This window comes from Brassica rapa, chromosome A01 (genome assembly GCF_000309985.2).
Source record: "Brassica rapa cultivar Chiifu-401-42 chromosome A01, CAAS_Brap_v3.01, whole genome shotgun sequence".
In the NCBI taxonomy this organism is placed as follows: Eukaryota; Viridiplantae; Streptophyta; class Magnoliopsida; order Brassicales; family Brassicaceae; genus Brassica; species Brassica rapa.
In genome coordinates this window covers 15,348,484-15,485,051 of record NC_024795.2, presented here as the reverse complement: position 1 = coordinate 15,485,051, position 136,568 = coordinate 15,348,484, and the positions used below count along the sequence as shown (strand labels likewise).

Here is a 136,568-nt window from a genome sequence, read left to right as displayed (position 1 = left end):
GAGGGCTATTAAGAGCCGAATGGTTTCAAGTCTTGCCACTGGTGCAAACACTTCATCGAAATCTATTCCTTCTCTTTGTACATAGCCTTTTGCCACAAGTCTCGCCTTATACTTGCTCACTGTACCGTCCGCCTTTCTTTTGATCTTGAAGATCCACTTCAACCCTATGGGTTTCACTCCAGCCGGTCTATCCACAAGTTCCCATGTCTTGTTTCTTGTGATAGACTCCAACTCGGCCACCATCGCTTCAACCCATTCTCGTACGTGTTCAGCTTCAAAATAGTTCTCTGGCTCGCCATCCACTGTGAGCAACAGCATTGCACTTTCTTGATCTGCAAGTAACACATAATCATCGAGATATCTTGGTTTTGTTATGGTTCGGCCTTGTCTGGTTACCAGCGGTTGACCTCCACCGTTTTGGTTTGCATTGTGATCCGCGTCTTCTTCTTCTTCCTCATCTTGGTTTATAGCTTCCTGTTCATGATCCTCACCTTGATCATTACCTTCTTCTATATCACCCTCATGTGGAAGTTTAAGCATGCTCGGTTCACAATCAGCTTGGTTTGTTGTAGACGCCCAGTCCCAAGCTTTCTCTTCATCAAAAATCACATCTCTACTCACCATCACCTTCCTTGTGTCTGGATCATAGAGTCTGTAGGCTTTGGAACCCGGCTCAGTTCCAAGATTGACCATACTCTTTGATCTCTCATCCAACTTCTTCAGATAAGGACCAGTGATTTTCGCATGAGCTACACAACCGAATATCCTCAGGTGCTTGATATTTGGTTTCCTCGATGTAAGGCACTCGTATGGCGTCTGATTCTTCAAGGCCTTTGTAGGAACTCTGTTGATGAGGTAAGTTGAATGTCGTACAGCTTCACCCCACAAGTAGTTCGGCATCTTCATTGCCTTCAGCATACTTCTTGTCATTCCCATCAAGGTTCGGTTTCTTCTCTCCACAACACCGTTTTGTTGAGGTGTGTAAGGCGCGGTTAGGTGCCTTTTAACTCCATTCTCTTCACAGAATAGATTGAACTCAGCTGAGGTAAACTCTCCTCCTCTATCGGTGCGAAAGGTTTTGATGGTTGACCCGGTCTGCTTCTCTACACTCTCTTTAAACCTTTTGAATCGATCGAATACCTCACTCTTCTCCTTCAATAGCATAACCCACATATACCTAGCACAAAGATTAATAAAGTTGCATTTCTGTAAAAAATATTATTAAAATAAATTCGGTTAAAATAAATAAGATTAAAACTAATTTCAAAATTTCAAAATATTTACATTTTGAAACGCCAAAAACATTTTAAGACTTCGTATATATATATATATATATATATATTATGAAGAGAAGAGAATATCATACAAGAATAAAGTGTAATTGTTAAGTAACAGTTTTAAGAACCTTTTAGTTGTGATGAATTTCATATAATTAGAATGTCTCAGAAAATTATGTTAAAAAGGACAAAGCTACCCTTCTATTTTCTTATTTGGAAAGAACAATGTCAAATATGATGAAAATACTCTAACAGAAACAGAGAAACCCAATCTAATAAGCTCCGGTACCTCTCTTAATTTCTAGTTTGATTTCTTAATATATGAAGTGTTCTTTGTAAAAATGTTATATTCGTTGAGTTAATAATTTTTATCGAGCAAGTTGCTACTATAAGTCAATGTCATCCCGTAATAAAAGATCGATGGTTAAGAGTGTTTTTGTTTGACTTTCGCTTCCGTCATACATGGTTGGAATTTTCGTTACCTATAAAGAGTGGACTTTTTCTTTTCTCTACCTATCAAAGTGAAATAAAATAATAATTCCAAGAACCAATATACATTTCAACATTTTTCTATTAATGACATGTGCAAATTTGGATGGTAACACAATAATGATATTAACACAGATCATTGAATTACACACAAATCGCTGACGTATTTTAGACTTAATTGAAATAAAATAAAATAAAATTAAAATAAAGCACAAATAATTATATGTTGAAATTTCATAACCTTAACCGTAACAAAACACAAACATACACCAGTTGATTCTCAAACCAAAATCGACCCAACCTAACATTGGTCAGGCCAAACCAAAACACAAACACACACCTCTCATTACAAATTAATTTACAGAAAGTATTATACAATTTAACACATTAAGTCCTTTTTCTTACAGCATATTCAAATTTATGTTCAAAACATATTTTGCCAGATTGGAATACGGTTGAAAACTAAATAATGGTATTAATGCATACTATTAATCTAAGATAAAGGTAAAATGGTCCATATAAATATATTCTTTTCATGAGAACTTCTTTATGCAACTCTTTTTTTCTTTAAGTTCATTTTATGCAACTTTTATTAATAAAGTGATTTAGAGTTTGAATGAGATGCATGATAAATAAAGTATAAATGCAGACAGAAATGATACGCAGATTGCTCTATAAAATTTCTCAATCAACATAAATAATGCAGAACATATTATAATATTAAAAAATAATGAGACTTGCATGCAGAATAACTTTTGCGATAAAATAAGGGCTGATCGAACACAAGTAACCAATGCATGCTTGTCTTTTTTTTTTTTTTTAACAATTACTTTTTTTCTTTGCATATAAATACTTCACACTCCTCTATTTTTTTCTCTTTAGCATATCAAAAGTCCTCTAAAGTTTAAGTTTTTTTTGTTTTTATATAAATTGTAAGATGAATTTTCTTATACAAATATATAAAATGACACATATATATAATAAATTTTATTAAACTAACACTTATATATATATATATATATTTAATTTACATATTAAAAATATATATTTTTCTGTATAACGTTTTTATGCACATTACTTTCTGTATAATATTAAAATATATAATTACAGTAATAATTAAATATAATAGTTAGATAAACAGAAAAACATATAGGTTATAGTTGATTTTTATTGTTGTTGATAATTAACATACATAAACTAACTAATAGTTTTATACAAAAACTATAATGTCATTTGATTATATTTTTATAGAAATAAATTAAGTAAAATCACACATGCTATTGATTGCATGTATTTTTAAATTTAAATAGTTAGTTTTACAAAAATTTAATATTTTATACAATGAAATATGGAATATAAATCATACTTATTCCTATATATATATATATATTATAATACATTCATGTATTTTTTAATGTTTAACTGATTTTTCATATTTTTCAGGTAATCTCGTATATATACATCCAATAAAATCATTTAAAATAATTAAGGTACATAATAAATATTTTTAAACAATTTATTTTATGTACTATAACACATGCATGTATTAATTAAAATAATAAAAACTATTGATAATAATTTGTACTATTGTTTTTTTTGTTTTAGATATTTAATTTAAAATTATTTTTTAACATTTTGTCAAATATGTGAACTCGACAAATTATTTTAATCGGTTTGATCTGCATTTGTTATGCATGATCTTCATGATTTGTATTTATTCTGCTTGATCTGTATTTTGTGTTTGATATGCATTTATTTGATCCACGTTCCATTCGAAGCCTTAATCGTTTAGCTGATTGCATATACTACTTGTTTTCCAGAGATCTAGGGGATGATTGGTTGGGGCTGTAGATGCTCTGGACAGCCAAAATTTAGTCTACAGCTATATATCTCAACCAATCGAGCTTTGCTTTCCTTAAAAAACTCACAGCAAAAAAATCTCTGCAAAATCAAAATATGGCTGTAGAGAGCTTTATTTCCAGAGCAAAAAATTAGTGCTTTAGAAATCTACAGCAAAGAAAGTTACAGCAAATAAATCTACAGATTAAATTCTACAGCAAAAAATATAAAGCTACAGCACTTACCAATCATCCCCTTGCAAAATTATTATTTCCGTAACTAATACAGAACCGTAAGGATTGTTTTTGTTACAGAAACGAAAGGATTGTTTAGAAATTACACAGATAGAGAAAGATATAATAAAGTCAACTTATCAATAGGCACAACTGCGAGCATATGCGGAATATAACTTGTGAACAGTTACCGACAAAAAAAACTGCCAACAGTTCATTTGGAACGATTATTTATATCATTAAGAAAGGTTATACATTTAAAACATATTGAACGTATTTACATAATACTTATTATCTATGAATATAAAACTAATAAAATCTTGTTCATAAAAAAAATAAAATCAATAAAATTGAACATTAATATGTATCTAACTCACATAAATACATATATGCTTTTGTTCACTGAAAAGATTATGAACTAATTTTTCTTTGAAATAATACCATAACAACATGCGACTACAACAACTTTAACGATTAAGAAACCTTTTCTGAAATTAATCGGACATATAAAAGTAATTGTCCACCGATGGAAAACATCTAAACTGTTCCTCCACAATAACATGTTGATGTTCATCGACGCCGAGTCTGAAAAACAGGCTTAAAAACATAATCGAAGAAGCATAAGAATGGGATGCCTCCCACTAGGAAGACTCCACCCGCTATGATCTACCACATATGCCACTAATACTGATCTTCGAATACCAGTAACACGAGGGCCATTAGAACTAGATAGATTAATGAGGGGACCGAGTCATATCTAACCGTCATACCAGAATGATAAATTTATTCTCCGAGTAAACCTGACAGAAGATGCCAGTATGGCTAGTGGCCTTAGCTTCATAAGTCGTCTCCAAATTCATGATCAGATCCCTTGAAAATCAGTTGTCCAAAACTATTTTTCCCAATCAAATGTTCCTTGGCCCAAGCTACCCTAAGTTATCTAGCAAAAACAAGTTAAAGAAAAATAAATTTTAGGCCAACACTTTGGTTAGGATCAGCCAATCTGCAAAGTCCAAGACCTCCTGAAGATGTTGGAGTACAAACAGATCTCCGGAACACCTTTGCACTTCTAGCTGATGTTTCTGAATGACTCTATTGAAAAAGCATTACATATCTTCTCTTTTTTATCAATACATCCCTTTGAAATTGGAAAAATGGCTGCCAAAAAGTTGAGCATGCTGAAAAGAACTGACCTAAGCGGTTCGAACCGTCCCACAAAGGACAATTGGTGAAGTGTCCATGAAGAGATATGAGCTCTCACTTTGTTTAATAGAAGTTGAAGTCCTGTTTATGCAGCTTGTGAGGGAGAAGATGCAGATCGAGGTATTTAATTTAACTGGAAGTGAACCCTGATATTATCCAGACTTGTCTTCTAGAATCCGGGAAATGTCGTGGTTACTACCATTAAGAAAGAGATAGGTTTACTTTAAATTCAACCCCAATTCTAAAACCTTATAAAATTTCGAGAGAACGCCAAGGGTAGAATCTAAATAACTTTCCAAACCATCAAAGAGGATAAAATGTTGATGTGAGGAAGGATACATATCGGGTGGGCTTGAATTAGTCAGATGAGACACCTTGATCTAGAAACTTGGAGAGAATGTTCATAGTCATCACAAAAAGAGAGGTGGAGACAAGGTGCCCTTAACGAGCCCTTTCTTGCCTTTGAAAAACCAAAGAAGCTCACCATTTAAGCAAACTGAAGACTAAGGTGAGGTGATGTTGACACGAATCCAATGGATGAAAGACAAGGAAACTGGAAGGCATGAAAAATTTGAGAATGAATTCCCAATGAACATTTTCATAGCCTTTTGTTATGTTAATTTGCAGACACACCCAAGATACATGTACCTTCTTATAAAATCTACTACATGATCCGAAGCGAATAAAACGTTCTCACAAAGTAGTCTCCCTATAACAAATTCCACTTGATATTTTTGAACTACAAGATGAGTGATCAATTTTAGCTGAGTGCCGAGAAGTTTGGAGATGGTTTTGTAATATGTATTACAAAGTGAGATTGGACTAAAATCTGTTAACTTTGCTGCTCCTAAATTCAAGTTAACAAAAAATTTCATAACATCCATGGTTAAATCTGATCCCACCAAATCCGAAGAGGAAGTAAAGAATTATGCAGTAAAGCCTTAGGGCCTGGTGATTTTTTTTTTTGATAGAGCAAAAATATCTGTTCTGATTTCCTCGTCTGAAGGAATAGCTGAAAGATAGGCGTTGAGAGTTCTGCTGCATCGAAATGAGTGAGTGTCATGTGCCACTGAGAGAGGTGAGGTATCTGAATTTGCAGTCCCCAACAAATATGTGTAATAATGAATCTTCATATCCTTTAGAATTATCGGCCCCAAATCATCTGATCAGCATCATTGTGCAAACACGGATAATATTTCTTAGTAGATTCGGTTTGACATATTTGTGAAAATACATGTATTATAATCACTCTCACCTAACTACCTAACTCTGGAATTTTGTTTGAAGAATGATTTTTCTGCAGATGAGTAGAATATCCAAGTTGTTTTTGCTGCTGCCTCATCAATGAACACCTGCTGAGAAAGAGTATGAATAAGTTGGTTTTGAAGTTTTTTTTATGCTGTCTTTAAGTATCCATCTTGTTGATCCTGAATGTTAACTGATATTTAGTTAGTACCCACCTTGAACCCTTATCTTTGTTCCACCTTTAGGCATTTCATATGTGTAGATATATATGTGCAAAAGGGTCGGGGAGAAAAGGATCGACACAATCTCTCACTTGTTCTTACTGCAATAAACGGTTTAAAAAGGGAGCAAGTAGTCCACAACATAATGACTGCTCCAAATGGTCAACCTGAAATATGAGTGGAGAAACATAAAATGATGAAATTAGAATCACCAAGAGAACAACAATTATGAGCATTACTTATTTCATCATATTTTATTAAACAAAATAGAAAAAGAGGAAGGAGAACGAGTAGAATCTGTTGGCATCAATGGATCTATCCTCTCTTGCAATTTTGTGTTATATCTTGCATCCTTTACATCAAAATGCTAACCCGTAAACACCTCTAGATCTAAAATCAAATTGGCATGTTCTGTTCCGAGCGTTGTCTACCTTAAATGACGTCTGTAATGAGAAGCTCACACTATTATAATTGAATGTAGTGAGTTTTTCTCTGGAATGTGACTTTTGCAGGTTTGGGATAGTATGGAACATGTTTGAAAAGAAGTTAGTATGGTTTTGGTAAGAGTGTGTTGTTGTGGTTTTATTGTTTGTATAGGTCTGTGATTTGCAATTGAAGTATGGTTGTTGAGAATTTTAGAGTTCTAGCGTTTTCTAAATTTTCTTTCATTCTTTAGGTTCTGACTTTGTTTGAGGACAAGCAAGAATCTAAGTCTAGGAAAATTAATGTGTCTTGTTTTGACACATTCTAACAATGTTTTCTAAATTGTTTTTGAGTCTTTATCAAATTTTTTTAGTCTTTTTACATGTATGGAGTTGGCTTAGATGGAATGTGGATCACTTGGAGTGAAACATGAAAAAGAGTATTTTGAAGATTTTCCTTTGGAGTACCCAAATTTACGAAAGGAGCGGCCGCTCTTGGGATCCATGTTTTTAAAGAAGTTTCCAAATATTTATGGATGTTATCTATGGATCCCTATTTTTCCTTCTAGTAGCGTCACAGATGTGCAATATATCATTTCCTATTATTTTTATCAGACTCGATTAGTTTTACACATATTCGTAGAGAGAGACTAGCTATTTATAAGATTGAATGGAAAAAGATCTCTACACAATTGAGAAGAATGAACCCTATTTTGATTATTTTTCAATTGACCATCACGTTTACTTCATTACATATCTATGTATTCTTTTTGAACATGGTTGAGTAGTCGATTATTAGCTTTCGGGTGTTAGGGATTCATGAATCATTGAACTAAACATATAGAGATTTATCTTAGATTGTCTTCGCCTATTATCACTTGAAAACTTAATCTATAATTGTAGGTTAAATCTATTCATCAAAAGTTTAATAGGTTGCTAGAAAGAACATAGGTGAATTTTTCCTCAGCCAACAAAAGTTGATGTTGAGTAAAATCATAAACATATCAAACCAACTCTTAATGTTTGTCTCCAATCTCCGATTCAAACGACAATTTAGACATTAGGATTGTTTGACAAAGTCATTGTTGCCACATTAGTGGATCAGTTGTAATTAATGTTTAAGTTCGAGATTTGCTTGTTACTCTTTCCTTGAATAATTGTTTGGCTCATAATCTCTGAATTTTTGTGATATGCCCTTAACCTAGCGCCTTCGTTTAATTTCTTACACATCATTTTCATCCTGGTATTTATTTCTTTTGTTACATAAAACAACAAATCAAACTGCTTTTGTTTATTTTACTCTAAAAGAACTGTGGTGTGACCGTTGGTCTTTGTGGGTTTGATCCTAAAATACTACATTGATATACCATGTGATTGCGGTAGTGTCTACATTAATTAGGTTAATTGGTGTGTATACACATAATATCATACATATTGACTGACACTTTAAAGCTTGTGTAGGCGGTGGATCATGTAGCATTTATGCTTTTCCTCTATGTTTTAAACTCGCTTCATACCATGCTTGCCACTCACTCTCTGCATGTCTCACTGTTGTGAGAACCGAAATTCACACCGTCGATTTCCGTTTAAATTAGGAAAGTAGGAGAACCCTAGTTTCCCAGAGGTCTCGGATATCTGCTAATACCACACGCCAAGCAATCAGACCACGAGATAACAACGATAAAATATAAGAAATCGTAAAACGAGAGCAAAGAGAAGTCTTATTCCGAATTTGCGTATGAGCGTTTACAACAAGGTATAAGCCTGGGCTCGAGAGTTGTCGGCGAGATTCTTAGTTCTAACAACCCTAAGACGGCTAAACCTAATTGAGTCGGAGCTCGAAATAACAAAAACGGAAAGTTGCCTAATTGCTCTAAGTGCTAAGTTTTTCTCTGTAAAAAGTTCCCCCTTGGTGCCTCTCGCCTAGGACTCCTTATATACTCGCTCCTAGGTCGGTTTACGCTTTTCCCCTTCTGCCCTTAAGCCGTCATAGCTTAAAAATGGAGATATTCCATTTTCCCGATCTTCGTAATTATCTTCCAAAACTTCGTATTTACCCGCGGAAACTTGACATTTATCTTTCCTTTCGAACAAAGCATAAACCGTCCTACAGTTTACGGGCTTTTGGTTAAAAAATCATAAGTGAGCTTCGAGTCACGTCTTAGGTCTCTTTGGGCCGTCTTTTGACTCGAAACTTTAATTACAGCTTCTTTAGATTAAAACAAACTTTCCGCGGTTTTTATCGTAAAGTTCGATTGATGGCTTCAAATGATGAGAAACATGAAATGAGTTTGCTACGGTATTCGGGAGATAGCATTAAAGAGTAGACGAGAATGCATGGATTCTTGTCGTATCGACGTTTCGGGAAAACTTGATCGCTTCGTAACGATCAAAACGTGCACGTGCTCGGTCGCTACGTAGCGACCGAGCTTGGCTCGATCTCGGTCGCTACGTAGCGACTGAGCAGTGTGCATGCTTGGTCGCTGAGTAGCGATCTTGCTTGGCTTGTCCGTGGTCCGATCGCCATACTCAAGCTCGTCTGTGGCTGGTTTAGATACGTGTCTGTTGCCTTGGGACAGCCGGTATTCGATTATCGTGATTTGAACAAGATTTTATCGCGAGGCTCTTCGTAAAGATTTCTTTACGAAGATTACTTTTCGTAAAAATGTTCATGTTGATTTTCACGGAATTTCAGACATTGATTCCGTCGTGACCGATTTTGACCCTAACAGTTAGCCCCCCCCCCCCCCCCCCCCAGCTTGTTAGAACCATGAGCTTCTAGCGTGAGGTTCTAGCGAGTGGCTTGGCAAGTTAGGCAAGTTAGGCGAGTTAGGCAGAATTAATTGTTTAGAAGGTCCGTGGTAAGTGGTCTTCTCGCTCTTCTAAAAGTAGAACGCGATAAGATTGGGGCTGCACCATATGACGGCTGCCTACGTACCCTTGTTGAAGGGATCAAGCCTTTCGTAGTTCGTTTTAGAGTTAAGGTTCTTATGACTAGTTTTTCAGTCAGACCTTTATGGTCTAGTTTATATGTAGAGGTTATCAGGCGTATTGCTGCCGATGGCATTTTATATGGGTGTAGATGGAAGACTAGGAGTTGTCATCTCGTAATCTAACTTTGTGTGAACTGCTATATATGTGATCTGTTTCGAGAGTTTTCTGCAGTGTGTAAACTTGCGGGATTTCTGAAGACGCTCGAATATTGGCAAAGAGACAAATTTTGGGATCTCGTATCAGGGTGTTTGATACTATGCCTAGAGATGTTAGAGACCAGTGTGCTGAGTTTAGGGCAAGACCTAGGTTTACTCCTGGTTTTAGAGTGTGCGATGACTAATTCGACTTATGTATCCCGTTTCAGTTTCATCCTGATTCCATACCGATTTAAAATCCGCGATAGGTTCTTGGCTTATACGACTTTTATTGTTGGAACCGAGCATCTCTCCAAGGATAATTTTTAAGCCTCCTGAAAGTGCGGACTAAAACTTTTCGGTTTCTTTTATAGCGCTGTTATCCTTGTGTCGGATGTACGAGAGTCATCTCTACAAGATGGCTAAGTCTGCTTAGGACGTTAAGAGTGTTGTGATCAGCAACAAACTTAATGGTAAAAATTACTATTTCGAGTCTTCGCGAAGGATATGTTTGGAGAAGATGTTAGTGCGTATGACTGTCTGGTCTACCAAGAAGGTGCCTTTATCGAGGAAGGAAATTTCGTTGAAAAATGAATCTTCAGGCGTCTGCGACGTCTCGCTATGCTGAATATTTGTTATTCTTTCGTATGCCGCGTTTCGTGCTTGAAATGTTCGCTGGCTTGAAGATGTTTCGCGATGTTGCAAGGGTTTAGTCTTAGCCCTGCGTTTGAGAAACATTCTGGTTTGACTACGGATGTTCGCAGCCAAAATTGTTGTTCCTATTTGGATGCTAATAATTTAATTTGCGATCGAGGAATTAGGAATGAGGTGTCGCGTAAATTTGTCCATGGGAAGAAGCGTTTTCCTTCATAGTGCTTTGTGAAGTGTTGGCCTTTCGAGATCTATTTCGTGCATTTTTGAGGATGTTTCGTATAGCTCTAGAAGCTTTGTTACAAATATTTCCTTACATACCGCGTATTAGGGATAAAACGTTGCAGGCTTAAAGTGAATTGTGGAGCGTATCGAACTTGGTCAATTTTCGAAAAGTTCAGATTTTCCGTTAACTGTTTGGTTGTTAGGACTGAGTTTCGTTACGAAGAATTTATCATATGATTTCCGACTGTGGGCTATACGATAATTATTCTCTTAATAGTCACACGACGTTTTTAGACAAATCGTAGATTGTCGTTTAACCGTTAAGTGATGGAGCGATGGTTTCTCAAATAGTTTGGCTTGGCGTGAAGGATGTGTTTACTCAGATAGCCAATGATGTTGTAGGTCAAGGATTAGACCATGGTACTTTAACATTTAAGGTCATGTTAGCTTACGATGGTCCTTAAAGGGGATGGCAAATATTTGTTTGGACCTTTAGTAGAAGGCGTAATTGACCGAGGGCCAATGAGCGCTTGTCGAGATTGATAGGCCAAGTTTGCCGGGGTTATCCGTGCTAATATGGCCGATAGTCGTAGAAAAAGATTCTCCGCTCTAGGTTTCAGTTATACGATGAATATTACGTATAATGTGACCTATAGTCTTATGAAAATCAAGTCATTTTTTTGGAGGAAGACAAAGCCCAAGAGGTTTACTACATAACCAGTGTGGAGTCAGCGGCAGAATGAATGCCTTCTCGGATGTGACCGAGGGAAAAGAAAGGCAGAAGCCAGCGAGCCGCAGGGCTAAAAAATGAGATCTATTAGATCGTAATGCGAAGAGATAAAGTTTAGATTGATCATCAAAAATCAGATATTACAGGTTTGTGTTTGCTATACAAAACATACTTCTTCATAAAGCTTGTTATGTTAACCTTAGAAAGTTTCTTCGTAAGACTTGGTCTGATTGTACGAAGGATTTTTCACGTAAGTAATGGGGACCGGTTTTACGAAGGTTGTAAATCGGTGATATGTATACATATGTCAAAGTAGCGTTGTTTTTGCGGGTTTTATGAGAAACGTTTCTGCTGTGATTTCGATCTTAGGTGAAATTTGCTTGGAGTTACTCATGGAGTGTTACCAAAGTTTATTTCAGTACGATCTAGTCGCATAACGTTTTTCATAGGTTTTTTTAGAGGATTCTCATGACACATTCGTTTCTGGAACGAATTGGTCAACCAGAGGTGGATCTAGCTAACCATCGGGAGAAAAGTGTTCCTTTTAATGTGCACGATGCTACATATATTCTCGTGTTTTCTTCGTCGCAAATGTTTTCGATGTTTTTCCGTGACTCACTTGGTACGACGGAAACTGAAAGAATTGCTTTGGTGATAGAAGATTTCTCGTAGAAATTTTTAAACAAAACTGGCTTTCTAAAGCCGGAAAGGGCTTAAATACTTTGGCTAATAGTCGAGTTTCAGTTTGATACTGGTACATGTTTTATGTACGCATGATTGCAACAAAAAATGATGTATAGTCTTTGAGATTATGTTCATGATCGTCTGGATATGTTACTAGCGTTTAGACGAATTTTAGATTGACGTTTGCTTATTTGGGACGATTTGCTTAGACGAAATTGTTTTCTTGAAGTTTTTCAAGTTTGGGAGTATACGAGTATAGTATACGTACCTATTCCCCTCTTTTTTACGAAAGAAAACGGTTGAACCAATACTTTGAAGGGTTGTGTACGTTTCTTCTTCTGAGGTTTGGAATGATCGATAATCCGAGATGATTTAAAGACGACGCTTATACTGTAATTTGGTAGTTTCCACGTTGACGACTTGGAATATGTTGGTTCCGAGAAAATTACTAGAAACGAATCGGTTTTAAGACGACGTTCATGTCTCTAGTTTTTTCTCTCTTTAGGAGGCGAGCTTGGTATGCGTGGCGATCGTTTCTCGATTTGCGGAGAGTTTAGATCGGTTTCCAAGATTTGGCTGAACAGTTAAGGATCGATATATTGAGACAGGAAAAATCGCCAAAGACTTAGTTCGCTAGACTATCCATCTAGGTTTTACGTTTCCTAAAGTTTTATGGCAGTCTCAAATGCGTTTTTATTTCTTAGTAATTTCCTACGAATATTTCAAGTCTGATTTCAAAAATTTCAAGTCGGAAATACCTTAATTCTCTTGAAGATGCATTTTTGTCTCTTCTCAGTTTTTCTTGCTTATTTTCCCTTCCTCTTCTCGTGTATGTTCGCCATTTTCGATATTGGTGTTTATCTCCGAACTTAACTTTTATCTTGTCCTTAGATACAACGTCAACTTTTATAAAAAGGTTGAACGTAATCGTATAGTTGAGACGGTTAAGGTGCTAAGTTAACCGTTGCCGTTTTATACGATTAATTTTAATCCATGCGGGAAAACAAGTCTTTGCGGTTTTTTTATCGTAAAGTTTCAATGGTAATTCCAATCGAGACGACACAAGAGATTTTTCAATCGAGATTCGAAGGAGAACACAAAGATGGAGGTAAGGGCGAGCAAGCCAAGGAGTTTAGACGAGTCTAACTTGTTTTCGTCATAAAATCTCTGATTGAGACGAAACGAAAAGTGTTTCGATCAGGATTCAAAAGAAAACACAAATGAGGAGATTTTGTAGGCCTGACAGGTCGCTATGTAGCGAGCTGAAGGTCTGAAAGGTCGCTATGTAGCGAGTAGAAGTAAGCCAAGAATAGTCCTACTTGTTTTCGTCGTAAATTCTCAACGGAAACTCCGATTGAGACGAAACGAAAACCGTTTCAATGAGGATTCAAAAGAGAACGCAAAGGAGGACTTTTCTGAGGCCTGACAGGTCGCTATGTAGCGAGTGGAGGCCTGACAGGTCGCTATGTAGCGAGTAGAAAAAAATCAAGAAGAGTCCTACTTGTTTTCTTAAAATCTCAACGAAAACTCCGATTGAGACGAAACGAAAAGTGTTTCGATGACGACTCAAAAGAAAACACAAAGGAGGAGCTTTTTGAGGCCTGAAAGGTCGCTATGAAGCGAGCTGGAGGTCTGACAGGTCGTACATAGCGAGTAGAAGTAAGCCAAGAAGAGTTCTACTTGTTTTCGTTGTAAATTCTCAACGGATACTCCGATTGAGACGAAACAAAAAGTGTTTCGATGAGGATTCAAAAGAGAACGCAAAGGAGGACCTTTCTGAGGCCTGACCGGTCACTATGTAGCGAGTGGAAGCTTGACAGGTCGCTACGTAGCGAGTAGAAAAAAATCAAGAAGAGTCCTACTTGTTTTCGTCGTAAAATCTCAACGGAAACTCCGATTGAGACGAAACAAAAAGTGTTTCGATGAGGATTCAAAAGAGAACGCAAAGGAGGACCTTTCTGAGGCCTTACAGGTAGCTACGTAGCGAGTGGAGAGTTGGCTTGAGTTCGGTCGCTACGTAGCGACCGAGTCGTGTGTGTGCTTGGTCGCTACGTAGCGAGCGAGATGTGTGCGTGCTCGGTCACTACGTAGCGACCGAGCCGTGTGCGTGCTCAGTCACTACGTAGCAATCGAGCTTGGCTTGAGCTCGGTCGCTATGTAGCGACCGAGCTGTGTGTGTGCTCGGTCGCTACGTAGCGACCGAGCTATGTAATTGATTTGTTGTGCGTCTTTTATCCTCGATTAACCTAGGGGTTTTCTGCGTTTTTTGGGAGAACCACTTTTACCCTTCCGAAATGTTTTCGGAAAACGTGTTTTGGTAAAATCCTTACGCATTGAGATTTCTTTTGTTTGGTAATGAGCCAAACTTACGGGGTTTGATAAGATTTATCGTTTCCCTTTATGTTTAGAAATAGAAATCGCGAGCTTGTTTCATTGCACTTCCTGTGGCGAAAAGTCGCAGCAAGGTTTTCGATTTTCTCAAGAACTGTGGCGTTTGCGTAGGCATTGTCCATAGGCGCAGTGACGGCTGGGGTTGTCTTACCAGCGTTATTGCGAACTGTGATTTTGTTTTTTGTATTTCCAGACATTGTTTTGATCAAGCGTTTTGTGGCTGAAAGTTAGATTGATCTGTACCCCCTCTCTCTCTAGCGCCAAACTGTGGAAACCGAAATTCACACCGTCGATTTCCGTTTAAATTAGGAAAGTAAGAGAACCTTATTTTTCCAGAGGTCCCGGATATTTGCTAATACCACGTGCCAAGTAATCAGAACACGAGATAACAACGATAAAATATAAAAAATCGTAAAAAGAGAGCAAAGAGAAGTCTTATTCCGAATTTGCGTATGAGCGTTTACAACAAGGTATAATCCTAGGTTCAAGAGCTGTCGGCGAGATTCCTAGTTCTAACAGCCCTAAGACGGCTAAACCTTGAGTTGCAGCTCGAAATAACAAAAACGGAAAGTTGCCTAATTGCGCTAAGTGCTAAGTTTTTCTCGAAAAAAAGTTTCCCCTTGGTGTCTCTCGCCTAGGACTCCTTATATAAGCCGTCATAGCTTAAAAATGGAGATATTTCATTTTCCCGATCTTTGTAATTATCTTCCAAAACTTCGTATTTATCCGCGGAAACTTGACATTTATCTTTCCTTGCGAACCAAGCATAAACCATCATACAGTTTGCAGACTTTTGGTTAAGAAATCGTAAGTGGGCTTCGAGTCACGTCGTAGGTCTCTTTGGGCCGTCTTTTGACTCGAAACGTTTATTACGTCTTCTTTCGATAAAAACGAATTTTCCACGGTTTTTATCGTAAAGTTCGATTGATGACTTCAAATGATGAGAAACATGAAATGGGTTTGCTACGGTATTCGGGAGATAGCATTAAAGAATAAACGAGAATGCATGGATTCGTGTCGTATCGACATTTCGGGAAAGCTCGATCGCTTCGTAACGATCAAAACGTGCACGTGCTCGGTCGCTACGTAGCGACCGAGCAGTACGCATGCTCGGTCGTTACGTAGCGATCGTGCAGTGTGCATGCTTGGTCGTTCCGTAGCGATCTTGCTTGGCTTGTCCGTGGTCCGATCGCCCTACTCAAGCTCATCCGTGGCTGGTTTAGATATGTGTCCGTTGCCTTGGGACAGCCGGTATTCGATTCAATCGTGATTTGAACAAGATTTTATCGCGATGCTTTTCGTAAAGATTTCTTTACGAACTTCGTAAAGATTTCTTTACGAAGATTACTTTTCGTAAAAACGTTCATGCTGATTTTCACGGACTTTCAGACATTGATTCCGTCGTGACCGATTTTGACCCCAACAACTGTTTATAAAGATCCCTATTAATTCTCTAAAAAGCTTTTCATTTCCATAATTTTCAAATGTACCATATTATTCATGCGTATGCATATCTATTCATATTTGAAACATAAATTTCACTTTTCCACCAGAATTAATAATCCATACAAGCATAAACATTTGAAATTAGAAATATGAATGGAAAAGGTGGATTGTTGCCGATGTACATGTTTGTAGAATTGATGGATTCACAAAGATTGCATGATTTCCAATGCTCCATATCTAGGACAAACGGTTGTCACATTGCATATTATTATGTGTAAAATTTCTAGTTACCGCAAGATATTATATTATAATCTGTCATATTTAAAGAGAACTTATATTTCAGACAAATGGTTGGAACTTCGTTAGACAATGTTCTGTATATATAACTTCATCATTGTGCTTAATGATATTTTTCGTGACCCAGTATCTTGATTTTACAGTATACACAAAGTACATTCTATTCGAATAAACAAATTTCTAAAAAAATATGCGATAAAGTCGCTAACATACTTTTTACTTATGACTCAACTGGAATAGGCATCTTATAATATATTTATTCTGTTGTTATAACATTTACGTACTCTTGATCGATATTTTTACCAAAGAGACGTGTCCCATTCTCAAAATATCTCTATAAATCTTATCTTTAAGTGACTTCCATTGCATCAGCGTATATTAGTAGGATTCGTGCGTAAATAAGGAAATCACATTTTAACCAATCTAGGGTTAAACAAAATACATAACAACAACGATTCGATGATTGGGTTCTACTTAAATTTTTGTGTCATATTGTTATAGGTTAATTACATGAAGGTAGATTTCTACAAGACGTAACCCCCAAACTTTATGATTGGGGGTATATGGTTTTTGGTTTAAGGTATACGGATTTGCAAGGGAAGTGCAAGGAACTCTTTGTAATTCTGTCGCAAATTTGCGTGGTATTTGGTTCCTTTGCAAATTTGCGAGGAAATTACGATATATCCCTTGCAATTCTCTTACAAATCGATAACTTAATATTTTTAAAGATTTCGCTTTGATTGGTAACATGAGTTACTATTGATTAAGTTTGATTTGTGGTTATAACTCAAAAATGTCACCAATCATGATTTGTTTTTTATTTTTTGAGTTTATGTTTGAGTTATAGTGTGTTATATTTGAGGTACAATTTTGAGTTATCTCTTTTGTAAAATTGGTAACTCAAATACTTAATCAACATCAACCAAAATCGTATGTATTAGAGTTGAGGTAGTAGTTATTTTGCTTTCTGTCAATTACCTTACGGTTACTTTTACTTTTTTAACACTTTAATATTTGAATTGCATAGAAATTATTTATCACGTTTACTTTCCTTGAGTCACTAAACCATTTTCAAAAAATAAAATCATGTAAGTATTTATTAGTTAGTCAAAGATTTTTATAAATTTTCTTATTTGATTTGGATTATTATTCAAACAAAATTATTTCATTAATTTTAACTGTTAACTATGTTTAGTAACTAGAAATTTTATATATGAAATTACGTGAATATATAAATACCTTTGCTCAGTTGCCTTTGCTATAATGTGTATATATATACATGTTTAAGTATATTTATTTAATTTTTATTATATATTTTATACTTTCAGTCTAGTTTACTAAATTCATGATAAAGGTTATCATTGTTAGCATTTATAAAATTATATTTTAAATAAACTACTACAATTTATACATCAAAAATGTTACCAGTCAGTTATTTTTAAAAATTAGTAACTCATATTTTGACAGTGAATTCACTACATAAATTTACAGTTTCTACCACATAATTTTTACTGCGAGTTACATCGAATTGTAACTTTTATTATAAATCAACTCTAATACAACATGTCACCAATCGGAGCCATATCTCATATTATATTACGTTTTTGGTGGAGTATTTTCTGTATTTTGTTTTGGAAAATTTATTTAAAGTGATAATATGTTTAAAAACTGTATGGCAATTCAGTCGATGTATATTGATTGTATTAATTATAGAGTTTTGATTTATAGTATTTCGTAATATTAGTTCAAGTGTTGAAAATTTAGTCAATAACCATAGTTGATTAATTTTTTGAAAATATTGTATTTACATGCATGCCAAACAGTAAAATTTTCAATTCCATATTTTACTTAATAGATTTATTCCATTTTTGCAAACACCACAATAACAACAAAATCAAGATTCCAAATTACATAATAAAAAACACCCACAATTTTATTTGTTTTGAAACGGTGACAATGAACGTTAGTATTATTATAATCACAAGACTTTGATTAAGATGGAGTTTATGGAGTCGTGGGGACAACGCGATAAGCGGAGCAATCAAACCACGTTTGAAGACTTTCCAAACGCGTAAGATACGCGGGACAAAGTACATATCAAATTATTAGTTACAATAAAAAGATAACCACTTGGTCTTATATAGTTTTATCTACCGATCCATACTTTATTTATTTTATACACCGTACAGATCATCGTCATCCCCACTTTTCAAAGCCAAGTTGTACAATTGATATCTTCCTAACTTTTTTTTTCTGGAACACTATTATATCTTTCTAAATAAAACCTGACGCTGGTTCTTTCTTTAATTTTTTCGCTTTCATTTTGTATTTTCTCAAGCCAAACTCAGAATGAATAATGCAAAGTTTCGGCCGGTACCATCCGTTGACTGTATGCATGATCTTGGCATGTTGATCGACGGCTGGTTTGCTATTTTATAAAGTTTGGCAGATTTCCCTGATTCATCCTGTAAAGCACCAAACGATCTTTAATTTCTTCATTCACTAATACAGTCATTTTTCAATACAAATTGCAGCTTAAATACGTTTAGCCATTGAATCCTCTTAGGATTAAGTACATTAAAAGGACCTTAGAGGATGTGAATAGCTAAATGAATCTTTTAACTTCTGTTATACACTCTTATTTTCTAGAAATCCGGAATAATACAAATACTGACTAGAAAATTTGTAAATTTTTGTTTGTATTGTTGCTAACTTGCCATAAAAACTCAAGCTACGCACAATTTTTTTTTGTCATTTTTGATCTACACAGATTTGAGTAAACCAGTAAAACCGTATTCTCATTTTGATTTTGAGGTTGGACTAAGTAATTATGGACGTTCGTTAAATAACATTAAGCATTAAATATGTTAATTGATCAATAAGTAATGCATGGATACAAACGAAAACACAAAGGTATTAGTGGTGCAAAATACAAACTTTATATCAAACAAGAAACCAGCCACGCAAATTAATTTTGAATTGCATAGTATATGAAACTTCAAGTAATCATATTAACTAGACTTGTGCTCCTTATATATATATATATATATAACACTATGAAACACCAAAGCATAGCCCATATCAAAATGAACAATAATAAATGGTAATATGCCTCACCATATTTGTGTAATGTGTGTGTGCAGTGGAGAAGAAAATACAATTCCATGTGATTAAACATGAGCCGGATTTCCATTTTCAGGCGGCGTGGAGGGGGAGGATCCGTCTGAAGCCGCCTTTCTGCCTCTTTCAGATCGACTATTTTCTGCAAATTTAAGGCTACCTTCATGCAATCCTTGCCGTTTCTCTTCCTCAGTCCACTCTGCCGCATAATAGTGCTCTTCCTTTGATTTTTTCTCGTCACTTGTTGGTCCAAAAAACATACTTCCCCATTGCGGAAAATGTATAAACGCAACTAAAAGTGTAAAAATCATCCCCATGATTCCCATTAGCGACAAACCATCGGCAGCATGGAATTTGGATGAAGAGAAAAAGATCAATTGAGTTAGCCCCGACCCAAAATTTCCTCCTGCGCCGGTCAATCCAGATATTAGCCCTAGAGAGCGGCGGGAGACAAAAGGAACGATCCCGAAGATGGCCCCACAAGCTGCTTGCACGCCCACGGAGAAGAGCATCATGGATAAAATAGCTATAGGAAGTGAAGTAGCACGGCCGAGCCAAACACAGAAAATACCACCAGAAGTTTGTAAGATCCAAAGGGTCCATAACCGCCCTCTCATACCGAAAAACCTAGCAGAAATGTCAGATGCGTATCCACCAAGCGGACGAGCGAAGAAGTTAGCCATACCAAAGCTGGCTGCTATCATACCAGCAGTGTGTAGTTCAAGCTGAAACCTGATACGCAAAACACACGAAACACATCAGGTTATTTGTGATGAAAGAAACGTAAATCTCGAAGAAAGTTAATATTTTTGTTACTGGAACTGAATGCAAACCTGTCGAAGAAATACTCGGAGATAACATTGTTGATGGTCATTTCGATTCCCATGGAAAATCCATAGAGAAGGAACAAAACGTATGTTCTATAGTTCAAAACAGCATACCAAAACACCTAAAAGAACATAAAAAATGTGTAAAGGAAACCGGAATTCTTATATGCATTCGGTGTAGGCCTGTGTATATCGAGCATATAAAATTTGAACGGAAGAAGCAGCCAGAGCGGAATATGCCTTTTGTTCTCTATTCAAAACGTTTGGTTCGAAGTGGAACAAAAATACTCTCAGTACAAGAATACATTGACCAAACAAATAAGTAGTCTATCTCGTCAGTATCATCCCTCTCAAAAATTGTAACCTGTTTGCTTAATTTTGAATATATTGATATAATTTATTTACTTAATTAAATACCTTGGTGAATTTGTCTTTGGAAACCTCTCCTCTCTTCTGTAGAGTACTTAGGTTTCCATCAGGAAGATCTTGTCCAAGAGTGAGCACAAGAATACCCATGATGACCTGAAGAAATCCGGGAATGAAGAACGCAATCCTCCAGGCCGTGAAGGGAGTGGCTCCAGCGAGTTTGATGACGTGGAAAACCATCGGCATGAGTAGCTGAGTTACGCCTCCTCCCATGTCTCCCCAGCCACCAGCACATCCATTGACGAGTCCAATGATCTTACCGTTGAACATCACGCTGGTCCAGTACTGACAAGACACAAACGTGGCTAGACAAAAACCAATCATGAACCGGACGGATAAGTAGCCACCAGCATCAGATACAAAGGACATGCTAAACACTGTTGGGGCGGATAGCATTAGCAGAAACGCCGTTCCGTACCTGTTTCATTAGTTATATAATTAAGGTGGACATTTATTAATATTTATTATTATTATTTTAAAGAGGAATTAAGTTAACTGTGGAAACTGGAAAATGATGTGTATATGTGATCATAAAGTTTATGCAGAAAAATAGACTATAAGTGCTATATAGGGTTTGATTTGTAAAAGCTTAATTAATATAACTTTGAATGAGAGTCGATGGATGTTTCTACGGGGATATCGAACAAGTATATACGGATATAACATCTCCAGAAAGTATATAGTAACTGTTGTAAGTTTTCTCTCTCAAAAACTAAGAAAATCACGAGAACTATATCATCCCATCATGAGATGAATGGTATTTTTTTTTTGCTTAACAAGATGAATGGTTCATATTGATGAATCCTATATCTAATGCATGTGTTCCAACAACATGTACGTTGGATGAGTCTACACTCTTTGACCAAAATAAAAAAGAAGAGATAAGTCTACATTCATGATGGTTTCACCATTAAACCAATTCTAATATAACAGTATAAGAACATTATAATTACCTAGCCCCGAGCAAGTCACAAACAGCTCCCATAGCGAGCCTTGAGAAAATGGCACCGGAAACGGAAGCGACTCCTGCGTTTCCAATATCACTTTTGGTCAAATCGAGGTTATCTCTGATGATAGGAACCAGAGGTGCGGCGGCAAATGTGGATATAAAGCAAGTGAAGAAAGATATCCATCCTAAGTGGAAAGCTCTCATGTGTGGCTTCGCAAATGAAAATGGTTTGAACGCTGTTGCTCGGTGTTCTGAGTCAACCGGCAGGGCAAACTTAGCTGTTGGATCATCAAAACCGACGGTATGGGATGACGGGCCATCATCTTCTCCTTGGACAGAGAAGGAGAAAACTTGTTCCCTCGCCGTGACTCCATGCATGGAAGTCCCAATAGACCCTTCGTCTTCATTATGGTGAGCCATTATTGTTCCCAATAAACGGGAGAAGAAGACTCGTTCTTCTTGACCCAAAACGTGCGTCTTGTTCTTCTCAAGCCTTTTTGCTTTTAGCTCTTTCAGGTTTTCCGAATAATTTTTCGTAGCATATATATAACGTTGGAAATTTCGCATATTCCTTGGGAGGGGGACGGTGGAAATATATATATTTGATGGATGATTTGGCAATACAGGATTAATAATAGTTTTTAAGAAAATAATAACTTTGCTTGTATATGTCGAGTTTGATTAACAAGGGTAGGGGTGGGCAAAAAACCCAAACCGAACCGATCCAAACCAAACCAACCGAAGTTAAACCGATCCAAACCAAACCGTGCTCTTTACATAACCCAATTGGTTCATGTTTTGCTCAACCCAAATGGTTTGGTTTGGTTTGGGTTCAAACCGAACCAAATAAAACCAAACCAATAATCTAATATATATATATTTGTTAACATATTATAAATTTTAGTTAAAGTTTCGTTTTCCATTTTTTCTTAGTTTCCATATATTTTCAAAAAAAATCCAAATATGATTCAAATAATCCTAATACCTAAAGATTGTACTGAAAACAAAACCTAAAAACTATAAGCATCTAAATCGTAGCCATCTTGTTTCGTTCATCTTCTCCAATTTTCATTCTCTAAATTATGTAACAAAGATATTATAGTATCAATAAAAACAAAAAGGTAGATGCAAATAGTCTTTTAGTTAATAGGCTTTGGAATGCTTACAAGTCTTTGTTTGCTAATTAGATTACAAATAGTCTGGTCTTTGCTTATTATGTATTTCTTCCTTTGACGTGGTTAAGAGTTTTGTCATCGAACTTTAAATTGTTTTGTGTTTCATAGACTTTTAAAGAAAACCAAACTAAATCTAAACGAAACCAAACTAAACCGAACCAAACTAAATCCAAACCGAATCCAAACCAAAACTACTTTGGTTTTAATTGAGTTGAGTTTTATAAAATCCAAATTAACCAAATCAAACCGAACCCAAACCGAACCCAACCGAACCGATATGCCCACCCCTAGTTTTGCTCAACCCGAATGGACTTATAGATCCACCCCTACTGGGTCTATAAGTCCCTAGTTAAACGTTCGATCGATAAATTAACTAAAATATTGTTTTTCACTTTTTCTGCTTGCACTACAAGAAAACACGTCAGTTGCAAGGGAAAACTGCATCGCAATTCCGTTGCAAATCGCTTATTGCGAGGGTTTTGCGAGAAACAACGTTCCCTCGCAAATCGCTCGTCGCAAATGAAAATCACTCGCAAAACGCTCGCAAATTTGCGACGGAAATAAATTCCTTGCAAATTTGCGACGGAATGATATTCCTTGCAAAATTGCGACGGAATTGATTTCCTCGCAAATTTGCGACGGAAATAAGTTCCTTGCAAATTTGCGACGGAATGATATTCCTTGCAAAATTGCGACGGAATTGATTTCCTCGCAAACATTTGCGACGGTATAGTGTTTTCTCGCAAATTTGCAATTAACTGTTTCGTCGCAATTTTGCAAGGGTTTTATTTCGTTGCAAAATTGCGAGGCTTGTTCCGTCGCAAATTTGCAAGTCATTTGCGATTAATTATTCTTTTCCTGCAGAATTTGAAATTTTATAAATTATTATAAATTTATAAAATTCTGAAGAGATTTAAAATAGTTAGCGAAAATATTACTAAAATAGAAAGAAATTCAAGAGTCATTACACAAACACATACAAATTAAAAAGTTTCAAGTCATTAGAAAGTGATAGAAAACAAACTAAATAGCATCAGATTCATCAGATTCACCAGAAGACGTGTCTTCAGACTGGAGAATGTCGGCCACGGTAGAGTCTTTGCTAGCGAGATGACGAACGATCTTGTACAGCTTCGAAATTTCATTTCCCTGGCTCTCAATCTTTTGAGCTTGGTCATAGATGATCTTTTCCAAAGATTGGTCTCCAGTACTGCTAGCAGGAAACGAAGCAGGAACAGATCGTAAAGATGTATTTAGAGAACCCACTCCATACAGTCGTCCCTTTTTGCGGGGAGCGAACTGCATAAAAAATCAAAGAAGGATCAATATCAAAGAAGACTTTAAAAAATTTGAGATTGAAAGCAGTAATAAATTACCTGACAATAGATCTTGTTCTTTTCCGTTGGAGAGAGGCCACTAGAACCAGTGCTCTCTGGATCATCACTAGCAGCCTGAGATAACTCCTGAAATTTAGATGTCACATCATTGTAGAGCTGCTCAGATTTGCCATCAACAAAAGAACCATCCGGGTTTCGTTTAGTGATCTCGAGAACCCCAAGCAAGTCTGGAATAGAACATCCAGTTTGCTCAGCCTACAATTTAAAAGATCAAGTTAAACCTTAAAAATGAGATCACAACTTAGATAAAATAGGCAATTTCAGATCACAACTTAAATTAACTAAGATAAGAAAAACAAGAACTTACAATCACTCGTGCACGGGCCCTGAAGGAAGTCTGACCTGAACGATGCTTAGACGGTCCATGTCCATCAGGGTCAGAGTAACGAGCTGCCCGACTGTTACAACTCCGGACTTCAGATTCTGGATCTAACCAATAAGCAACAAGACCACCCCAAACATTTGGGTCAAACCACAAAGGCATAGCTGCATCGCCTTTTTTCCGCCAGTTACCCTTCCACCGACTAACTTGGCGAGTCAACTGGAGTTTCAATTTAGCCTCGAAAGAGTTGCGAACGAGGGATGTTATACCGGAATCCCAATGATACATTTGCTGACACAACAAAAAGGCAAATTAATAGACATTTATGAACATAAAATTAATTTTTTACAAATTTTAAAATTCAAGAAAATTAAATGAATTACCGCAAAGGATTCAAACCAACGTCTCACAACATCCCCGGGGGTTTGCTTCCAATTAGCATGTGGTTCTTGGCTAACAACTCGATCCCATCCTCAGTCAATGTCCGAGTGCATAAATCCCTAAAAAATGCTCCAACTCCTACAAATTCATCATCAAACGAAAATATTATTTCAATTAACAAAGACAATAAATTTATATATAATTTTAAAAGTCACTTTTATTACCGGCTATTGCTTCATGAACATGTTTCGGTAATAACTCCGTCATTGCGAACGGTAGGAGCCGCTGCATGAAAACATGACAGTCGTGACTCTTCATACCAGAAAATTTTTTTCCTTGCTCGATGCATCTTGAGAATTTTGACACATATCCATCTGGAAACTTTACATCAGAATTTACCCAGTCAAACAACTTTTGCTTCGCCACCCCAGACAATCTAAAATTCGGAACTGGTAATTTTCCTTCTCTTGTCACATGCAGCTCTGGTCTTGCACATAACTCTGGCAAATCCAACCTCGATTTCAAATTATCTTTACTCTTTCCCTTCACATCCAAAAGAGTGTTCATGATATTCTCAAAAACATTCTTCTCTATGTGCATCACATCAAGGTTGTGCCTTAAGAGATGATCCTTCCAATATGGAAGTTCCCAAAATATGCTCTTCTTATGCCAATTATGAGATGCCGTATACCCGTCTGGCATGTTAGGTGGAGTGTGCCAATTTCCTCCAACTTTACATGTCTCCTTAGCACCGTAATAATCAATCTGCTCTAACAAAGTTGCTCCTGGTTGCATTACTGGGGGAGGAACATGCACTACCTTGTTTTTCCTAAACAATTTCTTGTTCTTACGATATGTATGATGCGGCGGAAGAAATCTACGGTGACAATCAAACCAACATGACTTCCTCCCATTTTTCAGCTGAAAAGCATCTGTCCTATCCATACAATATGGACATGATAATCTTCCATGTGTGGTCCAACCCGATAACATTCCATATGCGGGGAAGTCACTAATGGTCCACATAAGCACTGCACGCATATTAAAGTTTTGTTGCTGCGAGTAATCCCATGTCTGCACGCCATGATGCCACAACATCTTCAGCTCATGGATCAAAGGTTGCAAAAAAACATCAAGTGCTCGCTTTGGATGTTTTGGACCAGGCACTAGAATACTCAAGAACAAAAATTCTCTTTGCATGCACATCTCCGGAGGGAGGTTGTATGGCGTCAAGATGACAGGCCATAAAGAGTATTGCCTTCCAGACATACCAAATGGACTAAATCCATCCGTGCATAAGCCAAGATAAACGTTCCTAAACTCATTCGCAAAGTCGGAATATACGGTTTGAAAGTGTTTCCATGCCTTTGCATCTGAGGGATGTGTAATCTCGCCATCTTTCACCGAATGTTGGGCATGCCATCTCATCGACGCGGCTGTCCTTTCTGAGTGGTACAAACGCTTCAATCTATCTGTGATCGGTAAGTACCACATACGTTTGTACGGCACAGGATTCCTTCCTGTGGTTTCTTGATATCTTGGTTTTTGACAAAATCGACATTCCGTCAGTTTTTCATCATCTTTCCAGTAAATCATGCAGTTGTCAATGCATACATCAATCATTTCAGATGGTAGACCAAGACCGGCAACTAGCTTCTGAATTTCATAGAAATTATCAGCAGCAAGATTACCTTCTGGTAAATACTCATTAATGAGTTGAGCCCACGAATCCATGCACTTCTCATTTAGATTATGATCACTTTTAATAGTCATCATCCTAGATGCTAGTGATAATCTAGAAAGCCCTTCTCTACATCCTTCGTAGATGGGTTCATTGGCAGCGTCTAACATATTATAAAATCGTTGTGCGTCTATGTTAGGTTCTTCCCTACTACTATCAGGAATAGCAGCTTCATGCAATGCATCTGTAACCATATCATGATACCTATTTCCCTGTTGCTCATACCCATCCCCCGCATTGTTTCCATACATATTTTGCTCATACCCATCCCCCGCATTATTTCCAAACATATTTTGCTCATACCCATCACCCGCATTATTTCCAAACATATTTGGCTCACGAGGATCATAATAATCTGCATTATAATTTGGCAGTTCAAATCCCTGACCCGTACTACTACTTGATGCACCTTCCCCATGCAAAAACCATATGTAGTAATTTGGTCTAAATCCTCTATTATATAAATGCCTCTTCACAGTATCTATTTCTAAATATGGCTCGTTCTTGCATTTTCTACAGGGACAAAAGATTTTACCATGCTCCCTTGCGAATGGTTGATTAGTTGCCTGTTGTAAAAATCCTCGTAGTCCAGCACGATACTCTTTCGTTACTTCACCAGTCTCCGGATCCTTATGATTGTACATCCATGCCCGTAACGCGTATATTTCATGTCCGGACGCCATTTTCTCTCAACTTTTTATTTTTTTCTTACTCACAACTCACGGCAAATATATTTATCTCAACTTTTTTTTTCTTTTTTCTTTCTTTTTTCTTTCGTTTTTTTTTCCAATGGTCGCTCACTTCTCACAGATGCTATATATAGACATCTGAAAAATATTTGCAAGACACTTGCAAGGGAATTGCGACGGCAATTGCAACGGAATTGCGATGCCTTTCCCCTTTGCAAGGGATTAGCGAGAGAGATTTGTCCCTTGCAAATATTAGTTACACTTAGAAAAAACGTGTATCACCAACCTATACGTTTTTTTGCGAGATTAGTTACACAAAACAAAAAACGTGGTCACCAACCTATCCGTTTTTTTTGCGACGGAATTGCAACGAACATATACGGTATTGCAATTCTCACGCAAATTCCTTGCAAATTTGTAACGGATTTGCGACGATATCTTCAATCGCAAATTTGCGACGGGTTTGCGTGAGTTTGCGGAAAAGTCTCGCAAATTGGTTGCAAATTTGCGACAAAATTATTTTGATGCAAATTTGCGAGCGTTTTGCGAGGAAAATTATTTTCGTCGCAATGCCCTTGCGGATCCGTTGCGCATTTGCGAGGAAATTTTTCCCTTGCAAATTTCCCTTGCAACAGGCGTGCTTTCTTGTAGTGTTGATTTATCGCTATAGCCAGAGCCAAATATGCACAACCATATCGGGTAGTGGTTTTTGGCGGATATAACTCGGCCGATCCACCATCGTAGTTTTTTTTTTCTTTTTTCAATCGTAGTATTGTTATGTATAGCGTAAAGAGGTAACAAAAAAACTTTCTTGGATGCTAATGCATATGGAATATCCAACGTCTGTGACAGAATTAAGTAGTGTAAAAGTCGTTGACAACATCACGTTGTATAATGTTTTGTATATGGTCATGGAGCATGCTGTCTGTGTTTTAATTAATAAAATTTGCAACTTGATAGACCTCACGAAGACAACCAAATGCTAATTGTTGATAAGTAACAAAGTTGTCATACCCATGTTAGATTTTGTACCAAAGAAGTTAATATATATAAGATAAACACTAATATTATGTTTATATGTTTCTAAAGAGTCACGTGCTAAAAATTATTACTATAGAAAAAAATTCGAATACATATCAATTCAAAGGTGAGTCTTAAAAAACAACAATGATAACAGAAAGTAATACTATCGCCATTCATAAGTACTATAAGTAACTTTATTTATTTCAAATATTATTGTTAAGTAGATATAATTAATAAGAATATAAATACATTTTTAGCATTTTCTTAATCCTTGAAAAAGGTCAAAACTACAGTCTTTATGAAATACAGGAATAATCTGGTTTTGATGTATTCTTGTTTGCAACTCCACTCATTTGACTATTTTGTTCCTTCCGTAGTTCCACTGACTCCCAGTACTTTAGCATCCTTATTGAAAATCCATGCTATCTAATTTGTACTGTACATTGTTTTGTAAAGCACAACTTATTTATTTATAATAAATACATTTTCCATGAGAAATTAAAATAAATAGTCTTCTTGAAAAGTTGTTATTTTGTGATCTGAATCCTGCAACTTATGAGCAGACCCGTCTTAAAGCTCAGATAATATTTTCCCAAAATTATAGTTATATGTTTTAAAATTTATAAATTAGAACCCTATACTAGAGATCTTTTACTAACTAAGCCCCTAATTTTAAGAAGAAAATTTCCAAAAATATAAAGGACCCTGTACAAATGCACCTTAGGCACTCTCCAAGAGCCGGCACTGCTTATGAGACAAATATAAGGATAAGTTTTAAACTGGAAACTTTATCCATTCCACAAGGATCTATGAAAATATGTAGATTAGTCACAATAAAGGTTTACTTACACTACACTGAAGATTTTTAATAAATTTGTTGCAACTGTAGAAAGCACATTTAAAAAATCAAATCATATTTTTTTTCTTTGAATATATTAATGAACTATTTGGTCAATTACTGGTCTAAAGAGACTTTACTTTGTAACTATGCTTTTTAAGAAACATATAAAAATAATATTAAATAAGAAAATTATATTAAAAATATTTCTTTGAAAATTTTAAGATATGTTTCATAGAAATGCTAACCGTAAAATATACTATATTTTATGCGATTATTTGCCGTTGATATTTTTTTTCTATTTCTTCAATCCTATAAAAGAAAGAAGGGAAATTTCACTCAGTAACTTAAAAGAAAAATTATAATTCACAAACTAACCAGAATAACACATTCTATCCTATTTTCTCTTCCTATCTCTCTCTAACTTCTTTCTACAAAACTAATTTTCTTTTTTGGTTTAATTATTTAACAAATAAGCCCAAAGAAGAATTAAGGCATCGATGTTTTTTTTTCTTTCTCAAATTACAACTTTTTTTTATCAGATTTAATTTTGCACAGTTTTTTTTCCAAAGTTAGGGACCATGCCACCACCCAGCACCCACAGATAAATTTGTTCTTGTTTGACTTATACTAACTTCACAATCCATTATTTATATATGTACCTACCCGTCACCTAGTGTTGACAAATTGCTGATACGATAACGTACGTTGGGCGTGCGGCACCGACACATTAAGTTGATCCTCATCTTGCTGCTTTCCCTTATTCAGCCCTCCTTTGTCCTTTTTTATTGACTTATTATCTCATACTTATTGTTTTCTATTGGAAGATACTCCATCTGTTTCATATTAAGTGTCGTTTTAGGTTTATGCACACGGATTAAGGAAACAATTAATTTTGTATATTTTCTATATAAAAACACAATTACCAATACACTTAACCATATTTCAACCAAAAGAAAAATAAATTTCTGAATAAAATTAATAAATTTTGCATTGAAAGTCGAAAACGACACTTATTTTGTAACGAAAAAAATTCTTTACAACGACACTTAATATGAAGCGGAGGGAGTAATATTTATTACTACATTTTCTAGCTTAATTTAGCGAAGCAAACTACACTTTACGTTGGATTGAATATTTTTTTTTGTCATCTATTAGATTATATAAAAACATAAAGTTTTACACAAACAAGCAAGGAACATCTTATTTCCGGAATCATAACACGACAAAAATCGTAATCCTTTCGGAGTCAGATAGGTAAAAAAAACTACAAAGATAAAATGGTTTAGAATGCTAAAACATAAACCAAATGACATGATATATGAACCAATGTATGTGTGGCGGGCGTGCTGCGAATGAAGAGTGGTGACACGGCTCAGGGTGAAGAAAACATGTATTACTTTATTAATGTCGATTTTGTCTAACTAGACGAAAACTAATTTTGGAATGAAATGAAAATGTGTAGATGTTAATTATGAATGTATACTATTCATGCACAAATTTCACCAGATTTAGAGACTCTACATAACAATACGTTTAAGGTAATGATACACATAATGGGACAAGATGACATATAGCCTAGTAGGACAACTCCATCATTGAAATAGCTCAACAACATTTGCTAATCACTTTAACCGAGCTTCTGCAGCTAAGCTATTCAATTTACAGTGGAAGATTTAAACTATTACTTAACTTTACAAGTCCATGTCTTATTACCTTTAAGAAATCAATTCAATAAGTGACAAACTTACTTCATCTGATAGCCCTCTAACTAAATAAATGAAGATCTTTGCAGTTTTTCATGCCTTGTGTAGAGAATATAAACCCCTAAAAATGAGCATTAACGGTTCAGTGGATCTCTATACAAACCCGAGTTTTGATGATATTGATTGCCGCCTCACAAGATATTATGATAGACTTCACAGCTACAACACTACTCGAGATGTGAATCCTTACTTGGATTTTAGCATCACTCGTACCAATAACTCCAATATTAAAATAACGAAGCCCGAGGTCAGTGAAATAGAATAGTTGCTGGCATAACAAGCTGTGATTCTTTCAATACACATGGAAGATAATTTCATAAATAAATCTATGCCTCAAGCTCTTTAGTGTCATCAGACTCCTACCCTCATGTCAAAGTTTTGGATGATTTAGATACACAGCTCTATTGTGTTGGCATATTTTTAACAACGCCTAGCAAAATGAGAAATTTTCCTTAGTGTTAGCACCAATGAAAATCACATTTCTCAAGTACCACATGGAAGCTGAGTGGTAGGCATATTCTGTAGCAACTGCACATGCCACAAACTCCCTCATCATCTCTCTCTTACTCAGCCTTATAAAGGTGGTAGTTTTGTGTTGATAGATGATGTTAACTTTCAACATATAACCCATTTTTGGTTCCACTTACACACCATTAACTCCATGTAGTATTTGATTCAAATGATGTCCTAATATGGCTAAATATTTGTTGTTTGTGTCTAAACTCACTTTAGATTATTATTGTTCACTTAAATATTACTCAGTTGGTGTTCGTGTAAAGAACAAAGAAGACTTCATATGTGAGGGTCTATATTTTCTTGAAGTGACAAAGTTTTAATTTCATTGCTCCTTAGGTAAAGCTCATCAAGCAATGAAGTGTAACATATGAGACTTGCTCATCCTCACTCTCAAGTGCTCAACTATTTGCATCATAAGAAGTTTATCATTATAAATAAAAGTACATAAAGGATGTGTGAGTCATGTCATATATATAAGAGTAGTTGTTTGCTTTTGGTTGTTTCTATTTTGTTGAGTCTAGACCCTAGAAAACATCTATTTTGATCTCTGAAGTCTTTTTCCAATTATGTCAAAAAGTTTATATTCTATGTAATATTCATTGATAATAACTCTTGCCAGTGCTGGTTCTATCCATTAAAAGTATCAGATTTCTCTTCACTTTCATCATGTTTTAGCGACTTATTGAAAACTAATTACCCTTAAAAACAAGAATCTTTCAATGTAATGGTGGAGGAGAGTTCACCATTATTGCCATTCTCTCGCACTTGGCACTTGACAGTTTATCTCTTGTATCCATTCTCTGCAGTATAATGGTTACCAAAAAGGTAACACAAACACATCATTGGACGAGTCTCTATGATGTTTCAAAGCAAACTTCATAAAAAGATATGGATTGAAACATTCTGTACAACATAATTTCTATCCAACTTCTTTTCATCGTATGTTTTTGATAACCATAAAAGTTCCAACGAGGTCTTGTTTGGCAAAACTTATGAATACTCTTCCTTTCAAACATTTTGATTCTCTTACTATCCAACGCTCTGTGCATATACATTCAACAAGTTATAAATGCATTGCATGTTTATTGGGTACTATGAAAAATTTAAAGGTGATAAATGCTTGTTTCCTCCCATGAAGGATCTAAATTATACGCTATATGCTGTTTGATGAACATAACTTCCCATTTGAGAATGTTCATAGTTCCTTTCATTTTGGTGCAATAAGTCCAACATTAACAACTTACATCAAAAACTACAAATTGTTTCTAGTGATTTCCACTCAGCAAATGGTCTCACGCTCCAAAGTGTGAATTTCAAAACTGAATCCCAAATTTCATTCTCCTTAATCATAGGACATCCTACTATGAGTTTAAAACTACCACTGCAACTCTAAAAGGCAAATGTTGGAAAAATGTCATGGGATAAAAAATGGACAATTTTCCAAAAACACGTACATGGTCCTTAGTTCCAAAAACTTTGGGACTGATATTCTTGGTAGCAAGTGAGTATTCTTCACTAAGTTACAAGAGGACGAAACTCTCGATAAACTAAAATTTGGTAGCTAAAGACTACAAACAAGAAAAGGAATATACTACTAGGAGACCTATAATTCAGTTGTTTGAATTGTTATAGTTGGGATTGTACTACATGTTGATATTATAATGAAGTGAGAGAAAAAGTAAATTGATCTGAGAAATGTTGTTCTCCATGAAGACAACAAAATCTGTACATAAAACAACATTCATGCTTTTTAGACAGCTCAAGACCAAATCATGTGTGTCATTTATACAAGTCACTCTATGTTTACAACAATCTTCTCAGACATAATTTAACAAGTCCAACAATTTTGTGCCGAAGTTTGGAGTTTTTTGCAATATAAAAGATCCTTCACTGATTAGCTACTCTTACAACAATGGCATGATTATGTTTCTATACTCTTCAAACATGTAGAAATCAACTCTATTACTCTTAATAAGGTTCTCATCATCCTCATAGGTAGGTTGGGATCCTCCATAGTTTAAAAACCGAACAACAAACAATAATTTTCGGAATATTGAAAGTGAATTTTGCTTCGGATAAAGAAAAAAAAGAATTGAGATTAGTGGTGGAAATAAATGTAATTCTTATTTTTCATAAACACACCACATAAATGTATTAGACACAAAGTGTGTCACATTGGTAGTTAGAAGAGATCCTAAGTAATATATAAGATAGATGGGCCACTCCACTTATCACTAATTGGTTTTAGGTTGGAAGCCTATCTAGCTTAAAATGATATCATAACTCGATCCACGAAGTCCAACCCGATCCATCAATCTGGCCCAAAGTTGGTCCATCGATATTTGCTCGAGCATTCCGAGATTGACACTCAATGAGCCATCATCTCGAGGGGGCGTATTAGACATAAAGTGTCCCACATCGGTAGTTCGAAGAAATCCTAAGTAATATATAAAATAGATAGGCCACTACACTTATCACTAATTAGTTTTAGGTTGGAAGCCCATCTAGTTTGACAAAATGATAGACTTTTCAAAAAATATTTTTTTGGAAAATACATTGAATCACCTAGCTTGCTTTTACGAGGAGTTAAAGATGAGAAAGGAGGCAGACAAACTAGCACAACCACGGATAGAGGCGTGAGTACCAATTATTTCATATAAAAATTCAATTTGGAAAAAAAAAATGGCGAACCCACGATTGATGACGTTCAGTCATGATATAGATGTGGAACGATCACTTCTCGATTTGTTAACCATGAAAAAGAAGAATTAAGAAGATAGTCAGAGGCTCTTATCAAATGAAATCAAAACGATGAGTATTATAATTTATAGTAACCGTACAGATCATGCGTCTCAGTCTCTAATAACAACAAATACAGGCTGTATTTGTATTTTATCTTAAGCAACTCTATATCCTATCAAGCTTTCAAAAGCCCAAAGACTGAAACTTATTTTTTATAGATACAATTTATTGTCCTGAAAACTTCTGTAAAAGGCAAAAGTCAAACCTCTCATTTAATTCGTTTGATTAAAATCCTCTTTTGAATGAAAATGGAGTTTCGACAGCTCGGTCCTGATCTTGCAAGAAGAAAATTTACTAATAAAGGCATTACTTATGTATGCTAAAAAGAGGTTTACTAACCACGTCCTCCTAGCCAAGAAACGACTAAAGAATTTTATAGAAATATCCAGCCATTTAATTACCCCCACTTAATTTAATACATGACACACCTTATATTGTATCTTAAATTTGTGTTGAATGATTATTTAAACTAGGTGGTAATCCGCACCATGCGCGGAGTGATGGACTAAAAGAGATTATAACTTTAAAACTATATAAACTAATTTATTGGTGTATTTTAATTATATTTTGTGGAAATAATCTAAAAGAGTAAGTAAAGACTTATATAAATTTATTATGAATTTAAGATAAATAAAAAAAACAAGACCATTATTATTTTCATAATATAAATTATGAATATAAAATAAAATGAAACATATGCAACAAAATAATAAAATATGAAAGAAACAAATTTATAAAGAAACAAATAAAAAATCGATAAAACCACAACGACTGTTAGAAGTGTCTTGAGAACTCTTGGTTGCAATTCTATAGAAAGCCATAACAAAGTATCAACTTACCAAACTAAACACATATATTTACCAAATTCAGTAAACGAAATGATATACCTCTTTCTGAAAACATAGATTTCAAGAACATCGTAAGGTTCAAAAGTAATTTTTGAAACCCATCAATGTTAATCACATTCTTCAATAGATCTTATCATGATAAAAAACAATGTAAGCAAAATATGAGACGACATTCATAGATTTTTTTTTCTATGTAGAAAATAGTAGGTTTTGATGTGGACGAATTTCAGTCTAATATTATATATAGGGATCACTAATAGGGTTTTGCTTATGAAAGATTAGAGAGAAAAGAGTTATCTCACCTAAATCAAATCGAATTAATCCCTAACTTTTAGCTGCCAAATTTAAAATTATGGAAAGTAATATAATAAAGAAATCAACATATAGGAAATAAAATTAACTTTGTAAATTAACTTGATCGAATATAACCAGATTGACGTGTTGTGATGGGTTGAGTCCTTAAATTCAGAATCTTGGTGCTTAATCTAAGGAACTGAATAGAATTTGTATAGGACTTTAAATTAATAAATAATTGTAGCTCGAATTGTTCTAATTTCCATACGAATACTGGTCATGTCAAAACTTTCCTATAATAATTTTTCGAATACTAATTTGTGAATATATAACGGAAAGTAATGCCATATACATTGTTATACATTCAATGATTTGAAATATTGGGCAAATATTATTAAACTGCATTGAAAAATTCCCATATATATAGTCACTAAATTTGTTTGGGCACCACCTAGTGGGATGAAGATACATAACGTTTTTCAATTTTAATTTTAATAGTTTATATCTTACAATTATATAAAATTAGAGTATTTTATATTATATATAATATTTAAACTATACGCATACATAGTACATACAAGATTATAAAAAGATTATATCATGCATTATATTATATATAATATTAACTATACGCTTACATAGTACTTATACCATTAAGAAAGAAGTTAGATTATGCATTATGTTTATGTAGTAAACTATAGTTTATTAGAAATATAGCAATTTTCTACAACGTTGATCAATATATGGTCCTATTTTTTCAAACTATGAAATGTGTTATTACTCCATATAAAAAATAATATTCCTCCATATAAAACTCATACACCAATATTATATTTGTAGAATGTAAATCATCCAATAAGAAATATAAGAAATAAAAATTTGTTTACAATGCAATATTGATTACAATACAGTTGACTACTATTGTTAGGTTGCTAAAAAAAACAATACAACCAAGAAAGAATGAGAAGATATAAGCATAAAAGCAATAAATACATTTTTTAAAACTCGCATGATATATTATGCATAAATATGAAATTTAAATGTCCAATGGTACTATATGTAATTAGTGTAGGCAAGCAAGGGTTATTCATTAAATGCTATGAGAAGAGCTCTCATGATGACACATAAATAATGGCAATCTTGATAACAACACATGAGGCAAAAGTTTATTATTTTGAATGCTCCTCAAATAATAGTAAGGAGATTGTAGGTATGCTGCAAAGAAAATGGGCAGACTTTATTGGGCTTAGTGGGTTTCTATCAAATCCATCAATAATAGGAGTTCACCTTCAACAGTTAAATGCGCATAATACTTTAAAGAAGAGAGCATTAGACGACATAAGAATAGTACGAAAACAAGTATTTACGATTTTATTTTTATTTTTTATTTTTTTGAAAAAGACTTTCAAATTAAAAATGCAAGAAATTACATGTATAAAATTTCACTCATAAGTGTGATAAAGTTTGCAACAAATAAGAGGCCTTACAAAATCCAAGATAAAAGATTAACATTTGAATCCTAGAAAGCAAGATGAAGAAAGACATTAAATAGTGATTTCGGTCTCCTGGGTCACAACGTCCTCGTTTACCTCTTCCACTAACATTTGCCGAGCCCATTTCTTGAATATTTTGTGCTAATTGTATTGTCCTTCCTCCTCTAGTTAGAGTGTAACTAGCCAGATAATGCTTCAGCTGTTTGAAAGTTTTTTTGCACTTTTTGGACAATTCATATTTCTTGTTTCCTCTCACGGTGTCGTAGAGAGGTAGACACATGTTGGTAGACCTTGAGATGAAGCGATTGAGAGCCGCAATATGCCGATTGGCCTTTGTACTTCCTGTTTAGTTTTTGGGGAGGCAATTTCAATTAGCGCGTTAATATGCTTTGGGTTGGCCTCAATTCCTCGGTATGTGACGAGGTAGCCAACGACTTCGCCCGATGATACAGCAAAGTGGCAATTGGCCGGGTTAAATTTCATATTTTGTAAATTCAATCTCTCGAAGCACTCTCGCAGATGTGCGATGTCTTCGTGTTCTTTGTGAGATTTCACGAGCATATCGTTGATATGACTCAAATTACCCTAAGGAGTGAATTACTCTCTCAAATAAGAGGTTCAGATGTAGTACGTAGGGATTGAATTCAGAGAGACTCTAGGATTACACAATAGATTTATAGTCTTCGAAATAAAGCTAGATTAATAGGTTTTAAAGCAGTAAATGAGTTGGTGAGCAAGGTAATTGGTCAATTGGTTTGATTTGAGGTTGTTTACAGTTGGGGACATAGTTAGATTCAGGTATATTCTTAGGTATGATAAGTAAATAACTTAATTTGGGATTTTAGGGGTTTATTGATGATATTAATTGTTCTTGAACTCAAACTCAGGTATAATCAATTAGATTATCTAATCTGGATCTCGGATTTCAACTCTCGTATGTTAATCACGAGAAAGTGTTGATCGATGATTTGTACAGAATATCGATCGATACACCTTTCAAAATATCCTAGTATAGCAACCAAATACATCTAGCCAGCAACTCAACATATCTTATCTGACTTTCTCCTCTACTAACCTCATTTCTTGCATAAATAAAAAGTGTAGGCTAAATCTTGGGAGTCTAGATCAAGGGACACATGGACTCGTACTCCAGCAGGTATCTGAGTAATCAAGTAGTCTTATTCTGGTTTCTTTTCTCCCTATATCTCTATTCTATGAATCTCATTTTATTATATATGTTTATTTTTTTTTTATTTTTTTTAACAAAGTATAGCGAATACCAGGGTTACAAGAGACACTCCTACCCCTCGTTTCCACAATGTGTGATCATTCCCTTCAGACTTAGAATAATGGGATCACATGAGACACTCCTACCCCTCTGCCTCTTCCAGGAAATCATTTCAATCTTTTATATCTGAAGATGCCGAAGAGAGGAGAGAAGGAAACCAAAAATTTACAGACATACCTTTTCAGACCTGAAAGAGGAATCCGATCCAATGTATACCAAACCCCAAGACAAACAATTGAGTCAGGTTAGGTTGGAGGTCAGCTTTGGTTCCTTCAAACAGTCTCAGCAAGTGTTTTCATAGTTGACAGGTTGATCCACTTTAGTATCTCTAGTACTTTCTGCAGTCAGAATGGCGCTATAGAGTGGTTAGATAACAAGTAAACTTTGAAGAAGTTAATTATACCCTTTCTGACTCGATAAAACATTTTTCTTTGAAAACATTTTTTTATAGAAATCATATAACAAACTAGTATTAGTAAATACCTCCCCCTAGACTTAAATTTCACTGTCCCTAGTGATATTCAGTCTAAGATTGGTTAGAGAATAAATCATAAGTACTAGGTTAGATGTTAGACAGGAGAAATGAATGTTCATACCCCTCTGTCTCGAATGTCGATCGACATACACACCACATTATCGATCGACAATAGCGCATCACCGTCGATCAACGTAAGCACCTCTTCGTTGATCAATGGCGCAGAGACATAAAATTTATGTGCTTGCTGCAACGTATTGGTGGGTCTAACTCATCACAATGTGAGTATCAGTCAGCCAGGTTAGCTATGTTAGACAATCCAAACACACAAGATAATAAATCCGAGAAGAATTCCTAAAAGTACGAGAGCAAAAGAAAACATAAGTAGATAAGGATAGAGATATGAGGACTAGTCCTCATCAGTAGTCTCGCCGGTGGTCTCCGCGGAGTTGCCCCTGCGCTGGCGTGATGGTCCTACTGCTGACGGTGAGCTGGCTCGCACACTCCTCCTGCTGACAGTGAGCTGGCTCGCACACTCCTCCTGCTGACGGTGAGCTGGCTCGCACACTCCTCGTGCTCGAACAGTGACATCTCAATACTCTAGCCCAGATGGCGGTGAAAGCATCAACTACAACACGCTGGAAATCTCCCTCAAGGCGTGTAGACATGTCTGGCATAAGCGGGAATGGCAAAAGCACGGCCTCAGGCTGATCCTGCTGAGGTCCTCCAGGGCGCTGGACAGTGTAGTGTCGCGGCATGGTCTATGGAGCACGGAGGAGGCGCGGGTCACGATGGAACTGGATGCTGAGGAGGCCTGCTGAGAAGTCCGTGAGTGCGCGGTGTGGCAGCTCCACCAAGTGCGGGCCGTCCTCATCCCTGAGCTCCAGTAGTGGTTGTCCTTGAGCCACTGTGCGCTCGTGAGGTGCGCTGCATCCATGTAGACGAGCTGGTCATCCATCGCAGCATCATCTAATGGGACCACCCTGCAGTGTCTGAAGATCAGTGTAAGTAGACTCCCGACCGTCTCCTTCTTCGCTCCCGATGACTGGAACGGCTTCATCATGAGCTTGACGAGATGCTCAGAATAAATGGCTCCAAGCTTGGGCCACACGTCGTCTGCAGGCTCCTCAATGCCCTCCACGGGAACCAAGCTCTGCACCGCGTAGTAGACCAAAGTGAGCTCCTATAAACGAACCTTACTAGGTTCCATCTTGCACAACAGAGTGTTGGCAAGGACCTTCACGAAGTAGCGCATAGTCGGGTGACAGATGTCTGTCTGAAGAGCCGAGCCTGAGTCGAAAATGCCCATAGCTATGTGCCCCCAGACTGCGATCTCCCTGTGAAGCCAGGCACTACAGTGTGCTCAAGCTCCGCGTTCTGGAACCCGTAGATAGTGCAGAGAGCCGAGAGAGGGACCCTGTAACGGATGCCACAGATGAAGAAGGTCAAGATACCCTCGTTCGCTCTGGTCGCCCTCTCGTGGCCGTAATAGACCTGCACCGTGGCCATGAAATGACTGACCAGCCTTGGGTAGAGGACCTGTGGGTTGGTGGCCATGTCTCCCATAACCAGCTCCACGAACATGTGCTCGAGGTCCGATATGGTGCCCAGCAGGCGGATCACGTCCGGGTCAACGAATCGCGTCGGCTCGATGGAAACCTTCAGCCATTAATTGTAGAATATGCTGTCATAGCCGTCCCACGTGTCTGTGATCGCACAGTTTCTGCATGCCAAGCTCTTGGCTGCAGTGCACGGGTTATCGAAGTGGTTGAAGAGCAGGATGGGTTTGTCTTCGCGCTCTCTTGGCCAAGGGTCTTGCTCGCGAACCGGTGGTGGAAGTGGATCTGTGCTACTGCCGCCGGCGTCGAACCTCCTCTTCGTTCTTCTTTCATACATCTGCAACCAAAGTCCACAAACGAAGATAGAAAATCAGGCTCGATGGTTTAGTGGCAATATCGATCGACGGTTCTGGGTCATTGTCGATCGATATATCAGCATCACAATCGAGATGAAAAAGTGTATCATCAATCGATTTCTCCATCGCGGGAACCTGTAAAAACCCATTCAATGCAATTCGATTTGCAAAGCCTAATAATCAGTTGAATCAATCCGTAATCCCTGTTCTAACATTCCATTGACACAAATCGATCTATACAAGCCCTAAAATCCTGGTTCTAGTTCATCTTTTATCTTAACCCTAATGGGAACGAAAATTAGAAAATTTCTTGTTCATACCATGTTGAATCGTGGGTTAAGTGATCTAAATGGATAGAGAGTTGAAAATCGAGTGGATTAGGTGCAGGATTCGTCTGATTTGGCCAAGAAACGAGAGATAAAAAGAGTGGAGGCTGTTTCGAAGGGTTTTCGGGTTTATTTGAGTGTCGACCTAATGTCGACTTAAATGAGCCCGCGATTTTTACTTTTTCCCGTTGATCGATGAGGAAATAACTTCGTCGATCGACGTCACTTATTTTTTTTCCGATAATTAGGTTGTAATTAATTTTTTTAAGCTAAATCCTAAATATCCTAAAACTAGAAATTGGTTGCCTCCCATTCAGCGCTTATTTTAAGTCTTTAGCTCGACTCGATGTTCGATCTGCCTAACTATTTGGACGAAGGCCTAAGTTTAAAGGCCTGCTAATTGGCGGTTTAGCCCAATAATGTTTTACTCGTTGACCATTCACTGTGAATTCGTCTCCTTTATTATATATAAGTGTAATGGCAAGTCTAAGATTTGACATTCCAGCAGTGAAAGGACTTGACAAACGAGATCAGAGTTTTCCGGGAAACAGCGTAAGCCGAGAGTTATATAACAGCACTCGATCATTTGGTTCGAAGTCCCTGGAGATTATCTTTTTATCATGATATGCTTTCGTTTTCTCCTTATATATCTTTGAACTCTCATAGGCTAAGTGTCTTATTTCATCCAGCTCGTTAAGCTGCATTAGTCTTCTTTCGGCAGCTGGTTTGATGTCAAAATTTAATATCTCTATAGCCCATGCTTCCTCATGTTCTAGCTCAACTGGTAAGTGACAGGATTTTCCATAGAGTAGGTGAAATGGGGTTGTTCCTAATGGAGTTTTAAATGCAGTCCGGTAGCCCATAGTGCATTGTCCAATTTCCTAGACTAATCTATCCTAGAGGTCCCTACAGTCTTTTCTAAGATTTCTTTGATCTGCCGATTTGAGACTTCCACTTGTCTGTGGATGGTAGGGTGTAGCAACTCTATGGTGGACTCCGTTCTTCTGGAGTAATCTGTCAAAAAATTTTGTTGATAAAGCGGGTTCCACCGTCTGTGACACCCCCGATCATAGATAACCGGAAATGACACGGTCGATATTCCCTGATGGTCGACCCGAGGTTCTCGAAATAAATAGGATCGCCTTAGACCAACAACCAAAGAACACAGACGCTTCTATCGGATATTACTCTAGGCTTTTCAACCTAGTAAAGCAATATTCGATAGTTAGTTCGTCCTGGACAAGGACTAATATCATATGAGAACTCGTGATTTATAACATATTTTCTACATTATTTATTTACTTTAAACATCTTACAAAGTGTTATAGTGTTATCCTACGGCCTATCGCCCAACAACGTTTTAAGTAAATATACATCAAAAGGTACGTTGCAACGACAAAAAAATACTACCGCTGGTTGGCCGCTCCTTCCGTGCAAAAAGTAAAGTGTCTCCCGCCTAAGGGTTACCTGCACACACGAATGAGTCATGAGAAACTAGTTTACTCTGAGAATCTAGAATCACAACACAATCAATAATAACAAACAATTATCAAATGCATATACATGACCATGCAAGTACTAGTACTATATTTAGTATAGCAATCATCATTGTGAATTCTTATTTTAAACATCACATCCACAACACCCGCCCGTTACCAAACTCATATAATACAATATATATATACTAGGCCCGAGGAACCACTAAGGCTAACCGAGACTAGTGAGTTAGCATCACCATCATTGTCGAAGGTTCGGTTTGAACAATCCGACACTGTATCAGCATGCAGTACACGGTCTCCAGGGAGCTACCTCATCATCGTGTCTTCATGATCTTGTTCCGTTCGCAGGTCAAATTCACGGTAATGCAGGGGCTTTGAGGATAGTGAATATAACAAGACTTCACATGATTTTACTTCCATAATTATTTCAAATTAATCCATAATTAATCTTTAATTAATCTCATATTAATCTTTAATTAATCTAATATTAGTACTTAATTAATCATGATTACTCCTTAATTAATTTCAGACTAATTCTCAATTAAACCAAGATTAATTCTTAATTAAACCAAGATTAATTCTTAATTAAACCAAGATTAATTCTTAATTAAACTAAGATTAATTCTTAATTAAACCAAGATTAATTCTTAATTAAACAATGATTATTTCATAGTTAAGATTGGTACTTGAGAACAAGTACTAATATTTGGATTAACCTAACTTTCACATTTTGGTTTCTCTTTATGTATAGTTCACAATAAGTAATCATAACACCATTCTTATAAACTTCAGAGATTTTCCTAACTTAATCAATCTCAACATCTATCTAGACTCACCTAAGAGATTAGTCTCGGAACTAGTTGGATACCTAAACCCTTACTCCACCTCTGACCTTAAACAGAAGTGAATGATCACAAGATCAGTTTGGTTCAAGCTATAATCGTTTATCTAGGTTCATATCAGCTCAGTCCATGCTTGGTTCTACTCATCTTAAATCAGATTAGCTCGGTTCAGACAAGGTTTATTCAGGCCAGGATCAGCTCAGTTCAAAATAGGTCTAGAGAGTTCCATCAGTTAGCTAGCGGTTTACAGAAATTAATCCAAACCGAAACTAACAAACTGCACCATATAATCACTTAGACAAGTGATCCGACCAACACCCTAGCTAAACATGAACTAGTTCTGATCAAGACTGGTCTGAGGAAAGGAGATGAAGCTTACCACAACAACTGACTGACAGAAGAACTCAGATGGTCCTCCCCCTTTAACTGAACTCCCCACTGAACTGATTTAATAACAGAAATCAAAATCGGTTCTTCACAAAAACAAAACAAGGCCTAGGGTTTACTCTGGATTCTCACCTTCTGATCTTCTATACAGTAAGGAACTAAGCTACATGATGAAAGGAAGTCTCCCAAGGTCTTGTATAATTTTTCTCTGTTTTTTCCTCTGATTTTTGTCTCACTTTTTCTCTGTTTTTCTCACTGTTTTTCTCTCTAAAATTTTCTAGGTTTTTCTGCAAGGTTCTGAACGTGGGAAGCAGCTGGAGAGGGGTAAAATATGAGGTGAGCTTGCTTCAGGTGAGGGTTTCACTCAGGAAAAAGCTAGGCTGAATGGGGACAGCTGGCCGCTGCTTCAGCACTCTCAGCACAAGCTGCTGTCCTTTCCTTAACCTGAAGAAACTCCAGCCCTTTCATGTGCTTCTCACATGACAATCTAAGAAACAAGGCAAGCAGGCAGCTTGTGATTGTCATGTGCCAGTTACTGAAGAATCTAGGCAAGCAGGCAGGTGCAAGTCTAAGACTGAATAAGTGCAAAACTAGACTGGTGAAGGACATAACTTAGTTCTAAAATTATTTCAGAAGTTGGTCGATAATTTTAAATAATTTTTCAACCAAATATTCCTTGTCTTTGGCTCTCGTCTTGTTCTCGGAAAATCTCTTCCAGCTTTATAAAAATTCGACCAAAATATTTAAGACTCGACCAAACTATCAAGTGAAGGTCTTTCGACCACAAGACAGTCCCTTCGAGAAATTAATCTACCGGGTCCATTTTTATTTTTATTAATCCTTCTCGAACCAACTAAAAAAAACTGGTCAAGCGGGATTTTTCTCGACCAAAAATTTATTGGCTCGTGAGGGTTATTACACCGTCACTTAAGGCTGCGCGAGGAATTCCAAATCTTGGGAAGACAATGTTCTTGGAAAGCTTGATGACTACAGACGTGTCGTTCGTTGGGGAAGCTATTGCTTCTACCCATTTTGATACATAATCAACAATGATTATTATATATTTATTCCCGTACGAGGAAGGGAAAGGACCCATGAACTCTATTCCCCAACAATCAAAGACTTCTACTTCTAGAATACACTTATGTTCCATTTCATGTCTTTTACTGATTTTTCTCTTCGTTGGCATCTGTCGCATTGTGCCATGAATGCATGAGCATTGCGAAACATGGTTGGCCACCAGAATCCTGCCTGAAGGATTTTTGATACCGTTTTAAAGGTTGCAAAATGTCCAGCATAGTCGGATCCATGGCATTGGAATAAATATCGGGGATTTCCGTTTCGGTGACGCAGCGTCTATATATCCCGTCAGAACAATGTTTGTAGATATATGGTTCGTCTCAGTGATATCTCCTAACTTGCCTCAAAAATTTCTTTCTTGTGTAACCTCTTAGCTCTTTGGGTTCTACGTCAACAGCTAGATAGTTCACTATGTCTGCGTACCAAGGTCTATCTCATAAACTTTTTTCGACTGCGTATACTTCCCGATTTAGATTTCCGTATACGGGAGAATCATGTTCAGGATGCAAGGTATTGCAGGCGACGCTGATTTTTATATTGAAAGTGATGGTCATGGGGGAAATTCCTCGATTTTGGTCATTGAGAGTGTCAATCGACGTAGCCTCGTTGGCTTCGATCGATGGTTCCTCGGATGTGAGACATATTTTTCCGACGAATGAATCCGTTTGGTAAATGTTCTTTGTCGGTAAGAAATCGTCATCTTCTATTCGTATCCGGAAAAGATGATATGCGACTCCGTTTTCTACTCCTCTTTTGTCTTTAATCTCGATGTCAAATTCCTGGAGTAACAGCACTCCTCTTTTGTCTTTAATCTCGATGTCAAATTCGCGTCTATCTTCTGCATTAAATATTTTATCGCAGCATGGTTGGTATGGACGATGACTCGCGAACCGACTAGGTGTTGGCGGAATTTTACAAATGCATATACTACATCAAGTAGTTCTTTTTCTGTTGTTGTGTAATTCCTTTGTGCTTCATCGAGAGTTCGTCTGGCATAGTAAACAGTATGAAGCTTTTTTTTCTTTCATTTTCCCTAAAACTGCTCCTACGGCGAAATCGCTCACATGGCACATTATTTTGAAAGGAAGGTTCCAGTCAGGTGCTTGTACGATGGGGGCAGTTATCAAAGCTTTCTTTATTTCTTGAAAAGCTTTTACGCGTTATGGTGTGAAGTCAAATTTAACTTCTTTACAAAGGAGGGCTGTGAGAGGTCAAGAGGTTTTGCTGAGATCTTGTTTGAACCTCCTGTAAAATCCGGCATGCCCGAGAAATTTTCTCACGTCCTTATGTTTGTGCAGGCAAACCGGTCATTACCTCAATTTTTGCTCGATCTACTTCTATACCTGCAGCAGACACTTTATGTCCTAGGACGATTCCATCGTTCACCATGAAGTGACACTTTTCCCAATTCAGAACAAGGTTCTTTTCTTCAAATCTTGCCAAAACTTTACATAGGTTATCGAGACAGTTTTTGAAACTGGATCCATATACTGAGAAATTGTCCATAAAGTCTTCCATGAAACCTTCTATCATATCTGTAAAGAATGACATCATGCATTGTTGGAAAGTGGCAGGGGCATTACAAAGACTGAATGGCATTCTGCTGTATGCGAATGTTCCGTAAGGGCATGTAAAGGTGGTATTTTCTTGATCGTCAGGATGTATATGGATTTGGAAAAATCCAGAGTATCCGTCAAGAAAACAGTAGTATTGGTGATTTGCCAATCTTTCCAACATTTGATCAATGAAAGGTAAAGGAAAGTGATCTTTTATGGTGGCAGGGTTCGGCTTTCTATAATCGATACACATTCGATGTCCGGTGACAGTTCCCGTAGGGATGAGTTCATTTTTATCTTTCTTCACCACTGTAATCCCGCCCTTCTTTGGTACCACATGCACGGGGCTCACCCAGCTGCTATCCGAAATTGGGTAGATGACTCCAGCTAGAAGTTTGATTATTTCCTTCTTAACAACTTCTTTCAAGTTCGGCTTTAGCCTTCTTTGTTGTTCGACTAACGATTTGGAATCGTCTTCTAAATGAATTCGGTGCATGCACAGATCTGGAAAAATACCAGGAATATCCTCGAGAGAGTATCCGAGGGCTTTCCTATACTTGTGCAGTTTATTTAATAACAACGCAAGTTCTCTATTAGTTAGGTTGGCGTTTACGATTATGGGGTAGGGATTTTTATAGAGAAAAGCATATTTGGGTCCGGCAGGCACTTGCTTTAACTCAATTTTTGGTGCTTTTTCGGGATCCCAATCTTCTAGGGAAGATGGTTGTCGATCGAAGGTGTCCTTTAAATATCGATCGACGTTGATTTCCAAAGCGTCATCCTCCACGTCCTCGACATTTTCTATTTTTGTACTTGCGTCCATTAATCACGCGTATTCAGCAGCCCTGCTTTCGATACTAAATATTTCCTCTTTGGTAGATGTGAGCACTTTTTTCATGGGTCATTTGAGCATAGGGAAGGATTCTTCAGCCAACCCAGAGATATCGTCCAGGTAGGAGGTTTGTTTATTGATTAAGGGTCGTCTTATCAGCTTTTCCATATCGAAAGTCATTGGAATGTTTCCAATGTTTAAACATATCCGACCTTCTTTGACGTCGATGATCGCACCAGCTGTAGCTAGAAATGGTCTACCCAAAATTAGGGGATCTTTCGGTTCATTCTGGTATTTCAGCACAACAAAATCCGTTGGTACGTGACAGTCGTTAATCCTTATCGGTACGTCATCTAGTACTTCCTCAGGCACTCTAACGGATCTATCGACAAGAACTAAAGTTATTTTGGTTGGTTTGAACTCGTCGTAACCCAGGGATATCGGGACAAAGTGCGGCATGAGATTTTCGCTGGATCCTAAGTCACAAAGGGATCGAGGAAAACTCTTATTTCGAATGTTGCAATCCAAAACAAAGCTACCCGGATCGGGTCTCTTGACGAGAGTTTTACCTTGGATTATTGCACTCACTTCCTCCTAAACCATCATGACGCTGTGTTCAGCCGCTGGGAAGCTATTGGATACAATGTCCTTTACATATTTCTTTATTGAAGGTGATACTTTTATGGCAGCACTTAGTGGCATCTCCAACATGATTTTATCGAATGCTTTCTTGCAGATCGCTTTATCTAATTCTCGCTTAGTTTGCGTCTTGTTAGGCGGAATGGGTGGCAAAGTCCTATACACTCTCTCTACTGCCGGTTCAGCAGGAGTTGAGCATCAGTAGACATTGTTTCCAGTCTGTCGATCGATATTTACCCTAGTTGGTCGATCAACATTGTTTCCTTCTTGTCGATTAATTTCCATATCTACTTCCAACTTTTCCTCTTCCTCATCGAGGTTGATAGTTGCTTTCTTAGCTTCTTCAGTGTTGAACCGTCCTTTCTGTCGAGAAATTTTTGATTATGTGTTAGGATTATCGAGAATTATTGGTTGTGATCTACTTTCGTCGGTTTTCTCAACTTCAGCGGGTTTTTTTGCATAATTGATTTCTATTGCGCTCGGGGTGAGGCGTTTTCCGCTTCTTAGTAACACAATTAACTTGACTTTTCGGATTTGCGTCAGACATCCCGTTTCTTTTTTGATGGCAGTCGTGTTTTCTGCTACTTGACAGTCCAGTCTCTTAATGTGTTCACTTAAGCGTCGAATTTCCTCATTAGCTCACTGTAGATTAAGTTAATCATTCCATTCAGGTCAGTGGCCATTTTGCGATTTCCCGTGAAGTCTTGGTTTAACCTAAATTTTGCCTTCCCTTGGCGTGATCCAACAATAGCATCTTAATTTCGGGCAAAACTATCGGTGTCAGGATTAGGGTAGCGATCTTTCAAGGTTGGAATATCTACGAAATCTACATGTTGCTCTAGACAAGAAAGGGCATCATCACCAATTTGGTAAATCCCAAATTGGTTTTGCTCCTCTAGAACATAATAAAGTGAGTCCAGAGATTCTTTAATTTTGGCAAAATGTGGCCCATCTATAGAGTCAACTCTCCTTCCTCGTTCGACGTCCATCATTTCGTAGGAACATTCTTGATCAAACTCTTCGCTTCTTTAAGGTTCCTGGTACCGAAGCTCCTTTCACTGGCTGTGTCAAGCGTGATTTGGTAATGTAGGTTAACACCTCTGTAAAAGGTATTAATAAATTGTGGTTCTGAATACCCATGGTGGGGACATTCAAGTTGGTAGCTCTTGAATCTCTCCCAGGCGTTTCTGAATAATTCCTGGGGATCTTGCCGGAATGTGGAAATTTTCTTCCTTACATCCCAGTAACGCGTCTCATCGAAAAGTGATTAATGAAGGTATTTCTTATTTCCTTCCAGCATGTGAAAGAGCTTGCTGGTAGTGGGTCCAGCCATTTTCTGGCATTGCTCTCTAAGGAAAATGAAAAGAGTTTACAGCGACTGTACTCGTCATTCATCATATCTTCTGCATATTTGATGTTATCGTGTGGGTGCGCTGAAACGGTTCCCCGGATTTCTTAGTATCGTATTTTGGTAGTATAATGGATGACCTATTGGAATAGGTCCTGCCAGGGTTTAAGTAGTCTTGCAAAGGCAATTTTGTTTCTTGATCTCTTTTTGGGTTAGAATTAATTTTAACAAGGATCGCAGTCCCCTGTTCATTTATGATTTGGTTAATTGCATTGCTTAGTTGACCTTTAGGTTCACCTAGGACTACTTCCTCATTAGCATGATTGGTAAGAGAAAACTTACCTGCTTCCGGCTAGGTATCATCGATCGATTTTTGTAGGAAAGCGTCGATTGATGTTTTCGTCGACTCGTCGCTCGATGTTGTTGTCACTTCGTCGATCGATGTCCGGCCAAAATCCATGTCCTTCCTCTTAAGTACCTGTGTCAGCAGGGTAAGAGTAAAAACTTTAGCAAATTCAGTAACAAAATCTATACTAAATTCAAAACTTAACTAGTGGTAATAAGAAAGAGTCCCCGACAACGGCGCTAAATTTGATCACTCAAATTACCCTAAGGAGTGAATTACTCTCTCAAATAAAAGGTTCAGATGTAGTACTTAGGGATCAAATCCACAGAGACTCTAGGATTACACAATAGATTTATTGCTCAATTGGTTTGATTTGAGGTTGTTAACAGCTGGGGGAAATAGCTAGAGTCATGTATATTTTCAGGTATGATAAGTACATAACTTAATTTGGGTTTTTAGGGGTTTATTGATATTAATTATTTTTGAACTCAAACTCAAGTATAATCAATTAGATTATCTAATCTGGATCTCAGATTTCAACTCTCGTATGTTAATCACGAGAAAGTGTCGATCGATGATTCGTAAAGAATATCGATCGATACACCTTTCAAAATATCGATCAACAGAACTATCGTTGCAACGATCGACACTTCTTCCAGAAAACTTTACAGATGAGTTTGATTAGTGTAATCTAACTTACTAGACCAACTCTCATGTGTATCTAGTCAGTTAGATCATACTAGTTTATTTTCAGGTATTAAGTCAAGCAATAGCTTAATCTCAATTAATCCGAAGATTTAAGTTTAAAGGGTGATAAATACTAAACTTAGCTTTAAGAAGAACAATATTTTTTAACACCCTAGCAATAGTTCAAGTTAGCATTACATGTATCAACGTATTGAGAAACCTAAATCTTACAGTAAGGACTACTCAGACATATTCATAGCGCACATGATTATGATGGTCTGAACAATACTTAAATAAAATGAATAACAAGAGTAAGCAATAAAGTAAATGAAAGTAAAAGGAGTTCAAGATCTTCTATGTTTTGCAGTTCAGATCTATTTCTCCAATCCTAAGCTCTCTCTCCCTCCAATGGTGGTTTGTTGCTTCTCTCCAAACTAGGTCTAAAAGGTCTCTACGCAAGTCTGCCTCTAAAATAATACAAAACCCTAATAATATAGCCTAACAAGCAGCCAAGGACTTAGAATGTAATTATTGAAACTTTTATGAAACTTGCAATCTTCTAATTTGTCATTAACTCGCGGGTGGCTTCGCCGTCGATCGATGAGAAGAGCTTTCCATCGATCGATTTTGCTTGGTAATCGTCGGTCGATATTCTGATAAATATTATATACCTCTAAAGAAAATTAAGGCCTTTTACCCTTTACAAACTTCCGGGAAACTCAGGATCCGTGCCTCTCCAAGTTTCCAAGGCTGCATGTAGAAACCCGTTAAAAAAAAATGGTCGAGTATTTTTGGGCGGTCGAGTTGCGGGTGATCAGATTGTTCTTTTGTGAGCCATGGGTCAATTATGCCACTAGACCATGGTTAGAAAATGTGGTAGACTGATCCAAAGGACGTCTTAAGCATGACATTGTTGGAAGCACGACATGAAGACCCGAAGTTGGGCAAAAGCCCTAATTTCGGTATTATGAAAATTTTCGAGGAAGCCGGAGGCTCGGGACATATTTTCCCTCAACTTCAGAGATCAAATGGAGACTATTAAAATTGTTCAGAGCATCAGAAAAGGCGTAGAAAAATATTTGGGATTGATCGTGGGACGAAAATTCACCAGAAGAGTCAAAATCTGACGAACAGGCCGAGAAGCTCGAGGTGGCTCGTTGCATGGAATCAGAACGTGGTGTCAACTATTCAGCAAGCTCAGTGTCTACAGAAGCTCGAGGTGTCACCGTGCATGGAAGCTGCACATGCAGCTTGACATGTAGAAGCACGAGGTGGATCAACCAAGCACGAGGTGTCTCCGCGCATGCAACCGAAGCATGCGGCCAGCCATGTGTATGATGCTGTGGCGCCTTGCATGAGGTACAGTCATGCAGCCTGACATCTGGGAGGAGTAGTGGCGTCCTGCATGTGTCCTGGACATGCAGCCAGCCATGTGGAGCATGAGGTGCCACCGTGCATGCGTCCGAAGCCATGCAAAGCAACACACGGACGGCCACCAACCTGAATCTGATTGGCTGCTGTCTTCTATAGATACCCCACGAACCCTGCTCATTTCAACACATCCAGCCCTGTCCAAACCAAGTTAAAAACGTGAAAGAAAAGTAGAAAAAGAAAGCAAGAGTTTCCGATCTTTTTCGAGAGTTTTAGAGAGTTTTGGAGGTCAGTTCTCTACTGATTTCGAGTCAGCGCCTAGGGACGGTTCTGTCCAACTGAATTCGTCCAGACCACCCAGTTCCTTTGATGATCAAGTGGAGGTGATGTCCAGAGTTAGTTCAGTTCCACGGTTTCAGATCAGTCGAAGTTCTGCTCGATACTCCGCCGGGAAGTCCGAAGAACTGTCCAGAAGCTAAAGGAGGTTCTGTCCAGATCAGTCTGTCGAGGCCTGTCAGTTTCTTCATGGTGAAGCCGAGGTTCTTTCCAAGTAGAGTCCAGTCCACTCCAGTCATGTCGTCAATTGGGTTTTGGCAAAGGCCTCTCCGATCAACCAGCTGCTTATCGGCAAAGAACACTGCGAGTTATGATCAATTGATTGCTGACTTGTTTTTATGCAGGTTCCCGTTACTTGGAAGTTGGATCATGGCAGGAGGCCAGGTCTAATTGAGTAACATTTTGGTTAGTTAATAGTTGAGTATTGGTTGATTGAGTTGATAGCATGCTTAGTTATTGCTTGGGAATCATAGCAGCATGCTAATGGTTAGGTTGATTGGTTAGTTAGCGAATGCTGAATGCTTGCTTGTTGTTTGAGGTTAGTCAGCTCTTGGTAAGGGAGTGACTAACTGGTTGAGTTGTTTAGTGATAATATTGTTGTTAGTGTTGTAGAGTTAGAGTGTGATGCCATATAGCTTGTGTGTAACCCACCATGCTAGGCATGTTTGAGGTGGATTAGTGTTTCCTCGACCTCGTACCCAGTGGGTTTAAGGAAACCCCTTATTCGCTGGATCAAGAACACTCAGAGAGACGGTGTCATGGCCCATGGCTGAGTGGTTACACGGACGGGGTAGTGACCGGCAGTGACCCGACTGTACTGGGGCTGTCTCGTGGTGACCCGACTGTACTGTGGGCCGCGTTCGGTTGAAAGTTCCTTCTTCTAGTCTTTGTGATAGGGAGATAGGATATTGCCGAGGATAGAGGAGGAACACTAAGTCACAAAGGGCCCTTGTTATAGTGTAGATACTGTAGAGGGTTGTTGAACCCTAGATTGAGTTGAGTTTGAGTTTAAGTGGTTAGGTAGTCATTAGCAGTTATGATTTCATATCATTAATTATCTAGCTATTATTATCTACTGCATATTTTTGATATTTCTTATCTATTGAATTGGATTGATTTGTTGTTAGGTGAACCTCTCGCTTTAGATTGTTTGGGGTGGGATAGCGAGGGGTTGTATTTGTTAGTTGGGGATCATAATTCACTGAGTAACATTAGGTTACTCATCCAACTCCGTTGTCCTTTTTGCAAGTAGTTTAGGTATGGATGATCGGATAGCTGGTGTTGGACGTTAGGACCACCGGTGTAGATTTTCATGCCTTTTGTTAACGGTATTGTGGATTTGTATTTACTTAACTCGATTTTGGCATTAGGCCGGGACCGGTCTCGAATTATATCAATGTTTGGATATTTCTCGAATCAATAAAATAATTGTTTTATATGCGCTACAAGAGTACTCTGATATTTCACTAGTCCGGTCTAACACAACGTTACGTCGTAGTACGGGTTCAAAAGCTTTAGGCCTCAATCTAACAGAAAACGCTAACTCTAGGTACGGGTTGCAAAGCCTTGTGCCTTCACGCAGCGGGATGAGTTAGTGGATGAACTGGTCTAGGTCATGGAGTAAATTTTGTGACTCTGGCCAGATCGTCCCTAGCCTGTCGCGTAGAGCTTCCAGACAATGGTGTTGGGTTGGACGGTCAGTCATGTTCTTGTTTGATTGTTGTCTGGCCGGTTGGCTCAATCATCTCCAACCCTGGGTGTTGGACGGTCGATCGGTCATGTTCTTGTTTGATTGTTGGCCGGTTGATTTACCATATGTCTAGGACGGTTTGGGGGTGTTTTACTGCACCCCTCGACAAGTTGTAAGAAACGGGAATTCCCAGTGAAGGAGTTAAGAATACGCCAGTCTACAAGAAAGTAGGTTCAAGGCACGTACCTTCCTGAACTTCTACGAAAGAGATAACTGAGAGAAAAGAGGGGGCAAACGAGTTAACACTCAACCCAAGGGGCAAACATGCGTCAACAAATCTTGTTGGCTTGCCCACTAAAGGGAGGATTCAAGACAAAGAGACGGGTAATTTAGTGACATCCAAGAAACGCTGAGAGTGGCTCACCCAAGAGGGAGCAGAAAGCAGCCAGAAGAAGTTACTAAACGACATCGACAAAAAGAGAATATCTACAGATCCTCATGTGCCAGAGCACTAGTTCCAAGGAGCCTCCAGGCTCTCAAGGATAAATTTACTGGTCCTCAAAGAGAAGTAGCCTCCACGCCTCAACAAAGATCTCCATTCCTCTAAGTTCCTGTTACAGGTCTAAGGACCCTGTATCCAGCTGACGAATGTTAAACTCATTGAAGCATCAGCAAGTCCATCTCCGTCGAACCCTACATCACTGGGAGAAACCTACGTGAGTTACAAGACCAGAAAGCAAATCTTGTCGTCCACTGAAATACAAGATCAAGGTCTCGAATCCTACAAGATCACATTCGAACAGGTCCATAACCTGGAAGTACTCATCAAGACCCCGATCTACCATCTGGAAAAAAAATTCTCCTCCAGGTTCTAACACGGTCCATGCCTAAGAAGAATCAGAAAAAGGGAAGCAGCATCTTGTCCACTCTAATCATTCTGAGATGGAATGACTCCGGTTGGCCAAACTACACATGTTATCTCCCGCCTTCACCCATGAAATCAAAAGATAAGGAGCAAACTATTGGGAGTAAATAATTTTGGAAAATACTACTTGTTTCCGGGCAGGATTCTGGTCTCCATACACCCGCATGAAGAAGTTCCGACTCCGACTCCGACTACGAAGCTCCGGCTCCGACCTCTGCTTCTATCCTTAACACCAAATAAAAATGAAAGGTAAAAACTTTCCAAACTCTTACGCAAACGCAATGTACTGTATTCAAACTCAGAGTTTGTACATGGAGCGACAATAACAATGGGTATGAGACTTAAGGCATGAATAGGTCTGATCAACCTGAGTATGCTTGTCAAAACTACCTATAACCTCGGTATATGCCTAGAGCCATATCGGGGCCACATAAGCAAGAATACTGTGACACCTCCGGGTTAATTCAGGGAGTTTGCATATTGCATAAGTACTGCCACATGCAAGGGGCAATACATAAATTCCTGCTTCTCCAGACGTGGAAAGCAGAAAAAGCCTGGCACTTGGGTTTCCGAATCCATAACCAGCACCCTTAAGTCTGATAGTGGCCTTCTACAGAAAGCAGCATGTAGCACGGGAACTCGATAGTGACCAGTTTCCGAGCGGTAGAATGCGAAATCCCAACAGGTATCGGTAGTTGCCTCACCTAGGATGGCAGAATACGGTCCCTTAAAATACAAACCAAATACCCTTGGGTTATTAAGAACTTTCGGGTCCCCATGCAGTCTCCGGGTCCTGAAAAAATTTCTTCAGGACCTAGAATAGGTAAACCTCTAGGTTCTTTATAACCCTCGGGCCCAACAACGACCTTAGGGTCTGAAGGAACCTTTGGGTTCCCAAACGACCTCTGAGTCAAGAAGCCATTTCCGGGTTCAAAACGACCTCAGGGTCCTAAATACGACCTCATGGTCTAGAGGAACCTCCGGGTTTCCAACCGACCTCCGGGTCCCTAAACGACCTCAGGGTCCTAAATACGACCTCAGGGTCTAGAGGAACCTCCGGGTTCCCAATCGACCTCCGGGTCCCAAAACCACCTCAGGGTCCTAAATACGACCTCATGGTCTAGAGGAACCTTCAGGTTCCCAATCGACCTCAGGGTCCCTAAATGACCTCAGGGTCCTAAATACGACCTCAAGGTCTAGAGGAACCTCCGGGTTCCCCATTGACCTCTGCGCCCTCACTCACCTCTAGGTTCTAAAGGTGATCTCCGGGTCTAGGGCAGCCTCTGGGCTCCAGAAACGACCTTCGGGTTCCAACAACATCTCCGGATTCTGAAGCAGTACCATGGTTCTGTAGGATCCCAGGATCCTACCATTAAATCTTCGGTCCCTAAGAGAGACCTGCTATCTCATCGGAAAAATTCACGAGTAACCTATCTACGGAAGGTGGAATGTTACCCATCCCTATACTCCAGGTTCACGAGTATAACACATCTTGTTCCATCTTTAAGACTTCTCAAAGGATAGCTGGATGACACAAAGGAAGACACTGCTCCAAAAAGCCTACCTAGCAATCAACGAGAGTCTACCCGACGAAGACGACTTCAAGTCGAAAAGATATATGGGAAGGTCCCCTTGAAGGTCCACACAACCATCAGGTTCCCAAACAAAAGTCTTTATAACCTAAGGGTCCCTGGACTAAGGTCCATACAAGCAACAGGTTCCTTGACTAAAGTCCATCCAGCCTCCGGGTTCCTGGATGAAAGTCCATACAACCTCCGATCACATCCTCGAACCTATGGGTTTCAGAAAGATCTATCTCTAAACCTCCAGATTTTGGGAGAGCATGCCTAGGATCCTCTGGGTTCAATGAAAGCACGACGCAAGGTCATCCCAACATTGATGGTGGCTACCTCCATGGGGCAGATTGCAGTACAACATAGTTGAGAATGGCCAAGGATCAATGGCAGAGTTCTACCAATGTTTCCACCTACTTTATTTGGCATGGAAATTACTGCTCGCGCAAACAACATGTCCAAGAGATCTACTCCGGTACCAAGAATCAACTAGGTTATCTCCAGGCACCAAGACGAACATACTGACTGTCCCCTCTGCCAAAAGTCAAGGTACGATCCAGAGACGAGGCAAGAAGCTACAGCTACAACATCAACACGAAAGGAGCATCAAGTATGCTAAACGCAGCAAGGAAACAGGTACGGAGACCCTCCTGGAAGTCCATTACAGCCTTTACAAGCTCGAGAGGCACAAGCAAGGCCAGAAGAATCAAGCATGAGGATCCTCAGTTTCGGCCTCCAGGGCTTATTCAACCTCTTCGTCCTCCTGATCCTTAGCCTCGCCAAGATTCTCCCTCTCAGAATTCCTGGGTACTGACCCATACAGTCTTCCACACGATTCGTGGAACCATATAGCCCTGCCTGAGCTGAAGCCGAGTATAGCTACAGAAGCCGCACAAGCACCTGGGGTATGATCAGAAGCATCACCCTTTATGCCGATGTTCCCGGCTTCTCCATCAAACTTTCGACCAACTCCGGCTTAAATCTAAGAGAAAGATGAAGTATTCCAATACATACGACCTCCCTTACCAAATTGGAAATATTCTATTATCTAAGGATATAATGAATATTTTCAAATTCTAAGAAGGGAGGCACGACCTTTTCTATAAATATAGGTTTCTAAACCTAAAGAGGGGGTGGGGGGCAAGACGTCAATAACTAGAGCTCACCAATTCTACAGCCGCCAAGGCAAGATTCTACACATAGAAGACCTTCTTCTCGGACAAGCCTAGGAGAGGCTGATCCCGACGGTTACTATCGACCAGGGGAAGATATATGTTCCCTGCAGCACGTCTACAACTCTACTGACTGGCTGAGGCCACGATCTCAAGCTCATCAGCAAGGTCCATCCATGCTCACTGAAGCACATTGATGCTCCTTGCTCACTGTAGCATATCGACAGGGTTACCATCTGTTTGGGCTATGTGCCCCCTAGAATGGATGACTCCAACAACCTACAGAGATACGTGCTCCCTAGGCCATGTGCCTCCATTAAGGCTACGCGCCTCCATCAGGCTATGTGCCTTCATCAGGCTACGCGCCCATCTAGGCTCCGTTCCTCCACATACATGAACTACGAACGGCTTAATCCCTCACTGAAGGGTACGTAGGAAATCCCCATTAAAGGATGCAGCTATAAACCCAAACACCTTCTATGGTTCCACCCCTAGACGCTTAGGGACCGCCCCTGGTGGTCGGAACCATCAACTACAGATCAGGAGGCATCCAAGGACCGACCATGGAGTCGGGCCCATCAATTGCAGACCCAGAAGACCCTGCGATCTTCACTACAGACAAGTGGTCCCTGCCTAACAGCCGACCTTTCTTACTGCTACTAAGGCACTGACGACATATACCAGCCCATACCCGTATGACACTACCCTCAGAGCAGGATCTCCTGGCTTATCCACGACCGAAGCTGGAGAAAGTATCACGATGACCAGTCTACTTCTTCCTATCATTCTGTAGTGCTGAGCACGAATCACTTGTACACAAAAATCCCCTAACAGAAGGTAAACCTTATCTAGATTTATTTATCACAATTTTCTCTCTCTATTTCGACCCTAGAGTAGTTAGTATTAGTTACTAGTTATTTAAAAAAAAATCCGAAATTTATTACTTAAATAGGACTTAGGATTTAGTTAGGCGGAATCTGAACAGGACTTGGTGACTACAACCATTAAGGCTTGCTTCATAAAGATTCCAAATAAAGAATTCGAACAGGACTTGGAGGCGGCAATCTTCAAGGCCCGCTTCACAAAGAATTCTTGGATATAGGTCAAAAAGAAGTGAACATGGCTTGGTGGCAACCACCATTAAGACTTGATTCATGGAAGCCTATCCAATCTTGGTCACTGATCCTGCAATGGAAGCAGACTTTGACTCAAGAGAGAAATTATGAACTATTTTTACCTGCAGTTCCTAATGCACTTTTATATATATGCTAAGAAATGAGGTTAGTAGAGGGGAATGTCAGACATTATTTGCTAAGTTCTAGACTAGTTGAATTTGGTTCCTAAGCTAGGATATTGCATAATGTGCTTTTGTGATTAGGACTTTAGTTGTGGTTTGTGAAATTGTAGAGGTGATGATTTCTATGTTTGATATCTGTAAGTCCCTGCTGTTTTCAAACCTCATTCAGAGAGACTGCTTGTTTGTTTTGCTTGAGGACAAGCAAAAGGGTAAGTTTGAGAGAGTTGACATACCATGGATTTGATCCATTTTCCCCCATGGTATATAAGTATTTTACTATCTGTATACTATATATCCTATCCTATTAGGTATGTTTTCAGGTTCAGAAGTATCTTGGAGTAAAGTGATGATTATGGAGCATTTAGGAGCATAAATGAGTATTCATCCGAGCTGATCATTAGAGGTCGATACGAAGAAGACACAATCGATCGATGCACATCCAGTGTCGTCGATCGATACAGAAGAGAAGCCTCGACGATTGAAGATTGAGATCAATTGATGTACATTCTTTACCATCGCTCGATGTCGAGACGCGGAAGCACGACATGGTTCCAGCCAACCTTAAACCCAAGACTTCACCAAATTACAAGATTACCCCTGGCGAGTGTTTAACCTAATAGATATATACTTGCCTAAGTGTTAGGAGGCAAGAGAGCTTTTGGTCATCTTTGTATTCTTATTTTCAGTAGAGAGTTTTAGGAGAGAAGATCATAGAGAGATTTGTGATTGGAACTCCATTGATTCATCTATTCTATTCTATGCAGTTTTTATTTATATTTTGTGTCATGAATTGCTTAGCTATATCTGAGTAGTTCACTACAAGAAAACACAAGTTTTACGAGGGCGGCTTTCCTCGTGACTTCGTCGTAAAAGCAGTTTTACGAGGAATTAGCGAGGAAACCCGTTTCGTCGTTATACGTTTGTCGTAACGCATATATCCTCGCTAATTCGTCGTAAGTTAGCGAGGAAATGATTTCGTCGTAAAAGCGAAGAAGATTATTTCTTCGTAAAGACCACGTAAAGCTTCCACGTAAGGACGTCGCTATATTTCCTCGTAAATACCTCGAAAGGTGTTCCTCGTAAAACACACGTAAATAACTCGAAAGTAAATACTCGTAAAGTAAACGTAAATACCTTGAAAGTTTTCCTCGTAAAAAACACGTTAAGTTTCCACATTAATTCCTTGTAAACTTTTCCTCGTGAAACCCTCGTTAAGCTTCCACGTAAAGAAGTCGCAAAATTAGCTACGAATTTACTTTGTTTCGTTATTTTACAGAAATATAAAAAATTATAATTAAAAAACTAATTAAAATTATTTAAATTATTAATAAAATTAAAATTCTAAAATAATCAAAACCAAAATATTTTATATATAAATAAGTTTTGAATTTATAATACAAGAACCGCCAATCAAATAAAAAAGAACTAAGAGCTAGTCGTCGTGAATCGCCCGGTAGAATTCACCACTCCTCCTCGCGACATCCTCCTCGGCGTGTGTGTCGTCGGATGTTGACTCGCCTGGAATAGGATTTTGTTGTCGCATGTTCCTCAAAAAGTTCTCCCAGTCCGGATTTGTGGCCGCTACGACGTCCAAGAAGCCCTCGAGTCCACCCACACGAGCTGTGAATGCAGATCGCGTCGTGGTCAACTCGTGACGCAGCTTAGTGGACTCTCTACGCAGCTCTTCGGACTCTCTACGCAGCTGAGAGACTTCATCATCCCGTCGCTGACCATAAGACGATGTCGCTCTCAGAACATCGTTGACGGAACCAATCCCCAACGTCCGTTCCCTTTTTTTAGGGACAACCTTAAAAACAAAAAATAAATATTGTTAGTAAAAATTTAAAGTTAAAAATTAAATAAATAATAAAAAAAAAATTTTTAGAAAATTTACCTCCTCGTAAATCTTATCCACTTCAGGTGTGGATAAGGTGACGGGTAATCCATCGGTGGACTGCTGGGTCAGCTGGGTCTGGCGGTATTCAACTCGAGCAACCAAGTCGTTGTAGATTTGCTCGGACTTGCCATCTAGAAATACGCCCGCCTTGTTCTTGTGGGTCTTCTCGTAAAGTTCCACAAGAGATGGGAAATGTCCCGTCTCTTTGACCTAAAAAATATTTTAGAAAGTTAGAATATTAAAATTTTTAAATATATATAAAAAATTGTATTTAATTAAAGATTTAATTACCATTTCCAAACGGACACCGGCGTGAGGTTTTTGGCCCGTAGTGTGAAGCATCGGCCCGTTCCCGTGTTATGGGAGTTAGAGCAAGACTGGGCGACTCTAATGGAATCAGGAAGAAGCCAATATCGGATGAGGCCATCCCACACATCCGTGGTGAGCTCAGCGGGTTTCCCACGCTCATACCCCTTCACGATCCAGTCACCCTTCCAGTTGGAGACCGTGTCCAATAAGCGAACTTTCGCCTTCGCGACAAACTTCTTCCTCACCGTCTCCGTGATCCCCAAAGCCCAATGATATTTTTGCTGTTGGAAAAAATATATAAATTAATAATTAGTTTTTTAAAAAGAAATTTATAAAAATCATGAAAAAATTAAAGTATATATATATTTAATTAATAGAAACTTACAGCGTAAATTTTGAACCACGTCTTTCTGACGTAGTGAGGCGTCTTACTCCAGTTCGGATGTGGCATGGAGAAGTAACCTTTGATCGTGTCAGTTACGTCCGATGCAAGACAATTGTCAACCCCAAACCTGGAAAAAAAAAATTTAAAATATAAATTATTTTTTAATGTTATAAAAGAATTTTAAACAAATTGAATAAAAAAAATTAATGTGACATACCACAAAGTTCCGTCCGGTCGGTCGGGGCGATGACTGGTAAACCTTCTCTGCCTGGCAGACGGAGAATGTCCTCTACAGTGTACTGCGAGTAAGGAGCACTCGGAGGCACCATCAAATCGGGATGAATTTCGGCGGGCATCGCCGGAGGTGCCATCGGAGGAGGCACAGGAGGAGGCATCGTCGGATGAGCCATCGGGGGAGGCACATGAGGAACCGATGGTGCACTAGAAGAAGGAGACCCAGAGACTCTCTGAGTGTACTGAGTCTCGGGGACAGTCTCCTGACCCGAAGAACCGGGAGCTGAAGTAGACGACGGGTCTAAACGGCTACCCAGCTCACCGAACATCTCTCTGTAATGGGCAGTAAGTCTACCTTTTCAAACCTGAGAAAAAAATTTAATTTTTTAAATTTTCGTCAACAGTATATTTCCCAACATTATCCACCTAATCAACACTAAATAACATAAGATCCGTAAACCTATCTAAATTCCCTATACTAACCACCTAATCTATCCTAAACTAACTAAATTAGAGAGTATTTAGAGAGGCTTACCATTGCAACGAAACAGGGAGGAAATGGAGAGGAAGTGGAGAGGAAGTAGAGAGGAGAGAAAGAGTGAGCGCTCGGGGGTATATATAAGATTACATACCGTCGCAAATTCCTCGTAAGTTTACGACGAATTACAGAGGCCCGTGTTTTTTTTACGACGAAATAGCGACATAATACAAAGGCCCGCGTTTTGTTCTGCGAGGAATTTACGAGGAATGACAAAGGCCCGTGTTATTAGATACGTGGACTTTACGACGATTTAGCTTACGTGGAATTACCGAGGAAAGCTTCCCTATAAATATACCCGTAACTCTCCTTCTCAACCCACACACAAACTCCCAAATCACACTCTATCTATCTCACATCATACTCCCAAATCAATTCCAATTCAAATTATAAATATTTGAGAAAAAAGGAAGAGAAGAAGATATTAGAATTTATGTGGGCGAGACTTAAGTATTATAATTGCTGGAAGTCTTGCCACATGTAAATCTGGTATCTCTCTTCTTTTTCTTTTTTTTCTAGTTTTTACTCTACGAGGTGTTTACGACGATTTATGTTACGAGGTGTTTACGACGAATCCGTCATACGTGGAATTAAAGAGTGCCTCGTTCGTCATTTACTTTACGGGGTATTTACGACTATTTACCTTACGAGGTGTTTACGACGATTCCGCATCTGTTTCCCCTTTCACACATATTCTATAGTTACTGGTCGCCCGCTGTCTACCATACTCATATGTGTGAAAAGTATAGCTTCGTGTGAAATACATCTGTGATGTGGTGACCTTTACAAGTGGAGATTGAATTACTTCGTGTAACCACTTAGGATAATCTGCATCGTCGTCATTAAAGATGTCAAATGGGCGGGCTATAAATGGGTGGCCCGTGTCCAAATTGATATGGTCCAAAATGGACAGACCCAAATTAAACCATAATTAAAATTTGTCCAGATGGGTGAACCCAATTATATCTATGGACAACATTGGGCTTAACCACTTGGACAATGGGCGGCCCAATAAACTTAAATATCTAGGGTTTGGGAAATTGGGGAAAAACACAAATCATTTATTTTCCGTCTCACTCTTGCGATTTTTCTTCGTGTTTGATTCTTCCTCTTTGAGTCCTCGTGTTTGATTATTTCTCTTCGAGTCCTCGTCTTTTATTCTTCCTCTTCGAGTCCTCGTGTTCGATTCTTCTCCCTCATCTTCATTCTTCTTCGATTCTCTTTCGGTTCTTCTTCACCAACTTCTGATTTCATCATCTCTTAAGGTTTGATTTCATGATTTATGTTATGGGTTTTCACTATTAGTTATTGATTCGTATCATCTACTAATAGTGTGTTATGGGTTATGTATTAGATGGATCGGTGATTTGTGTTCATAACGAGTCTGGTGGCGAGTCTGGCGGCGAGTCTGGCGACTGTTTCTGTTTCCGCAAGTCAGACGAAATCACGAATCTTTTGAACTTATCTTGTGTTTTTTATAACTTTGAAACATGAAGTTTAAAACATAAAATTTAAGTATATGTCATTTTTAAAATTGAAAACTTAAGAATTTTTAAATCTTTAAAATTGAAATTATGTTGTTTATATTAAGTGGGCGTATGGGTCACCCATGGATAACCCAACAACTTATGGTCTTATTTGGTTATGGTCTCATTTGGACATGGTTCTATTTGGGCTTCGACAAAAATGTCCATCAAAAAATAAAGCCCATTCGGACACACCCAAACCCGCCCAACCCGCCCATTTGACATCTCTAGTCGTCATAATCAACCTGCAAAAATAAAGAGAACATTAAAATACAGATCATGTATGAAAAAATAGTTTGAGTTATAATACCTGATTCCGCAACCACTTAATGAAGTGTTGATCTTTCATTTTGTCTACGTCACTTGTGGATATACCAGGAAATGTTTCTTCGACTTGAGAAACAACTAGGCTGTAAAATTAATCACATTTCATAGGAACGAATCTCTTGCAATTATATAATTAATTATATATGTTTTAAAGTGTCCATATATGTTACCTTTCAAAATAACACATCAATGGATCCTCGCAATTGAGTAGAATATAGGTGTGTGCACTATGAGCGTCTTGTTCACTCAACCACCAAACCTCTTTAGACTTCCCACCGAGTCGTCCAATCTGGCTAAAGATGTCTGGAACACCAGCAACTGCATTTGTTGGCGCAACCCCACCATCATCATATCTTCTTGGAGCTCTTCTCCGGGTACGTACTTTTGATGCAAAGTAGTACGATGTGAAGTGAGAAACTTCTTCCGTCAAACTTCCACCAATTATAGAACCTTCAACTTTGGCGAGGTTCTTTGTTTTTCCCTTCAAATATTTCATGGCTCGCTCATACTGATACATCCATCCGTAATGTACAGGTCCACGAAGCAATGCTTCATATGGGAGGTGGACAGCTAGATGCTCCATGACGTCAAAAAATCCAGGAGGAAATATCTTCTCCAAGTTGCACAATAAGATGGGAATTTTCTCCTGAAGCTGTTCCACAACTTCTTCTTTAAGAGTGCGTGTGCTCAGATCCCTGAAAAATGCTCCAATGCCTTTTATATTCCAAAAACAATTAAACACATTGTTGGTCAAATATTATTTTGCAAACTAGACCGTCATAAAATTATTGTGATATAATACACTACGAACCTGCAGGTGCTTCATGTACGTTTGTTGGAAGTAGCTCCGCAAATGCAAAGGGCAGTAGTCGTTGCATAAAGACATGACAATCATGACTCTTCATCCCGGAGAACTTTTGACCATTTTCAACACATCTAGAGAGATTTGAAACATACCCATCAGGGAACTTCACTTCTGATGCCACCCAGTTGAACAACACCGACTTTTTTTCTGAAGACAGTCTGAATATCAGAACGGGAACTTGTCCATTGCTTTTAATATGTAACTCGCTTCTTGAGCAAATATCCGGCAAGTCCAACCTCGATTTTATGTTGTCTTTTGTCTTCCCTGGGACATTCAATATTGTATTCATGATGTTCTCAAAGAAATTCTTCTCTATATGCATCACATCGAGGTTGTGGCGCAGAAGAAGATCCTTCCAATATGGCAACTCCCAAAATATACTCTTCTTGTGCCAGTTGTGATAAACACCGTAAGAATCATGCATATTACGAGGGACATGCGAATTACCACCCCAACGAACTGTTTCGTTAGCTCCGTAGTAGTCGATTTGCGCTTCAATTTGTTCTCCAGTTAGATATGGTGGAGGAGTGTCTCTCACAACCCTTTTGTGCCTAAACAAATTCTTGTTTCTTCGGTAAGGATGGCCAATGGGAAGAAATCGACGATGACAATCAAACCAACTTGTCTTCCTACCATTCTTCAGTTGAAACGCATCTGTCGTTCCATTACAATATGGACAAGCTAATCTCCCATGTGTAGTCCATCCAGACAACATCCCATAGGCAGGAAAGTCACTTATGGTCCACAAAAGCATAGCTCGCATCGTAAAATTCGTCTTCGTTGAACAGTCGTACGTCCTCACCCCTCTTGACCACAAATCCTTCAACTCTTTTATCAGTGGTTGTAAGAAAACATCCAGGGACCTTTTTGGATGGTTCGGCCCAGGTATCAATATGGTCAAGAATAGCAACTCCCGTTGCATGCACATCTCCGGTGGCAGGTTGTATGGCGTAAGAAAGACTGGCCACAATGAATATTGTCTCCTTGACATTCCGAACGAACTAAATCCATCTGTGCATAATCCGAGATACACATTCCGGCTATTGCTAGCGAAATCCGGATGTACTTTGTTGAAATGTTTCCAGGGTCTTGCATCTGATGGATGAGTCATCTCACCATCCATCTGAGTATGCTCGGCATGCCATCTCATCTTTTCAGCAGTCTGCTCTGATTGATACAATCTTTTCAATCTGTCTGTAATTGGTAGGTACCACATCCTTTGGTACGGTACCCTATTACGTCCCCGTCCTTGCGGCTTGAATCGTGGCTTCTTGCAGAATCGACATTCTTCTAGCTTCTCATCATCTCCCCAATAGATCATGCAGTTGTCGATGCAAACATCTATCATCTCCGAAGGCAACCCAAGACTATAAACTAATTTTTGAATCTCATAATCAGAATCAGCAGACACATTGTCTTCCGGCAAATACTCTTTAAACAAGTCCGCCCATTCGTTCATGCAACTTTTAGGTAGATTGTGATCAGTTTTAATATTCATCATTCTAGCAGCCAACGATAATTTAGAGAGACCTTCTCTACAACCACTGTAAAGTGGTTGATTCGCCGCGTTTAACATTCCGTAAAACTTTTTTGCATCTATATTAGGTTCTTCATCTTCATCATGAGTTACAAATGCATCAGCTACCATATCATGAACCCTATCATAATCTACCATCTCCTCCTGATGGTAACTCTGTTCATTATGCAAATGATGATTAACCGGTTCTTCCTGAAAATTGCTATTACTACTACTAGCTTCATTCTGATCATAATTAAAACCTTCCTCATGTTGAAACCAGATATAGTAATTTGGCGTGAAACCTCTATTTATTAAATGCTTCCAAACATTTTCACGGTTTGCCAATTTCGAATTGTTGCATTTCCGACAAGGACAGAACATCTTACCACTTTCTTGGGCGAGCGGTGTTGAATCTGCTTGATGCATAAATGTCTCCAGCCCCGCAAGGTATTCTTTCGTCACTCTCCCGTTAGCATCTCTATGCATATACATCCAATTCCGTAACTCGTAAATAGTCCCAGAGCCAGCCATTTTTTTTCTTTCACGTTTTTTGTTGTTGGTGTGTTTAAAATGATGTTCAAACATCCATATTTATAGGAAATTTCGAATCTGGTAGTTGTAATTTTCCAATGAAATTACGACGAAAATTAATTGGATGGCAAAAAAAAAAACGTGAGCCACTTACCAAGTCGGTGGATTCAAAGCTTCCTCGTTAAGTACACGTAAAATATTTCGTCGTAAAGAACTCGTGAAGTTTACGTCGTATTTACGAGGAAATAGTGTTTCCTCGTAAAAGCCCCGTCAATTTACATCGTCTTTACGACGAAAATCTTTTGCCGTGACCTTACGACGAAATAACGATGCTCTTCTTTTTCCACGTACTTTCCTCGCCAAATCAACGTACTTTTACGAGAATTGTTTTTCCTCGTTAATTCTCCTCGTTAAACTTACGTTTTCTTGTAGTGGTTTACTTGTTAGATTCAGGGTTCAAATAGGTTAGAGGGATTAGCCTCAGCTACAGATTACTAAATTATCAAAAAGAAAAACTAATTATCGGAAAACATAACGGCTGTCGATCGACGAAGACACCTCCTCATCGATCGACGGGGAAATGAAAAACCACGGCTCATTTAAGGCGACATTAAGTCGACACTCACACAAACCCAAAAACCCTTCGAACAAACTTCCACCCCTTTTCTCTCTCGTTTCTCGCCCAAATCGGACGATTCTTGCGCCCAATCCACTCGATTTCAACTCTCTATCTGTTTTGATAACTTAGCCCACGAATCAACATGGTATGAACACGAAATTTCTAAAATTTTGTTCTTGTTAGGGTTGAGATAAAAGATGAACTAGAACCAGAATTTTTGGGCCTATATCGATCGATTTGTGTTGATGGAATGATAGAATACAGATTACTGATCGATTCTACTGATTGTATATGCTATGCAAATCGAATTGCAGCAAAGGGGTTTTTACAGGTTCTCACGATGGAGATATCGATCGATGATACTCAATTACATCTATCGATTTTATTACTGAATTGTCGATCGATATCGTCACAAATCTGTCGATCGATTCTTATATTCATTTGTGAACTTTGTTTGCAGATGTACGAAAGGAGAACAAAGAGGAGATATTGTTGGGAATGTCCTGAAATCTGTTATACTAACTCTAGTAGAAGTTGTAATGTCGAGGTTCCGACAATCGTATAATATTAGGTGGTTATAATATTTTGCTAGAAACCACTTATAATCTATTAATTTAGAATTCATTGTTAATATTATATGATCCTATAGGGTCACACACCTAAGCAGACTGGATACGGTTTTATATTTATTGCTGCTTAATATATATAATACATATTTATGATATTAGTATTATATTTGTTTGCATGTCAAACACGTTAATGAACGTGTGTTAAGCCCACTCCTCCCTTTAGTAAGACTTTGGGTTAAGCCCATTATTAACCTAATTAGGTTTATAATGTGAGGTATATAAGAGGACGTGGGGCTAATGTTTTTGCGTGTAACAAAAATGTGGCCGGCTAATACGAAACCTAAGAGACAAAAGAGATTGTCAAGTTTTCTGAGATTTGATCTCAACGGAACTAGCATCCCGTATCAATCCAGTTTGTGTGTGTGTGGACACCGGTAGAGGCACCATATTTGAAGTGCTTGAAATCTCGATTTGGGTTACTCATCTTTCTGCTGCGAATAACCTGGTATATCTGAAATCCTAAATCTAGATTTATTTTAGTATTGGCATAAGATTCTAGGTAAAATGAATTCATAAGCAGTTTTATAAATTGTTATAGACCGGTATGAATTCCTACAGTAGTATCAGAGCCTACTTGTTTAATACTGAAATTAGATCTCGTTAAATCTATAATTTGGTATAGATAATAAATTGATATGCTCGTATGTTAAGAAAAAACCCTAATTTGGTTAAGGTAGATATACGACATAGTAAGTTACAACATTAAGAACATCCAAACCCGTATATGGAGATATATGTTTTTGGTTGTGGTGTTCTTGAAAACTAATACGTTTATGTTCAGAATAATATTATTTAACATGAACATTATGATTATTGTAATCGATTAGTTTTCACATGTTGTATTGTCTTTAATTGAACTTGCATGTCTCGTAGTTGCTGCTTTTATAAATATATTATTTACATTTTAACATATGCGTTATAGTAATGTCTCAATTGTTTATGTAAATAAATATATTTAGATTATCTCGATTATATCAAAGTGTTGATATGGATTTAGATATTTATATACATGTATATATAATAAATATTGATTTGGTTAAATCAACTTATTATCGTTCTAATTGGATTAGAACTAATATTATTCAATAAATAATATATTTTTTTTATTCGATTAAAATAAATAAATTATTTATAATTCAATTAAAATACATATTATATATGTATTAGTTATATTAATATTTTATATTAGATATAAGTTTTAAATATAAATTGAAATTGAATTAAAATTCGTTCCTCAATTAATTTTAAGTACTTTTGATGTCTACCCACTCTTATCAACTATCAAGGTTCATTTCATTGTAAGATGGGCTTGCCAAAGCAAGGTGTTTGCAATTACATGAGTGATGTAGATGGTAATGGTTACCATATGAATGTAAGATTGGTTCACTTGACTAAGCTATCAAAACGGTTTTGGGCTTAGATATATAGGTTGGATAAGACATAAGATGTCGTCTGACAACCAAGAATTATATTGGATATAATTAGCAAAGTGTTGCTTGGCTAAATAGCTAAACATTTTGGCGATGAGCCAAAGCTCACTCTGGTTCTAGTGAACATTTGGATCTTGGATTATTATATTAATTTGATGAAAACGTTTTGAATATAATATGAGTTTTTTTAATTGTTGAGATTTCTCTAATTCGTATACATCATATTAAAATTTAACTCCACACAACTCACTTTCTTTGCGATATGCCCTTAAGAAAGACATTGAATGGATAAAATTTCTTCCAATGGTATCGAAACCCGAGAATTGGTCTCAAACAAGAGTGTAAAGCTTTAAAGGAAAGGATAAGCTAAGCTGGACTGCGAATCCTAGCCAGCTTGATCCTTCTCCTAAGTTCAAACCCTACTTGGAAGATCTGAAAAACAAAAAGACTTTTGAAACATCGTCTAGGGGTATTTATGTTATACAAGTAAATGTTACTACTTCTGGCTCTACTTCTTGGGTATTGGATACCTGATGTGGTGCTCATATTTGTACGAATATGAATGGCCTAAGCAACAATAGAATTTTGGAGAAAGGACAAGTGGACCTACGCTTGGGAAATGGAGCAAGGGTTGCTGCATTAGCTGTGGGAACATTTCACTTGTCTTTACCTTCAGACTTGGTTTTGGAACTTAAGAATTGCTACTATGTATCTGCTGTAAGTAGGAATATTATTTTCATTCCTTGTTTGGATTTGGAAGGATTTTAGTTTTCGATCAAAAAAAACTGTTGTTCTTTTGATCGTGATGATATCTTTTATGGTAGCGGTCTATTAAAGAATGGACTTTATATTCTAGACCAAAGCGTGGATGTCTATAATATCAGTACCAAAAGATTCAAGTCTAACGACACGAATCAGAATTTTCTTTGGCATTGTCGTTTGGACCACAAAAATAAGAAACGCAATCAAAAGCTTCATAGTGATGAATTTTTGAGCTCATTTGATTATGAATCAGATGAAAAATGTGAATCTTATTTATTGGGTAATTATACCGCTCAAATTACCCTAAGGAGTGAATTACTCTCTCAAATAAGAGGTTCAATTGTAGTACTTAGGGATCGAATCCACAAGGAGCTAGAGAACCTATTAAATCTAGTAATTTATTAATTCTAAGTGTTTGTTTTTTTTTATGGTTTTAAAGTAAATAGCAATCCTAATTGAGTACATCTATTGCTCGATTAACAAGATGATTTGGGGGTGTATCTTATTGGAAAGGTATTAGATGCAAGGTTTCTATTCAGGTGTTCAAATTATAATCCTAAAGATGCCTATCAGTTGCATGCATGATATATTAGAGCTCAACCCCTTATACACAGTGATCAGCGATGGCAATGTTTCACTGGTTAACTAACTATATCTTGGATATCAACTGTCGTATATTGATCACAAGAATGTGTCGATCGATGGTCCTATAGGGATATCGATTGATACACCTTTCACAAATATCGATCGATTGTTAGAAGACAGTATCGATTGATGCTTCTAGTTAAGCCTTAGGCGTAAGTTGATAATGCTCACTACCTTTCTAGTTCAGCGGTAGCCTTTTTCCAGTTGTCTAGTATGACAGATTAGGTTCAGGACTGGATGGTAATTCAGCGCTTATTTTAAGTCTTAAGATTGACTCGAGGTTTGATCTATCTAATTATCAGGAAGAAGGCTTAAGTTCAAAGGCCTGCTAATTGGCGGTTAAGCCCAATAGTGTTTTACCCAAGGACCATTAACTGTGAATTCTTCTTCTTTATCGTTTATAAGTGTAATGGCTACATAAGATTTGACATCCACAACAGTGAAAGGACCTGACCAACAAGATCAGAGTTTTTCGGGAACAAGCATAAGCCGAGAGTTATATAGCAACACTTGATCATTTGGTTCAAAGTGATTGGAGATGATCTTTTTATCGTGATATGCTTTCGTCTTTTCTGCATATATCTTTGAACTTTCATAGGCTAAATGTCTTATTTCATCCAGCTCGTTAAGTTGCATGAGTCTCCTTTCGGCAGCTGGTTTGATATCGAAGTTTAATAATTTTATTAGATTTGATCCGCGCTTTAAAAGCGCGAAATTATTTTTTGTTAACAAATATATTAACCCGTCTGTTAGCTCATTAATATTTTTAGGCGTGGGCTCTTTGGTTTTCCATTTGAATTCAGTTTGTTTGTTTTTTGTTTTTGGACTTTTGGTTTGGTTCTAGTTCAGTTGTAGCTTTTGGTCTTTCGATTCAAACGATATATGTATTTTTTGGTTATTTATCAATTTGGATCAGTTTTAATTTGGTTATTTTGGTTTTCGGTTTGGTTCAGATAATAATGTTAAAAATCCGATAAATTCTGGATTTAATTTGGTTTTGGTTTGTTTCCTGTTTTTGAGATAATTTCGAATAATTTGGGTAAAATCACATTTGAATGTTTGGATAAAAATATCGGATAATTCCTATAAATTTAAAAATTTTAGATGAAAAATATTCCGGTGATTTGTTTATATCAGGAAATTAAGAAACTTTTAATATATTGGATAAAAGTAAAATATATGTAATATTGCAAGTGTTACATGAATTGTTTTTGAATAAAAAAATTGATTTTTATTGGCAGCCACATAAGTTCAAAATATATCTTTTGGTGACAATTATAGGCAAGATGCCGATTATAATTAAGTAGATCTTCTTTAAAGAAACAGTAGATTTAAAATTCACTAGGTGACTGGTCCGCACCCTGTGCGGACATAAGAAAATTTAAATATAGATAAATATTATATAGTTTTTAGAAGTAACAGATTTTACAACATAATACCACCGTCTTTGGGAGAATTCATCAGTCATGGAAAAAAGCTGGTAGTCAATATTTGAGATGGACGAGAGGGAACACAGTAACGTCAATATGAAGAGACAAATATTGTGTGTATGTATAATTGCAAAGTCACAAAATATTTTGTGTGTTTAAAAAGATACTTTCATTCAAAAAATAGAATAAATAGTATATAGTTTTAGAAATTAACATATTTTATATTATCATTAATTAGAATTGTATTGTATATGTATCGTGATTCTTTATTTTAGGTGAATAATATTATTTTTCCATAAATAATAAACAAACATTTATGTAGACATATTAAAAGAAAATATAATAAAAATCAAAATATTATCCATAAATTATATAAATTATGAACTAAATTTCTCAATAAAGAAAGCAAATTCAATTAGAAACCTGCAAAAAATGAAATAAAATTTGTAAATAATTTGACGGGTTAACATTATTTGATAGATTTATCAATTTCTAAATTTTATTGAACATGAAATAATATTAAATTGACATATCGTCATCGGTCTCCTAACTCATCACAACCCATCTGGCAAATACAAAAAAATAAATAATTGTTACAGTTTATATATTTTAAATTTTGTATTTGAAAAAAAAAGTAGATTAAAATTACGTACCGTGACTACGGAATATTCTGAAAAACTTGTTTGTAGACAACATTCAATGCTTTTGTCTGCGGCTTTCCTTTTTTACCAGTTATTAAGATTTTTAATCCAGATCTCGACTTAACTCTTGAAATTGTAACTTTGCCTTGCATTTTTGTAAGCATTTTATAAATTATTTTAAAATTATGATAAATTTTTTCTTTAAACAATGATAAATAATTTAAAAATAATATTAATAAACATTTTTAGATTTTGTAATATTTAAAATAGTTATTATATAATTATATTCGAACACAATTCATCAAGTAGAGTATAAAACTATTATAATTATCTTATATAAAATTTCGTTCATTATATTTTATAGTTTATAAATATTAAAAGTAATAAATAAAAATTATTATCTTTCTATAATTTCGAGAATTAGTTTCCATAAATTGTTATTTTGTAATATTCGTTAGATTATATGGCAAGTGATGTTAAATGATTTTAGACTTATCTTAAATTTTTAGATCTAAACTAAATAAATAAAAATTAAAAACAATCGACCAATCAAATTATAACGATTTCTTGAAACTTCACCTATGAACCCCAATCTGCGTTAGATCAGTCCACGAGATTCACAAAAAAAAATATAAATCCCCTACAGGTTGGGTTGCTTAAACGCAGATTTGTCCATTTGACATATATGCACCATGTTGGTAAGTTGACCACGATTATTGGTGGAACTAATATCCGGTCTAATAAAAAAAGGTAGCTGGTTCGATTATTAATTTTCTTGGTTGTTTGAGTGCTTTGAAATATTTTGGCTTATTTGCAATTTAATATGCTAACTTATTTTATGTTATGTCTCTCTCTTTTTGTTTTGTCTTTTGCGTATTTAATTTGATAAATACTACTATGAATTGATAATAACAAATAGTAGTAATTCATTGATCATTTTTTTGCCAGACGTTACAATCTCATTCAATCTAGCCTGCATATATAGTCCAATTATGATGAAATCAATCTTGTGGATTGACTGATACACACACTTCAAAAAATGACTCAAGTCATGGGACAAATCTTGGCAGCTTCTATTTAATTGCTGGTAGTATCAAGACCATCCAACATGGAAGAGTCCTTGCTAACCAAAGAAACCTTGAGAAGCGATAAAGATAAAAAGACATTATCAGTAAACACATGATGACATTGCAAATTAAGCACCAGCAATATAATATTAAGAAGGAAAAACCAGGATTGGCGTCAGCTGTCCTTCTAAGTCAAGCAGACCTTTAGCAAAAGCAGCTGCAGACATCTGGTCAACATATGCGAACCAGTTCAAACATTATTTTTTTTCCAACACATATGCTTAATTATCTTCAGTAGTATCAATGTAAAAGGTGTACATACCTGAACACGTCCCTCGTCAGAGCTGTAAATTTTAAGCTCATGACGGTATGTACTATAGAGACGAAGCAAACCAGTCCCTTCACCTGAAAAAAGCATGTATCTTAAGGCCATTTCATCGGTGAAATACTCCAAAATAAAAGTAACAGATCAGGGGGCCTTACCTGGATACATATTGTATCGGATGAATCTACCAAGCTCTTCTGCCTGCATGTAGATGAAGCAAACATCAATAAGTTAAACAATTCTTCCATATTTGGAAAACATATATATATATATATATATATATATATATATATATATAACAATGACAAATTAAATGGTAGAGTATATAAACACCTGTTTTCTACCAGCGTGAATTAGAACACCGCCGTATTGAAGAATCATAAGGGCCTCTACAGGTCTTTCTTCTTTGCCTTCACCATCCCACTTCAGCGGCTTCAGTTGAACCTTCCTGTATATCCATGAGAAATTTCCTCCCTGCGCCATTCCAAAAGGTTCTCTGCTGTGAGAAAATGACCTCACGAATTAAATAAAAAATGCATAATGCTAGCTTACTTATAAGATAGTATATTCAACAAAAAAATGATATAAGATAGTATTACTAAATGATACTATGTAATACTTTCCCCGGACTATATTCAACAAAAAAAAAGAAAAAGTACTAAACAACCTCTTTAAGAACTTCTTTAATTTGGCGAAGCTTCTCAGCGTGTTCAAGGTCTTCTGGATCACTATCACTCTCACGACCTGGTCTACATATAAAAAAAGGAAGATCATATTGTCGTTACCAGTATTCAACACATGGAAAAGATAGACCAGACATGATTTTTGGAGACAAGACATAAAGAGTTGAGTTCAGGGTTCTACCTTGTACAGGGAACTAACATTCTTGTTGCATCTAATAAGTCTTACAACTGGACTGCACTTTTTAGTTTTGTCTACAAAAAGACGAAAAATATATAAAATGAATCAAGGCTTTGATAAAAGATGGATAACAGAAAAGCTGGGGCCTCTCGCACCTCAAGCACACAAGCAGCATCGTCGTAATACCTTAATAGTATGAGAGGAGAGATTTGTGAATTATACTTTAAAGAATAAAAAGAGAATGTTTGTATTTTAAGACCTTGGGTGTCTGCTATATATATACAGTCGATTTATTTCTCATATTAATGACGCACAATATTTTGCATAATAAATAATGAAATCGTTTAAAGAAAGATATTAAATGTGTATTGTCAAAAAATGATTTGCATATGATATGATTTTAACTTGCGCAAGTAATCCATATTAGAAAGGTAAGTTATTAAAAACAAACAACCTAATTAGAAACATTAAAATATTTTGTACGCAATGTAATAAATATGATATCAACATGCGAACGTTTACCGTTTGAATAATAAGAAAAGTTTTTAATATTTGTCTTAATTCTAAATCTTGCCCAAGGGTAAACTAAATCGATAATATTTAATGATTTCAACTTGCGCAAGTAATCCATATTGTAAATAAGTGATTTGCATATTTAATGATTTCAACTTGCGGAAATAATCCATATTAGAAAGGTAAGTTATTAAAAACAAATTTTGTCAATAAGTTATTTGCATATTTAATGATTTCAAATTGCGCAAGTAATCCATATTAGAAAGTAGCCCTGCGACTTCAGTTTTCCGAAACCGAACCGAACCGTCGGTTTTTGGTTTACCGAAATTTTAAAAACCATTTCTGAAAGTAACCGAATTAAATTTCGGTTTGGTTCGGTTTTAGGTTATTTTCGGTTTTCACCTAAATTTCCGAAAATAACCGATTTTTATGATTTTTGGTTAATTTCAGTATAGGTTTTTAAAAACGTTCGGATTTTCTGGTTAAATTCGGTTATTTTTGGTTCAGATTTTCGGTTATTTTTGGTTATTTACAGTTACTTTCGGTTTTTCCCAAAAATAAAAAATCAAAAACGAACCGAACCAAAAACCGAATTATTTTTTAAAATCGTACCGAACCAAACCTATCTCGAAAACATAACCGAACCAAAAACCAAAAATGTTGGTTCGGTTCGGTTTGGCTGGTTTGGTTCGGGACAAAGTCGCAGGGCTATTAGAAAGGTAAGTTATTAAAAACAAACAACCTAATTAGAAACATTAAAATATTTTCTAATCAAATGTAATTAATATGATATCAACATGCGCAAGTTTACTGTTTGAATAATAAGGAAAGTTTTTAATATTTGTCTTAGTTCTAAATCTTGCCCAAGGCTAAACTAAATCGATAGTTATTATCCTCTAGCTATATATGGGTTTAACCGAAATCGACAATAGTTTTGGGCTTGTCTACATAAACGATTGATTAAAATAAATGAAAAATAAAATTCAAAAAAATCGACCAATAGAATTATAACAATTTTTCTGAGAAGCTCTATATTAATGACATGTCAGTAAAATCACTAAAGTGATTTCTCTTTTAGTGTATAGGAGGATGGGTAGTAAATTACAATTCCATGTGTATTATTAGAACGTTTCATATCAATTTGGATCTAGTGATAATTATAGTATATCAATAGTATTGTAAAGCTAATAAATTGAAAAAAAAATTGCATGTGTAATCCGATAAATTATAAAAGCCGTAGAGATGTCACGTACAATATATATGGCTCGACATTATAAATTTTGTATTATGTATTTTATGCAGATGTGCCTATTTACTCTAATAGTAATACATGTTTCATAATATATTGGTCATATAAGGAAGTAGGGTGTAAATAATTATGATAATTAATAAATTTCTAATTAAAAATTAAATGACAATGACAATGGCATTGCATTGTAATTTTTTTTAAAATCAAGGGCAGAATCCTACGAGAATTCTGATTTAATAGTATAGATAGCTCAGGTTGCCTTGTGTTCTAGCTCAACCGGTAAGTGAGGATTTTCCAAAGAGCAGGTGAAATGGGGTGGTTCCTAAAGGAGTTTTGAATGCAGTCCGGTAATCCCATAGTGCATTGTCCAGTTTCCTTGACCAATCTCTCCTATAAGTTCTTACAGTCTTTTCTAAGATTTCTTTGATATGCCGATTTAAGACTTCTACTTGTCCGCTCATCTGCGGATGGTAGGGTGTAGCAACTTTATGGTGCACTCTGTTCTTCCGGAGTAATCCATCAAAAATTATGTTGATAAAATGGGATCCACCGTCATTTATGACTATCCAGGGAATTCCAAATCGCGAAGATAATGCTTTTAAAAAGCTTGATAACTACAGACGCGTCGTTCGTTGGGGAAGCTACTGCTTCGACCCATTTTGATACATAATCAACAGCGACTAAGATATATTTATTCCTGTACGAGCAAGGGAAAGGACCCATGAAGTCTATTCCCCAGCAATCAAAGACTTCTACCTCTAGAATAGATTTATGTTCCATTTCGTGTCTTTTGCTGATTTTTCCTCTTCGCTGACATCTGTCGCATTGTGCTATGAATGCATGAGCATCGCGAAACATAGTTGGCCACCAGAATCCTGCCTGAAGAATTTTGATACCGTTTTAAAGGTTTCAAAATGTCCAGCATAGTCGGATCCATGACATTGGAATAAAATATCAGAGATTTCAGTTTTGGCGACGCAGCGTCTATATATCTCGTCAGAGCAATGTTTGTAGAGATATGGTTCATCCCATTGATATCTCCTAATTTCTCTTAAAAGCTTCTTCCTTGTATAACCTCTCAACTCTTGGGGTCTACGTCAGCAACCAGATAGTTTACTATATCAGCGAACCAAGATCTATTCCTCAAACCTTTTTTGACTGCGTGCCCTTCCCGACTCAGACGTCCGTCTACAGGAGGATCATGGTCAGGATGAAATTTGTTACATCCGACGCTGATTTTTATATCAAAGGTGATGGTTATGGGGGATACCTCTTGGTTTTGATCATCGGGAGTGTCGATCGACATAGCATCGTCGTCGTCGATCGAAGGTTCCTCAGATGTGAGACATATTTTTCCGACAAATGAATCCGTTTGGTAAACATTTTCCGTAGGTAAGAAATCGTCGATACGAACATCATCTTCTACTATTCTTTTGTCTTGAATCTCGATGTCAAATTCCTGGAGTAGTAGGATCGCAAGAGTTGTGGTTTCACATCTTTCTTCTGCATTAAATATTTTGTTGCAGTGTGGTCGGTGCGGACAATCACTCGCGAACCGACTAGGTATTGGCGGAATTTTTCAAATGCATAGACTACAACAAATAGTTCTTTTTCCGTTGTTGCGTAATTACAACAAGTAGTTCTTTTTCCGTTGTTGCGTAATTTTTGTGTGCCTCGTCTAGTGTTCAACTGGCATAGTAGACAGCATGTAGCTTTTTGTATTTCCTTTGGCCTAGAACTGCTCCTACAGCAAAATCGCTCGCATCGCACATAATCTCGAAAGGAAGATTCTAGTAAGGTGCTTGTACGATGGGGGCAGTTATCAAGGCTTTCTTTATTTCTTCAAAAGGCCGTATGCATTCTGGTGTGAAGTCAAATTTAACTTCTTTACAGTGGAGGGCTGTTAGTGGTCTAGCGATTTTGCTGAAATCTTCTATAAACCTCCTATAAAATCCTGCATGGCCGAGAAAAACTTCTTTCGTCTTTCACGTTTGTGGGTGCAAGCAAACCGATCATTACCTCAATTTTTGCTCGATCAACATCTCTACCAGCAGCGGATACTTTATGTCCTAGGACGATTCCATCATTAACTATGAAGTGGCATTTTTTCCAATTTAGAACAAGGTTATTTTCTTAACATCTTGCCAAAACTTTTTATAGGTTATCGAGTCAGCTTTTGAAACTTGACCCATATACTGAGATATCGTCCATACAGACTTCCATAAAATCTTCTATCATATCCGTAAAGATTGACATAATGCATCGTTGGAAAGTGGCAGGGGCATTACAAAGACCAAATGGTATTCTGCGATCTGCGAATGTTCCGTAAGAGCATGTAAAGGTAGTATTTTCTTGATCGTCATGATGTATTAGGATTTGAAAAAATCCAGAGTATCCATCAAGAAAACAATAGTATTGGTGGTTTGCCAATCTTTCCAACATTTGATCAATGAAGGGTAAAGGAAAGTGATCTTTTCTGGTGGCAGCGTTTAGCTTTCTACAATCGATACACATTCGATGTCCAGTGACAGCGCTTGGGAATCAGTTCGTTTTTATCATTATTCACCACCGTAATCCCGCCTTTTTTTGGTACAACATCCACGGGGCTTACCCAGTTGCTATCCGAAATTGGGTAGATGACTCCAACATCTAGAAGCTTGATAATTTCCTTCGTAACAACTTCTTTCAAGTTCGGGTTTAGCCTCCTTTGCTATTCTACTAACGATTTGGAATCGTCTTCTAAGTGAATTCGGTGCATGCACATATCTGGCGAGATACCAGGAATATCCTCGAGATAGTATTTGAGGGCTTTCCTATACTTGCGTAGTTTGTTCAATAACAACGCAAGCTCTCCGTTTGTTAGGTTGGCGTTTACGATTACGTGGTAGAAGTTATTGTAGAGAAAAGCGTATTTGAGTCCGGTAGGTAGTTGCTTTATCTCAATTTTTGGTGCTTTCTTGGGATTCCAGTTTTCTAGCGAGGACAAATGTCGATCGACGGCGGCCTTTAAATATCGATCGGCGTTGATTTTTGAATCGTCATCTTCCACGTCATCGACATTTGCCAATTCCACACCTGCGTCCATTGATCGTGTGTATTCATCAGCCCTCCTGTCGATACTAAAAATTTTCTCTTTGGTAAATGTGAGCAATTTTTTTAGGGGATCATCTGAGCATAGGTCTATGAAGGATTCCTCAGCCAACTCAGAGATATCGTCCACGTAAGAGGTTTGCTTATCGATTAAAGGACGTCTTATCAATTTTTCCATATCGAAGGTCATTGGAATGTTTCCAATGTTTAAACATATTCGACATCCCTTGACGTCGATGATCGCACCAGCAGTAGCTAGAAATGGTCTACCTAAAATGAGGGGATCTTTTGGTTCATTCTGGTATTTCAACACAACGAAATCCGTTGCTATGTGACAGTCTTTTATCCTTATCGGCACGTCATCTAGTACTCCCTCAGGTACTCTGACCGATCTATCAACAAGAACCAAAGTTATTGTAGTTGGTTTGAACTCATCGTGTCCCAAGGATATCGCGACAGAGTGCAGCATTAGATTTATGCTGGATCCTTGGTCACAAAGGGATTGAGGAAAACTCTTGTTTCGTATGTTGCAAAACAAAAATGCCCGAATCAGGTCTCTTGATCGGAGTCTCGCCTTGGATTATTGCACTCACTTCCTCCGAAACCATCATGACGCTGTGTTCAGCAGCTTGGAAGCTGTTTGGATACCAAGTCCCTTATGTATTTCTTTATCGAAGGTGATACTTTTATGGCATCACTTAGTGGCATCCAGCATAATTTTTTCGAGTGCTTTCTTGCAGATCGCTTTGTCCAATTCTTGCTTAGTTTGCATTTTGTTAGGAGGAAAGGGTGGCAATGTCCTATACACTCTCTCTACTGCTGGTTTGCAGGAGTCGATTGTCGATCGACATTATTTCCACTCTGTCAATCGATATTTACCGCAGTCGGTCGATCGACATTGTTTTCTTCTCGTTGATCGATTTCCACATCTTCTTTCAACTCTTCCTCTTCTTCATCGAGGTTGATAGTCGCTTTCTCAGCTTCCTCAGCATTGGACCGTCCTTTCTCTTGAGGAGTTTCTGATTCTGAGTTGGGATTATCAAGAATTATTGGTTGTGATCTACTTTCACCGGTTTTCTCAACTTCAGCGGGTTTTTCTGCATAGTTGATTTTTATTGTGCTCAGGGTGAGGTGCTTTCCGCTTCTTAGTAATACAACATTAACTTAACGTTTCGGATTGCGTCAGTTCTCCCCGAGAGATGTCTTGTTTCTCTTTTGATGGCAGTCGTGTTTTCTGCTTCTTGACTGTCCAGTCTCTTAATGTGTTCACTTAGAGCGTCAAACTTCCTTATTACCTCACTGTAGATAATATTTATTTTTTCCATTCATGTCAGTGGCCAATTTGCAATTTCCTGTGAAGGCTTGATTTAACCTGAATTTTGCTCTGCCTCGGCGTGATCCAACAGTAACATTATAATTCCGGGTAAAACTGTCGGTGTCAGGATTAGGACACCGATCTGTCGAGGTTGGGATGTCTATGATGTCCACTCATTGTCTAGATCGGAAAGGGCATTGTCGTCAATTTGGTAAACCCCTAATTGATTTTGCTCGTCTAGAACATAATGAAGTGAGTCCAGAGATTCTTTAATTCCAGCGAGATGTGGCCCATCTATGGTATCGACTCTTCTTCTTCGTTATATGTCCATAATTTAGTAGGATCTACACGTCGCTATTTTGCTTCTTCAGGGTTTCTGGTACTGAAGCTCCCTTCACTGGCCGTGTCAAGCGTGATTTGGTAATGCAGGTTAACACCCCCATAAAAAATGTTAATAAGTTGTGGTTCTGAATAACCATGGTGGGGACATTCAAGTTGATAACTCTTGAATCTTTCCCAGGCATTTCTGAATGATTTCCGTGGATCTTTCCGAAATGTGAAAATTTTCTTCCTTACATCCCAGTAACGCGTCTCATCGAAGAAGTGATTTATGAAAATACTCATAATTTCTTTCCAGCAAGTAAGAGATCCTGCTGGTAGTTGGTCCAGCCATTTTCTGGCATCACCCTCTTAAGGAAAACAAAAAGAGTTTACAATGATTGTGCTCGTCATTCATCATGTCTTCCAGGTGTTCGATGTGATCGTGCGGGTGTTCTGAGATGGTTCCACGGAAAGGGTTCTGACGTACCAAAATTAGGTGTTCCAGGCTAAGCTCGAATCTCTTGGTATCGTCCTTTGGTAGCTTAATGGCTGACCTATTGGAATGGATTCTAACGGGATTTCAATAGTCTTACAAAGGCAATTTTGTTTCTTCACCTCTTTTTGAGATTGAATTAATTTGAACAGGGATTGCAGTCCCCTGTTCATTTATGATTTGGTTAATTGCATTGCTTAGTTGACCTTTAGGCTCACCTATGACTACTTCCTCATTAGCATGATTGGTAAGAGAAAACTTACCTGCTTCCGGTGGGGTGTCATCGATCGATGTTTTGTGTGAAGCGTCGATCGATGTTTCCGTCGTCTCGTCGCTCGATGTTTTTTTCATTTCGTCGATCGATCCCCGTCCGAAATCCATGTCATCCATCTTAAGTACATGTGTCAGCAGGGAAAGAGAGAAAACTTTAGCAAATTCAGTAACAAAATCTTGACTAAATTCTAAACTTAATCTAATGGTAATAAGAAAGAGTCCCCATCAACGGCGCCAAATTTGATATCACTCAAATTACCCTAAGGAGTGAATTACTCTCTCAAATAACAGGTTCATATGTAGTACTTAGGGATCAAATCCACAGAGACTCTAGGATTACACAATATATTTATAGTCTTTGAGGTAAAGCTAGATTAATAGGTTTAAAAGCAGTAAATGAATTGGTGAGCAAAGTAATTGCTCGATTGGTTTGATTTGAGGTTGTTAACAGTTGGAAAAATAGCTTAATTCATGTATATTCTCAGGTATGATAAGTTAATAACTTAATTTGGGGTTTTAGGGGTTTATTGATATTAATTGTTCTTGAATTCAAACTCAGATATAATCAATTGGATTATCTAATCTGAATATCGGATTTCAACTCTCGTATGTTAATCGTGAGAAAGTTCCGATCGATGGTTCGTAAAGAATATTGATCGATTATTCGTAAAGAATATCGATCGACAGAACTATTGTTGTGTCAATTGACATTTCTTCCAGAAAGCTTTAAAGACATGTTTGATTAGTATTCTCTAACTTACTAGACCAACTTCCGTGTGTATCTAGTTAGTAAGATCATGCTAGTTATTTTCAGGTATTGAGTCAAGCGATGGTTTGTTCTCAATTAATCCTAAGATCTAAGTTTAAAGAGTGATCTATCATAAACTTAGCTTTAAGAACAACTAAATGAAGAACTATATTTTTAAACACCCTAGCAACATTTTAAGTCAGTAATAGAATTATCAACCTATTGAGAAACCTAAATCTAACAGTAAGACTACTCACACATATTCATAAAGCACATGTTATGATAGTATGAATAATACTTAAATAAATGAATAATAAATAGTGAGCAATGTAGTAAATGAAAGCAAGGGAGTTCAAGATTTCTCTGTTTTGTAGGTCAGATCTATCTCTCCAATCCTAAGCTCTATCTCTCTTCAACGGTGATTTTTTGCCTCTCTCCAAAATAGGTCTACAAGGTCTCTAGGTAAGTCTGCCTCTAAAATAATACAAAACCCTAATAATATAGCCTAACAGACGGTCAAGGACTTAAAATGTAATTATTGGAACTTTTGTGAAACTTTCAATCTTCTAATTTTATCATTAACTCGCGGGTGGCTTTGCCGTCTATCGATGATGCAAGTCTTTCATCGATCGATTGTGCTTGATAATCATCTGTTGATATTCTGAAAAATAATCGACTCTCTCGGTTTCCAGCAAAGCTCTCAAAAAGTCTCCAAATTCCTCAAAATACATCATTTTTCTCAAGTAAGTACCTGAACATGTAATTACTCTAAATAGACTCTATATCGTAGTAAATATGCCTCAAAACACCTATATACCATGGCTAATAATGGGTTAAATCCATGGTCTATCACTTACGATGAGCTCTTTGACTTCTCAGACAGAAGGATTACAGAGGGAGATAGTGTAGATTCAGAGATACATCGCCCATCGACCATAGGCATCAACATCGATAGACAGATGCAACAACATATCGATCGACAGTCACATAAGCACACGATCGACGAAGCTACAAACCGAGGAAGGCTAGTACCAAAGGTGAAATCAGATATGTATGATACACACAACCATGGAGAAGAGATCTCAACTGACACATGCACCACACTTATGAGACATCAGTTCAACCTTGAGAGTCTTGGAGACAGATTACAGAAGATAGAGAATACAATTGCTACAATGAAGGACAAATGGAGCAGAAGAGAGGAAGCAATGCGAGACTTAACTGGTACATGGTTCAATAATCGCAAAGAAGAGATGGAAATCTGTTTCCCAGCAAGTTCCAGCTTTCCACATTACTAGCCAAATCACCTCCAAAGTCAAGCTAAATGACTATAACAAAGCGCTGAGTGGAAGGCAACCCACTATTAGATAATATTTAATTGGTTTTTATTAATTTGGTATTTATGTTGGTTTTAAATTATTGCAGGTCATAAAAAGAAAAAAAAAAAATCCGAGTAGACGAATGTCGTGACTGTGAGTATCGACCGATGAAACACTGCTGACATTGATCAACAGAACATTACTTGCCGCGACCGATGACAACAATTTCACATCGATCGACATTAATTCCGATCTGGTATATCGTTCTTACTTGTTACATTGAGTCCTTATGCTTTCTTTATCGCCATAACTCCGACTCAATTTACACTGGAGACAGTGAAGATTAAGTCTGGGGGTAGATTTACTGATATTAGTTTATTCATGAGTCTTATTTAAAATATTTTCAAAAAAAAATTATTGAGTCCAATAGGGGACGATGAACTTATTGATTTTACTTGTTATCTAACCACACCATTCTAGACATACTAGTGGCTGATAGCACTAAAGATACCAAAGTGAATTAACCTGTCAACTATGTTACACTTGCTGAGAGTGTTTGAAGGAACCAAAGCTGGCCTACAACCTAATTGAGCTCAAATCTGCTTGTCTTGGGGCGTGGTATACATGGGATCGGATTCTTCAAACAAGTCTGGAAAGTAAAGCCTTGTGTAGATTTATCACACTCTCTCTCTCTATTTTTGAAATATGTTGATATAATTATATATATATATATAATATTATAGATAAATTAGGAAGAAATTCGAATAGGACTTGGTGGCTACAACCATTAAGGCTTGATTCACAAATAATCCTAGGATATAGGTCAAAAAGAAGTGAACATGATTTGGTTGGTACAACCATTAAAGATTGATTCATGGAAGCATGTCCAATCTTGGTCAATGATCTTGCAATATAAGCAGACTTTGACTGAGAGAGAAAATTAGTGGAGAGAGATGATATGAACTATTTTTTTACCTGCAGGTCCAGATACTTGGCTGACCATCCTTGCATCCTGTGATTGATACCCCCAAGGTAAAGCCTACACTTTATTTATGTAAGAATTGAGGTTGGTAGAGGGGATTGTCAGACATGATTTGCTAAGTTGTTGACTAGATGAATTGGGATGCTAGACTAGGATATGGTATAGTATGCTTCTGAGACTAGGACTTTCTAAGGTGTTGATTCTAAGCTTTAAATCTGTGAGCCCCTGCTGTTTTCAAACCTCTTCCAAAGAGTGCATGTATGTTTTGCTTGAGGACAAGCTAAATGGTAAGTCAAAGGGAGTTGATAGACCATGGATTTAACTCATTTTTACCCATGGTTTATAAGTGTCTTAACTACTAATAATTATATTATAGAGTCTATTTAGTATATTTATAGGATCATGAGTGATTTGGAAGAAAATGATGATTTTAGAGCATTTTGGAGATATTTGTAGTAAGTACCCGAGATGACCATCGAGCACGACTATCAGTCGACATTGAAGAATAATAATCGATCGATGTTCACATCGTGACATCAATCAACAGCGAAGCGCACAGAAAGTCCGTTTGGTCTCAACCGACTTAGAACCCAAGTCTTCACCAATTTACAAGATTACCCCTGACGAGTTTTAACCTAACTATATAAGCAAAGTGTGCTTTCTTTTTTTACTATTTTCACAGCAAAAGGTTTTCTAGGATTTTTAGTAGATTAGAGAGAAGATCCAAAGAGATTTGTGATTGGAACTCCATTGATATCTATCTATTTATCTATGCAGTTTTTATACCTTATTGATGTTATGAATTTCTTCGCCATGTATGAGTAGTTCTCTTGCTAGATTTTAGGGTTTAAATAGGTTATGAGAGATTAGCCCCAGCTATAGATTTCTAAGTTGTGATATTCATCTTTAGGATTATCATTAATGTCTACTTCTAGATTAGCTACCTAGAACTTGCCTTAGGAGTTGAAGATATAAGCGATAGCTTGCATCTAACCTTGAATCCATCCTAACTGAGCTAAGATTGCTAGAGTAAGGCGAGAGCTGATCTAGGAAGCTTAGTAAGCACATTCAAACCGCGTATTAAAGCTTGACCAAACACGTCGATCGATATTCTAATCGAATCATTGGTCGACGGTTTAATAAGTGTATCAATCAATATTCCTATAGAATCATCGATCGACACTAATATAAGATCATTAGACAAACCTAGAAAGCGAGAGCCTAATGGTTTGTTTATAAGTGCTGAGCTCTATAATATCATGCATACAACTTATTAGGCATCTGTAGGATTATAATCCTGATTACCTGAATAAAAACCCTAAGTCTAGCTATTTTCATCTAAGTACCAAAACCCCAATCAAATCAATCGAGCAATTACTTTGCTCACAAACTTGCAACTTTACATTTAAAGCATTAAATCAACCAAGCATAATCAATCTGGTTAGATTTATTAGGTTCCCTAGCTCCCTGTGAATTTGATCCCTAAGTACTACAATTGAACCTCTTATTTGCGAGAGTAACTCACTCTTTAGGGTAACCCACTGTTAGGTAAGTTTTAATTTTATTTTTCACTCTATACTGATTTTTCACGTTTATTTGTTTCAGGAAAAAGATGATGAACCGCCGCGACATTGTAGCGACGCCGAGCGATACTACTGTAGCAGCACCAATCGAAATTGTTCATTGAAAAAAGATCCGAGAAAGACAAACATACACTCAGCATCAACCGACACCTGATCAATGTCAATCGACGAACCATCATGAGAATCAATCGTTCGCCACTTAACTGTGTCGATCGCCACTCACATCCAGCGAGCATATATACCGATTTTCCTTATTAAAATTTTCCTTATGAATTTTATGTTCTTCACCAATCTCAGACTGTATAATATTGAACACAATTTTTGTTTAAGTCTAGAGGAGGTATTACTGATATTGTGTTTTGTTTTAGGTTTTATTTTATGAGTTTTTTTAAAGTTTTGTATAGTCAAGAAGGGGATGAAATTTTTTTCAATTTTACTTATTATCGAACCACTCTCCAACACCATTCTTTGAGGTTATTGGTTGCAAGGTGTACAAAATAGAAACGCCAAAGTGGATCACCTGCCAATAACATCCACTCTAGTTGAGAAAGTCCGAAGGAACCAAAACTAATTTCCAACCTTAATCAATTCAAGTTGCTTGTTTTGAGGCTTGGTATACATTGAATCAGATTCCTCTTTTAGGTCTAAAAGGGAAAAGTCTACATGTTTTTGGTTTCCTTCTCTCCTCTAGACTGTCCTATGATTCTAGGTTATATACTATTAATCCTAGTATTACAAGCCATCCTGGTGTATAAATTAGTGAACCCTAGCAATTTTTCAGGTTGACATTAAGCTCATGAAATCACTAAATCTAACAAGTATTTTACTCAGACATGATCATGGACAACATAATTAAAGACGAAATATACTACATATATATATATATATATAAAATAAGAAATACTGAAATTCTAATAAAACTCTCGAAGGAGTTCTTCTCTTCTCTCCAATCCTCAATCAAAGCTTAAAAGAACCGTCAACCGTCGATAATGGCTTAAAATAATAATATGGTATTTTAAACATGTTCTCCGCTCTTTTGTTAATAAGGGAAACTTCTGAAACACTTTAAAATTCTTGGAAGTTGATAAAAATTCTCGGGAGCAGATCAGGATGGGTGTCGCTCGACACCATGCTACAAGCTTGACAGCTTCCTCTTGAGCGTCATACTGAACGCTCTTCACTAAAACAACATAAATTTTGATCAAGCCGTCTGATCGACCTAAAATCGGCGGCGTTGTAAAGCTAACTCAATCCTCTATTTTGTGTACAAATTTGAGCTAAATAAATTGGTGGGACTTCCTCCGTACATTGATAAAACACATCTGCACAGTTTTCGAATTTGGGGTGGGGGCTGTAAGTGACCCTATAAAACACAAGCCAAACATCACATGTCCAATCATAGAGCACACTCCTCTGCATCTGAAGACAAGATATCTCTCCGCGGCTGTCCCTGAAAAAGGAGATGTTGGAGAAAGTAAGAAGATGATCCTCCTCTGTAACAGTTTTTCCACCCTTTAGTATATCACTAATGACTTTACAGCTGTGGCATTAATCATTAGTATAAGGTTGAAAAACGATTTTATAGCATTATAATAAGTTTATATACTCCCTCCGTTTTTTAATATAAGTCGTTTTAGAGAAAAAAATTTGTTCCAAATTATATGTCGTTTTCGGTTTTCTATGTAAAATTTATTAATAATTAATATTATATAACCAATGGTAATATATCTTCTATTTTTCTATTGATTGAATTGTGGTTAGGTAAATAATTAATGATGTTTTTGTTTAGAAAATATAAAAAATTAATGGTTTTCTTAATCTACGTGCATAGCTGTAAAACGACTTATATTAAAAAACGGAGGGAGTATTACAATGTAAAGGCTTTGTGACATCTATTCCAAAAAATCATTTTGTCACAAGTGTGGGAACCAAAATTCGCACTGTCGATTTCCGAGATGTGGGCTTCGCGGGGGCGCTGAAGATGTCAAATATAAACATAGAGGCATGGTTTAGGGATCTCGTATCTTTTGATATCATGCCTTGAGATGTTAGAGACCAGTGCGCTGGGTTTAGGGCAAGACCTAGGTTTACTTTCGGTTTAATGTTTGTGTGGTGACTAGCCGGCTATCGTTTTTCCTGTTGCGATTTCTTCCTGATTCGTACCGATTTAAAGTCCGCTATAGGTTCTCGACTTATACGACTTGTCTGATACGAATCGAGCATCTCTCCGGAGACAATTTTTAAGCCAACCGGAAGTGCTGGACCAAAATTTTGGATTTCTTTTATAGTGCTATTATCCTTGTGTCGGATGTACGAGAGTCATCTTTGCGAGATGACTATGCCTGTTTAGGACGATCGCGAGTTCGATGTGATCAGCATCGGACTTGGCGACGAATGTCGCCGTTTTGAGTTTTTGCGCAAAATATGTTGTTAAAGGTTCTGTTTTTCGTTGTTCGGAAGAAATAACTCTTTGGGGCATCTCTTGCGACGTCTCGCGATGCTAAACGTTGCTTTTTCCTAATGGTCGAGTGCTCTGCGAGTAAGTAGTTTGCTTGGTTAAGATGAGTCGGAAACATCGGGGTGTGGTCGGATGTTTTCGAATTTGGGAGTATACGAGTATATGTATCCACTCCCCCCCCTTTTTAACGAGGGGGGACAGCTGAATTTGTCTTTTGACAAACTGCCTACGTAGTCCTTATGGAGATCAAGCCGTCTCGTAGTTCGGTGATTGCGAGTTGGTTTGTTTAGTGATAGTACTTTTTGAGATGCATCGCGTTCCAGGTTCTAGGAATTTTTACGCCTTGCATGTTGGTTATATCGTAGGAGCCTGGTCGGACGACTTTTTCGATTTTATAGGGACCTTCCCAGTTTGCTCCAAGTTTTTCTGCGTTTCGTTCAGCGGTGTTTTGGAAGACTTTGCGAAGGACCAGATCTCCTTGATTAAACCTACGATTCCGTATGTTGGAATTATAATATTTTGCAGCGGCGTGCTGGTAATTTTAGATTCGGATGAGCGCTCGATCTTGGTGCTCGTTAATGAGATCGAGATCATCCAGGAGCATGGTATCGTTGAATTCCTCCCGTTCGGGTAGTAACCTTCTTCGAACGCCAGGGAACTCTACTTCTGCGGGAATAATGCATTCCGTGTCGTATACTAGAGCAAAGGGAGTTTCTCCCGTTGCTCGCCTTGGGGTGGTACGGTGAGACCAGAGGACTCCCTCGAGTTCGTCGGCCACCTGCCCTTTTTGGCCTCTAAGCTTTTCTTCAGTCCATCGAGAATGGTTTTGTTGATTGTTTCAGCTTGTCCGTTGCATTGCGGATATCTGGGAGTTGACTTGTTGAATCGTATCTTCCATTTTTTTGCAGAATGCTTCGAACCGGGTGGAGATAAACTGAGACCCGTTATCGGTTACGATCTCGTAAGGAACTTCATGCCTACAGATGATATTTTTCCATACGAAATTTTCAACTTGGACATCTTTTATACTTGCGTATGAGTCCGCATCTACCCATTTTGAGAAAAAATCGGTGAGGACTAGAAGGAAACGCTTTTGCTTTGAATTATGAAGAGGTCCGACAATATCCATGGCCCAGCGCATAAAGGGTTAGGGCGATGTGATGGAGGAAAGGACTTCGGCCGGTTCTCGGATGGTTGGCGCATGCCTTTGGCATTTTTCGCGTTTCCGTGCAAATTTTTCGCAATCTTCGATCATTGTTGGCCAGTAGTATCCATGGCGTTTGATTTTCACGGCTAGCGATCTTCCACCGGAATGGTTGCCGCAGGAACCGGAATGTACTTCCTCCATTACTTTTCTTGCTTTTTCCCCTTCCGGACACGTTATAAGTGGTCCAGAGAATCTCCATTTGTAAATTTCACCGTCCACTGTTACGTAGCGTGCGGCCTGTGTTTGGACTTTACGGGCTGCCCATTTTTCGGTGGGCAGTTGCCCGTCGAGAATGTAGTCTCGAATCGTCTGAAGCCATGGGGTATCGCAGCCGTAATCTGATTGCTCTGATTGTGGTTGAATCGTAATTTCTTCTTCCTCGTCATCTTGACCTTCGATGAGATTGACGACAATTGGTGGTCCGATGCTCGGACGTTCGATGAACTCGACTGGTATTACCCTTTTAAATCCTGGGTCAAAACTTGATGCTAAGGCCGCGAGGGCCTCTGCCTGAACGTTCTCGGAACGGGGAATTCGCGTAAGGGCAAAACTGTCAAAATCTTGACCTAGACTTTGGACCAGTTTGAGGTACGCGTCCATCCGTTCGTCTCTGGCTTCATACTCTTCGCTGAATTGACTGGACACTAACTGGGAGTCGCAGTAAGCGTGTAGATTACGTATTTTTAAGCCGTGAGCCAAACGTAGCCCTGTGATGAGTGCTTCGTATTCGGCCTCGTTGTTTGAAGCGTGGATTTCCAGCCTGAACGATTGTTCCAAGATCTCGCTTGTTGGAGATGTGAGACGGATTCCGATGCCCGATCCTTGCTTCGATGAGGATCCGTCAACGTGGAGGAGCCAGGTGGAATTTGGTTCCTCGTTGGTTATGGTCCCTGTTGGAAGTTCAACCAAGAAGTCTGCGAGCACTTGTGATTTTGCGCTCGTCCTTGGTCGGTGTTCGATGTCGTACTCGCTCAATTCGACCGCCCACTTGGCTAGTCGGCCTGACTGACTTGGGCTATGCAGAATTGTCCGTAGGGGAAAGGTCGTGAGGATGACGTTCGTATGGGATTTGAAATATGGTCTTTGTTTTCAGGCCGATGTTACGACCGCGCATGCCAATTTTTCCATTAATGGGTACCTAGACTCGGCATCCAGCAAGGTTTTGCTTATGTAGAAAATAGGTTTCTGCTCCCCGCGTTCTTCCCTGATCAGGACTCCACTTACGGCCGTTGCCGACACAGCGATGTATAAGAATAAAGGCTCCCCTTCCACGGGTTTTGCGAGGACTGGAGGAGTAGCTAAATAACGCTTCAGTTGTTGGAAGGCGTTTTCGCATTCTTCCGACCATTCGAATTTTTTATTTCCTCGCAAGGCATCATAGAAGGGCAGGCACTTGTCTGTTGATCGTGAAATAAATCGGTTAACCGCTGCGATCCGGCCAGTCAGCCTTTGGACTTCCCACTTATTCTTTGGAGAAGCCATCTCGGTTAAGCGCTGCGATGCCGCGGTATGTGACCAAGTAGCCGAGGAATTCCCTGATGCCACGGCGAATCTACATTTTCTCGGGTTGAGCTTCATGTTATGGGAATTTAACTGAGCAAACATTCCTCGAGATGTGACACGTGATCTTTTTCTTTGAGGGATTTGACGAGCATGTCGTCAATATAAACCTCCATCGTTTTTCCGAGCTGTTTGGAGAACATTCGGTTTACGAGTCGTTGGTAAGTCGCGCCAGTGTTTTTGAGGCCAAAGGGCATTACTTTATAGAAATAAGTTCTGCAATCGGTGATGAACGTCGTGTTCTCGCGATCGTCGGGATTCATCCTAATTTGATTATAACCTGAGAAGGCGTCCATGAAGGATAAGAGCTCGTTGCCCGCTGTCGCTTCTACCAATCGATCGATTTGTGGTAGAGGGAAACTTTCCTTTGGACATGCTTTGTTTAGGTCGGTAAAGTCTACGGAAACTCGCCATTTTCCGTTTTTCTTTTTGACTACTACAGGGTTGGCGAGCCAGTCTGGGTATCTTACTTCTGTTATCGACCCGACTTTAAGCAACTTTTCGACCTCGTGTTTACTGCGGAAGCACGTTCGAGACCTAGCTTCCGTCTTTTTTGTTTGATGGGTTTGAACGTTGGGTCGATATTCAGCTTGTGATATGTTATGTTAATGTCGATCCCTGGCATATCTTCAGCAGCCCATGCGAAAGTATTGAGATTCTTTTTAAGACAGGCTACGAGTTCTGTCCTCAAAGGTTCGCGGAGATTGGCTCCGATCTCGACGCAGCGTTACCACGGGTTCGCTAGTTGGCTCGCGTTTTTCGTCTAGGGCGGCGATATTACGAGATTGCCAGAAGAGTTCCGCCGAATCCTGACTTCGCGTATCTTTGTTGGAGATCTTTTTCTCCACTTTTCTAGGAGTGATCTTGAGGACCGCTCTTTTTCGTTTCAGTTATGCGGCGAAGCACACCTGTGATACTCTCGGATTTCCCCATATTACCTTGACTCCGTTAGGGGTCGGGAATTTGAGGCAAAGATGGTAAATTGATGGGATTGCACGCATGGCGTTCAACCATGGCGTCCCCATGATAACGTTGTAAGACGCGGGACGGTCAACGACTAGAAACTCTGTGACTTTCGTCACGGTTCTGGCTTTGACAGCGAGATTAATTGACCCGTAGGCCATGGTCGTTTCCCCCGAAAGTCCCAGCAGTGGGCTAGGGTATCTTGCGACTTCGGATTGATTTATCCCCATTTTTTTTAGAGTATCTTTGAAGATGATATCAGCCGAACTTCCGGTATCGATTCGCACCCTAGCGACATCAATATCTCGAATCGTTAACTCAATAACAAGGAGGTCGTTTCGAGGTTTGACTCGATCGACCGTTGCTCCCCCCTTGAATGAGATGACATTCGTGCACGTGGAGTCTTGCATATCATTCCTGATCGTTGAGTGGCTTTTGCGGGTTAGATTGGTCCGTATCCCCCTCCTTCTAGCGCCAAACTGTGGGAACCGAAATTCGCACTGTCGATTTTCGTTTAAATAAGAAAACTAGGAAAACCCTAATTTCCCAGAGGATCCGGATATCTGCTAATTACCACACGTCAAGCAATCAGAACACGAGAATAACAACGATAAAGTATAAGAAATTGAGAGCTGTCGGCAAAGTAGATCTTATTCCGAATCTGCGTATGAGCGTTACAGCAAGGTATAAGCCTGGGCTCGAGAGCTGTCGCTGAGATTCCTCGTTCTAGCAACCCTAAGATGGCTAAACCTAATTGAGTCGCAGCTCGAAATAACAAAAAAGGAAAATTGCCTAAATTGCTCTAAGTGCTAAGTTTGCTCTGAAAAAAGTCTCCCCCATGCCTCTCGCCTATGACTCCTTATATACTTGCTCCAAGGTTGGTTTACGCTTTTACTCTTCTGCCCTTAAGCCGTCATAGCATAAAATGGAGATATTCCATTTTTTCCGATCTTCGTAATTATCCTCAAAATTTTGTATTTATCCGCGGAAACTTGACATTTATCCTTCTTTGCTCGCCAAGCGTAAACCGTGCTACGGTTTACGGGCTTTTGGTTAAGAAATCGTAGAGTGGGCTTGAAGTCGTGTTTTAGGTCCCTTTAGGCCATTTTCCGACTCGAATCGTTTATTATGACTTCTTTCGATAAAGAACGAACTTTCCACGGTTTTAATCTGCAAAGTTTGATCGATGATTTAGAATAGCGGAAAACATGAGCCGAGTTCGCTACGGTCTTCGGGAGATAGTATCGAAGGTTCGACGAGAATGCATGGACTGGTGTCGTATCGACGTTTCGGAAGAGCTCGGTCGTTTCATAGCGACCGAGCTTGGCTGAGCTCGGTCGCTACGTAGCGACCGAGCGGGATGGACGCTCAGTCGCTACGTAGCGACCGAGCGGGACGAACGCTCGGTCGCTACGTAGCGACCGAGCTGGGCTGAGCTCGGTCGCTACGTAGCGACCGAGCGGGACGAACGCTCGGTCGCTACGTAGTGACCGAGCTTGGCTGAGCTCGGTCGCTGCGTAGCGACCTTTTTTCGAGCTCTCGTCGGATATCTCGTTTTTCCTCCGCAAAGGTTTTTCGTAAGAAAGAATCTATTTCGAAAAAGTATTTATCGGAGAAATTCTCGTTTTCTTCCTCGGACGTTTTGAATGTTAACTTTGTTGCCACCGTTTTTGATCCCAACAACAAGTATTATCATTTTCTTATCTTTCACAAATCTAACAAAACTTTTTGTCTCTTTCATATTTTTCTAAATATATTGAGATCAATAGACAAAAACATCATTCCAAGAAAAATTATGATAGAAACAAAATTTCACAATAGTTAGTTGTTAATTAGTTTTAAGTTAGAAATTCTTATAACTTATTATATGTTGTCACTATGAGATGATCAGAAATAGCAATTGAAGTTCACAGATATATTTTTCTTGAATAGAATATCATATTTTTACATAGGGAAAAAGACAGTTCAATGTGAAATCATAACTAGAAGGGCTTATCATTTATTAAACATAAGAGGATTCATACAGTGTGCTGGCCTCATACAGTATAATTTCACATAGACATACAGCCATGTTTTATTTTCTATATAATATATATTTATTTGACATCTATATATATATATATATATATTGATTTAGTTTTTAACGATTTGATTTAATTATCCCCCGCCATTTCCATTGTTATCGCCTCCAGGTCCGTAGTTGTTGAAATCTTGTCTTGGGATGTAATGGTGATTGTCTACACTGCTTCTGGGGTGTTCTATTTTCTCAGTTAGATCTTCTTCTTTCCCTGTCATCTTTCGGTATATTTTCTCCTTTTCTTGATTATTTTTTTGGGGAATGGTAGTCCTCGCATCCGAACAAGAGCATACAGTGATCATCACCACCATGATAACAACTAAAATAAACTTAAGTTTTACCCTCATCTCTGTTTTATATTATGATCTGCAGAAGAAAAACATAGTGGTTTAGAAATGAATAGTGTTCTAGATCATTTTTATTGACATGAAATGAGCATAACTTACCTCTCCAAGCTTCGGTCGATAGGTTTAGTTAAGTACCCTTAAGACGACGAATACGGAGAGCTTTTATATATATGCATGAAGATTAGGGTTTTCTGTCATGGTGGGTATAGACTATTTAAGATATATTTTAACGATACGATTTGGGTTGGATGTGACGGTCGTAGTGGTGAGGCAATCACAAGTGGGAGAGGCCTTTGATTGGGGAATTCTCAATATATTGCAATTGTTTTCTTAAGAAGGAAAGGATTGGAGTGGCAAAATGATGAAATTCTTGAAAAATGGGTGTCTATTATTTTCAGTATAAATAGGGAAAATCCACGTTACTTTGTGGATTAGCTGAATATCAAATGGTTTCCCACAAGTAATTATTGTTGTTCCAATATCTTTTTTTTTCACGCAATGTCACTATATATTCATAATGCAATTTTTTAACAATATTTGGATTTAACTCTTCACCAAAACTTTCTTTTTTTAATTTAAGCTACTGTTTATTTCTAATTAATAATAGATTATCTATACAAATATATAGTCTAATTACTAATATATTAATTTTTAAAAATATACATTTTCAAACTATGAAGTAGAAGGAGTATACCTTTTTTCCTAAGACACATGAATAATTAAAAATCTTGAGTTGGATTTTGAAATTCACCTCACGATTGAGTCATGATAGTCGTAGGGTTAACTGGTAACTTTGTTTTTTTGATATTCATAGTAAATCAAAGGCGAACCATTTGACCGGAAATAATGAAAATTCATAATTCAGTGATTGTGAAACGATACTTCAAATTGATATGTTATGGGCGCTTACTGGAAATGCCTTATCTGAGAAGGCATGGTACTGACTGATGCGAAGCTAGCCATTTGGCAAGACTATCTCCAATTGATTATTTTATAATGATATTTTATTTTTATTTGAAAAATAGAACGATGAACAAAATAAACGAATTACTTTACTTGCAAAATAAACTCATTTTAACTATATTATAAAATGCAAATAGAGTAGATTGAAATATTTTTATTTTAAATTCTATTTTATAGTGAAAATATAAATGAGGCTGGACAAGATCTAAAGCAAATGACAATTATTCTTTAAAGGCTCTTGACGAGTCAACCATATGAAAAAAAAACCATATGAGTAGTCACAGAACAATAAATTCCGAGAGAGAGGAAAGTAGGGTTGAGTTTCGTGTCCCAAGTCCATTATCCTTTTAGGTGGTTTCATAAAAGTTGAGTGTGTGTGGTCGATTGTTGTACTGGGACAAGCCGGCCAAAAACATTGGTTAAAACATAAAAGGTAAATTAGAAAGGACCGGATCTCAGATGTAAATTCCAGACAAATAGAAAAAGTATGAATCAAAATACAGTCACTTAGTTTCTCGTTTTGGAACGTTAAATTGTTTTAATACAGAGTGACGATATTTCGACATTGGAAACTTTCTTCCACTATTTTAGCAAAAAAAAAAAAGAAAACTTTCTTCCACTACAAAAAGTTGGAATCAAATTGATTCTATAGTAATCCATATAAGGTTAATTAAATTGTAAAGTTGGATAAATTAGCGATTTCTAGCTGTTTTTTATTAGCACTGGGTGACAAGTTACATTTATTTATATCAGTAACTATTCCTATCATGCTGTAAAAGTATACCTCTGTCATCATTTCAGGTTCTTATTTAAGTTTGGGGAAAAATAATTATGGTTGTTACACCAAAATAAAAATAAAAATTAATATGGCTGTACGATTCATCAAACTTCATAATGTTCTTCCAACCTTTGATTAAAAAGTGCATAATTCGACTAAATTCCAAAATCATTAGGAAGTCTGAAATGTGAATATTTACAGAATCCGGAAAGTACACATTTAAGTCTGGATATAAAGTGGAAAATCAATATCTAGATAGAGCATATCAAGACCCAGTAAGTTCATCCTTGAAAAATTAAATGATTTCCTTAGTTAAAACATTTTTTTCAAAAATTATTTCAGGTTGCCTACAAGTTAGAAGAAAGTTCAATATTCAGGATATTAAATGCAATATTCATTGTGATAGATGTGGAGTATAAGAGAAAAAAAAAATAACCATATTTTTTTGTGAATGCCCTTGACAATTCAAGTACGAGCTCTCTCAACAATCTCCACGAATCCGGATAGTTTCCCAATTCAATTGGTTTATGCCAATATTGACTATTTGATTTGTAGAATTGCATCACATATATAAGACAATCATTTTGCTTTGATTTTATGGTATATTTGGAAAAAAAGCAATGAAAAAGTTTAAAATTATCGATAAAGATCCAAACAATAATTTATAATTGGCAGAAATATAAGCGGTTTTATGGAGTGAGGCACAGTTGGCAATGGTGCACAAGTTTACCAAAACAGCAACCCATAAAATGGGGATGAGGAAACACAAAAAACACTATGATGAGTGAAATGATGGTTCTCAGGGCTTGGGTGGTATAGTACAGTAGAAGGACTGATGAGGCAAGAAACACAATAGGCTTCTTCTCACACATACATGCAGAAATTGAACTTTTCATTTTGGTAATGGAAAAAATGAAAACTCTCAAAAAATTTCATGCAATTTTTGCAACAGATTGTTTTCAGTTGGTGAAAATTGTTTTAAAAGTTGGAGAATGGTCTGTTTTTGCCAACCTAGAAGAAATACAAGGTCTGAAGGAGGTTTTCAAAATTATTGAGTTAAAACACATACCCATGACTTAAAATATAAATGCGGATAATCTTGCACGTGGTGGGAGAAATCAACCAATGTACTTTATCCATATAGATATAGAGTCCATGTTTTCGGTTACGAGAGTTTTAAAAGAGTCTTTTTATGTTGATTACGTAAAATAAGAAAAAAAAATGCATCGTAAGTGTTTTTGTTCTTAGCATCGACAAAGTATATCCATATACGGGGACGTTTTATTGACTTCTAGATGCCTTACAACGATTCTAATTGTCTACAAACTGTCTTTTTTTTCTTTCCAAAATAAAAGTTCCACTAAGCATGCAAAACAATACAAGTGCATATCCTTGAATGTAATGACCGTTGCATCTTCTCTAGGAACACCAATTATCTTAATTTCTAATGTAAGCATCGAAATTATCTAAAGTTCTACTTTATTATTAATGAACTATATTTTTTTTAAATTTGATCTCGTTTTATTGGGAAATAACTTTGCAAATTGGTTCAATTCCTGATATCTCTGCTAGCAAAGATGTTAAGAGGCAAATACTACAGATGGAGTTCACCATTGCGATCAAAATCTTTTTTATGGTTGGACAAATATTATGGTAACAGCAACGCTTTTCGATCCAATCCATCTCCAACCCAACACCATTTTTTCTCTAAAATGAAGTAAAAGTAAGTATAAAGTAAAAAGTACTCCAATCATACTTTATTTCTCACTCCATAATGAGATTTACTCTATAAATGGAGTAATTTACTTTTTGTTTGTTCATAATAAGTTCAATTGGACGAACATTTAGCATATGGTAAGGACAATTGTGGCCTTGTTAAAAACCTAACTTGGAAAAGTTAGTGGAACAAAACCAAATTAGGGAAAAAGAGAATACACAACAGCCTTTGTTAAATTATTGATCAGCTGCTTCGAGAAAACTCCATTAAGGCGAAGGCTTCATGATTGGAAATTTGGCCGAGACATTCTACTTGCTCTTCGATAGAATTAATCATTCCAGTGGCAGTTTCCTTGAGTTTCTTGGTTCTTGCACGAGGCAATGGACTTTCTGGAATAACTAAGACATCTTCAGTGGCAATCTCCCCTTGAACTGGTTTAGACTGCATTCCCATAATCACATCAAATTTAGTTTAGTAAACACTATGCCAAGGCCTCTGTCACTTCTAGAATAATCAATCGAACAAAGTATCATCTTCTATCTTTTTTTTGTTGAAAACATAGTATCATCTTCTCTATCTCTTACTTTCTACGTTTCATTATCATCATCACCATAGCTTTGTTCTTAATGATGGTATTTTTTCATTTGTGACTATCTTCTGTGTTTGATTTGTTCTTCTTAGGATTCTAGGTGAGCGAGATTAGGATCCATTTCACTGGTTTCTCTGTTCAGATATGCCATTGGTAGATATGTTTAGTCTCTGATCCTGGATGCAACATTTTTCAAACATAAAACACAACTCTCCGAATGTATGGTATGAGATGAATCAGCTTGGATGAGAACCACCATGAACAAATGTACATCTAATCGTGTATTGTTTGGGACAAGAGAGGATCATTAAATCCGATATGGAGATGTTGATATACCTAATTTGAATGAAAAGTCGGGAACATTATATATACTGGTCTGAAAGAGAAGCCAAAACTAACCCACAACTTGATTTTAATCCCAAACCTATACCCAAACTTGAATCAAATGCAAAACTAACCTAAAAGCCTAGTGAAATTACAGCTCAGTCCCTTGTGACCAAACAAAAAAACAGAAGCCATTTTTACGAATATAGCCCCAGTAAATCGTCTGAGTCGTCTGAATTGTTGGAAGTCGTCTAGACGACTGAAACTTCAGTCTTCTAGACGACTGAAACTTCAGTCGTCTAGACGACTGAAACTTCAGTCGTCTGGTACCAGCTTATTTTAAAAATAATTTATAAATCTTGTAAAAAATATTTTGATGCGTGAAAAATAAAAATCAAGTAATTATAAACAGTTTTAAGTGATATAAATTAAGATATGATAAAATTGATTTGTTTTGAAGATAGATGAGTGGAAGTAGTGTATCATTATATTCTTTGGTTTAGGAGTTTGGCAAACATATGTTGTAGTATTGTATGTATTGTTAGGGTTAGATCTTGGAAAACTAAAATGTTTTTTTCAAAAATTAGTTTTCACCAATATGTGTTTATTTCTGTGTATAGTAAACACTTTTCAAGTTTGATTTGATTTTATGAAGTGTTTAATTAGATAAATAAGTTTAGGGGTTATGTTTAGGGTGTGGACGACTTATATTTCGGTCGTCTGTTGAATAATTTACACGGACGACGTATATTTCAGTCGTCCACATCGTACCGAACCTTTAATTTTACCAATGTACGTTTTAACCTAACCGGATCATTTACCGGACATATAAAAGCTATTTTTTTCACTGTTTCACAATTTTACGAAACCCTAGCGCCGTTTCTCTCCAACGGCGATTTCGAAGGCGATAAGACGAAAACCCTACCGTGGTCGTGTTCCGCCGTTATCTTCGCCGGTAATCTCTCCGATTACGACGAATCTCGTTTCTCCTTCATGCCGTAGAGTATTTTCGTAGTTTAAACTGACCGTCCGCTTCTTTTTTTCAGATCTGAAATCTCGTTTGCCAAACTCCGCCGCCGGTATGTTATTTCTCATGTATTAAGGCGTTTAGCCGCCGGAAAAACCCTAAATATTTTAGTATTGATTCTTCTTTTCCCTTCGATTTGCAGATCTGTAACGGCTTGGGGCCACATCTTCTCCGACCATATCTTCTCGGACAATATATTCTCCAACTGTAAGTCATTCGTCTTTTGTTTAAAAGATTTTGAGATTGTTGTAGTCTTTTGCTGAAAGATTACCCAGACGACTTCCAGGAAGTGAGAAGACTACTCAGACGACTTCCAGGAAGTGAGAAGACTACTTGGACGACTTCCAGGAAAGTCTTCTACTATGTCTTACTCTCTGGACGACTTACATGTAAGTCGTCCAGAGAGTAAGACATAGTAGAAGACTTCCTGGAAGTCGTCCAAGTAGTCTTCTCACTTCCTGGAAGTCGTCTGAGTAGTCTTCTCACTTCCTGGAAGTCGTCTGGAAGTCTTCTATAGCATTTAGCATAGTGCGCAACCTATGTGTTTGAGATGGTTGTTTGTGATTATTTGCAGGCCTTTAAATGGATTTACCAGAATTCCCGCCGAGGATGTTTACATTAGGAGAAGAGCCTGATGCAATCAGGAGCATTTCGTATCATTCTGATGACACGAAGTTGTTTAAAGCTCTATGTGATTGTCTCACAGCTGACGAATATGAGGATCTGAAGGCGTCGAAGTTAGGAGTGTTCATCAAATTCAAGGAGCTTGACTTTGGTTGGACTTCAAGGCTGGTACATTTTATGCTCTCTTTCCAGCTAGACATCAAGAAGAAGTTTGAGCTCTGGAGTCTTGTCGTTTCACAACCTGTGAGGTTTTCACTGATAGAGTTTGAATACCTCACTGGGCTGAACTGCGATTACATCAAGGACCTGGAAAATCCAAGGTGTGAGGTTACGACGGAGATGGCTGCTTTCTGGGAGAAGATGGGTGTTGATATCGATACTGGGCCAAGTATTGATCAGATAACAGAAGCATTTTACAACTGCGACGAGTGGTCTCGGGATGATCGCATGCGGCTGGGATACCTTGCCATCTACGCAGGGTACATCGAAGGGAAAAAGTTCTCATCCGCTACATCAGCTAGTCTTGCAAGGCTAGTGATGGATTTAGAAAAATTTGAGAATTATCCATGGGGGAGAGTGGCGTTTAAGGTGCTGATGGATTCTCTGAAGGCAAAAGACTTGACGCAAACTGGTTACACTGTTGATGGGTTCATACAAGTGCTCCAAGTGTGGGCGTACTATGCTCTGCCAGAATTGGGTGCTAATTATGGGTCTCCCGTACCAAACAGACCGTCTCCACTGTTGCTGGCTTACAAGGGTGGCAAAAGACAACGCAAATTTTTTAAGGCTGCTATCAATAAACAGGTACTTAACTTCACTCCTAAGACTTCTCAGACGACTTAAAGTTAAGTCGTGTGGAAGTCATCCAACAAAAGACCACTCAGACGACTTACTTATAAGTCGTCTGAGTGGTCTTTTTGTTGGAAGACTTTCAGACGACTTAACTTTAAGTCGTCTGTGATCAAAATACTTCTCAGACGACTTAACTTTAAGTCGTCTGTGAACAAAATACTTCTCAGACGACTTAACTAAGTTTATATCTTTTATTTATTGCAGACTATCGTGAAGAACTTCGTTCAGAAGGATTTTGATGAAATGTTTCCAAAATGGGACGGAGACGTAGATGACCCTGCCGCGGATAACATAATTAAAGTCATGTTTAATGATCCTGGATGGGAGTGGACCATGGAATGCTGGCCAGTCACCGGTACTCGCAAGGTTGTGAAGATGGAAGTGATTCCAGTGAAGAATGAAGTGAGTCCCGTGAAGTCAGAGAGTGTTGTGAAAGAAGAAAGTAGCAGACCTCGGAAGAAAGCTCGTAAAGGGTCTTCTGTTTCTGCTGAGAAACCTGCGGCGGGTAGTGAAGGTCAGCAGATTGAAAAGACCTTGAAGGACATATCTGATGCCATTAATCTTGGCTTTGGGACGTGTCTTAAGGAGCTCAAGTTACTGGCGGATAGGATTGAAGCTGTGGAGAAGAAGGTGGGAATCACCAACAGAGGGGGTTCATCTGATGATCGTCAACTTACAACCACTTCAAATCCACCAAAACCTGTTGACGAACCCGGGGTTAGTACCAAAACCTCTCCCAAAATTGCAGAGAAGAGAGTCACTAGGCAATGTGTTAGGAAGAGTCAGGACTGATGTGATTTGTTTCTTGTGTGCTTTGATGAACATGTGTGCTTTGTTTCTAGTGTGCTTTGATGAACCACTGTATGCCTTGATTCTGAACATGTGTGCTTTGTTTCTAGTGTGAATTTGATCTTTTGTTAATAGTTTTTAAACACACTGTGAACTCGAAATTGCAGAGTGAAAGTGTGAATGGGGCGAAAGCAGGACAGAAGGAAGCCAAAGAACCGAGTCTTACTACAGAACCGAGTTCCTCGAGAGAGCTCTGTCTTGTGAGTCCTGCAGACGACTTACCGAGTGAAGATCCTAGCCTTCTTATATTGGACAAACAAGTTTCGACCGCTTCAGATTTACTCGTTGAAGAAGCTAGAAGGCAGACAAAGAAGGAGACTGCTTTGGTGAATCTCCGTAAAAAAAGTGTGCGAGAAAGGAAGCTTGCTCCCACACAGCAAACTCCTTTTAAGGGAAACAGCACTGCCAAACAGATCATTCCAAACAAACAGGTTGGCGGAGGCTATGATCCTTTTGCACCCATTGACAAGATGAAGTCGAAGGAGCTCACTGCATGGGTGCAAAAAGATCCGTAAGTTGCTGTTAAAAATATGCTTACTTATATTTGATTAAAAAAAGCTTCCATTTGATTATTTACATTTTGTGTTTGCAGTTCTTATAAACTGCCTCTGAAAAAAAAACCACGTAGATGTCGAAGTCGATTCTATCAGGTCCTCCGAACCCCCTTAGAATGGCTAACCGACCATGTAAGTCTTCTGCTATTTTCTTACTCTTATATAAGTCGTCTGGTAGTTATCTGGTACTTTTCTGATTTGTATAAGTCGTCTGTGAGTCGTCTGTGAGTTGTCTGTCAGTCGTCTATGAGTCGTCTATAAGTCGTCTGGTAGTTATCTTACGTAAGTCGTCTGTAAGTCGTCTCTAAGTCGTCTCTAAGTCGTCTCTAAGTCGTCTGTGAGTCGTCTGGTAGTTATCTTACGTAAGTCGTCTGTAAGTCGTCTCTAAGTCGTCTCTAAGTCGTCTCTAAGTCGTCTCTAAGTCGTCTGGTAGTTATCTTACGTAAGTCGTCTGTAAGTCGTCTCTAAGTCGTCTCTAAGTCGTCTCTAAGTCATCTCTAAGTCGTCTGTGAGTCGTCTGGTAGTTATCTTACGTAAGTCGTCTGTATGTCGTCTCTAAGTCGTCTGTAAGTCGTTTGTAAGTTTTTTTGACTTGTATTGTTTTATATGCAGCAAATGGATGCTTTTATTAATATACTGAGGCAACGGTACCAAAACCATCCAGAACATTTCAGGAGCGACAGAATGTGCTTTCTTGATCATGTCTTTTCTCGGCAGTGGAGGGCCTCCTACCCTGATTTTAAGAGCGACGCTCCTGATGCCAACGGTTTAGGAAGAAGACTCCCTGGTGGGGCGTGGAATTATCATGCAGGCTTGATACCTTCTTTTTGCCAATCTAAGAAGGTTTGGGGGGTGGATGTGGATGATATCTATGCACCTGTGAACTTCAAGAACGAGCATTGGATTGCTATATGGATATCGATCCCTAAGAGGCACATCGTCGTCTGGGACAGCATTGTCTCTCATATTAGGCCTGCAGAACTCGATGAGGTAATGGAGCCTTTTGTCACAATGGTCCCTTATCTGCTTGTTGAGTGCGCGCTCTCTGACGAACAAAAGGTTCAATACACATTGGAGCCATACACATATGCGAGACAAACCGTTGGAGTACCTCAGTGCCGAGCTGGTGATTGTGGGGTTTTCACTCTGAAGTACATCGAATGTCATGCTCTTGGGATAGAATTTCCCACCGCGTTTGACAAAAAACACGGGAAGACCATCAGGGAGAAGATGGCGCTGGATATATTTCGAGAGCTTCCTAAGTGCCATGAATGGGAAAACCAAGACAATGATGAGAACCTGGCAACGTATGATTAGATATTGGATGTGTTATTGCGATTGTATTTGAACTTGATGCTTTTGTGTACTGTTGTTAGGTAGATTAGGGGATGTTAACAGGGTCAGGATAGGATGATGTTTTTTGTAACCTATCCTCACACCAAACTAGAATTCCGTAGGAAATTAGTTTGGTAGTGCAGTAACCTTTCGGAATATGTAATGTTTAACTTGTATTTTTTAAATTGCACTGTTGGAATTAGTTTCGGAATATGTAATGCTTAACATAGAAGGTCTACAAAGAAAAGTTCATAAAACATATAAATTCATAACATAGAGTCTACAGAGAAGTTCATAAAACATAGAAAATCATTGGACGACTTACTTAAAGGTCTTCTGGACGACTACAGAGAAGTTCATAAAACATAGAAAATCATTGGACGACTTACTTAAAGGTCTTCTGGACGACTACAGAGAAGTTCATAAAACATAGAAAATCATTGGACGACTTACTTAAAGGTCTTCTGGACGACTACAGAGAAGTTCATAAAACATAGAAAATCATTGGACGACTTACTTAAAGGTCTTCTGGACGACTACAGAGAAGTTCATAAAACATAGAAAATCATTGGACGACTTACTTAAAGGTCTTCTGGACGACTTACCAGAAGAAAATTCTAATTAAGACGTTGGACGACTAACCAGAAGGTCTTCTGGACGACTTACCAGAAGAAAATTCTAGTTAAGACGTTGGACGACTTACTTAAAGGTCTTCTGGACGACTTACTTAAAGGTCTTCCACGTCAGTTCTTACATTGTGGACGCTTATGGCCAGTTTCTTTGCAGACTGAGCACCTATAAACCCTGTGTTGCTTCCGGGGTTTGCGTCCTCTCATCCTGGATAGCTCCAACCAAGATTGCCATCTTGATTTCTTCTGTCTCCCCGGACCACGCTTTACTTCCGGAGGAAAGCATGTGCGTGCCTCAACAAGTTGTCCAACACAAGGATATATATTCTCTGAGTATCCTGCAAACAAAGTATCCTTTGAGTAGACCGGCCACACAAGTGTGGAGATATGCACACCAGCTGCTGTTCCAGCTGCTATAGCATGAGAGCAAGGTATTTTCTCGACTTGATAGACACCACAATCACACTTTTGAAGTTCCAGATCAACATTACAGTCCCTATTGCCACCTTTCACAAAGAACTTCCATCCATCAATTTGTTGGACTCTCAGAGTATACGCGTTCTCCTCTCGGACAGCAAGCAAGTGTTCAACACCCCGACTATGTTGAGTTGTAAGACTCAAAGCATCTCCTCTCCTTTTCCAGTACCACCTTCCTAGCTTCTCCCTTATGAACTCCAGCAGGAACTGAATAGGAAATCCTCTTGCTCGCTTCAGTGCGGAGTTAATTGATTCAGCGATATTGCTCGTTTTTAAGTTGTACCTGTCTCCCTGACAATGAACCCTAGACCATAGGGTCACATCGGCTTCCTCCAGATACTCAGCAAGATCCGGATTTGCACTCCGTATCTCATCCATGTACCGATCAAAATCGTAAAGTGTATGAGCATAAGCAGCACCTTTCACCAAGTACAAGAGATGCTTCCCTTTATACTTTTTGACAATATTCTCTTGAAGGTGATAATAACATATTCCTCGGGTTGCCCAAGGAAACACCTTTTCACACGCATTTATAATGGAGGCGTGCCTGTCGGAGACTATCACCAGAGGATACTCATCAGATACACAGCTCGCCAATTTTGTGAAAAACCATTCCCAAGATTCATCATTCTCACCATCTACGATCCCAAAAGCCAATGGATATATCTGAAAATTACCGTCTTGTGCGGCTGCAACCAACATAGTACCCCCATACTTCCCACTTAGGTGAGTCCCATCTACCACAATGACCCTTCTCTGATACTTAAATCCTCTGATTGAAGCTCCAAAAGCAAGAAATAGATACTTAAATCTATTCAGAGAATCAAGTTCTATAGCTGTGATAGAACCCGGATTTGCTGCCTTGATTTGCTCCAAATATGAAGGCAGTCGCTCATACCCGTCTTCCGCTGATCCTCTCACCATTTCTTGCGCATATAACAATGCTCTGTATGAAGTGGTGTAATCAAGTGTCATGCCAAACATGTTCTTCATTGCATCTTTGATATGCTGCGGATTCAACCCATCAATGATTCCAACTCGATCTATGAAAAGTCGACCAATGTACTTCGGAGTACAACGTTTCCGCTGAGCGATTCTGTCTGGGATGGAACATGTATGAGTTGCCAAATACTTGGTTACCCAAAACGTTTTAGTCCCATGTTTCACACTTGCTCGGACCTTCCATTGACAACCACTAACACGACATGTTGCCACAAACAGAGTTTTCGTTGACTTGAATATTCTGAAGGAGAACCTACGCCTCACCGCTGTCAACCGCAACTCTGAAAGCAGTGCATCCTTACTAGCAAAACTCTGGTTGACATAGATTCTGTCTGCAGATGATCCTTCTCCTTCACAACCATATGCCCCTTTGTAATCATCAAAACAGATTTCATCATCTTCTTCCTCATCCTCATCTTTAACCTTTCCATACTCACTATAATCCTCAGCATCAGCAACAACAGGGATGTCAGCATCCTCCTCCCCATCATGATCCTCAGCTTCATCCCCCTCTTCAGCTTCATGCCCCTCCTCAGCTTCATCCCCCTCCTCAGCTTCATCCCCCTCTTCATCTTCATCGCTCACATCAGCTTCATCCCCCACCTCAGCTTCATCCCCCTCCTCAGCTTCATCCCCCACATGATCTTCATCCCTTTCCTCTGAAACCGTTCTCATCTTGCTAAAGCTTGATACACAAAGACGTACTTCATGCGTTTTAGTTATCTCGAGCAAGTTCCGAACTTGTCTATCACTTGTAACATGAATAGGAGGAAGGTCTGGAGCCATCTGTTGTAATGAGTAGGTTAGCTCCACAGACTCTGTGTTCATGTCCAGGTTATAATCTTCTTGAGCCATTGCAACAAGATCAGCATGTGTCGAACTTTCATTCAAAAATAACATTCTCGCTCCTTTGAAATGATCAACCACAAAATTCCAACATCCATCTTTCAACAACCATTCTCCATACACTGCATGTAACTGACGCATCATCTGAAAAAGTCAAAATATAACACATTAGCAAACTTAGAACAAAGAAAACGAAAGTTTATTAAAGACTGACGCGGACGACTTCAATCTAAGTTGTCTAGACGACTAAACTATATGTCGTCTGGTCAACGCAGAGGTTATTTTTGCAATTGACTTTGAAATCTGTTATTTCGGACGACTGAAAGTTAAGTCGTCTACTATTGTTTGGTTAAAAAAAAAACTCCAAAAAAGCTAGACGACTTACATTTCAGTCGTCAGAGGTTAGTTTTGCATTTGACTGGATTATTTCAGAAGTTTGACTTTTTGGACGACTTACATTTCAGTCGTCTAGTGAAAATTAAAATAATAATATTTTTTTAAAAGTAGACGACTTACAGTTAAGTCGTCATAGGTTAGTTTTGCAATTGAAAAAAAAAACTTCAAGATTTAATTATATACAGACGACTTATAATTCAGTCGTCCACGAGACGACTGAAATGTAAGTCGTCCAGGATTTACGAGGTTTGACCAGAATCTCGGAAAAAAGTCCTGGACGACTTACAATTAAGTCGTCTGGTGGACGACTGAATTATAAGTCGTCTGTGTATAATTAAATCTTGAAGTTTTTTTTTCAATTGCAAAACTAACCTATGACTACTTAATTGTAAGTCGTTTACTTTAAAAAAAATATTATTATTTTAATTTTCGCCAGACGACTGAAATGTAAGTCGTCTGGGGAAGTCAAACTTCTGAAATTATCCAGTCAAATGCAAAACTAACCTATGACGACTGAAATGTAAGTCGTCTAGGTTCTTTGGAATTTTTTTTGAAACCAAACAATAGTAGACGACTTAACTTTCAGTCGTCTCAGGTTACAGATTTCAAAGTCAATTGCAAAAATAACCTCTGCGTTGACCAGACGACTTCCAGGTAAGTCGTCTACAGCCAGACGACTGAAAGGTAAGTCGTCTACAGCGAGACGACTTCCCAAGTAAGTCGTCTGACGAACAGATCTGGAAAAAAACTCGATTTCATACCTTAAATTGGTGAGATAAGTTCCTTAGCATACATAAGGCTTCTCCAAGCACACAGAATCACAAACGAAAGTCACCCACCCATAATCGTTAGCTTCTATGACTTTATGAACCATAAAAATTTTAGAATCAAAATCTTGGGTTTTTTTAGCTCATTGTGGAGAGAAAGTGAGAGATATGTTGTGTTTAGTTCACAAGAATGGAAAAAGAAGAAGGGTAAATCGATTTTGGGAGCATTAAGAGCTTCAAATTGGTTGTTCATGGTGGTTGTGGTATTGATGACAATGGCAATCTTGTAATTACTTGAAGATGATGAGGGTGAGAGAGTAAAAATGTCATTTTCGAAAAAAAAAAAAAAAAAAAATTGATGGCATTTTCGTAAATTATATGAACTTGTGGGGTGAATAGGGCAAAACCAATTTTCAAAAAAAAGGGAGGTTAGTTTTGTGTTTGACTTTAAGTTGTAGGTCAATTTTGCAAAAACCCCTAAATAAATAGCCTAAAACGATGTCCATAGACATAAAAGTATAAAACATTCGGTTTTTATTACCAAAAGACCGTGCAATAATCACGAAAATCTTTGCAACAAGTCCCAATTTTAATATAACATTGCAGAAGCATTAATAAAAAAAAATGAGTTAGATAATCAAAACGAGTAAAATCATACTCTGACCGACATAAGCAAAAACATCCAAATTTTGTAAGAACCTAAACGAGCAAATCAGTCACTTCACTTTTCCCCAAAAAACAATACAAAAGGGATGAGACTTAATAGTACTGTACATTCACACGTACCTTTCTTTCCTTCCCTTTCTGCTTGGGAATCATTCCGACAACGCTGAACCACGGCATATTATTCAACCACGGCCACCTCCGGATTGACTTTCCAGTAGTTAGTGTCTATGACTTTTAGATGATCTGAGTGTAATAGGAAAGGATAATAAGATTTAGGTTGAATAAGGGAAGGATTAAGTGTTTAGATGTCTAATGGAGAATCATTGTGAAATGTATGGAGAGATTAATTAGATAGAACTTTCTAAGTTTCATTAATGATCTGAGATTACAATATATAGAGAGGCAACTAAGAGACTATGGTTTCAGGAAAGACACTATTACAAAGGATAAGCTTTTGCTTTAATTCAAATGATCCAATTAGCTCCCTTCTTAAGGATAAGGTTGCTTTTGCTTTATGCCAGCCTCGGACAGGCTGTCTCACGCTCCCTTTCTTCCCTTTCACCGGTCTTGATATCTTAGGTAGCAAGGCAAGGCTTCTTCTTATCTCACAAAGTTACTTAGGTAACTTTGTCTTACCTTTGGTCGAGTTACTTATCCAATATGTACGGCCTTGTACGGTTCATGTACGGCCTGGTACGGATGCTCACTCAAGCTTGCCCTAACTCCCTTAGATCATCCTTTCCTCATCTCCTTAGCTTCTCATATACTGATCTCATCTCAACAGTGTTGTTGTACTCCTGCTGTATATTCTCATCAGTTCTCTCCTTTTCCGGCGAGTCAGTGGCGCTGTTTCTCTTCATTGGCCCTGCCTCTCCAACTATACCTTCCTTTAGAGCTTGATCCATTGCCCTCTTGGTTCCTTCTGGCTCCACTCCCACATACTCAACGTCTTTGCCAAATAACGAAGGCACAGGTGGTGATTTTGGGCTTACCTCTCCTTCCGAGGATGACGATCCGTTTGGGACTCTCACATCAGGTATCTTCATGTCATCCGCAGGAAAAGGATCTGTCACCTCTGCAGCAGATGAAGAAGAATCTCCACGTTCAACCATTTCAGGTGAAAACTACATCTTCATCGATCTCGATATCTCCAGGTACGGTGTCTACAGAACCTGCTTCTGAGGTCGAAGCTGTGGCTACAAAAGGGTTCTTGCCTTCTGTAATCAAACAATCTTCTTCATCATTTTCAGTTCCATTACCGGAAGTTTCATTCAAGCTTACATCTTCCATTTCTTCCTCTGAACGAATGGCCCCTGTTCCTATGTTGTCACCCAACTCATCTCCTTGGAACGTGAACCAATTAGAGTTTGTGAATAAATTGCTGCATCAAGAAAGAGAAAATAAAACTGTTGGGATTAAAATCTACACAACAAATGAATTAAGAAGCCAAACCCCTCCATGGTGGTATATATATAAATCATATTTGGAAGCTTATTTGTTCTGTTCCTCACCAAGCCTTAGAGATTATATAACAACTTCAGTAGATTCGTCATCTAAGTACACATCCTACCAAATATGTTACAGTCAAGAGTCAGGACTATTGTCGACAGTGTTTTCTTTAAACATTGAATGAATATATTAATAATAAATACCTCTTCGCCTCTATCATTGGAACCATGATCCTGGAACCAGAAGCATTGGATTTAGATCCAGATTTGAATGTTAAAAGTGTTAGTGAAAAAACTTCAAGGTTTAAAGTGCTAGTAAGTGACACTTTCAAGGTTTTTTATGCAATTTTCCCTTTTAACAAATACTAACAAGAGAGATTAACAATTACCTTCCCAGCGCCATTATTCTCTTGCATGTTGTATCTAAAATGGTTCAAGTTATTAGCTAAACCGGCAAGGTCATAATCCCTGTCATGAACTTCATCATCGTCACTGTTCCTATTCCTATCGTGTAATGCAGTTTGGCGTCTGCATGCGAAACAAGTAAAGTGATTGTTATCAAGAGGAGATACTGTGCCATCTATCTATAAACCCAAAGGTGCTAAGACCAAGTTTCCAATGATATCAACTTGCAAGAAGATAACTTTGACTTGACGCCCAAGATGTGAAAAGAGACAGCATACCCACAAACCCCACAATAAACATTCTCAATGCGTTTCGATCATGCAATGTATTAGCTTCCCACTCGCCCCATTCGTTATGTTCCTAGCAAAGGAAAACGGTAAGCACCAGCAAGTTGTATCTACCAAACAAATTTCAACTATTTGTACAGAAGAGTTGAGGTAACACAATGTCTCAATATTACAAGAAAAAACATGGTCATACATGGATTACTTTATTATGAACACATTTTGATGGGTTTTGCAGGAAGAACACAAGTAAAAGCACAATTATTTAACACAATTTAAATAGTTATATGTAGAAAGATAATGCTTACAACAGTAAATTCGCAATCATTGTTGCTGAAAAACGAACCTCAAATGAAGTCTTTATTAGGTTATTGTTCGTCGACAGCTGAACAAGCTTGTTCGAAATTCTTGAAATATGACCAATATTTCCCACCCGTGGAACCTGCTTTCCAGCAGCAGGTATTGTTGGCTGCATAAAAATGCAGAATCAACGTAGCTTATAAATGAGTACAATATCTGCTAGAAAACTGGATATAACAGGCTATTTATCTGAAAAAAGAGGTATAACATTAACTACGTTATTTTTGCATGTATACGCTCTCTTGACGCCATATATTTAAAATATGTATCACAGTACTAAGCACACAAATAAGCATGAGTGGAACAGTTCATACCTGGTTCTCACCAGAAAGGATTGGCTGTTTCTCTATCTTAAGAATTTTTCCAATCAAATCACACTCGTGGAGAATATGGTCAACAATCTCGTCATTTTTGTTCTCCAAACACGATACTATTATACTCTCCACCTGATGGTGCAGTGCATTATTATATGGGTACCTATCATACGAAAAAGGGGCAATTGAGAAGTTGGATTTAGCCAAGAAAAACATAAACACTTGGGAAGTACCAAACAAAACAAGAGTTCGTAATCAAGCCACGAAGTAGTATTTACTCGAAGAATAGATCAAGGACTCTTTAATAGCTCCTCAGCTTGCTAGTTCTTTTCCTGTAGCTTCACTTTGTGTTTTCAACAAGATAGCGATGAACTCCACGATCTAAGACAAGCCATCAGCAAGACAAACGTAGTCAGAAGAAAATAATTGAACAGAAAGCACAAAGAAGCGTATATGTGTAATTCCAAGATCTGATGTGCCCATCTTACAGTCAGACCCTAAAGATTATTAAAATTAAAATTTCACAATGACCTTCAGGCGATGACTGCCAAGAGAAGGTCTCAACTGTCCATACATTGTAGGTAACACCTTTTCATCAGAGGTCGCGTTTAAAAGTTTGACAAAGTCACCTACAGCAAAGATTTAAGCCTCAAGAGAAGTTCAAAGAAGAGCTCCAAGCACATAAAAAGCAAAAGGAGCCAAATCAATCAAATACGTTCAACAAGAATGAGAGCTCGAATCAATCAGGCAAGAAAGAACAAAGCATATATCTAAAAATTGCAAATAAGAACGTGGAAAAAAAGCAAATGAACAAACAAATAAAAAAGATTTTAATTCTCGTGCAAACATGCATTAGTAACCTTAAACAACATAAGTGAACATATGTTGGGATAAACCAGAAAGAAGTAATTGGATCCTATCAGTGTAAAAGTTTTATTAATGTTGTGATAAAACTACAATCAGCAGAAAAAACAAAAAAATAAACATGCGACACATGTACAGAACATAATGGTCATTTGTAGTTAGTAGTTTGTATGTCACTAACCAAGTCTAGGCAGCATTGTGGCAATAGTCTCAGGATTCACAGAAATTGGAGACTCAAAGATTTGTTGGCCCCTGAATGAATACATAAAGTAAGAAGAAACTAGGGATCTTCTTGGGCTTAACAATGAAATGCACACCGAGAGTGTGTGGACAAGGCTAGATTTGGACTGGGAATCTCCAAAAGCATGGCCGAATATCCTTGCAATAAAACTGTAGACAAAAAGATCATTGAAATTATCTTGAAAAGAAGTATGTTTCTGCTTAGGATAAAAATATCATGCAAACCTTGAACTGGAGAGCTTCGTAGCCAAAGGTGATGGTGCATTCTGTGCAACAGTGCATGGTGTTTCAGCAGCATTTGCATGAACTTCAAGAGAATTCTGATACAACAGAATAACAAAGAAAATATCTGTCAGAAACGTCGCATCGAAACTGATCAAACCCAGAAAACACTTTTTGTTTGACCGAAACAGTAACCACTAAAGAGTGTTCACTTTAGCATACTTGTAGATTCAGAAATAGGTAACCAATCATCGAACCAAGAAGAAAATAGATGTGCAAGCACGGGAGTCCAACTATCCTCTCTATATATCTTATAACGCACATGCTAGCTATATTTCAATCATTCGCAGCAAAACATTGTATACTTACTGATGGGCTAAGCTTATCAACGACCATATGAAGCAGATTGCTATCAGCTAACCATTGCATCACATCCATGTGGTTTGGATAACCATGATCATCCACACCAACCAAACGAATTAGAATCTAGGGAAATCACATTAACATTAGCTTAAAAGTGATTACCATATCATATGTAAGGATAAGAGGAAAGGGACGGTTTACCTCCATAATGGACGTAATCCCTATCAAATCAACCAGTTGGTCGAAAACATTCTGATGGGTCTGTAGATGGTATTGTAAAACATTAGTTACTATATTTACTTTGACTGTAAAATAGACAATTCACCCAACAAGTTCCGAAGAAAAGGGCATCTCATATGTTCAACTATTCAAGGATTGTCTAGATTTCAACTTACTATGCTTTCTGCCAAACAATCTAATTTTCAACCAGAACTTAGTGTGATTTCAGTGCTATTCTAAAGAATTTTATAAAATATCGAGATAAAACTCACTTTTACATAGTTTATCAAAGGGACCGTCTTCCTCAACATGAGGCATATGACAACCTACATCCGAAAGAGATAAGATACATTCTTTGTAAGTAACAAACAGGTGGAGGGATATGATTTTTCGAACTGAAATTCTCAAAATAACTACCGAAAAAGTGTACACTGAAAAAGTTACCTTTCTGAAATACCCAGCTAGGATTACGCTGTGTGAACGGTTTGGTTCCAAAAAAGAGAAAAGTAGGTTCATTAGCTCTATCAGGAAGAGTAAACAATTGATGAGACCAGGGGAAATAAACATTAAACTCATATTTTTTGCATCCATCACAATTAAGGAAGAAGAAAAGAGGAAGGATACCTCCTCCTCTTCCACTAAAGTCTTAAGAATCACATCGATCTCACAAGTCAAGACTTCAGAGGAGATGAAAGGAAACCTAATAGAGAAACATGACTTAAGGTCAGCAGTACATCTGGATAGATTTCAAACAGTTTGAGAGAACTATTCTAAATATGGTTAATCAAACTTGGTTCAAAATAGTTCGCAGACATATTCTAGATCAGGTCAACAGTAAACTAGGAAAAATTCATCAGCAAAAGCAACGGAAGTTATATCTTAAAGAAAAAAAGAAATGCACATACTTGAAGGCACACTTGCTATCAGCATCTTCTGGGGATTCTTCGACAATAAAACATAATAACTATTCCACTTGGACACTTTCTCTCAAACTGCAGATGAGCATATAAAATAAAAGCATAAAAGGCCAACATTCGAACCCTTTCTACTACTAAGAGAAACTAAAACTCCCATTGTATACCAGGGTGGTCATGCAAAGAAAACATAAGGTACTGTGAATTGATTCTATCTATATTTTTTTTGTGTGCAATATCTGCTGGCTTGTGTATCCTCTTCAATATATATCATGAAGGATTCGCATATATAGAGAGAGACATGTCATAGTACAAACGAAGATATACAGATAACTACAAGGAGAGGAAGCCTAAATGAATTACAAATTAATGAGACAGATGTTCAAAGCTCTGCATTCTTGGATAATGTCTTCCTCATCCAGGAGTTCTTCCAAAGTGAAGTCTTCCTTGTCTAATATGGATTCGACCTGTTAATGGCAAGCAAAAGATAAAGAAGACAGTAGACCAAATGAACAAGAACTCCCCAATCATCGCAACAACAGTGTATGTGTCTGATTTATATATTCCCTAATCTACATCACGAGGACTATGAAGATTTTAACATCAAAGTCGAAGCATCTGAAAACAAGACATTGATACGAAATCTCAAACATTTCAGATACAAAAGAGACAGTCGATTCAGAACACGATCAGTTCATCGGAACGGAGAAACAACCTCAACCATAGAGTGATACTCACCGGGGAAGCAGCAGAGAGAGCAGTAAACTCCCAGAACATGGTAAACGAACGAAACAGAACAGAGGACGGCGATGACGAAGAAGGATACGAGCTACGTTAGATCTCTACTCAGACCCAAACTCAATCACTAAATCTTAAGGCACTAGCCAGATGAAGTAGAAAAAACCCTAATTTGATTCTGGTGAAGAGGAAGGAGAGGCACAAATGAGAAAGGATGAGAAATCACATAATTTAACAAGAAAACCCAAAAAAAAAAAATGAATCTCGGCAAGGCATAATCTATATTAATAAAGAAGAGTTGTCTCTCTCCAAAGGCAGCCACGTCATCACGAAGCATGGGGCGTTTTTGGACACGTGGCATAAAAAAACGCTGTTTATTTGCGTTTGATGGGCTTTTGCCGAAATTGCTGTTTCTTTCGTTTGATTGGATTTTGTTTAGTTCCCGATTTCGTGTGGGCTTTTTAAGCAAACATTTCAAGCCCATACGGACGAAAGACTGACCGTCTTCCCCGTTACCCTTCCTTCGTTGAACCGAAGATCTGAGTAATGGATGCACAAGTCTTAACGACGATCTATATTAATAAAGGAGAGTTGTCTCTCTCCACAGGCAGCCACGTCATCAGGAAGCATGGGGAATTTTTGGACATGTGGCATAAAAAAATCGCTGTTTATTTGCGCTTGATGGGCTTTCGCCGAAATCTCTTTTTCTTTCGTTTGATTGGCTTTTGTTTAGTTCTCGATTTTGTGTGGGCTTTTAAGCAAACATTTCAAGCCCATACGAACGAAAGACTGACCGTCTTCCCCGTTACCCTTCCTTCGTTGAAACAAAGATCTGAGTAATGGATGCATAAATCTTAAGGACGATGCAATTAACCTTCACATTCAATCTCAGTTAACTCGGACCCCCACTTCACCTCATTACTCGCCACCTCCATCCTCTCAACTTCTTCACAATTTCCTACCCATAAATATACGTCTTCGCCATGGTTTGCACAGATTCTTCTCTCATAACCCCTCAATATGAAATCAATTTCGTGAGGCATGAAGCAATCGGTTCCTTAAAAACCTCTGTCGATGACGTAACCTTATATTTCCAGCACCATCCAGAGTTCGAGAGACTTGCAATGCTTCAGAACATCACACAGAAACCGGTCCGTTAAATCTCTCACTTTTTCATTGAGAACTTCTGTTTCACACTTCTGTTTTTTTTGGTGTTGTTGCAGACTGAGTGCACCGATGTACCAGATGATTTCATTAGCGACAGATCTTAAATAGTCTCCTCGGTTGACTGATTTCGCAGAAATTCTTATCCCTCGCCACCGTAAAGTCTACGATCATCGGAGGTCTGTTTTTCCATTACCAAGTTCTCTCCAAACTTTCAGTACATCTCACCATTTGTTGAACATCATGAATATTGAATAGAGAATGAACCATTATCTTAATAGTGTTTTTGGTCTAATTTTCTTAAGGTGTGGTGTTTTAGACCTAATAAATGAATCTAAGGAGGCTAATATTATTTCTGTGAACCTTGACAAGAAAAGTGAAGCACTGTTGATAGGAGTTTTCAAGGCTCCTAATCAAATGTTATAGTATAAAGGATGTCAAACCAGTTCTAAGTGATTCTAAAGCAAAGAGAATGAAAGACCTTGCTTAATCTAAGTGCTATCAAAAAGTGAGATGATTATGAACTAGAATACTATTAAAATGCAATAAAGAACAAAGCTTTCTTTCTTATGAGATGGAAAAACTCATGGGCTAAGGGAATTGACCCTGGGTGATCAAGTTTCAATCTAAAAGTGGCAACTTTCAATCAATCTAATCAACCTTAGACCTAGACACAATCCTAAACAAACTCTATCTTTAGATGAATGCTCATTCACTAAGATAACTCAAGCATCAAATCTCTTTGGTTGAATATTATCTAAGCAATCATTAATTTCAAGTCTATTAGTCATCTTAACACCTTTAACATCAAATCTTTTTGGTAAAGAATGTTAAAAGCTTAGAAGAGTTGGTTCATGCATTTCATCGAACACATTTCGGGTGTGAAATGCCTAAAGCTCAAGTTTAGAGAGGCCAACTCTAAAATTGCATTAAAAGCACTCTGCTAGCAAGAAACAAGATGAATCTATACTAAAACACCTTAGAGTAGCTTAATCACCCTTAGTCTCTCTAACCCATGAATCCAAAGATGACTACTCACTAATTGTCATGATAAACCCAATAATCAGTGATGATTTGGTGTTAATCATGATTAATGATCAATATAATCTAAGCAGTCACAAAAGATAATGATCAAGATTAGATCTTTCACCTCAAAGTTCTTTGTGATTAGATAGAAAACAAGATAAGTCCCAACTTTGGGATTACAAGAGTATTTATATGTCTTTGGTAAACCTAATGGCTTACTTTAAAAAGTCTAAAATGCCCTTAAAAATATCTAAAATCGACTAAGTAAAAGACGCGACTCGGGTAGAAATCACGGGCGATCAGCCGAGTTGGTTACCCCGCGTTGGACGTCGAGCAGCTCCAATTTCACGCGTGCGGGTACGGCTCCCCGCGTCTCTCACCCCGAGTCGAGACGTCGCGACTTCTTCCTCTTCGTGTGTGCGGGTTTGGCTCCCCGCGTCTCTCGACCCCGAGTTGAGACGTCGCGACTACTTCCTCTTCGTGCGTGCGGGTTTGGCTCCCTGCGTCTCTCGACGCCGAGTTGAGACGTCGACGCTTCCTTCTCTTCGTGGTCAGCCACGAGTTCTCCATCTCCACCGTAATACACGCCATCGTCGTCATCAACAAGTCGCTGCCGTGGCCTCAAATCGAGCCGTGACAGCTTGTCCTGAAGCGCCGGTGTGCTTCTCCTTCGCCGCAACGTCACCGGAACCAGCCATAGCCGTTTGCGCTCGTGGAGGTTATAACTTCAGGCTTCGTCGTCACTGGCTCATGACCTCTCTATCTCCGCGTCGTGGCCGTGCTCTTCCTCGCCGTGGTAAGCTCTCCGTCGTGCTCTCAGATTCAAGCCGTAGCCTCCTCCTGTAAGTCTCGTTGTCGGAATCGATAGTGCTTCAGTCGCAGGTGAAAGCTCGAGGAGCAGCAATGGTGGAATTTGGAGTTTTTGCTCATCTGGCCCTTGACGTTTCAGACAATTATAATTTGACCCAAAACTATCAAAAGAGCAGAAAGGTCCACCCGAATCAACCCCAAAGTTTCCAATCATGCGATTTAGCTCAGGCAAATATTCCAAATTTGCAACCTTGGTCCCTGGATTCTTGTTAACATCACAGTGGACCCAAAACTTCCAAAACGTGCAATTTAACCCTTGAATTTTGCCCCAACCTTCCAAATGAGCATTCCAACCCCTATGATATGAAAATGAGTATGCAAATGCAACACAAAGACCTAAATGCAACCTAAAATGATCATAATAAGCTAAAAGATGAATCTAAAACTTATTAAAATCATGAGATATCAACTCTCCCACACTAGTCCTTTACTTGTCCACAAGTAAACTTTAAAAACAATCAAGAGGGAGATATTTAAAATTGGGAGCTTATGACTAAAAGAACACTTTCTAGCCTTCAACTTAACATCCTAAAGAAAACATAGTAAATAGCATGAGCAACTCTCTTAGTGCACTCTAGTTTCTCAAAGCCTATCCATACTCTTATGCCTCTACTCAAGTTGCAATACTCATCAAATAGCAAGTTCCTTCAACCAGCTCTCACATTGATTCACACACACACACACAAGGTGAATTCTCACAAATGGGCACATGATCTCAATTATTTGGCTAGGTAAGCAATGGTCTAATATGAATGAAAAAAATAAGATTCAAATGTTATTATTCAAAGGTGGTTATCACTCAAGAACAAAGAACTTGATCATCATGCAAAATTTATCTAAGATTAGAAGCAACTCATGCATACATAGATTCATTCTCATCATTCTACCATTTTCCTAAGTGATTACAAGTTCCACCCTTTTATCATCATCTCAAACCAAAATAAAACCCACTCACATCACTCACCCAATGAACAACTCTCTTTTTCTTTTCACTCAACTAACTAGGGACTTTAATTCATTTTCTTTACAACACTTAGCTCTAACTCTTTCTCATTTCCTTCCCCACCTTCTCTTTGATTCTTTTCTCTTTTTTTTTTTTATAAGGGGGAAGGTTCTTTTGTACATAATCTAGAGCTTCATACTTTCCTTTTTGTCCCTAGAGTTTTCTTTTCTATTGACACTCTTTTGTTCATCTCTCTCATCTTTCTCACTCCTCAAACCCAATATATTGAAATTTAGACCACACACCCCTCTCACCATCCCTAAATGCTAGCTCGTTATGCTAGCAAGAGATGAGAATTAATCTATGTCGCCTCCAATACTCTCAAGATTTTGCACATGACAAGCTATCAAAAGAGGTCTCACTCATGCAATTCAATGTTTGGTCTCAAAGAATGGTTAGGGTTGTAGGGTATGAAGTGCCATTTGGGTTAACAAAGATTGATATAAAGGAATAAGATAACCCAAATGTGTATGAGATCCATGATCAAGTATGCAAATGCCCATATTCAAGAGAGATTAAGTTCATTCAAGCCAAGTTCAGATTGGAGCTGATCTTAACAACAATGCCAATATTAAGCAAGCAAACAAGTTTCAAAAAGAGTTTTCAAGACTCGAAGCATGCAAGGCTTTTAAGAGATGCTTAAGCTACTTGATATGTTTAGCTAGGATGTCAAATTGAGTTCTAGACATGTGTTCTTTACAAGGTTCCTCCCAATGCATGAATGCAATCTAAATGCTTCTAGACTAAATCCTAAAGATGCAAATGATGCAACTAAATGCTTATTTTTGTGATTTTTGAAATTTTTCAATTTTTGTGGATTTTCTATGCAAATAATTATTCACAATGCAATGCATGAGACTTAATGACAAGTAGACAAAACAAAACACAATGTGAGATAGTAGACTCTCCCCCAAACTTACCTCACACAGTCCCTTGTGTGAGAATAAGCTCAAAGAAGGGATATAAGGGAAATACATAAACATGATAACTAAGTATTTACAAAGGTAGAATGCACTTACTTGAAGTTGGCTATCATGAGAGAAGGGAAATGAGGAGGGATGACTTATTGTCACCTTCGAATTTTCGACATGACTTTTAGAAATTTTTGAGAATTCCCCCAAACTTGTCCCTAAGCTTATTCAAACACACTAAAGCAAGAAAAAGATATATAACAATATATACAAAGGATACCATGGGACTTCCTCCCAAGTGAGCTTGTTTTAATTCTCTAGCTTGACTTTCCTTCCAATTGGCTAGTGAGGAGGAGAATCTTTCCCACCTTCAAGAGTGATGGTGAGGACTTGAGAAAGAAGCTCTTGAAGCTTGATTGGATCATCTTGGAGCTGTGGTGTGATGATGGCCTTTGCGCTTGAGAATGGTGTAGACTTTCCCTTGTATTTGATCTTGTACTCAATTGCCCCATCCTGAAGCTTCATTGGGTGGAGAGTGAGTGTGTGAGGAGTCTTATCAAGAGGTGGAGGATGAGGTTCTTTCACAATCTTCTTCTTGTCATGGCTCTACTCACCTCCTTTTTTAGCACTTTCCAAGTGCTTATCACACAGCTCTTTAGAGGAGTCTCCAGCAAGACCTTCTTTCTTAATACCAACCCCTTCAGCCTTGGTCTTCTCAATGGAGGATGCTCCACAAGTAATTGTTCCACAATACTCAGTATTCATCTTTGGGGATTGTAGTGGATAGGAGACAGCTTTGTTCACATTTAGGAGTGTGACCTTCTTGTTGGCAAAGTCTATGCAGGCTCCCACTGTTGTAAGAAATGGAGTGCCAAGGATCAATGGGACTCTCTACTCAGTTGCCATCTTCAGAACAGTGAGGTCTATAGGAATGGTGCATGCTCCAATCTTCAAAGGGAATTCCTTGATGAGACCAATAAGAGTTGTAGAAGAGGAATCTCCAAACTGTAGGGAAGATGTGTTTGGCTCCATGCTCTCAATCCCTAGGTGCTTCATCATCTCTATTGAGATCACATTCACACTTGCACCAGAATCAACAAGAGCATCATCAAAAGTGAACTTACCAAGGTTGCAAGGCAAGGTGAACATCCCTTGAAACTCAAGCTTAGGGAGGGACTTTGGAGGGATTGGTGGAGCAATCTTCGGAATGGAGATGCCCAGAAGCTCGGCCATGTCAGCTTGGTAGTCTAGAATGTCGTTGATGAGCATCATCTGGACATGAGCTTCACGCATACCCGAGATTTCTGGAACCCTGACCCCAACATCACTAAGATCTTTCATGAACTTGGAGAGCACCTTCTTCTGAGCTTTGGTGAGAGCTCTTTGGGGGAAAGGGAGTTGATCATAAGGTGATAGGTCAACCTTAGTTGCTTCCTCTAGCTTAACCTTTTTCAGCTCTCTTCTCAACTTGTTTCTCAGCCTTGTGCTCAGCTTTTTGCAGATTCGTTGCTTTAATCTTCCTGACAGTGTCCTTCACAATATGTGCTTCAGCTGTGGCCACAACAAATCTCTCAACTTTCCCAAAATCAGTTCCAAATACCAGTCTTTCAATCTCATCCTCCTCTTTCTCATGATCACTCAGCTCAATCTCTGGAGAAGTAGTGGAGAAGACAACATTGCAAGACTCCTTGGGGTTCTTTTCTGGTTTCCCTGGTAGAGACCCCATTGGCTGCTTGGAGGATGAAGGCATAGAAGCAACTTGACTCTCCAAAGCCTTGAGATGAGAGGCAAGTTGCATGTACTTATTGTTGAGGTCAGAATAGTTTCCATCAATCTTTGCATGGATGTTCTTGAACTCATAAATCATGGCTTCTCATTTCTGGCTTGAAATTCCAAGAGTTGCTTGAACATAGAATCCACACTTGAATCTGGAGGTTAAGCTTGAGAAGAGCTTCCTTGAGTCTGAGGAGACTGGTTGGCTTGGTAACCTCCTTGCTGATTGTTGTAGAGTGGCCTTTGCTGGTAGTTGTTTTGGTACTGATTGTTGGGCTCTTTCTTGTACCATGTGCCATTAGCATTGATGAAGCACAGCTCCTCTTGGCCTTCTAAACCATCAACCTCATTGATCACTGGAGGTGCCTCTTGTTTCTGGTCACCAACAAAGTTCATCTTCTCCTGCTTAGCCTTTTCTGCAAGAAGTAGATCCAACTTGGCTTGGAGAGACTTCAGCTCTTTCCTGGTGTGCTGATCATCACCTCTGTTGCTTCTATCATATTCCTCACTGTAGACTGAGTCACTCTTAGCCATGTTCTCCACCAGCTCTTCTGCATCCTCTTCAGTTTTATCCAAGAAGAAACCCTTGCTGGCTGTGTCTAATCTGCTCCTGAACTCTGGTAGAGCACCTCTGTAGAAGGTACTGAGCAAACTTTCCTTGGTGAAGCCATGATGTGGGCATTGAGACCAATAACCCTTGAACCTCTCCCAAGCTTCACTAAAGCCCTCTAGGTTCTTCTGCTGAAAGCTAAAGATCTCATTCCTGATCTTGGCCGTCCTTGAGATAGAGAAGAACTTCTCTAAGAAATCCTCTTGCACTCATTCCAAGTTGTGATAGAGTCACTTGGAAGAGTCTTCTCCCATTGGTGTGCTTTGTCTCCCAAAGAAAAGGGGAACAGCTTGAGCTTGAAGGCATCTTCAGAAACACCATTGGTCTTGGACAAGCCATAATATTTATCAAACTTGTACAAGTGATCAAAATGGTCTTCATCAGCAAGGCCATGATACTTGTTGTTCTCTATGGTGTTGAGCAGCCCTGACTTGATCTCAAAGTTGTTGTGTGACACCCGTCACCTCCTATCTGAAGAACAGCGTGCCACCAACAATTCCTCATAACACAATAACCCATATACACGACTCCAATCACTCTAAGCCCAAAAAAAAATCCGAAATAAAAGCCCAGTAGCACCAATACATCCAAATATCATATACTCATCAGTCTCACCTGAAATGGGGAAGAGAGAGGGGTGAGTAACAGGGAAGTCACTCAATGAGGTATGGGATACTAAACCCGAAGTCCATGGACCCGGAAAGAGCACTCTGAATAAATATAATGTAATCCTAACACGTTACAAACACGGTACCTAAAGTACCCAGAGATCAAACAATGGTCCTAGAGAGGTGCACACTCGCTGCCCACTAACAGGCCACAAACACCACCGAATATGTGCTCGGTAACACACGCCCGTAGACGATTTATCGACGTTGAAGCCTTGACACAACAGGTCGACTAAGCTGTGCCGCAGCATACACCACACCCAATGTACTGGTCTCCGGCCGACACACAGAATTACGTCTCCATGGTCAGCTAACACCCAAATCACCTCAATATACTATATACATAATATTATAAATTATAAATGAACAAGCACTGTTGAACCATCTAACAACCCTAATTTCGGTTTAAGCAAAGAACCTAAAAACTAAACAAGCAATGACATACTCAATTTCACACAGGTGGAACACATTAGAAATAATTTATACTTATTCGAGGTCCTAAGCCGTGTAAGAGAAGCTCGGGAAAAGACCCTCACCTTTGCCACGGGTTCTTCAGAAACCCTGAGAACACACCGAATGGACTTTGACGGCTCTAAAATAACAACTCCTGAACTTTCTGAAAATAGACGAATATGAAGATTTGGTAAGACCTGAACCCTCGAGAAAAGTAGATGCATAACTCGAGAACTGACCGTTAAACTTTTGATCCCTCCGGTAAGAATGTATTCCTATATGTTCTTTGTCCATATCCACCGGGTTTACTCCGATCGGACACCATTTGATCAACCAAAATGGTTTCACCTCCAGGCTGGTCGCATACGAAGACTGCAGCAATACCTCTCGCGAAAACAAACACAACTTTCAGAAAATAACTTGGAATGACAATCCGCTTCTTGGAGATGATAGATAAAAGAGTTAACTACTTAGTGACAAATTTTCCTTACTGAAAGCTTCTGTTTTGGTCAACCGTTTCGCCTTTACGCTGAGACTGGTCGGAACTGTCTGTGCATCGCAACAGCTTAAGTTTATGCTTGGCCAAGAAGCAACGTCAATAACTTTTGCTGTACAACTCGGATCCCGATTCCGTTTGCTGCTACAGATTCCTGGAAACGAGATCTATCCAAAGAGTCATGTTTCAAAGGCTAAGGTCCCCTGAATCGATCTAGGATCCTCCTGCAAAGCCACTCCTCAGCCATGGATCCAGTATAGCTCATCTCTTCTCCTCGGCTTAAGACATGGAGAAATCTCTGGCTCACGAAAGTATCTCCGTTGCTATGAGACACACACATCTGTGGCTTTAGGCTCACAGCGGCGCAAATCAATGGTGGTTGGTGATGATGAGATGGTGGCTCCGGTTCGCATGTCTTCTCCTCTCGGCTTTGCTCACATCAACACACATGAGATGGAATGGTGATGGGTTTGTAGTCTCGTCTTCTTACTTACGGAACTGACATTAGTTTGATCGCAGGAAAACTTGAATGGAGGAGAGGGGTGTGGGAAGAGATGGTACAACGATGGTGATCTATTACAAATGACGGCTAGGTTAACATGACGAAGGAGATGCATACAAGTTTATATATTGCTTTGGTTTTGTAATTATTTTGGTTTAGTCCAATTAAATAATCAACTCAATACCAATACCAGTTTAGAAAAAACCGGATCGTTACAATTCTCCCTTACTCATAAAGAATTCGTCCTCGAATTCAAAGTCTGAACTGATTTTCCAATATCATCCTGAGAAAGTTCTGGATAGGTAATCATCGTCTGAGTCTCGGTCTCTCTGGTCTCTTCATGGATCTTGTTTCTCTCTCAATAACTTTGACGAACATGATCATCAATTCTTGAACCGATTTTCTTGTTGATCCATAATCTCCATTAGCTGAAAACGCGCAACACATTTTTTTTTTTGAATCGCTTGGTAGCTGCTGCAAAATGAGCTCTGGTTAACTCATGACCTTTCTCAAAACTCACACATGAAATACGCCGTGAAATTCTGACAACTCTGCTGATAACTGTAATCTAATCCGCTTCACAGTGAGGTACAGTCCCATATACTCGGCTTAGGCGTCTTTAGCTTCTGAGTTTTAGATCCTTCCTGAAATGTCTTTATTTTTAGTATACTAAATCGCTAGAAACTCTAAATTCTTACGTCACTTAGTTGCATAAATCCTCTGACGATCATGGCTTCATAAAAACTAAACTTTTGAGCATATTCATTTTCTCTACCGTCTCTTGAACCATTAATAGTTTAAACTCACGTCGCTCCCCTACTTTGGTCCAACAAAGTGGTGTACATCAAGGCCTACCATAAGGAGTCTCATACAGTGCAATTTCAATGCTCGAACCATAGCTCTCGATGTAAGGAAACTCTGCTAGATGTAGATGCTCAACATAGTTCTCTCTGACTGACAATCTGCGGTTGATAAATCATATTCTTATGGACTTTTGTCCTTCTGAAAGGCTCTCTAAAATGCAGACGTAAACTTCTAATCGCGATCCGATACAATGATGACATAAACTCCAAGCAACCTTATAATCACGCTGATATAAATCTGCACCAACTGATCAACTCTATACGTCTTCGTAATTACTAGAAAATGGGTTGACTTGGTAAGTATATCCATGGTTATCCGTGTGGCATATTTTTCACATGTGGTGATCGACAATCCAGTAACAACATCCATAATCACCAGGCCGGAAAAAGCAAGCTCAACAATAACCTGAAATGTATCTGATCCTCTGACATAGCCATCTGACATGTCTGATAACACAACGCAATGTAGCTATAATATTTTTCATAGTGAGCCAATGATAGAAAGACTTCATATCTTTGTACCTTTTAAGTGTCACTCTGGAATTGTAGTAGTCTTTATTTTTTTTTATTTTTTTTTTAATCGACAGTAATTTCTGCTTCTGAAACCACATGACCCAAAAATCCATTTTTTTTTCTTTGCTAGAAACTAAACTCACTCAGCTAGCAAACAATTTCTTCTCTCCAAGCTTACCCAACCCAATCCATAAATGCTCAGCATGCTCCTCTGTACTCCGAGAATAAATCAAGGTGTCATCGATGAATACAATCATGCACTTATCCAAGTGTTCGCAAAAACGTCATTTATAGGTTTCCTAAATGCTACGGGTGTGTTCGTCAACCCAAATGACATCATAACAACTCATAATGTCCATAATCAGAAGGCTGTCTTCCGCATATCCTCGTCATCTATCGCAATCTGGTGGTGTCGTGATGCCAAGTCAATCTTCAAGAACCATGAACCTCCTGTAGGTAATCCAACAACTCATTAATACGTGGATATCATGTTCAAGTTTATGTAGTTGATACGAAAACTGAAACTTCCAACTTTCTTCTTAAAAAAAATAATGATGCTTCCTACGGTGAAGTACTTGGTCTGATAAATTCCATGTCTAATGAATCTTCCATATGCTCTTTCAGCTCGGTCATCTCTACTGCTGCTAATTGGTATAGAACTCGTGAAACCAATGATGTCCTTGGTTCCAACTCAATCGTAAGAACATCTCATGTGTCTGGTTGTGGTCAATCCAAAGACCACAATTACATCCTCATAATCTGCAATGACTGGAAGATCCTGCAACTCATGCTGTCCATCATTTTAACTCTCAAAATGTTCGATGAAAATCCATATGCTCTTATATCCAATAACTCTTCAGCATGTAGCATACATGCAATAAAAATTCTCATCTGCTCCAGCAATATCAACTCTTGTCCTCAGGCAATCCAACTCTACTCGATGTTGTGGTAGCCAATCCATCCCATGGATGACATCGTAAAAACGTAGCTCAATCTCTGAAGAGTCTCCAAACAAATCAGTCCTCCGAGCATAACTGGTACATTGCGATGAATATAAATAGCTCCCACATCCCATGTCAGCCGTTTGAACTAACACATCTCTGAAACGAACAACATTGCCAAAAACTGGGAAACAAAGTCAAGCATAACTCTAATATCCATACAACGCAAGCTGCCGCACTCCCAATCCAAAAGTGATCCCCATGAGTTTACAAACCGAACATACCTCCAAAATAGTCAACATACTCGTACATAAAACAATACATGCCAACTAATGGCTCACACCTCATATCACGTAATCTCCCGTGACAAAACTCGTGGAACAATTGCTTGAAGTAGGGTGGAAGCAGAAACGTCAAATATCCACTCCTGGATAATCTCGGAATCATGACCGAAGAAATAGGTAACACTCCTGAGAAAACTGGCAAACTGAGACATCACCCATCTGCTGCTGAACATATAGCTAGAACCCTGTTAGTCGACGGATGAATGACGATCATTTTACTCATCGTCATAGAAAGAGACAATTGAGTTAGGAATTACTGGACAGAATGGTGCTAAAAGAACTTCGCAAACATTTTTTTTTAATTATATATATATATATATATAAGTTATTTCTATTATTTTTTTAAAAACGTAGGAAACCGAATCCCCTAATCGCCATCCCGGGTCGAGGCCGGGACGGAACCCCGCTCTGATACCAAATTGTGACACCCGTCACCTCCTATCTAGAGAAAATCTTGCCACCAACAATACCTCATAACACAATAACCCATATACACGACTCCAATCACCCTAAGCCCAAATATAAATCCGAAATAAAAGCCAGTAGCACCAATCCATCCAAATATCATATACTCGTCAGTTTCACCTGAAATGGGGAAGAGAGAGGGGTGAGTAACGGAGAAGTCACTCAATGAGGTATGGGATACTAAACCCGAAGTCCATGGACCCGGACAGAGCACTCCGAATAAATATAATTTAATCCTAACACGTTACAAACACGGTACTTAAAGTACCCAGAGATCAAACAATGGTCCTAGCGAGGTGCACAGTCGCTGCCCACTAACAGGCCAAAAACACCACCGAATATGTGCTCGGTAACACACCCCCGTAGACGATTTATCGACCTCGAAGCCTTGGCACAACAGGTCAACTAAGCTGTGCCGCAGCATACACCACACCCAATGTACTGGTCTCCGGCCGACACACAGAATTACGTCTCCATGGTCGGCTAACACCCAAATCACCTCAATATACTATATACATATATATTATCAATTATAAATGAACAAGCAATGTTGAACCATCTAACAACCCTAATTCCGGTTTTAGCAAAGAACCTAAAAACTAAACAAGCAATGACGGACTCGATTTCACACAGACGGAACACATTAGAAATAAATTATACTTATTCGAGGTCTTAAGCCGTGTAAGAGAAGCTCGGGAAAAGACCCTCACCTTTGCCACGGGTTCTTCAGAAAACCTGAGAACACACCGAATGGACTTTGACGGCTCTAAAATAACAACTCCTGAACTTTTGAAAAATAGACGAATATGGGGATTTGGTCAGACCTGAACCCTCGAGAAAAGCAGATGCATAACTCGAGAACTGACCGTTAAACTTTTGATCCCTCCGGTAAGAATGTATTCCTATATGTCCTTTGTCCATAGCCACCGGGTTTACTCCGATCGGACACCATTTGATTAACCAAAATGGTTTCACCTCCAGGCTGGTCGAATACGAAGACTGCAGCAATACCTCTCGCGAGAACAAACACAACTTTCAGAAAATAACTGGGAATGACAATCCGCTTCTTGGAGATGATAGATAAAAGAGTTAACTACTTACTGACAAATTTTCCGTACTGAAAGCTTCTGTTTTGGTCGACCGTTTCGCCTTTACGCTGAGACTGGTCGGAACTGTCTCTGCATCGCAACAGCTTAAGTTTATGCTTGGCCAAGAAGCAACGTCAATAACTTTTTCTGTACAACTCCGATCTCGATTCCGTTTGCTGCTACAGATTCCTGGAAACTAGATCTATCCAAAGAGCCATGTTTCAAAGGCTAAGGTCCCCTGAATCGATCTAGGATCCTCCCGCAAAGCCACTCGTCAGCCATGGATCCAATATAGGTCATCTCTTCTCCTCGGCTTAAGACATGGAGAAATCTCTGGCTCGCGAAAGTATCTCCATTGCTATGAGACACACACATCTGGTAGCTTTAGGCTCACAGCGGCGCAAATCAATGGTGGTTTGTGATGATGAGATGGTGGCTCCGGTTCGCACGTCTTCTCCTCTCGGCTTTGCTCACATCAACACACATGAGATGGAATGGTGATGGGTTTGTAGTCTCGTCTTCTTACTTACGGAACTGACATTAGGTTGATCGCAGGAAAACTTGAATGGAGGAGAGGGGTGTGGGAAGAGATGGTACAACGATGGTGATCTCTTACAAATGACGGCTAGGTTAACATGACGAAGGAGATGCATACAAGTTTATATATTGCTTTGGTTTTGTAATTATTTTGGTTTAGTCCAATTAAATAATAAACTCAATCCCAATACCGGTTTAGAGAAAACCGGATCGTTACATGTTGTTCTCCACTGGTGGTGCTCTGATTCCCAACCTATGACCATTAATGTGAGGTTGATCATAGGCTCCAATGGCACGAGCTTGGCACGGTGGATGTTGTGGTTGGCGCGGTGGTCTAAGAAGATCAGCTCTTGGATCAATGCCTTCTAGGGAATCACCATCTTGAGGCAGATTCTCCATATCAAACTCCAACCTTTGCAAGTGAGCCTGTTTCTCAACTTCTCTTCTTCTCTTCTCTGTCTTGCAATCTTTCTCTCAAGTGCTCTAATGTCTTCAACTCTTGGAACTAGGCTTGTTGGACCCCTGCTCCTTGTGATCATACACCTGAAATGAAAAGGGAGAAGAAGAAAGAGAAGCAATAACACAATTAAACAAAAATTGACTTAGTCTCAAGCAAGTGACTAAATCCCAATGTCACAATCAACCTAGAATTTGGCAACGGCGCCAAATTGGTGATAGGAGTTTTTAAGGCTCCTAATCAAATGTTATAGTATAAAGGATGTCAAACCAGTTCTAAGTGATTATAAGCAAAGGAAATGAAAGACCTTGCTTAATCTAAGTGCTATCAATTAGTGAGATGATTATGAACTAGAATACTACTAAAATGCAATAAAGAACAAAGCTTTCTTTCTTATGAGATGGAAGAACTCATGGGCTAAGGGAATTGACCCTGGGTGATCAAGTTTCAATCTAAAAGTGGCAATTTTCAATCAATCTAATCAACCTTAGACCTAGACACAATCCTAAACAAACTCTATCTCTAGATGAATGCTCATTCACTAAGATAACTCAAGCATCAAATCTCTTTGGTTGAATATTATCTGGGCAATCATTAATTTCAAGTCTATTAGTCATCTTAACACCTTTAACATCAAATCTTTTTGGTAAAGAATGTTAAAAGCTTAGATGAGTTGGTTCATGCATTTCATCGAACACCTTTCGGGTGTGAAATGCCTAAAGCTCAAGTTTAGAGAGGCCAACTCTAAAATTGCATTAAAAGCACTCTACTAGCAAGAAACAAGATGAATCTATACTAAAACACCTTAGAGTAGCTTAATCACCCTAACCCATGAATCCATAGATGACTACTCACTAATTGTCATGATAAACCCAAGAATCAATGATGATTTGGTGTTAATCATGATTAATGATCAACATAATCTAAGCAATCACAAAAGATAATGATCAAGATTAGATCTTTCAACTCAAAGTTCTTTGTGATTAGATAGAAAACAAGATAAGTCCCAACTTTGGGATTACAAGAGTATTTATATGTCTTTGGTAAACCTAATGGCTTACTTTAAAAAAAGTCTAAAAAGCCCTTAAAAAATGTCTAAAATCGACTAAGTAAAAGACGCCACTCGGGTAGAAATCACGGGCGACAACCCGAGTTGGTTATCCCGCGTTGGACGTCGAGCAGTTCCAACTTCACGAGTGCGGGTACGGCTCCCCGCGTCTCTCACCCCGAGTCAAGACGTCACAACTTCTTCCTCTTAGTGCGTGCGGGTTGGGCTCCCCGCGTCTCTCGACCCCGGGTTCAGACGTAGCGACTTCTTCTTCTTCGTGCGTGCGGGTTCGGCTCCCCGCGTCTCTTGACCCCGAGTTGAGACGTCAACGCTTCCTCCTCTTCGTGGTCAGCCACGAGTTCTCCATCTCCACCGCAATACACGCAATCGTCGTCATCAACAAGTCGCCACCGTGGCCTAAGATAGAGCCGTGACAGCTTGTCCTGAAGCACCGGAGTGCTTCTCCTTCGCCGCAACGTCGCCAGAACCAGCCATAGCCGTTGGCGCTCGTGGAGGTCTTAACTTCAGGCTTCGTCGTCACTGGCTCACGACCTCTTTATCTCCCCGTCGTGGCCGTGCTCTTCCTCGCCGTGGTAAGATCTCCGTCGTGCTCTCTGATTCAAGCCGTAGCCTCCTGCTGTAAGTCTCGTCATCGGAATCGACAGTGCTTCAATCGCAGGTGAAAGCTCGAGGAGCAGCAATGGTGGAATTTGGGGTTTTTGCACATATGTCCCTTCATGTTTCAGACAATTACAATTTGACCCCAAAACTATCAAAAGAACAGAAAGGTCCACCCGAATCAACCCCAAAGTTTCCAATCGTGCGATTTAGCCCAGGCGAATATTCCCAATTGATTTTGGTGACACAAAAGGCGATTAAAGTTTATCGATCTCTGCTGCTTTGATGGCAGTAGAGACGGCTCCGGTGGAGATTCTGACGGATCATCCACCACCGATTGATCATCCGAAGGGTTCTTGGGTCACAGTAGCGAAAGGGAAACAAGTTATGAAGAAGTACGAATTTGAGATCTCGGAATTGGAGGGGAAGAAGTCGGTGAAGGTGCCATCGGAAATCATTGAGAAGGCGAATCCATTGTGGGATGATTTTGTCATCGCAAGGTTTCTGGAGTCAGCGCCTCACGTAGCGAAGGTGCATATGATTGTGAACAAAATTTGGGCGTATGGAGAAACAAATCAGAAACTGGATGTGTATGTGATGGATAAGAATACCATGAGAATCAGGATCCCAAATGAGAAAATCAGGAAGAAAGTAGTGGGGCGAGGGGTGTGGAATGTTGCGGGAGTTCCGATGGTGGTATCACACTGGTCGCCGGAGGAAGACAAATCAAAAGCGGGGCTTACTCTTCTTTGGGTACATGTGACTAATGTCCCATTGAGTATGTACTCCTGGGAGGGGTTAAGCTTCATAACGAGTGCTACTGGAGTTCCGGATCATTTGCATCCTGAGACTATAGCGTGTACGAATTTGGAGATTGCGAAGGTGTTTGTTCTGGTAGATTTGACCAAAGAGCTTCCAGAAAAGATTAACTACGTTATCCAAGGGGCAGATACTACAGTTCAATTCACTTATCCTCGGTTGCCTCCAAAATGTATAAAGTATGGAAGGTGGGGTCACTTTGATACTTTTTGCAAGCAGAAGAAGCTGGAAGTTGATAATGAAAAAAGAAATTTGGAACTTTAGGGTGAGAAGTCAAAGGTATTAGAGGTTCAAGAGGGAAGTTTAGGAATTCAGGGTGAGATTCCGAAGGGTCTAGAGGTTCAAGAGAGTGCTAAGGAAGATGAGGAAGTAGAAGAGGTTACCAGTAGTGAGAAGAAGGAAGAAGAGAAGGAGAGTGAGGATTTGGAAAAGACAGAGGTGAACCCTTCGAGAAGTTAGTCCTAAATCTCAGCCAAGTCAGGAAATAATAGCTACTCCCTCCAGGTTCGCAGCTTTAAGTTCTGCGAATGAGTTTGGAACTGAGATTGAAAAGGATACGACAGAAGAGACTGAGGGGGAGGAGGTTGAAGTTGCTGAGGATCTATATCAACGTTGGATTGAGGAAAGTGTTGGGGGGGAAACTGAAGGAGACTAGGAGGGGCAGGCCAAGGCAGACTCTTCCTAGAAAATCAAAAACAGATCATCGAGTGGTTATGGGAAAGGGTTCTACCAAAAATCTCTGAAGGTGTGGTTCTTTTGGAATATAAGGGGCTTCAACCAATCAACTAAACATGATGTGGTTCGAAGTTGGGTGAGGAATAAGAATTTTCTTTTTGGATGTATGATTGAAACAAGGGTGAAGGAAAATAAACCTATGAAGATTGTCTCTAGTGTATTTCAAGATTGGGGGTTTATGGCGAATTATGAATATAATAAGCTAGGGAGGTTATGGGTGGGAAGCAGTCAGTTAGATTGACCCCGGTCTACAAAAGTGACCAGTTAATCACTTGTTCTATTTTGCTGTCGGGTGAATCAGATGAGTTTCTATGTTCTTTTGTTTATGATCAAAACACGGTGGAAGAGAGGAGAAGGTTATGGGAGGAAGTAAAATGTCATTATGAGGCTCCTATGTTCAAGAATAAGAAGTGGATGATAATGGGTGACTACAATGAAATTTTAGAAGATGATGAGCACTCAGGATTTGGTAATCTAGCAAGACAACCTGTTGGGATGAGGGAATTCCAGGAGGTGGCAAATTTCTGCAGACTGACAGATATGGGGTTCCAAGGTCCTTTACTGACGTGGTGTAATAAGAGAGAGGATGGGCTGATATGCAAGAAGTTAGATAGAGTCTTAATCAATGAGGATTGGCTTCATGGGAAGAAAGCATACAGTTTGTTTGAAGCGGGGGGTTGTTCAGATCACTTAAGATGTAGAATCCACTTTGAGGATGAGGATGAGAGGAAACGGAAACCGTTTAAGTTCACAAATGCTATAGCTAAGATGTCGGAGTTTCTCCCCCTGATAGAAGATTTTTGGAAAGATCAGGAGGTGCTATTCCACTCAACCTCTGTTTCGTCTGACTAAACGATTAAAGCTTCTAAAACAGCCGCTGAGATCGTTAAGTAAATTGAATCTTGGGGATTTATCAAAGAGAACAAAGGAGGCTTATAGTTATCTTTGTGAGAGGCAGCAGATTACTTTGGAAAATCCCGACGTAGTGAACATAAAGGAGGAAGGTAAAGCTTATAAGATATGACAGAGATTATCAGATTTAGAGGAAGATTACTTGAAACAAAAAGGCGAAGTTATTCTGGCTGGATGTAGGAGATGGGAATAATAGAGTCTTTCACAGTGCAGCAAAAATAAGGGAGGTTCGCAACTCTATTCACGAAATTAAATGTTCTGATGGTAGAATAGTAACAACAAAGGAAGAGATCAAAGTAGAAGCCGTCTCTTTTTTTGAAGAGTTTATTTCTGTGCAGCCTCAAGAGTTTGAGGGGTCGACAATAGAGAAACTCAGAGAATTATTGGGGTTCCAATGCAGTGGTATAGATTGTGAGAAACTGACGAGGGATGTTTCTAAGGAGGAGATTAAAGGATTGTTATTCAAGATGCCTGGTGGTAAAGCTCCGGGGCCAGATGGGTACACAATGGAATTTTTTAAAGAATCTTGGGCAGTGATTGGAGATGACATCACTGTGGCGGTGCAATCCTTCTTTCTCAAAGGTTTATTGCCAAAAGGATTAAACTCAACTATCTTGACTCTGGTTCCGAAGAAGCAAGAAGCTAAGGTAATGAAATACTATAGGCCTATCTCATGCTGTAATGTTCTATACAAGTTGATTTCGAAGATCTTGGCAAATAGACTTAAGCTGATTCTGCCTAAGTGTATAACTTGGAACCAATCTGCGTTTATAAATGAGAGGTTACTAATGGAAAATGTCTTATTGGCGACGGAGATAGTAAAGGACTATCATAAAGACACAGTCTCTCCTCGGTGTGCAATGCAGATAGACATTTCCAAGGCTTTTGATTCGGTGCAATGGCCTTTTCTAATCAACACTCTGAAGGCGATGGGGCTCCCGGAGAGGTTTGTTCACTGGATCTCTCTTTGTATTACCACTGCATCTTTCTCTGTTCAAGTAAATGGGGAACTAGCGGGCTACTTTCAAAGTAAGTGGGGTTTACGCCACGGGTGCTCGTTATCTCCGTATCTATTTGTTATTTGCATGAGTGTCTTGTCAAGAATGATTGATGAAGCAGCGAGGCAAGGAAGAATGGTTCATCCGAAGTGTAAGAACATAGATTTGACTCATCTATGTTTTGCCAATGATTTGATGATCTTTGCGGATGGAACAAAGAAGTCTATTGAGGAGATTCTGAGAGTTTTTGATTCTTTTGATAAAATTTCGGGGCTTC

At 38.4% G+C, this 136,568-nt stretch overlaps 6 protein-coding genes, 3 long non-coding RNA genes, 1 other non-coding gene and 1 pseudogene across 10 annotated transcripts; 4 read left to right on the top strand and 7 right to left on the bottom strand.

Moving 5' to 3' along the window:
* Window positions 1–16,336: 16,336 nt before the first annotated feature.
* On the bottom strand, window positions 16,337–23,663 carry LOC103873231 (high affinity nitrate transporter 2.6). Its single transcript, XM_009151657.2, has 4 exons — window positions 21,808–23,663; window positions 20,846–21,272; window positions 20,435–20,550; window positions 16,337–20,333 (listed from the first exon to the last, which is right to left on the bottom strand). The coding sequence occupies exons 1-4, from the start codon at window positions 22,368–22,370 to the stop codon at window positions 19,652–19,654; spliced, it is 1,788 nt and encodes a 595-aa protein (XP_009149905.2). The 5' UTR covers window positions 22,371–23,663; the 3' UTR covers window positions 16,337–19,651.
* A 25,272-nt stretch (window positions 23,664–48,935) lies between these two features.
* On the top strand, window positions 48,936–62,437 carry LOC117126446. Its single transcript, XR_004449025.1, has 2 exons — window positions 48,936–49,177; window positions 49,282–62,437. It is a non-coding gene; the product is annotated as an uncharacterized LOC117126446 (long non-coding RNA).
* A 10,933-nt stretch (window positions 62,438–73,370) lies between these two features.
* On the bottom strand, window positions 73,371–74,748 carry LOC117126445 (inositol hexakisphosphate and diphosphoinositol-pentakisphosphate kinase VIP2). The gene is made up of 5 exons (XM_033274380.1): window positions 74,686–74,748; window positions 74,511–74,553; window positions 74,350–74,432; window positions 74,192–74,254; window positions 73,371–74,097 (listed from the first exon to the last, which is right to left on the bottom strand). The coding sequence occupies exons 1-5, from the start codon at window positions 74,731–74,733 to the stop codon at window positions 74,038–74,040; spliced, it is 297 nt and encodes a 98-aa protein (XP_033130271.1). The 5' UTR covers window positions 74,734–74,748; the 3' UTR covers window positions 73,371–74,037.
* A 1,028-nt stretch (window positions 74,749–75,776) lies between these two features.
* On the top strand, window positions 75,777–92,012 carry LOC117126447. The gene is made up of 2 exons (XR_004449026.1): window positions 75,777–85,566; window positions 87,122–92,012. It is a non-coding gene; the product is annotated as an uncharacterized LOC117126447 (long non-coding RNA).
* A 3,251-nt stretch (window positions 92,013–95,263) lies between these two features.
* LOC103873266 lies at window positions 95,264–95,902 on the bottom strand. The gene is made up of 2 exons (XM_009151689.3): window positions 95,811–95,902; window positions 95,264–95,730 (listed from the first exon to the last, which is right to left on the bottom strand). The coding sequence occupies exon 2, from the start codon at window positions 95,709–95,711 to the stop codon at window positions 95,445–95,447; it is 267 nt and encodes an 88-aa protein (XP_009149937.1). The 5' UTR covers window positions 95,712–95,730; window positions 95,811–95,902; the 3' UTR covers window positions 95,264–95,444.
* Window positions 95,903–100,676: 4,774 nt separating this feature from the next.
* Window positions 100,677–105,773, top strand: LOC117125766. The gene is made up of 5 exons (XM_033275625.1): window positions 100,677–102,537; window positions 102,790–103,374; window positions 103,485–103,945; window positions 104,027–104,120; window positions 104,601–105,773. Exons 1-5 carry the CDS (start codon window positions 101,692–101,694, stop codon window positions 105,303–105,305), a joined length of 2,691 nt encoding a protein of 896 aa, XP_033131516.1. The 5' UTR covers window positions 100,677–101,691; the 3' UTR covers window positions 105,306–105,773.
* Window positions 105,774–106,066: 293 nt separating this feature from the next.
* On the bottom strand, window positions 106,067–110,283 carry LOC117126717. The gene is made up of 3 exons (XM_033275621.1): window positions 110,227–110,283; window positions 108,137–108,421; window positions 106,067–107,977 (listed from the first exon to the last, which is right to left on the bottom strand). Exons 1-3 carry the CDS (start codon window positions 110,281–110,283, stop codon window positions 106,067–106,069), a joined length of 2,253 nt encoding a protein of 750 aa, XP_033131512.1.
* Window positions 110,284–110,419: 136 nt separating this feature from the next.
* Window positions 110,420–124,278, bottom strand: LOC103873496 (annotated as a pseudogene).
* Window positions 122,343–123,318, bottom strand: LOC117126716. Its single transcript, XM_033275618.1, has 2 exons — window positions 122,898–123,318; window positions 122,343–122,830 (listed from the first exon to the last, which is right to left on the bottom strand). The coding sequence occupies exons 1-2, from the start codon at window positions 123,316–123,318 to the stop codon at window positions 122,343–122,345; spliced, it is 909 nt and encodes a 302-aa protein (XP_033131509.1).
* On the top strand, window positions 123,889–123,995 carry LOC117129056. Its single transcript, XR_004452629.1, has one exon. It is a non-coding gene; the product is annotated as a small nucleolar RNA R71 (small nucleolar RNA).
* Window positions 124,279–126,360: 2,082 nt separating the features above from the next.
* LOC117132742 lies at window positions 126,361–130,916 on the bottom strand. The gene is made up of 2 exons (XR_004456262.1): window positions 129,790–130,916; window positions 126,361–129,199 (listed from the first exon to the last, which is right to left on the bottom strand). It is a non-coding gene; the product is annotated as an uncharacterized LOC117132742 (long non-coding RNA).
* Window positions 130,917–136,568: the final 5,652 nt, after the last annotated feature.

Coding starts and splice junctions, on each gene's coding strand:
- LOC103873231 (XM_009151657.2), bottom strand. CDS start 22,370: ATGCGAAATTTCCAACGTTATATATATGCTACGAAAAATTATTCGGAA. Junction 21,273..21,807: donor TGTGACTTGCTCGGGGCTAG/GTAATTATAATG, acceptor CTAATGAAACAG/GTACGGAACGGCGTTTCTGC. Junction 20,551..20,845: donor CCAAAGACAAATTCACCAAG/GTATTTAATTAA, acceptor ATGTTCTTTTAG/GTGTTTTGGTATGCTGTTTT.
- LOC117126445 (XM_033274380.1), bottom strand. CDS start 74,733: ATGATTCTTCAATACGGCGGTGTTCTAATTCACGCTGGTAGAAAACAG. Junction 74,554..74,685: donor TTCACGCTGGTAGAAAACAG/GTGTTTATATAC, acceptor ATCTACATGCAG/GCAGAAGAGCTTGGTAGATT. Junction 74,098..74,191: donor GACAGCTGACGCCAATCCTG/GTTTTTCCTTCT, acceptor TCGCTTCTCAAG/GTTTCTTTGGTTAGCAAGGA.
- LOC103873266 (XM_009151689.3), bottom strand. CDS start 95,711: ATGAGGGTAAAACTTAAGTTTATTTTAGTTGTTATCATGGTGGTGATG.
- LOC117125766 (XM_033275625.1), top strand. CDS start 101,692: ATGGATTTACCAGAATTCCCGCCGAGGATGTTTACATTAGGAGAAGAG. Junction 102,538..102,789: donor AGGCTGCTATCAATAAACAG/GTACTTAACTTC, acceptor TATTTATTGCAG/ACTATCGTGAAGAACTTCGT. Junction 103,375..103,484: donor GTGTTAGGAAGAGTCAGGAC/TGATGTGATTTG, acceptor CTTTGTTTCTAG/TGTGAATTTGATCTTTTGTT.
- LOC117126717 (XM_033275621.1), bottom strand. CDS start 110,283: ATGCCGTGGTTCAGCGTTGTCGGAATGATTCCCAAGCAGAAAGGGAAG. Junction 108,422..110,226: donor AGAAAGGGAAGGAAAGAAAG/GTACGTGTGAAT, acceptor TGACTTTTTCAG/ATGATGCGTCAGTTACATGC. Junction 107,978..108,136: donor AGATAACTAAAACGCATGAA/GTACGTCTTTGT, acceptor GAAGCTGAGGAG/GGGGATGAAGCTGAGGAGGG.
- LOC117126716 (XM_033275618.1), bottom strand. CDS start 123,318: ATGATTTATGAGTTCAAGAACATCCATGCAAAGATTGATGGAAACTAT. Junction 122,831..122,897: donor TGAGAAGAGAGCTGAAAAAG/GTTAAGCTAGAG, acceptor TCCCCCAAAGAG/CTCTCACCAAAGCTCAGAAG.